Source organism: Opisthocomus hoazin, chromosome 12, assembly GCF_030867145.1.
Source record: "Opisthocomus hoazin isolate bOpiHoa1 chromosome 12, bOpiHoa1.hap1, whole genome shotgun sequence".
Taxonomy (NCBI): domain Eukaryota; kingdom Metazoa; phylum Chordata; class Aves; order Opisthocomiformes; family Opisthocomidae; genus Opisthocomus; species Opisthocomus hoazin.
Genome location: NC_134425.1, coordinates 24,214,777 through 24,352,702, shown reverse-complemented (window position 1 = coordinate 24,352,702; position 137,926 = coordinate 24,214,777). Strand labels below are relative to the sequence as shown.

Sequence of the window (137,926 nt, the reverse complement as noted above, 5' to 3'; positions counted from 1 at the left end):
TGCATTTTTCTAGATTTCCATCAGCCACATTGTTTTTCTTAAAGCCTGCAGCTCAGACCTGATGCATCAACAGCCCTGAACCCAGGAATAATGAAGGCCCAAGTTTCACATGCAATTCCTGTACTAACACATTTAGTATTTGCTTTCTTTGTAACATCACTTTGTTAATATTATTCTGCGTATGACCTGGTTACAGACCTCAGTGCTAGGGTCTGACAAGTGAGAATGAAGCTTCATCAGTTACTATGTATTTTGTATTGAGGCACTGGACTTACTCTTTTTAAATACGCCTTATCCTTACTAAAAATATGAAGTTTAATGTTGTTCCCAGAGTGCTCACAACCCCTCCCAGCCTGGCATCAGTGTATTCCTGTTTGTAATCTAAGATCCTAGCTCCATGAAAAACAGTATATTAACACTCCTACCGACAGAAATAATGTCACCCCCTTTCTGTTCCCAGTTTGTGCTTGCACTCACACCTGCGTCCTCCGTGTCTCACCCGAAACGGAGCAATTGCGTTCCTCCGTAGAGCCTTTGAGGTGTTCAAACCAGGGCTGCCGGCTGCTTAGCCACTGTTGGGCCATCAAATAGGACCAAAGGAATAGAAAGTCGGTATTTTGTGGTGTCCCTCACTCTCTTCAGCCCCAGCCTCCCAATCCTTGGCAGCAGAATGACTGAAGGTCCTTGTCCCAGCAGGGCCCGGGGCTGGGACTGCAGGAGAAAGGGGTTTAAGCCACCTACTAGCCTGTAGCTTCTCTGGGGAAATGTTCCTCTTGATAGGCAAGGACACCATTTAACCGCTTGATCTTTAGCTTGAGGTGTTAATTAGTGCTGTGAGGGCACCTCGCTATCATCTACCAGGCAATATGTCCGAGCAGCAGCTCTGCATCGGGCACTGATGTCCTCAGAGACGTGGGCTCCTGCTCCTTCCCCGCCGAAAGCCCAGCCCTGCTGCCAGAGCCGGTGGTGAGCATCCAGAGCGTCTCCCTCGAGATGCAGAATCTGGCTCTCCATCTGCCTCACCAAAGGCTTTTTACAGGGATGATCTAAAGTTTAAATGTGAAATCAGTAGGGGATTGATTGAAGGGCCATCATCATTCTACGCCCGGGATGCCTCTGTGTTCTCCTGCTGTTGGTGGACTTTGCAAGAGAACTCCTTGCCTTCCCTGAGCCGCTTCCTCCCCTCCCTCCGTCACCACTCTGCCGCTGCTTCATTTCCTTGTGAATAACTAAAACAATGCGGGATGCACTGGGCAGAAGTAGGGTTATGTGATGGGAGATTCATCGCGCTGAATCCGATTTCATCAATCAGGCCCTTTCAGCTGAAGGCAGCTGTTGTGTTTTTGCTGCTGGGAGCCGTGCTGCTGACTGCTGCCTGTGTCTGGAGACTGCAGTCTTCTCTGGGATCGGGAAGTCTGTGTTTGTGCATTTCTGTGCCCCTGCTGCCTCCCTGCCGGGGCCGTTGCTGGAGGTGGGCAGTACTCGCTGTCGATGGGCACGGATGAGCTCTCTGCTGTGCCCACAGCTGGTGTTCCTCCCCGTCTGTGTGCGGATACCAGTCAGTAGGCAGCCCACGGGAGATGCGTCCTTCCCACAGCGCTGGCCAGCCGAGCCAGATGTCCGCTCCAGCGCAGGCTGTGGGCTGGTGTCCTGTCTCTGGAGAACGTCCCCACCTGGTTGTGTGGCTGGGGCGTCAGGGAAAGCAAGTGTTAAAGCTCCAGCGCTGCAAGCCTTTGCGGGCAGTACTCAAAGCCAGCGTGCAGCACGGGTGTGATGGCCCTGTTTGTGTTGGGTGAGGCGAGGCACGGCTCCTGCGAAGTTCTCAGCAAGCATCAGGCTTGCCTGCGGTGAAGCGGGCTGCAAATTGTCACGTGCTCAGTCTGGTGGCACCGAAACAGGAGATGCCGTAAGGATGCTGCCTAGAGGAACTGCATCGCAGTGCTCTGCATCGTGCTGGAATTCCTAGTTTCATCCAGCCTTGCTGCTACTGTAGCTGCTCCTTGCTGACAATACGCTGCTTTCATATACTGAAAACAGTGAGAGTGTTCACGGGGTGAACGGGGAATTTTATGGGTTGAACTTTCAGAACAAATGGTCTCTCGGGGTGCGTGCTCGTAAGTCAGAAAGAATTGGTGCTGATTTTGGGGCAGGGGAGAGGGCTCCTCAGGCAGAGAGAGAGAAACTTGTGGTGTTCAGCATGGCTGAGAGTGGGCGTTGCCAAGGAAGCAATCTCTGTGATCAGCAGAAAAGGGAACTGAATTGGCGATGAATTCCTTGCTTAGCTTCTCAATTAGCGGTAATTCAGATTGAAAAGAGCTAAACTCCAAGCACGGTTTATCAGAACAGGATATTCACACTGGGAATCACGGGATGATCGGTGCGTAAATCCACATTTGTGTCACTGTCCTAGGCTTTCCTCGCACCTTGTTCTGTCGCCTCACAAACACCTCCCTGGTGCCCATGACTGTCAACCTGCGCATTCCCGGGGACGGCCAGGGCGAGCCCAGCGTTACCAGTTTCGATCAGGTGTCGGACAACACTCGCCCGTCCTGGAGAAAGGGACTTCAAGGTCACGTCATGCCAACCGAGTTCACCGTCACGCCCTGCAAAGGGACCATCCGTTCCCAGGGAAGCCTGGATATTGAGGTAGGGGAAGAGTCCGGCCCTAGGGACTGCAGCAGGTGGAGCTGAAGCTTCACCGAGGTACGGGAGGGCTTTAGCATCGCTAGCTTTGGGCGTAACACCAGTAAGATACGTGCACTGGTGTTAGGCTCTTGTCGGCTGGGTTACTCTGGGGCTTTTCTGAACGAGCGCTGTTTTGTTTCCAAAATCATGAGCTGAAGGTCTTGTCCAGAAGCCATTCATGTGTTTTTGAGAGCTGCTTAGAGTGGTTTCTTTGATTTGAAGTGGGCAGAGGAAGGATAAGGACAGAAGGTGGCTGTTAAAAAGAGAGATGTCATTGTATAAAGCAGTTTGCTTTTCTTCCCGGCCTTATTTCTCCTCTCCTGTTGAGCAGGAGGAGCTGTGTTCACTGCAGGGATCTCCAGTGGGGCTGAAGAAGCTCTGGCAGCCAGGAACTGCGCAGCAGCTGCTCAGCCACGTTTTGCCTCAGCTTCCCATTGTAAAGCTGAACTTACTCCGTAGAAGTCGACGGATTCCCTCTGGGTTTATGCTATTGTAGTCAAGAATAAAAATTACCCCCTTGATTTTAATAGAGTAGTGAGTACAGCGTTAGTCTGAGCCTTCATTTAGCTTACGTAGGCCCCGCTAACCGCCAGGCGTATTTAACGAAGCAGATATTGTCAGAAGACTTTTGTTACTCCCAGAGACTGCGCTCTTTACACGGCCCAGCAGAAGAACTGGAGCAAAATGCTCTCTTTCCTTGCTGTGGAAGGAGAACCGGAGGACAGCACACGTGGACGATGGGTTTTGGGAGCGTTGAGGTGTTTGATGCTCTTCTCTTCCCCCAGGTCACCCTGTGTTCCAACACGGTGAAGAGTTACGAGCTGGCGCTGGTGGTGGACATGGAGGGTGTTGGCAAGGAGGTGTTGGCCCTGCTCCTCACAGCCAGGTATCAGCGCTTTCCATGCAGCTCGCCCTCTCTCCTTGTGCATCCAGCACCAGCACGCTGCCTTGCAACACGCTTGGCTGGCTCTGGCTCCAAATGAGAAACGTTAATGATCTGGTTCTGCCCAGCCAGAGATGAGAAGAGCAGTGCTTTGAGAGCAGCCCATGTTGAGAAGCACCTGTGCTCAAGGGACAGGCATGGCCCTGAGCCTTTTTCTAAAGGGAACAGTAATTATATGCATTATTGGCCTGTTTTTTGGTGCTTGAGGTGTAAGAGATTTCCAAAGGGCCATCTCTCCTTCCTTTCCTGCAAGTGGTGGACTTGGTCTAGGGGAAGATGTCCCTGCTCATGGCAGGGGGGCTGGAAACAGGTGACCTTTAAGGTCACTTCCAACCCAGACCATTCTGTCATTCTGTGATTCGTGCTGTGTTGCAGCCAAAATGGAAAATTGGTTTGGGACACAGCAAGCAGCCTGCCGAGAGCTGGTGTCTGGTTCAGTGAACAAAGGAATAAAAAGAAGCTAAAGGCAATTTACTGCTGTGGGGGTGTTAAATGTCTGTTGGACAGTGACCAATGTGTGGTATCTCTAATTCCCTGTCGGTCATCTCTCCGCCTAGATGCGTAGTTCCTCCGCTGCGAGTCCTCAACCCCGTTGTGACGTTTGGGCGGTGCTTTCTGAAGTTCTCGTGTCGGCAGATGCTGACCCTTGTGAACGACAGCGATCTTCCAGTCTGCTACGGGCTTCTTCCGCAGGTTTGGCATCACATCCTCTCCTGCCGTCAGATGTTATCGAGGGATTTGGCTAAGGCCGTGCTGGTTTGTATTCAGGCAGGTTCCTCTTCTCACCTGGAGGTTTGCTGAGAAGAGGAACCTGCCTGAAGTTTAGGGAGCAGTTTATCCTGTGGTCTTTGGGGTGCTTTCACGCAGCAGAATTCATGGGGTTGTGGAAAGCTGCTGGAAGGAGACTGTCAGCACAGGAGTGGGTGTCTGTGGATGCAGCAGCTTTTGAACCCTGTGAGGATGCTAAGCCCATACAAGTCTTGCACCTTGTTTTGTGCCTTTCTGCTTTCTCCTAGGGATTTTTAAAAATGTATAAATTGCTGTTGTGGTAGATGTCAAGGAGTTTAAAGTTTCCTCAGAGGTGACTCTGAAGCTGGGTTTGATTCTGTCCCTCACAGGAGCAGACGGAGGGTGCTGCCGTGCGGTACTCCAGCCCCGAGCTGTATGGGATCATCGAGCCTCACAGCTCGGTGCAGGTCCCGGTGACACTGGAAGCCCAGTTGATGGGAGAGCAGGACACCGTGGCTCGTGTCGCGGTGCTGGGGAGCGAAGGGTCCCCACTGGTGAGTCCTCAGGGGAGTGGGCCTTTGTGCGACTCTGCTTGGTGGGCTGCGGGCAGACAGGGTTGCGAACTCCAGGGATCCTTCCTGGGAAAAGGAGCTTGTAATAGCTGAGCCATGTGGACAAGGAGGGGAGGGATTGATGGCATGAGCAACAGCTGACATCTGGAAGAGGAAGGGTGGTGTCTGCTTAGGCAGGTGATAATGGAAGAGTCTGACACAGTGCTTAATTAGGGATGTGTGAGACGGGATAACGAGCCCAGTCTGCAGCCCAGCACCCTCCCTGGGTCTGGTACTCTGCTGTGTTATTTGCTGAGCAGCAGCTGCTGCTTGGTTGGGACTTTTGTTCTGGAGCACACAGGGACATCCCTCAATGCTGCTAAAGCAAGCGCTGTGTGAGAAACCGTGCTGAAAGCCAGAACCATGGCGTCTGTGAAATGCCCATCGCATCTCTTTGCCAAAAGCCCCAGCCAGAGAGACGCGAGTCTCCGCGCTGCTTGCATCTGGAGCACAGGGACTTTATTTCTGCCAAGCTTGGAAATGGATGAGGCAAAGCTTTCCTGGGCTAAAACCTCCTAAAAGGGGTTGTTTGCGTTCAGGCAGGCACAACAGCAGCAATGACAGCAGAATGTGGGCAGGAGCACATTGTATGTAGTATCCTGGCTTCATCTAGCTGAAATCTAGAACAAATTTAGTTAGGTAAACTTGAATTTGAAATGATAATGACTTTTGAAGCAGCTGTTGTGAAGTGTGTGATCCTCTCTCTTGAGCATGGCAGAGGATGTCCGAGGGTTGCTGGGAACCTGAAGCTTTCTGTTACGGAAAGGAAGGCCGGCATTTTGAAAGTGGTCGAAAGGGGTTTAAACTTTCAATACAAGGAATGGAAACGGTGCTTCAGCTCCTTATTTCTGAGCTAGCAGCCTTGGCACCTGGTTTTTGGCTCACTCTTGCACGGCATCCTGTCAAGAGACGAGCATTTGTGGCTGCCGCTCCTTGTGCCTGGGTTGGACCGGTGATTGTGACAGCTGTCAATGCCGCTTCCTTCAGCCGGGCATCAGGAAAGGTTTGACATCGTGGGGGCTGCTTTCTTTGGTGGTTCAGTCATACTCCTTGCCCCGCAGTGAATCGTCCAGCAGCCTGTCAGCGTTGGGAGTTGTGTGCATTCAGACCCTGCTGAAGGGTTGGGGTGTTTAGAAGTGGTGAAATCCAGCCAGGCTGGATAAATTCTCGTTGTTTGCAGTGATGCGAGAAGGTGGTTGAGCAAAGGGATCCATGTTCCCCCTCCAATAGTCTGCGCAGTTCTGCAAGAACGGGACTTTTGAGTCTCAGACTGTCAAAAGAAAAAAATACTGCTGGGATGGTGTAACTGATAATTAACGCCTGTTATTCGTAAAGTACCAGGGATAGACATAAGCCCAAATCAGAGGCAACTAACGTACGTGATGTTGGCTCTGAAGAGCCGGCTTTGCCGCCGACTGGTGCTGCGTTTCTCAGGCGCAGCTCCGGGGATGCGCAGGGAGTTCCTCTGCAGGCGTGGCTGTGCAGCAGCAGACGTCGGGGCGGGTGGTCTGGGGCAAGACAGAGCAGGAACAGGAGCGGGAGCAGGCGCGGGGGGAGGAAGGAGAGCTCACGGTGGGGAGGAGGGGTGAAAAGGCAAGGGTGGAAGGCTGGGTTTCTGTATCTCCTGAAAATGGGAGCTTGTGGCTGGCAGATGGGATCGCTCGAGATCCCACGCTTGCTCCAGGCCTTCCGTTTTGGTCTTACAACACTGAAAACTTGGAACAGCTCTGAGTATCCCCCAGTCTAGGATTACCCTTAGAGCTGTCTAATCTTTTTAAACTTTCCTTGTTTTTTCTTTTTGATCTTTCCTGCCTGCTTCCTGGAGCAGAAAATTCACTTAGTGAGCATTCAAGAAGGACCAGTTGTCTACGTCCATCCGAGTAAGATAAATTTCGGCAGCATCCAAGTTCTACAAGATGCTTCCCGAACTCTCCACCTCTCCAATCAGAGTGTCATCCCTGCATCCTTCCGGGCAGAGATGGTAAGTGTCTGTGGGGCTGTTTTCCAACAGAAATGACTGGTCCGTAGCGGCCTGTGGCTTGATTTGTATGTGCAGCATTTCCATTTTTCTGTCTGAGAGAGAAAGCAGAATATTCCATCACAGCGTAGCAAAAGGAGCCTGGCCCTGGGGGCAGTTTTAGGTGGGGGACCCCTCAGTAAAACAGGCAGTGTGCATAGATGTTTGAGCAGAAGTGAGTCTGGATCAGTTTGACAAGTTCTCCCTTCATTTTGTGGAAGGTATTTAGCTCCGAGTTTCACACCTCCTGGGGGCCAAACTGCCTGGCTTCCTCTGGCCTTGAGCCTTCATGCAAACCCGGCTGCCGTTGTCGGTAAGCCTGGGGAGATAGAGTAGCTTCCCTTGGCGCGCTCCAAAGGAGAGACTGGAGGGGGAATGGCCTTCTGCTGAGGAAGAGCAGCCCTTGGGTTGGGCAAAGCTGGGTTAATGAAGTGAGTTTGTTCAAGGAGGGTAAAATACGGGTTGTATGAGCTCCGGCATAGTTGCTGCTTCCAGATGCCCTAGCTTAGATTTTGGGGAACTAAGCCTTTATGCTTTATACTGTCACGTCTTTCGTCCTGCCTTTTCCTGCACCCCACAGGAGACCAGGTCCCCTGGCTCCCATCCGAAGTTCGTGTTTGGCTTCTCTTACAGGCTGGCAAATGCTCGCGCTGGACGATTGAACCCAGCAGAGGCGTGATCCCCCCCGAGAGCGAAGTGTCTGTGACTGTCATAGCCAACTTGGATGACACCAAGAAATTCAAGGACAAGGTGACCGTGTTCATCGAGAACAGCCATTCCTACATGGTCCCCATCCGGGCTGTTGGCATCGGCACCACGATTGTTACCGACAGACCCTTTGCTCCGGAGCTCAACCTGGGAACCCGCTTCAGGTAGGGTATTTCTCAGCTGCCCCTTCTCCTCGCTGAACCCGCGGGAGGAGTTTTGCCGCAGTCCTTCAGGCGAGTTCTGCTTCAGTGCTCAGGGTCCTGGCTCTCTTTCACTGAAGCCACAGGGATTGCTTTAGAAACATTTTTATGGCCGTCTGAAAGTCGTTAGATACCCTCAAAAGTCACCAAAAGGGAAATCAGTTTCTACATTGTCACTGAAATGTCTTTTGCTATAATGCCTTGTTTTCCTTCCTTTATAAAATCAAGATTTGGAGGAAAACAGCAGGTCCCAGAAGCCCCTGGCTGGACAATGCAACATTACAAGTATAAACCGATTTCCCTTTGCAATAATGCTGCTTCCTTTTCCATTCACTATGGAGCATCATCTCCCAGCAGTGGAAGACCTCGGCGGTAACTTGTTAGCAGCAACTCGACTAAAGGAATGGTGCTGTTTGATTTCCCCTCTGCCTGGGAGGAGCAGCAGAATTGGTCTTTGCCCTGTGTCATCCATCCCTCAGTTGGCTCGTCTTCCCCACCTGCCCTGCCGAGCTGCTCTTGATGAGATGTGGTAGCTCTTTCCTCATTTCTCCTGCCTGCTTTTGTCGCCGTCTCCTCTCTCAAGGCCGCTGCAGCTTCTCGAGTCACGGGCAAGTGAGGGTGGCTGCAGGACCAGCTCTGAAAGGGAGAGGAGGAGAAGCCCGCTGAGGTTGGGCGGGAGAAACGGAGGGTGTTAATGGGAAAAGCTTAGCTCGAAGGAGGGGATTCACTGATCCTAAGGTGTGTGTCTGAACCCAGCCACGTCCTTACAACCGGGAGAACAAGAAGCCTTTAAAGGGCTGTTTGCCTTGTGTTGGAGACCTCTTGGGACAAGAATAGTCTGCTCGAGGTACCTGTTCCTTTTGCTGGCTGCAAAGAGGGTCCACAGCGCTCCGATACCTAAATTTTGGGGTAGAAAGAGCAGATGAATCCTACCTTACGCCTTTAGGATAGGTTTGGGGGGTTTAAATCTGCCCCCCCAAGCCATCCACCTAGGCAGGGACGCTGGAGCGAGGTGGATGCTTGTCCAGCATGTCCTGTGCTCTGTGCAGCCACAAACTGGCTGCCCAGCGCAGGGGCCAACGTCAGCATGGTTGGTGTCATGGTCCTCGGCCCGCCTTGGCGTGCGGGCCGGCGGGGGCCCGGGTAACGTCTCAGAGGAGTTGGGCTTTCTCAGGGACACAAATTCTGCCTCTGCCCAAAGCTTCTCCACGCTTTTCTCTGTTGCTGTCCACAGCATCAACCGTTTCAGACTGAACTCTGTGCACATCATTTTTTAGCAGTCGGTTTCAAAGACTGGTTTGTTCTACGCTGTCACTTCTGTGTTTGTGTTTAGCTGCTTATGGCAGACGTGTGTTTTGTGAGCCACATCTTCTGTACTCTTCAGAAAGACAAGAATGTTCCAGGAACAATTCATTTCCTGGCCATGCTCAGATTTATAGAGGGTAAAATAATTGCTCCAGAGTAGCCTGCAGTGAGTGTTTCTTTACATGAAGGAATCAATTTCCCTTGAATATTCATTTGGTTTTCTGTCTGGCTGTGGTTATTCATCTCCGTCGCTGCCTTCCATCAGTGGCTAGACCTGGTCTTGCTGCCGTGTTCGTATCGGGGAAGCTTCTGTTGAGCCCATGTTCTGGCAGTGCGTCTGCCTCGCTGGCACAGAACCCAGCGACCCTGTTCAGGCAAAGGGCGATGCGTTGGGGCGATGAGAGTTGGCAGCTCCCCGAGGGCTGTGTGCCAAGGGCAGTAATGTGGGTGCCAGGGCAGGCGCCGAACCAGCGAGGCAGGTGGTGCCCAGATGGCCAGCTGAGTCTGTGTACCCCGCAGCTCCCGAATGGCATCTTCACAGGGAGCCAGCTGAGGCAGCAGCTCCCAAGAAGGGGTGAAACAGCAGGGAACCTGTTCCTCCGTCCCCTGGCAGCCAGGACAGGCCATCTGGACATCCGATGCAGCGAGGCCTGCAGGAAGCGCCTCGGGAAAACTCTCCGAGCTTTGAGCAGCAAAGGCTGGCGATGCTCCGTCCACGGCGACAGAGATGATGTTCCTCATGAAGCTTCTCTTTGCTGTGTGTAAAACAGACCAGCTGCTGGATGGTGATAACCTTAGTGGCAACCAAGGTCTGGCTTCTGCTGAAGCTTTGAGCTACGTCAGCCTTTTCAGAGGTGGCTTTGTTGCTGAGCGTGCAGTCGGACGCCTCCTTCGGGGTGTTGAAGCTGGGTGACCACTGGGAAGTAACAGCTCCCGTGACACTTTCCATCTCTGCTTCTCTTCTAGCCTGCATCCCTGCTGTTACCGCTTCAGGATAACGAACAAAGGACGACGCACGCATCTGCTCTATTGGACAACGGAATGTTTTGCCCTGTTTTGCCAGCGTGATCATCTCTGTGCCATCAGTAACAGCAAGGGCAAAGATTCCTCCCAGAGCCCCAAACCCGCCTGCCCCGTGTTTCAGCTTCGGCCGCCGAGGATGGAGCTGATGCCGGGCAAGACGATGGAGATGGTGCTGGAAGGCTCCTCCAGCACTCCCCAGGTGAGGTCCCCCACGAGGGCTGGGCCTTTCCCATCTGATCACCTCCAGCGGGACTTCTTCCACAGCCCCTTGACATTTGCCTGACAAAATGAGCCGGTGCTTTCAAGACACTGTTTGAACGCCACAAGTTACCATGGCAGCACCAGTTGCTGTCCTTGCTGGCCACCATCAGTTGCTGAGGCTTTTTCATGTTGCCATAGCTACCATAAACCCAACTTGCTGCTACCAAAATAGGGGTGAAGGAAATATTGCTACTTCAGGGGCAAAGAGCAGTTTACGAGGTGTCATGTGCTGAGGCAGAAAGGAAGGGCGGAGAACATAAGTTCCCCTCTACTCTGCCCCAGTGAGGCCCCATCTGGAGTGCTGCGTCTAGTTCTGGGCTCCCCAATACAAGAAAGGTGAGGAGCTACTGGAGAGAGTCCAGCGGAGGGCTACGAGATGAGGAGGGGACTGGAGCATCTCTCCTACGAGGAAAGGCTGAGGGAGCTGGGTTTGTTCAGCCTGGAGAAGAGAAGGCTGAGAGGGGACCTTATCAATGCCCATAAATTTATGCAGGGTGGGTGTCAGGTGTTTCTTTGAAAACGGGCTCTCGGAGGGCACAGTACCTCCTAGGATGAGTGACCCCCTCTTCACCTGAGGGCAGGCTTTTGCCCAGGGATCCTTTCCACTAAGCTTCCAAGGACGGTTTGGCTGGCATTGATCACCCTTTTCCCCTGGTATAGTTGGGGTTTTTAATCAGTTCCTACAGCTTTCTGTAAACATTATGCTTAGCAATGGGGCACATCGAAACATGAATCGTTTGGGGCAGTAATTCTTATAACTGTAGACAGCAGATGACTCACGAGTGCCTTTTTGTAGGTGACGGGGTGTAGCGGTGCGGACATTTGAGTGCACGATAAGCAGGGTGCAGCGCGATCAGGAAAGGGGGCTGTTGGGGAGACCAGTGACCACAGCTTGATGGCAGTAATAGCTGCTGGTGGTTGATGGCCAAGATCCCACGGCACAGCTTTGGCCCAGGTTATCAAAATCCTTTGCGTCCGCGGTCGGGCGGCTGGCAAAGACAGCATGTTTTCTGGACACCCTGCTAGCACGTGCTGGGTGCCGAGAGATTCTTGCACGCAGGTGGTGACGGAGCGGCTGCTGTGCCACGCCATGGTGGGGAGCGAGGCGAGGAAGACACAGATAATGCAAGTGGATGTCACCTGTGAGTTCGTCGATCCCCTGCTGCAAATGTCCTCCAGAGAAATCACCTTCCGGGTGGAGAAGGTAAGTCTCTGGAGTGCATCCTGGCGTGGAAATGGCCTCAAGCTGCATCAGGGGAGGTTTAGATTGGAGATGAGGAAAAATTTCTTTACTGAAAGAGTTGTGAAGCCTTGGAACAGGCTGCCCGGGGCAGTGGAGGAGTCCCCATCCCTGGAGGGGGTTCAAAAAACGTGTGGCTGTGGCACTTTGGGACATGGTTTAGCAGGCGTGGTGGGGTAGGGCTTGATGATCTTAGAGGTCTTTTCCAGTCTTAATGATTCTGTGATTTAATAGTGTGGCTGAAGATTGGAAGCCCATGGAGTGTGCTGTAGTTTGTAAACATGAAAAGCATCTGATGTATTTAGAGAAAAAGCTTCTAGAAGGGTAGAAACTGATAAAAATGGTAAATAGAGATGTATGCGCTTTTGGGGTTGAATAACTGAAAATGCATCAGAAGGGGAAGGAGGTCCATGGCTACTTCAGGTGGCTTTTTTCCCTTGTCTCCTGTTTCTGTAGCAACCCAGTGATGTCCTGACTCTTCAATACAAGCCTCTCTTTTTAAAAAATGTCTCCTCGCTGCCAGTCAGCGTTGTCCTGGCTTGGAGCAACCCTTTGTAATCTGTGATGCAGCCCGGCAGCCCCTCTCTGCAGATGTTCAGGTGAGCAGCTGGGGACCTTCCTCCTGGTGGGGTTTGAAGGAGGAGGAGTGTGGTGGTACACTTGTGTTGGGAGATCCTCCAGCAGAGAAGTTTATTCTTTCGAGTTAGCAGTAGACTGGCCTGAACTAAATCAGATTCGGAATGAGCTGCTGAAGGAAAGGCAATATCATCTGAATTGGGGAAGTGCATCCTGGCTGGAGGGCGTGAGGAGAGGGCAGCAGGCAGCTAGGTCTGGGCAAGCCAGGTAGCAAAGGTGTCTGTTGGAAGCCATCGCAGCTCTCCAGCAGCCGTCCCCGGACAACCTCAAGAGCAGCTTGTCCTCTTCAAGCCCCGCTCTCAGGAAGGCGGAGGACGCTCCTCCAGCCTCTGCCTGGCACCTGCCCCGTTCTTGGTGGAAGGTGTTGGACATGGACACTGCTAAACTGGTGGTGTTGTAGGCACGGCTGCCAGCTGCGTCCCAGTGACGACCTCCTGGAAGGTGAGGCTGCAATGCTGTGTCGCTTGTGCTGTGAGGGTCAAGCAGTTCCTCTAGAGTCAGGGCAAAATGTCCCAGCATGCCAGAGTGCTGTTTTGGTGGAGTATTTAGCAAAAAGCTTTTGTGGGTCCAGAACTCAGTAGAACAATGTTTATTTCCCTCTGTATTGATGCGGAGCACAGAGACACGAGCCTGAGATAGTCTCAGACAAGAGTGTTATGGTGCTCGCATGCTGTAAAGAAAATGAAGGATGAACCAAGAGGCCTACGCTGGGGTCGCACTTTGAACATTTACACGTTTCATACTGTCGGACCTTGGGACTTCATCACACTGGTGATTAATACGCTTCATCTGCTTGCAGCCCGTGAAGCTGGAGGTGGGGGCGGAACTTCATCTCTCCATCAGATTTAACCCTGCTTATGAAGAGGATTTGAGTGGCCGGGTAGCAGAGAAGACTCTGAAGATACGGTTTCTCGAGCATCCCCATGAGGAGCAGGTCACCATTCGGGGAGAAGTCTACTTCCCGAATCTCCGTTTCGAGACCATGGCCCTGGACTTTGGCTGCATCTTGAATGACACTGAAGATGTGCGCTACATCAAGATGACCAACTGCAGCCCGCTTCCAGTCCGGTACCAGTGGTCGTTCCTGACAGGCAGCCAGATTCGGTATGTGCACCGTTGTCCTCTCCTTGGAGCTCTTCTCCTTCCTCGTGTCCTGTTTGTGCTTTAGAAAGACCAAGGCTGTTTGCCTGGGGTCTGACAAATTGCTTTCAGCTTTCGCTTGCGGAAATAACGCCTGCCAGCCGTGGTCGGGCTGGATGCTCAGGGAATAGGTGATCTGCAGCGGTTTGATGCTGGGGAGGAAACAGAGTTCTCCAGCCAAGCTGGGGCTATAAGATGCTACGAACGCATTTTGCATAGCCCATAAACCTGGAGTCCTGGTTTATTTCTGGAGCTACAAACCCGTGCGTAGGTACTGGGAGAAGCAGATAGATAAGATGACCTCTTTTCCTTCCCTGCCAACCCTGTTTGTTGTCATTTTGTCCTGAGAACCCACACAGGCACTGCCACCAGAGCAAAGAGCTGCTGTCCCAGTCTCTTGCTGCTGCTTTGCTGTGGCCCCTGTCCTGGTTCCCCTGGCAAGGGAAGCTGGTGTGGCTGGCTGCTTCCCCAGACCTTCGTGGCCTGAGGCAAGCACCATCTTGGTGAAGTGAGGCTTCATCACAGGACATCGCGTTCGCGAACCAGCTGTTTGGTGTTTTGACAGCGAAACGGCAGGTTCTGCTGCGGCTTTCGGTACGGCTGTAGGTGTTGGTGGGAGCACTGGTCTGAGCATCCCCGGGTGGCAGGGCCGTCCTGCGCTGGCCTGTGGTGTCCGAGCCCAAGAGCAGTATCGCAGTCATGCTGGAGCACGTCTGTGAACACATTGCTAGCAGTTCCTCCCGCTGTGGCCTCTCTGCATAGCACAGAAGTGCAGTCTGGGCAGTTTTCATTACAGTAGCAAATGGTTTTTACATAATGCCCTAGGAAACCAAGCAAAGTTAACCATTGTGCATCGAAGTGCGGCTATTACCAATAATAGAGATAATGACTAAAGAGTTTTGTTTAGGGAGTTGGGATTTGGCTCAGAGGAGACGACCTGTTGGGAACTGGAAGTTAGCTATGGCTATGGGGAGAGCTTGGAGGAGAAGCCCTCTCGCAGCTGGGTCTTAGCAGGTAACAAGAAGTCTTTAGCGTGGCCCTTCTTGCTGCACGGCACCTTCGGGAACAGACCCTAAAGTGCAGAGGAAAGTCTGCAAAAGCAGGTGGAGGGAGGTGGGCAGGGAAAGGGGAGCAGGGCTGTAAGCTCTGCTTGGAGGCCCCTGTCCACTCCTGGTAAATTAGATGAGGGTTTAATGACAAGCTAAAGGGAAAATCTGAATTTGATGATAGAACAATGCATCTATTTTATACTAACAGAGAAACAAGCGCATGGCAGCGAAGCCTGTGTGGAATTGATTTCCTCTGGGGCCACTTGTTGGCTGGTTGCCTGTTTCTCTTTACTCTTCTTTTTTGAGAACCAATTTAGGGTTTTGGAAATGTTGACCACTGAATCAGTTTTCAGCTTTTAATTACCCCGTCTGCACCTGACCTGGCTTTGCTTGGACCTGAGCCTGCAGGTGCTGGTTCCTCTGGTGGGTGCCGAGCCACCCAGCTCTGCTGAGCCCGTTGCAGTGGAGGGTGCCGAGCACCTGGCTCGATAGCAGCCTCTGCTCCCAAGGGTTTGGCGTAGCCCCTTTGCTGGCTCCTTAGCGCTTGTGGACATTAGGACAGCTCCCTTTTCTGCTCTGCATGTTAATTAAGCAGTAATGTACTCTCTCTGGGTCCCTCGGCAGAGGTCATGTGATCCTTGGTGGCAGAGCTGGAAATGAAGACAGTCTCCAAGCTATTAACACCTCAAATTGCTCATGTAGAGCCCCACAGAAGGGCAGCCTGTCAGATATTATTTCTGGTCCACATTAAGCACTGTTGGTATTCTAAATGATCAGATCAAACTAACTCATTCTGACATGGAGGGACCCGAACATCAGGTCTGATGAAGGTGAGCTCGATAGAGTGTCACCATCCGTACATCTAACCTTGCTGGAGCCCATCAGCAGAGACTCCCAGCACCAGTCAGGCACACACATTTCTTTTGGCCAGGGGAGAAAAATGTTGTTTCTGCTGCTGGAGCCGTTGCTTTGTGACCGGGGAATACCTGCGGCGCAGCGGGGAGCTGAATCTTCTCCTCGACATTTGCAGTATATTGATGAAAAATGAGGGAAACTTCCTTCCCAGGAGCGCTAATCGCTGCTGCCTTGGCGCTCATCAGGGATCAATGGGCCGTTTAATTGCAAGCCTCCGCCTGGAACTGTTGGATGCGTCTTTCCGTATTGCCTGGCGTGTGCGGGGATGCCCCGAGACGGGCTCCGTGGGTGCCCCTGTGTGGTGCTGGGCTCTGCCGGGGTCAGGGCACGGCAGGCTGCGGGCTCCATCCCTGCTGTGCCTCGTGGCGCTGAGAGAAAGCGTCGCCGCTTGCTCGTACCGACCTGCAGCTGCAGGGAATCGTTAGGGGAAATATTCAGGATAAACATCTGGTAGAGCTGCAGGATTTCTCACTTTGTCCCTCTGGATGGGGACAGCATGGTGGGTGCTGTCAGGAAGGCACTGGTGGGTCTGGACTGGGTCACTGGGTCTGTCCCTTTGCACCTCGGTCTCCCCATTTTGCCCAGTTTGTCTGTCTCTTCCTTTCCCGCAGCACCTTGTGCCTTCGCGCAAGGCCCGCTTGCCTCTGTCCTCTCCCACGTCTCCTTGCAGCCAGCTGCCTGCACCGCCGCTGTCCCAGCGTCGTCCCGGGGCAGCCCCAGCGTTGGCTTGCTCCGTTCTGGTTTCAGAGCTGCTGGGTCAGACCATCGCTGAGCTCGTACCACCAGTGCCCTCCCAGGGGCCGCATCCTGCCCAGGAACTGCTCATGCAGGCTTCTCTGCCTCCCACTGCAGGTCCGTGATCAGAGTTCTGTTATTTTCCAGGTTCAGCCCTCCAGCACCGAAATTCTTCACCAAACCCCAAGCGCCGAAGGAGGAGGGAGCCCAGTCGGAGCGCTCGGCGTCTGCGGAGGGCAGCTCCAGCGACGGGGGTGCGGAGGAGCCAGCCAAAGCCCTGGGAGCAGCGGGGGATCCTGCCCGAGAGCCAGCAGATGACTCCTTGGAGGCACAGGTAGATTGTTCTTGTGGACCTGCTGCTTGCGTTGCCTCCCCCAGCTTGCCAGGGAAAAGCCGTGCTGGTGCCGAGCGCCCGTTTTTCTGCTGTGCTGTCACGTGCCCCGAGAGCGGGCTGGACACGGGGCTTCTGGGGAGGGAGAAGTGGGAGAGTTTTGCTCGGAGAAGCCCACTCAGGTCCTCCTGACCTATGTTGGGTGGGGGATTTTTTTCACTTGTTCTTTTACAATGTAAAATGAGGCTTTTATCTGCATGGTGATGCGAAGGCTTTCAGCTTCCTGTGTCAAGCCGTGCCAAGCACTGAGCTTCACGTCCCACCTTCTCAGCCCCAGCTAGAGCCACCCATTGCCACGTCTCTGCCTTCACCAAGACCCCGTACTGCAGTGACAGCCACAGAGCTGTCTTGTATAAAACAAGACTTTGCCAAGCTGCGGTCTCTTCCTCCTCGCTATTCTGTGGTGCCCAGCGGCGGGACAAGGGGCAACGGGCACAAACTGAAGCCTAGGAGGTTCCAGCTGAACACGAGGAAGAACTTCTTCACTCTGAGGGTGATGGAGCCCTGGCCCAGGCTGCCCAGGGAGGCTGTGGAGTCTCCTTCTCTGGAGATATTCAAGACCCGCCTGGACGTAGTCCTGTGCAGCCCCTGCTGTAGGTGATCCTGCTTCGGCAGGGGATTGGACTGGGTGACCCACAGCGGTCCCTGCCAACCTCTACCATTCTGTGAAGATTTTTCCCATGGTTCCTCCACTGGAAAGCATAACGTATGCAGGATGAGTTTAGAATGATTTTGCCTGTGTTTGAGGAAGAGGTCCCTCCAGCCACGTCTGCCCCTTGCTCCAAGCCATGGCTGCTCTTCTGCATCCATTTTGCTGCCTGACATCTTGATCTCTCCTCCCCTCCCTGCAGGTTTTCGACATCCTGCCACTGTTCAGTGTGCTGCAGCCGGGCGAGAGCCAGCGGGTCGCCTTCATCTTCTTCGGCCACGCCAACATCGTTGCCCACGTCACAGCGCTGTGCCAGGTAGAGGGAGGCCCGACCTACGAGTTTGCGCTGAGCGGGGAGGCTTCACTCATCCACTACCTCCTAGACATCATGGAGATCAACTGTGGGCTCCAGGTACCGCACGCTTCTCTTGGCAGAGGTCCTTGTCTTGAAACCAGCACCGACGGGTTGCTGCCCACCTAGGTCTGGGGCTCTCTCCCCTTCCCAGCTACTTTGTTAGCTCTGTGTCTTGGAAGTACAAACTTTGAGTCAAACGTCCTGCATCCAAGGTGGTTTTTAATGGCCATCTCCACCCCCTCCAGAGTGGGGAATTCCTCCTCTGCAAGGTACCTAAGGCTGCCTCCTGGGGCAGGCAGGGTCCCAGCAGTGATCTCCAGAGGGAAGTGCCCCGGGACATCCATCCGCTGATCTGCAGCTAACGCCTGAGGTCTGAGGAGATGCTCTCTTGTAATGCTCTTGATTAATCCACAAAATAAACCAGGGAGGAAGTCATCTTCGGCTTCCAGTCACTGTAGCTGGAAAGAATGTCCCAGCGTAATCCCCACTTTATTCATTTTTGGTTAAAAACCCCACAGATGCTTCCAGCTGTTGGCACAGATGTGTGGCACCGTCTCCCTTTTGCTGTCCCTGCAAGCTCTGCAAATCCTTGTGTGCAGGTGCCTTTTCTGCAATGTCTTGATGCCACCTCCTCTGTTTCAGCCAGCTGTGAAGTGACACCTTGAAGCACGAAGGGCTTGTATCCGCTTTGGTTTCTTTAGAGCTGGTCTTGATGTGGTTGGTATTGCCCCTCTGCATGCTGCCAGAAGTATCTGTCCCTGTGTGGGGCTGAGAGGTACCCTGTGGGTTCCCAAGCCAAGTGCCCGGAGCTCCTCTGCCCCTGCTTCTCTCCTGCCTTGTGTTCGTTTGCTCTCATCCCAACGAAAACGGGAGGATGTTCCTGGCCTCAGAGCTGTGTCTTCAACTCCCCACTCCTCTGTCCTCCCTTCAGCTGTTTAATGAAGTCACCGAAGCAGAGGTCACCCTGCAGAACAGCGGCAAGATGGGATTCACCTACATGGTGCTCGACGCCAGCGCGGCCGCTGCCGACGGCCCTCTGCCCGGCGTGCCCCTGGTCGTGCCCAGCACGGTGAGTACGGAGGTAGCACAAGGGATTAACCCGGGCCCTGTGTCCAGCTGCCCAGGAGAGTGTTATGGCAGAAAAGCAGAAGAAAACAGAAGAAAAAAACCCTAAAAGCAGCTGGGGGAGACAGGGCCGTAAGCAATTGCTGCTGGGGGGCAGAGAAGGCGAAGCAGGCGCGTGAAGCAGCTCCATGATCGGACGGGATTCGCAACTTGTCCCTGCCCGTAACAAACCCTGCCTGCCCCTTGCCAGCACTGCCCAGGGGAGACTTGAATCCTGTTTTGCTTGGGCACGAAGCTGCTTTGCCAGGAGTTGTAACAGCCCCTGCCCCGGTCCCTTGCCCCTCCAGCTTTGCAGCAGCTCTGTGGGGCAGCGAGGGGGCCGGGAAGGAGCAGGGCTGGCACAGCAAGGAGCGGGGTTGGCAGCATCCCACCATCCCAGCTTCCCAGCCCTGCGTGGACGCCTTCAAGCTGAAGCAGCCTTCCGATCTTTGTCCCTGTTCGCAGTGGGAAGGGGAAGCCAAATGGCTTTCAGGTTTCTTCATGCCCGTCTCCTCCAAGGGCTGAGGCGCTGATGCCCTCTCCCTGCGAGCTTCCGAAGACGCAGCTCAGCTTGGCCCCACGAAGAGGCTGCTGCGACGGCATCCTCAGCGCTGGCAGCTTGGCCGGCGTTTGCAGAGCTGTGTGTGTGCAGGTGGCCGTGAGCCTGGGTGGGCTCCTCCAGCCTGGGTGTGACTGCACGGGCCGGAGGTGTTTGGGTAGGGTCAGGCCCTTTGACAGCAGCCTGGGAGCCACTGCTGTGCTGGGGCAGCAGCTGCTGGCCCTGCGGAGAGCGCGGGCACTCCACGCAGCTTCTGCAGCGGCTGGTGACAGAGCTTTTCTTTATTCCGGCTGGCTCTTGCTAGCAGAGGGTGAGCACCGTTAGCAGAAGAGCTTGCTCGTGCTGAGCAAAGGAGGGTCTGTGCTGTGGGACCGCACGTGTGATGAGGACATACCGCATCCTGGCGTAGGAGACTCGAGGTTTTGGATGCGAGAAAGCTAGAAAGTGATGATGTCTGACGTTTTCTGATAGAGGAGAACCTGTCTGTTCTTCTCAGCACGTCTATCGTGTGAGTCGTCCTTCCAGCCAACCCTCTCTGATGTGTTCCCTCCCTGTTCTGCCGTGCTCTGCAGGGTTACATTGGACCTGGCAAGAAGCAAGTGCTGAAAGTCTGTTACCTGCCAGGAGTGCCTGGAGTCTTCTGCAGGACTTTCCGGCTCCAAGTGGGTCATCTAGAGCCAGCAGAAATCACCCTGAAGAGAGAGGGCAGCTTTCCCAGGATCTGCTTGGACCTGCCTAGGAACATCAAAGGTGAGCAGTGCCAGTCTGCTCCCCAGGAACGTCTTCTGGTTTCTCCCCCATGCCGTATGCCCACGGGGCAGCTCACAGCCACCTCCACCAAGCCTAGAGGTTTCAGGGCTGTTGGACCAACACTCAGCCCTCTGGTCGCTTCCTGAGTCTCTAGCAGACGAGCCCATGTGGGCTTTGTCCCAGGAACCATCCTGCAGAGCTTGCCAGCGTATCTGTGCGAGCCCTGGAAAGATGACGGCTAGACAGAAACGCTCGGGAAAGCCGTAATACAGGCTGGCAGGGATTTTGGCAGCGTTGGATTTGCATCACGTTGCACGTTGGGTGAGAGATGCTGCTGTGTGTGGAGGAAGGTGGTGGGTGGGAGTGAACGTCAGGATTCAGAGAGGAAGAGCAGCATCCGCTTGCCATACATGGCTGGAGGAGTGTGTTTCTGGGAGAGGGCATCACTGGGGGCATCGGGGCTTCCCAGCTTAAATGGGAATGGCACTGTGCCCACGCTTCTGTTTGTGGATGTTTTCTTCATCCAGGAAACAAAAAATATGAGAAGGCCCTCAAGGAGGTGAAAGAAAAGCTGGAAGACAATGGCCATAGAGCTGAAGCAGTTGTTCTGGGGGAGGCTGTGGCCGCAGAGCCACCCACGGACAACTCGGGCACCGTGGTGAGGACAGCCGCTGCCCCGTTCGGCACGTGCCACCCTCCCCCTGCGTCCTTTGGTCCCCTTGCGCCCTGCAGCAGGCTTCCCGGTGCGCTGCTGGCACTTGGGTCCTCCCTGTCCACGCCTGGCCACGGCCATGCATCAGCTCAGCGCTGCCCACTTCTGGCAGTTGTCCCTCTCGGAGATGCGTGAGCTTCCTGACTGCCCCGGGGAGAGATCCTGGAGACTGTGCTCAAGGGCTTGAATTTCTTGTGCTGGCACTGGGGCTGCAGGTCATCGCTGGGGGGTTTGTTGCTCACAGCCCAGCCCTGCCAGGTTTGCAGAGCTGGCTGCGCCCTGGGACTGTGCTGTCAGCGCTTGTCTCCAGGAGGCACCAGCTGTGTGGTGGTTCCCTTTCCAAGAGAGCTTTGTCCAAGCTGCTTTGGCACTGGCTAGAGGCAGGCCAGTACTTGGAGCTGTGGGAGGTTCCTGGCTTGTCTGTCTGTCTGTCTGACCAGCTGAGCTTTTGTGATAGTGACACGGCCTGGAGCAGCAGAAAGCTCTGGCCTCCGGTCACCCAGAGGACACTGCCTTTGACCAGCGTGCTCGTCGGAGGCTTCTCAAGTTAGTGGGGACTCCCATAGCCTATCTCCAGGTGCCCCGAGGGTAACCACCCAGCAGTGCTCCTGCAAGCTCCTTCTGTCTGCAGAGCTGGGAGTAGCTGGGGGATGCAGAAAGGGCCTGAGCCTGCTCCCTGTCAGCAGCGGTGTGTCCTCACTTCCACAGAGCCACCCTCAGCTTTGGAGGTGCTCAGCTCCCCACAGGTGCTGGGTTCTGTTCTGAGCGGGGTCCAGCACAGGCCATCAAGCCCTGCCAGAGAGCACAGGCACCATCCCTGCTGACCAGCTCTGAAAGAGGCAACTCAGAGCTAGCGTCTTTGTTCTAACGAACAGAGCACACTAAGCAACAAGAGCAGGTTGGCAAACCCTTGACAAACCCCAAGCCAGGTGGCCTGGGTGCTGGTGGAACTGAAGGGCTTAGCTAGGTGACTTGGTCCTTCCTGTTGCTCCTTCATGATGGGGCGCGGGTGTGGTAGGCTCCAGTTCAGGAAGAAGATGCTCTACAAAACAGATGATTTATGTGCTTTCCTGAGTGGGATTGCTCTGGAAAAGGACCTTCCCGTGAACCTTGTAGGTGCCGATTACTGCGTTTACTGGTGCTGCTTTTAGGGACAGATCTGGTTGCAGAGCGGTGAAGAGTTCCTGCGCAGGCGTATCTTATGACAAGGTCCCGAAGCAATTTCAGGCTTGGGCTGTACGCCAGGCTTAGCAGTTTCATTGAGACCAGTGGAGGTCCAGTGGCCTTAGCTGCCATGGCTTTTTGTAGCAGAGGAGCTGTGACCAGTATCCATTTTAAAGTAATTTTATTTGAAGGTGCCATTGTTAGCTGACAAAACCTAGGACCTACGCTCCCAGTGACTTAGCAAAGTCTTACTACCAGGTGGTCAGGCCTTGGGTTTCATGGGCTTGGGTTGAGTTTCTACAGCAGTGAATAGAGAAATACCCACTTGATTTGCCTCTTCCATCCACTTGGAAATGTGCCCAGGCTGTGGTTAAAGGACTGTCCCTCCTCCTTTCAGAGCCGAGCTGCCCAAGTACATCCTGGACTTTGGCTACGTCATTCTTGGGAGCATCCAGACGCAGATCGTGAAGGTCACCAACGCTGGGCAGTTCCCTGTGTCCTTCCACGCCAATACACAGGTCCTGCGTGGCACAGGTAACGGGTGCTGGAGAGACTTCCCGTGGGCTTGAAGGAGCCGTCTCTGACAGCTTAGCCTAAGCCACGGGACAAGGGGTGTTTTTTGAGTGCTTGTTCATCTAGCTTTGTGCTCCTTGGGCCCCTCTGCCTCGCACTTTAGACCCGGAGTTCTCCTGGTCAGCAGTACCCAGAGACCTGTCCTGCCTGTGACTGGCCTACCACCTCATTGCAGGGGCTAGAGGGGCTGATCACCTTGGTCACTTCCCAGCATCTTCTGCTCTTGGCTACCGTGAGCATCAGCTGAGTTTCGTTGTGCTCCCCTTGGGCTTGTGTAGCAAAGGGACGGACCCGTTGTGGTTTGCAAGGGCTTTTTTCAAAGCTCATAATGTGATAGCACGTCTGTTCAGCCTTTGTTGAGAAAGCAGCCTGTGAGGCCCTCTGTTATATCAAAATAGGCTTCTGAAACAGGCCCTGAGGTGAGGGTGCAGTACCATCAAATGGTGACTTGCTGTGTCTGAAAGGTGGTCAGGTGTCTCCTTGAAGTTGTTTTCCAGGGAGCACCACAGCATGGGGGAACCTTAGTTGGAAATTCTCCTTTGGAGAGATCTGTGAATCCTTCCCTGGGATGCCTGATGAAGGAATTGCTGGAGCTCCTCGACAGATCAATTTCCTTTTTACCACGTGGGTGTTGGATTCTGGCCGTCGAAACCCTTTCTCCTTGCACGCTGATAAGGGAGAAGGAGCGGCAGGCTTCTCTGTAGATGCAAAGGGGTCCTCCACAGAGCTGCCAGCTGGGAGACACGTATGGCCTTAACGCTGATTCACGTGGATTGTGTGTCTATCTCAGCTGCTTTATGTTCGTCTCCTCAAGGTTTCCGCGTGGAGCTGGACCGCGTGAAGCACCTGCCCTGCTGTGAGACCAAGACCTTTGAAGTGCACTTTGACCAACCTGTGCTGGGACCTTTGACCAACCTGTGCTGGGACTTTTGACCAACCTGTGCTGAGTGCCAACCTGCCGCTGGGAGAGGTGGATGTGCTCCTGCCCATCAAGGTAGCGCACGCTTCCTCACCTCCCTGTGCCCGCACCACCTTCCGGGGCAGGCAGCAGGTTGGAGACAGCAGCAGATGTCACTCAGGCTCTCAGCTGGATGCTCTGTCCTTCCCTAGGTAGCCAGAGGCCCCACGTTTTGCGTCCGTGTCCATGCCAACGTGGCCGTGCCGTTCCTGTGCCTCTCCAGGGACAGTCTGGAGTTCTCTGCTGTCCAGTGTGGGCAGTGCCAGGAAGAAACCATCCAGCTCCACAATCGGCTCCAGATCCCTTGTAAATGGTTCATCACCATGAATGAGCCCATCAAGAAGGTAAAGCACAAGCAGTAGGTGACGTGTAACTTCTTGGTTGGGTTTTCTTTGCCTCTCTTGCCTTTTCTGCCCCTGTGGCTGCCTGAGCACTTGGGCTGCAGCTCGTTTGAGGAAGCTTTAGAGGGCACAGAGCAAGGCTGCTTCACCTGACCTGTTCACTAGCTGATGCTTCACTTCTCTGTCCCCTTCACCCATTCCTCCTCTTCTGAGGACAGTGCCTCCCCGTCTGCCTGCCCTGCCTACGTGTGTTCTCTCAGTTCTAGGCCAGTGGTGGCCGCAGCTGGCCTGGGCGTGGGTGCTCTCAGTGCTGTGGCCGTAGCTCAGAGCACCGCAGGAATGGAGGGTCTGTCCTGGCAGACCAAGGAGACCTCACACAGCTGGGTTTTGTGCTCAGGTGGACAAGCATTTGCCAGCGAGCGTGCGTCGGGAGCTGCTCCGGGAGTTGAAGACCAAGCCCTGTGTCTTTGAGGCGCTGCCCTCGGCTGGAGCTCTCGGTCCAGGACAGCGATGCAACGTGCGAGTCAGGTTTTCACCCACGGAAGAGGTGAGATCGGCAGGTGTCACCCTCCGGAGGTCTGGTGGGACAGTGTGGTAATGAGAGCCCAGCGCAGGGAGGAGGAGATGAGGTCTGCCTCCACACAGAGCTTTCTGCAGACCCCGTACTCCCAGTGCCTCAGTTTCCCCTGCAGCACACCCTTCTGAGAGGGGCTTTGAAATCCCGTGGGGGACAAACCGGCCACCAGACACCCTCCTGGGCAGAGCAGGATTGTCACCTGCAGCGGTGTGCTGCCAGCGGTCCCTGTGACTCTGGCCCAGCCTGCCTGCACGTTCCCATGCAGTCTGGGAGTCGGCTTAAATGATGGCGCATTCCCAAAGGCAGTTTGCAGGTGGCCGCTGGAAGCTGGCGGTGTGTAACAGTGTGGACACAAGTGCTTCCGTGCCTGGGAACAGTCCCAGGGATCTTCTAGTTGCTAGTGGAGATGTAACCGTCTTGTCTCTGGCTTCGAGCAGTGCCCAGCACTGAGCAGAGACGATGATCGTTGTTTCTAGCTAGCGAGAGGTCGTCTGCCTCTTTCACACAGCTGATGTTTGCCTGGTGCAGCAATGCCGGGACTCTGCCTGGGCAACATCGCCCATAGGACCTTTCTGATGAGCATTGCGCTCCCTCATGACTAGGTGAAAACGTTGCATAGACCATTCTAGATCCATCTGATGCCCAAATATCCAGTTACGCTTCACGCCAGGATTCATCCCAGTTGCTCAGAGCCAGCATGCAGATGCTGTCGCCCCAGCTATAAGTGAATAGTGGGTTTGCGTTCACCTTCGAGGTACTGAGAACACCTTTGACCTCGGGACAAGGCTTGAATTTGAGGCCCTGTCACCTGGGGCTTCATGGAGGAGCTTTCTGTGCTTCTCTCTTTTCAGAGGTCCTACAGAAGCAAGCTGAGGATTAACATTCGCCAGAGCAGCCAGCACCTCCAGCTGCAGGTCTCGGGGCGTGGGCTGGAGCCACAGCTGGAGTTCACCCTTCCCGAGCTTGAGCTGGGACCAGTGCTGCCGCACAGCCGTGGGGCGGAGGGGACAGTGGTGGTGAAGAACCCACAGAATCACAGAATCACAGAATGGTAGGGGTTGGAAGGGACCTCTGTGGGTCATCTAGTCCAACCCTCCTGCCGAAGCAGGATCACCTACAGCAGGCTGCACAGGACCTTGTCCAGGCGGGTCTTGAATATCTCCAGAGAAGGAGAATCCACAGCCTCCCTGGGCAGCCTGGGCCAGGGCTCTGTCACCCTCAGAGGGAAGAAGTTCTTCCTCATGTTCAGCTGGAACTTCCTGTGCCTCAGTTTGTGCCCACTGCCCCTTGTCCTGTCACTGGGCACCACTGAAAAGAGCTTGGCCCCATCCTCCTGACACCCACCTTTCAGATATTTATAAGCATTTATTAGGTCCCTTCGCAGCCTTCTCTTCTTCAGGCTGAACAAGCCCAGCTCCCTCAGCCTCTCCTCGTAGCAGAGATGCTCCAGTCCCGTCATCATCCTTGTAGCCCTCCGCTGGACTCTCTCCAGTAGCTCTTCATCTTTCTTGAACTGGGGAGCCCAGAACTGGACAGAGTACTCCAGATGAGGCCTCACCAGGGCAGTGTAGAGGGGAAGGAGAACCTCCCTTGACCTGCTGGCCACACTCTTCTTGATGCACCCCCAGGATCCCATTGGCCTTCTTGGCAGCCAGGGCACACTGCTGGCTCCTGGTTAACCTGTCGTTCACCAGGACACCCAGGTCCCTCTCCACAGAGCTGCTCTCCAGCAGGTCCACCCTGGACCTGGGTTTGTTAACCCATGCGAGTTCCCCATCGAGTTCTACTCGCTGGAGTTTGACCAGCAGTACCTTGCTGAGGAGGAGGTGAGAGGGAAAGTCTGGTCCCCATGCTCGTGCTCCCGTAGCTTTGCCGCACTGCAGCGTTGGCAGGCTCGGGCCAGGGACATGGAGGCAGTCCCAAGGGTGAAGCTGGTGGTGTTCCAGGGTCAGCCAGCTCTGCTGGCAGGCCAAGGAGGGGCTTGGACAGTCCATGTTGTTGGGAGGAAGGAAGGAGGGAGAAGATGAGTTGGCTGGGGAGTCTGTTCATGTGGTGAAGGTCAAGAAACGCATCTCGTATATGGTTTTTCTTCCCTGTGTGCACAGATGCTGCGGATGCTGAAGAACTACGATTGCCACAACACCTTGCTGCTGCCTCCACGCGCCCCCGGTGAGAAGCTACCCCCAGAGGTGCTGGAGTACTGTGAGGACCAGAAAAGGCTGCAGGATGAGCAGGCAAAGTCCAAGACTGGGGAACCAGCAGGCCAGGACAACGGTGAGGGTTTGGCATTGACTGTCCCAAGTGTGGACACAGCAGGGAGTCGAGCCCACAGACTCTGAGCTCTCCATGACGTTGTTCCCCGTTGTCGTGTTAATTTGGCAGAAAATAAACCTGCTTGCGTTCTAACTCTCCTCACCGGAGTGGGAGGCTGGGTGCGGCTGGGTTTAAATTCTGAGTGATATCCAATTTGCCACTACTAGTCCAGTCGCATTTAATATGGATATTAAATTACCACCATTCTGGATACACTAAGCTGAGATGGCTTTTGGTGACCTCCTAAGGGCAGAGCTGTGAGCTGTTTGCAAATGCTGTTACGGTGAATTGGGAGCCCAGGCAGATCTCCTGGTGTAATACTCCCAAAGTGTCCAGCTGTTGGATAACCACTTGGTGCCCAAATGGAGCCTCTCCCTTGAGACTGGGTAAAATGCCCGGTTCTGCCCAGCAGGACCCAGGAGCAAACTCATGAGGACCACGGTGACAGTTCATGGAATGAGATTTGGCCCAGTCGTTCTAGGTATTGCTGGATGTTCATTCTTTCCTCTTTCTGCCACCCCATTTACTATAGTCAGAGCAGGCGCCTTCACCAGCATCTAGGGCAGACCCTGATCTGCACAAGCCTGAAGGAAGGGCAAGGAGAGACCTCGGGTGTGACGTCGTTTTGGCAGTCTCCTCTCCCAGGATCTGAGTGGAATAGGGAGGAGGATCGGGATCACAGGTAGGCAGGAGGCTGACTTTTTCTACCTGGTTCTGCACAGCAGAGCATCGGCAAAGCACCGCCGGCAGCAAGGAGGCCGCGGGGGAGCTGGACGACAGCCCTGTCTATAGAGCCATTGCCCGCCACCTCGGCATCAGTATCTCTGCAGAAGCACGCGCAGCCCGAAACTGTAGAGGGATCAGCGTCATCGTCCATGGGGCACCTCTGACAGGTACGTGAGCCACAGCCCTTGGCGGCAAGGAGGGGAGGAAGCAGGAGAGACATATCCTGGTGGACCATGGTGCTTGGCTGACCAGTTGAAGTGAAGCCACAGCTTTGCTGGTACATGAAACGGGCCCAGGCCTTCACCTAGCTGGTACAAGTGGTGTGGCTCATCTTGTGTCCGTACGGCTAAGTTCTCATTCCCCCTAAAGAGGGTGGCCATGTCCCTGTTGCTTCGTGGGACCACATTGCCTAGTGTCCATGCTGCCTCGTGGCAGCAGTCCCTAGTAGTGACCCCCACACCGTGCCCAGATGTTGCCAAAGACAGTGCCAACCAGCACAGGCTCGCAGACAGTCCCAGTGGTGGTGGGACAGGGCTCGAAACCCTGGCCCAGGGTTGAGGTCACCACAAGGGACAAAGTCCTCGAGCTGAACATGAGGTGGAGATGATCCACCTGGCTCTACAGGACAACGCTTCCAACCAGGTGCATGCTGCCTCCCTTCTGGTCTTCCCTAACGGGGCCCTTGACTTTCCAACTGTCCTTGAAACTTTGAAATCCCGTTTGGGGGCTTTTCAGACCCTGTCCCTAAAAATGCCTGATGAGCAAGTGTCACCGAGCGGTTTTCCTCTCTCTCAAGGAAAGACATCAACAGCCATCGCCCTGTCCAAATACTACGGCGCTGTCTGCTTGTCCATCGATGCCGTGGTGACAGAAGCCATCTCGGAGAGGAGCAGCTTGGCAGGGCTCCGCGCCCGGGAGCTGTGCATCAGGGCTGCCATTGAGGAGAGCCACAAGGAGATGGAGGATGCCGGTAAGGAGAAACGCTGGAGCCTGAGCGGTTCTTTGGAAAGCCACCGTGACCATCCGCTTCTGCTTGCTGCAGAGAAGCCCTTGGGTCTTTTGGGCAACATGGGTGCAGCATGTAGAGATGCAAAGCCGTTTCATACAGCATCTCTGGTTATTCAAAAAAAAAAAGCAGCTCTATTTTAAGGGCTCAGCCAGGGGTACTCTGCCCCTGGGCTTCTGGGCACATGTTCCTTTTCCTAGGAGCGGTGAAACACACCTGTATTTTTCTGAGGGTTTTTTTATATTTCCTCAAAGCTGAATGCAGCTTTGCTCCTCGTGGCCATCAGGCAGAACTGCTGCCCGTTTTAACAAGCAGAAAGCCCTCTGAGGTGACTCATGAAGCACAAGGCGACCGACTTTGAGTTTGGCTTCACAAAGATGAGAGCAAGGGAAGAATAACCTCCTGGGGGAGTTTTGGATAAGAGAGACGCTGCAGATGAGCTCGTTTCTCCAGAGATTTTCCTAGACACGCTGTCAGGTCACGCAGCTGGTGCATGTTGAGCTGTTCTCCACGTGAGACCGGAGACTTTTAGGAAACTTTATCGGGCAGTCGGTGCCCCGAGCTGTGCGGGGCAAGGCCAGACCCTGGCGCTGGTGGGGGAAGCTTTGCATCACCCAGCTTGGAAGCTGATTGGGTTGGGAGCTGGTGGAAGGGAGAAGGGTGTGGGTGGTGGGTGAGGTTGTCCCACACGGAGTGTTTAGCTCCAGTGGAGATGGGTGATGGAGCCCGGGCACGGTTGCGTGGTACAGTCCCCATGTGAGACTGCAGGATGGGTGGAAGTTACGGAAACAATGGTGGCGGAGGACAAACGCTGGTCTTGAGCCGCTGTGCAGGCAGTGTCAGCTGGGTGCACATTTGCTGGGAGGGACACAGGGCTCTGCATGAAAAACTCTCTGGCTTTAAAACCCAGTATCTGACAGTATGCTTTATCGTGCTACTAAGAGCAGTGAGGAAGAAGCTGCTTCTGGAAGGCAGCGCTTCTAGTGCCCGGCAGGCTGGGGGACACGTGCTGCGTCCCTGCCCGGGCACAGGGCTGTGCCCGGCAGGACAGAAGGTGCCTGCTTGCTCCTCAAAGCACAGGGCTGTCCCCAGCCCCGCTGAGCCATCTCTCTCCTCCGCAGGGCAAAACGCAGATGTCTCCCTCGGCCTGCAGCTCAGCGCCGAGGACAAGCAGAGCCCAGCCGTGAGCCGGTCCAGCTCTGGGGACAAAGTCAGCCTGCAGTCCGGCAGTTCCCGAGGCTGGGCGAGCGCCGCGGCAGGCAAGAGGAAGGCGGATGGCCACGCATCCCAATCCCAGAAACAGCATCTAATGGATCCGCCAGGCTCCCAGGTGAAGCCTGATCTGCAGTGCTTAACGCATGGGACCTTTCCGTTGCCTTTAAGAATCACAGAATGATAGAATGGTTTGGGTGGGAAGGGACCTTTAGAGGCCACCCAGTCCAACCCCCCTGCAGTGAGCAGGGACATCTTCAACCAGACCAGGTTGCTCAGAGCTCCATCCTACCTGGAGTTGAATGTTTCCAGGGATGGGGCATCGACCGCCTCTCTGGGCAACCTGTGCCAGAGTTTCACCACCCTCACTGCAAAAAATTCCTTCCTTACGTCTTGTCTGAATCTCTCTTTTTTAGTTTAAAACCATTACCTCTCATCACTACAGGCCTTATTAAAAGCGAAGAGGCTGCTTCAGCCAGAGGCTGGTGCAGGGCTATACAGTGCGGAAAGCCAGGTGGGCAGCAGGGGGTGGGAAGAAAACCCTGTGCCCCAGCGAAAACAAACTCTACTGGGTCTTACAGGTTGTTAGGAAAGTGCAGTCCTGGCTAACGTGGCTGCAGGCTGCTGCGCCGGGAGCTTACAAGCTCAGGTGTGCTGGCCAAGGGATGTGCCCTCCGGGGTTGTTCCCTGGAGCTGCTGAGCTGTAGTTTTTTTCTAGCCTCCCACTAGTGAGAGCCCCCAGCTCCAAGCCTAGAGTTGTTGCGAGGTTTCTAAAGTGGTTTCTTTTTCTTATCATGTTCAACATTGCAGGGCTCATCCCGTACTCATCTCCTCTCTCCCGTTCCCTGCATTCCTGCGCAGCGAAAGCTGAGCATCGGTGGCAGCACAGCAGGAGAGCTGAGCTTCGTGAGCTGTGTGCTGCCTGAGGACTTGCTGGTGGCCATCCTCACTGAAAGGCTGCAGGTACCTGGGGTTGGGGGCAAGCGACATGGCCCTGTTACAGAGACAGGCAGCTAGGTACAACTCATAGGATCGTAGACTCGTAGAATGGGTTGGAAGGGACCTTAAAGGCCATCCAATCCAAACCCCTGCAGAGAGCAGGGACATCTTCAACCAGACCAGGTTGCTCAGAGCCCCATCCAAGCTGGAGTTGAATGTTTCCTGGGATGGGGCATCTCCCACCTCTCTGGGCAACCTGTGCCAGGATTTCACCACCCTTACTGTAAAAAATTTCTTCCTTATATCTAGTCTGAATCTGCCCTCTTTCAATGTAAAGCCATTCCCGCTTCTCCTATCACAACAGGCCTTGCTAAAAAGCTTGTCCCCATTTTATAAGCCCCCTTTAAGTACTGAAAGGCTGCTCTAAGGTCTCTCCGCAGCCTTCTCTTTCCCAGGCTGAGCAGCCCCAGCTCTCCCAGCCTTTCCTCCCAGCAGAGGGGTTCCAGCCCTCGGATCATTGCTGGGGTCTCCTCTGGCCCCGCTCCAACAGTTCCAGCTCTGTCCTGTGCTGAGGGCTCCAGAGCTGGATGCAGGACTCCCGGGGGGGTCTCAGCAGAGCAGAGGGGCAGAATCCCCTCCCTCGCTGCTGGGGATGCAGCCCAGGGCTTTCTGGCCTGCGAGTGAGCATTGCTGGGTGATGTCAAGTTTTTCATTCCTTAGCACCCCGGTCCTCCTCGGCAGGGCTGCTCTCCATCCCTTCATCTGCCAGCTGGTACTGATAGTGGGGGTTGCCCCGACCCAGGTGCAGGACCTTGCACTTGACCTTGTTGAACCTCATGAGGTTCATGCAGGCCCACTTCTTGAGCTTGTCCAGGTCCCTCTGGATGACATGCTGTCCCTCAGGCGTGTTGACCGCCCCATTCAACTTGGTGGTCTGCAAACTTGCTGAGGATGCACTCGATCTCGCTGTCTGTGTCATTGATGAAGATTAAACAGTACTGGTCCCAACATGTGCCTCTGAGTGACATCACTTGTCACCGATCTCCATCTGGAAGTCGAGCCGGTGATGACTGCCTTCTGGCTGTGAGCTTCCAACCAATTCCTTATCCACTAAACTGTGCACCCATCAAATCTGTATCTCCCTAATTTAGACAGAAGGGTGTTGTGGGGGACCATGTCAAATGCCTTACAGAAGTCCAGAAAGGTCACATCCGATGCTTTTCCTTTGTCCACTGATGTGGTCACTCCATCATAGAAGGCCACTAAGTTGGTCAGGCAGGACTTGCCCTTGGGGAAGCCATGCTGGCTGTCTCGAATCACCTCCCTGTCCTCCATGTGCCTTAGCAACTTGGCAACTGGTTTAGTGATGAGCTGAGAGCCCAGTGCCTGTGGTAGCTGACTTCCTTTTCAACTTTCTTCACAGCTGAGCGACTGCTACCAGAGAGTGGTGTTTGATGGCCTGGAGACCCTCTTTGCACGCAACACGGCGTCTGCTCTCCTCTGCCTGCTGAAAGCTGTCAGAAATCGGCCACATATCTATTTTGTGAACCTGTTCCAGGGTTATGCTGCTTTGAAAGCCAGAGAGACAGCCGCAAAAGAGCAGGAAGGTGAGACGCTTCATCTCCGTGCCCCTCGAATCTTCTCTCTGAAGCCCCCAAGCTTATCCGTGTGTATCTGGGTTACCAGCAGAGCTTGTAAGAAATGTTTTGATTAAGCCTTCCATCCTCTGCCTCAGTGTAGCCAGCACTCACAGAATCACAGCTCACAGGTGCTTAAAATACGGCAGAGCTGAGGCTGTAAGGCTTAGTCTCTAACGTTAAAGCTTGGGCACAAGTGGAAGTTGTCGTGGCTCAATAACTAACCACCGGCCAGCTGTCCACACAGCTGGTGTCATGAGCTAGGCAGGGCACAGGAACTCGCTGACTGCTGAGAGTTTGGGGGATTACCTGAATTTTGGAGCAGGAATATGGGCTCCCCAGTATCTCCTGGCAGGATGGCAGACTGGGTTGGGGCAGAGTTGTGAGTCCTCGCAGCTCGCTCAGAACAGCAACCTCTGCTTGCAGTCGCTAATGGTTTCTCCTCTGGTCTGTGCTGAAGGACAGGAGCAGGAAGAAGCTGCCAGAAGGGAGAAAGCACGTCTCTGGGAGATGGATGAGGACGAGTACGATGCCCTCACGGAGAAGCAGAAAGCTGAGTTTAATAACAAGATACGAGAAGTCCAGCGTGAGAGGAGGAAGAGGTCTGTAAGCCTTCCGTGGGTAAATCCCCAGGACAGTGTCCCTGAAGGGTTTCCCTGCTCTGGAGAGCTTGGGTGAGCTCAGAGGGGTTACAGAGCAAAGGCCATAAGTGTCCGGTACAAGCAGCACAAGGATAGGCAGTTCCACCTCCCAGATTCCCAGCAGAGGAAGGACTTTCCTCCAGTGAGAAGAGAACACCTTCTCTCCGTTTCAGCTTAGACGCTGGCTGGGGGGAGCTGGGCTCTGTGATTGGCCATGCCACTGCGCTTAGAAGTGTCTCTAAGTTAATGACGTTGCTTCTCATCTTCTTCATCCCCCTTCTTTACCAAACCAGAGGGGCTGTGGCATGGGTTGGTGTGCAGCGTAGCTGTGCTGGCTTGGTTGAAGTCCTGCCATAGGTGAAGTCCTTGCGTCTCCCAGGGTTTTCCGTGCTGAGTGACAGCAGCCGTAAAAGCTGTTCTCTCTTAGGCTGGCCTTCAGCTGCAGCAGCAGTTGAACTTGGGAGAAGCTCTGATCCAGCAAAGCAGCCCTGTTCAGGAGGATATGTACGATGAGTGTAAGCCTGTGTTAATCCCTGCCTGAAAGCGGGCGGGACCTGCTTAAAGCGAGCGTGTGCTTCGGCACTGCTTTCAGCCCCAGCTGGAGTTTGTTTCCCTGTGAGGAGCTCACTAGGACTGCTTCACATGGTGATTTCCAGGACAGACAGCACAAGATTTCCATGGTCGCAGCTGGGTTCCAGCAGGAAACCTTGTGGTTCAGAGCTTGTTTTGCAGTAGGGAAGTTACTGGGGCCTTTGCTTTCTTATTGATGTGGTGCTTCTCACTAAGGAGCAGGTTTAGCCCGGGGAGAAGAAGGGCTGGATAAGCCAAGCAGGTATTAGTGCAGGGATGAGTAGCTGTTAGTGATTTGTGAGCTGGTTTAAACTGGGAAGTCAAGAGAGGACTTGAGGCATCAGTGTGGAGAGATGGTGGATCAGTCTTCGGCAGTGTGCTGGAGGTGTCCAGGTGGACCTTACTGGAGAAGCTGCACAAATGATCCTTATGACAACAAGGCTTAGATTGGGCTGGTTCTGGATGTCCCCTGCCACCTTTCCTCTCTTTGGATGTTCCCAACCTCCCCAGGCTGAGGGAAGTCCATGGAGATGGTCTAATGGTTCTGACTGGCCTCGAGGTCAATGAATAAAGTGCAGGACCAGCTGGGATTGCAGCAAGCCCAGATTTCTGGCTGTGACTCTCACGGATGTTTTCTCTTTGGCTTGCTGAAGGGAGATGGAGCAGCTGGCTCGAGAGCTTGAGGAAAAGCATTGGCAGGAGCTAGAGCGCTTGAAGGAGGAAGAAAAGCTGAAGAAGAAGTGTAAACGGGGCAAGAGAGAGCTTGGAAAAGACAAAAAGAATGCTTTGGGGAAGAAAAGCCAGCCTGGAGGCAGGCAGGTGGGTGGCTGTGTTTACAGAGATGAGTAAAAGCCCTGAGGACCTTCCCACTGAGCTGTAGCAGTCCCTGAGAAGCCAGCAGCCACACGAAGTGCTGGGGATGAGTACCCGGCCGTGAGGAACACGTGGGGCTGTGCTGGGAAGTAACAGCTGCTGTTGGATCACGCTGCTGCTTCACCAGGGCTGTTTCTGCCCTGGGTTTGCAGGAGAGCTGCTCTTGTAGAATCATGTTGCCTTTGAGTCATGGCTTCACGTAACTCAGTACATTCACTGTGAAGCCCTAGATGGTTGTAGAGTAGCGTTTCTCCCTACTCTGCATGGGACTTACACCTCTGAGCCATGATCCATCTGGGATGTAGTGGCTTTTCCTGCATGTCTGGCAGCAGATACCACCGGGCCTTAGGTATTCATGAGCAACTGGACTTCCCAAAGAGTCGAGCAGCCACAGGGATGCTCAGCACGCCAGAAATGAGCCCGGAGGACTGCACAGGAGTAAGGAGGTGTCTGTCCTAAGTTCCCTGTTTGGGTTGGGAAGCTGTTGTGTTTCTCAGGTGGTTTGCAGGACTCCTCATCAGCCTGGCCCTGGAGATTTTGCTTTCAGTTGAGCTAAACTGGGTACCAGCTCTGTGTACTGGGATTTGTAGAGCACCTAGCACAGCTCTTGGAGAGGCTTGGGGTGCTCTCGCCTCCAGTGCTGTAGGACAGTGAAAGGTGTTTTGAAATGCTCACTGCTTTCCCCCCTACTCTTCCTGCCCAGAGTACGAACACATCCACCAGCAACACCGTGTCCACCAGCAAGCGGTTGGATGTCACCGAAGGGGCAGACAAGAGAACTGAGGCCCTGAGTGACAGCAAGAAGAACTTAGCCCTGAGGTTTAAGATCTACGAGGCATCGCAGAAGGATGTCACGCATGTTTTGTCATGCTGTGACAGGGTTCAGGGTGTCCTGCTGTCCCCTCTGAACCAAGAGGAGGCGCAGCACCAAGCAGAAGACCAGCGCCAGCGTTTATCCAGCCCCAGGAGCTGGAAGGGCAGAGAGAAGGAGCATCAGGAGAGGCTGGAGAAAGAGCGACTGGAGAAACTGAAGGCTCTTGAGGACTCCAGGTTATCTCAGCCAGAAGGGGAAGGTGCAGAAGGGTCAGCCGGAGGCCAGGATGTCAGGGTGCCCTGCTTGGACATCCAGGTGCTGAGCTCAGAAGATGTGACTGGGAAGATCCTGGAGAGCAGCAAGCTGCCAGCAGCAGAGCAGGTAAAGCCCTGTGAGGCCCAGATGCTGAGCCTGCCGTGGTCTGGGCCCTGCTGCGTTGTGTCCCACCAGGTGACAATGGCACAGAGCCTTGTCCAGGATGATGTTCCACAAGGGCTCTGCAGCAACCACGTGGCTGGGGAGGTTCTCAGCATCCCTTGAATGGGTGGGGAGAGGGAATGCTCTCTGTACAAGCACCCTGTTTGTTCAGAGAATTTCCTGGTCTGGAAATCATTAAAAATGGTTCCAGGCCAGGGCAGCTGATGGTCATTGTTCCCTTCAGCTGAGTCACTCAAGGGAGAGATTTCTTTCTAGGTCCCACTTGTAGGTCCTGGCACTGCTGTGGAGCCTGCCCACCCCGCTGGGCATAAAAACCCACCACACTCCATGTAAAGAAAAGAACCGTTGGCAGCAGCTCAATGCCCTTGAGGAAGCGTGAGGGTGAAGGGTGACGGGAGTATAAAGAGAGTTTTCTCTTATGGTTGTGGATCCTGGACGACCTGGGAGTGGGTCCCTCGGGGCCTCCCATTCCGCCTCCGGCTTTTTACTCTGTGATCCGCTACCCGGAGAAGCGGGTTGACCCTGCAGCAGGAGAAGCCCTCAAGCACTTCATCTTGGTTGTGCCAGAAGGTGCCACTGCAGAAGATGAAAAGAAGGATACCAAAAGCCTTGTGGATGCAGCCGCTGCGCCCGCGGTGAAGGTGCCAGGGCAGGGGCCAGGCTGGGTGGGGGGCAGGTGGAATGGGGGAGGATCACTGTGGGAGGGCAGTGAAGACGGGACAGGGCCCCGTGTCTGCAGGCACCCCTTCTGCCTGTCCGGAAGAGACGGCGCTGCTTGAGCTATGGGGCTGTTGTGTAAGACGAGGGAAAAAAACAAATCACTGAAAAACCTTAACTTCCCTTGAGGAGAGGGCCCTGGGCAGGGAGAGGTGTTGTAGCCAACACAAAGTCCGATACGGAAGTCCACGTCCATGGGCAAGACGTGGTTTGGTTGTTTATTCCCTCTCCTGTTTGTTAGCGAACTTGCAGCTTGCTTTCCAGGACAGGGGTGTCTCAGGGCAGGTCTCACCTCTCTGCCTTTTCTCTCTCCCTTCGACTTGAAGCTGTCGGAGGAGCAGGTCACCCCAACCAGAGCCCGGTCGAGGAAGGAGAAAGCTGTGGGCAGCCGGGAGGCTGGAAGGGAGAAGCGGAGAGGGGGGCTGCAAGGGAGGGGTCACCAGGGGCCAAGCACAGGAGCACCCACACATGCCCCGGAGGTGCTCCGAAGAAGCACGGACACGACCCCGTCCCCAGGGAGATCCATCAGGTGAGCTGCGAGGGAGGAGGTGATCCCTCTGCTTCATGGCCAATGTGCCAAGCAAGGTCCATCGTCCCCAGCTCTGCAGGGACCATTTGCTTGTGCCTCCCTAGGATGGCAAGTCCACGACCCTGCTCCTTGTCTCCTTTGCTTGTTAGCAGTGTCTGAAGCCTCCTCTTTAATTGCCAGGCTGAGCAGCTGCCGGTGGGTAGTACCTGCCCATGGTGAGGTGGAACTGAAGGTCCACTTCAGCTCCACGGTGCCGGGACAGTTTGATCAGACGCTGCATTTTGAGATCCTGGGGACAAAGCGACTGTACCAGCTGCACTGCAGGGGCACCTGCGTGTATCCCACCATCAGCCAGGACCCACGGTAAGGCTGGCCCGTGGGAGCCCTCCCGCGCTGCTCCCCTCGGAACTCAGAGCCCAGGCTCCCCTTGTGCCCTGTGACCTTCTGGCTTGGGCAGAGCACGCTGCCTGAGCATCTCTTGGAGCTGGGAACCGGTACTGGTACCTCAGCCACCAATAAGGGTTAGGGCTTTCTGACCAGGTTTTCTGCTTTGAGCATCTCACAGCTCCTCGCTCCTCATTTTCTCTCCCCAGGTTGGTGTTTCCTCACCGGAGGAAGAGCAAGGCAGATGATGACATCACCTGCAAGCAGTATGTCATGGACACGGGCGTATTCCACTTTGGACCACTGCTGTGCGGGAAGTCAAGAGACTGGTATGTGCTCCCCGCCCAGAGTGAGCAGCCTGATGCGCTGCCTGCTCGGAGTGAGATGCTGGGATGGGATCTCCAGGGCCCTGTGTTTTCATGGACATGCTTGGAGACATCCTGTCCCAGTGGCCCGATTCAGGGCAGGCCCAGGCAGAGACCTGGGAGATACATGGGGCTGAAGGGCCACGGATGTGTGAACTTGGGCAGATAACAGGCACCAGAGTCTTGGAGGAGCTGGGGAGAACCCTGTGGGTGCCTTGGTGGCCAGAGCCATGTGCTGAAGGTGACTTGGGCCAACTTGTGTCCCCCCTCCACATCTCAGCTTCACCACCCGTGAAGAGAACTTTATGGTGCTTTTTTTCAAGTGCTTTGAGCTCTGCAGGTAGACTGAATGAACAATTCTTCTGCTGGTGGTTTTCTAAGCCATTGATTAATCTGTAATATTAGTAAGCCTGTATGATCTGACCTACCAGTGGGGCGGGGGGGAAACTGCGGAGGAATAAAAATGGGAATTACATTTCCCTGATCCTGACTGCTGGATAAAGCCTGCCTAAAAAAGTTGTCATTGTAGCTGCTGGCATATTTCTATTTTTAACATTGCTCTTTTTTTTTTTTCACATTAAAAATGAAGTTCTTGTCTTCATGGGAGCTCTGGAGAGCTAGTGGTATTTTGACAACCCGAGGAAATGAAATCAAAACAATTTAAAAACTGGAAGAGGTTCCTTAGCTGGGCTGATGAATGGTCTCAGGTTTCTGTTTGCTTTTTTAACCCTTTAACACCAAATTCTGTTCCATACCTGAAAGAAGGGACATTTGCTAAATTTGGCGTTCCTTTGGGGAACTCCTCCTTTCTGTTTCCTTCCTGAGACGTTGAGCTAACCTGTGAAATACAAGGCAGTCTCATGGCTTTTTTGGAAAAGAGAAATTAAACTATTTTTAAAACGTCTCTTCAAAAGCATTTCTTTATACCCTGCAGGGAAGAAAACCCAACAAAGAAGGGGGAAGAAGCCACGTGCCTGGCGTACTTTCATTTTGCCAGGCACCTTTGACTTTCTCTTTTGTAAAACACTCTTTATAAAGCGGCCTGTGCCTCGTCGCGCCTCTGGGATGGAGGCACCAGGTGCAGGGGCAGACATCAAAGTAACGCAAGGACAAACACACCTACCACGCAAGGTGCCCCTCAGTGATCCTTTTTCTTAGCCTGCTTGTTCGACCGTGGTCTTTCGGTGCAGCCTCCCGTGCCTGGGACACGGTGCTTTCCGCCATGTGTGATGAAGACAGCGGTCCTGGGCTCTCCTCTGCAGCCTTTTCCCCTTTTGTGGACAGGTACAAGGCGCTGGACCATCCCAGCAACTGCGAGAAGATAACCATTCTCAACGTCACCCCCCTGGAAGCAGAGGTGCAGTTCTCCTTTGAGCACGATCTCAAAGCAGAGACGTTCGTTTTAGACCCTCCCAGCATGAGGCTGAAGCCCAAGGAGAAGCAGGTAGGAGACGGGCAGGTAGGGCAGGCAGCAGCAGAAGCTGGCTGCCAGGAGCCGTTTCTCCTGCTCACTCAAGGCTCTTCTGCATTTCTCTTTGCGGGGACCGGACTAGGAGCTGAGCATCTGGGCGTACCCCACTTCAGCTGGCCTCGTGGAAGACAACCTCGTCTGCTGCGTTAAGGAGAACCCGGAGCCGGTGGTCTTCCGCCTGTGCTGCGAGGGGGTGCAGGTGGAGCTGGGGGTCAGCCCCAAGCAGCTGCATTTCGACAAGCTGCTTCTGCACAGGTCAGTCACCCCAGGGCCGCTTGGCCGGGGACGAGAGCTGTCGGCGAGCTCCCCTCCAGCTTCTCTGGCTGTGCGGCTGCTCGCACTGGAGGCTGGGCTACCATCCCTCTTTCTCCCAGTAGTTGCCAGTCTCTTGCCCACCGTTCCTTGCTGGCTTGGATGTCCCGTGACAGCCACGAGCTCTGTAGCCCCCCAGCAATGCATCCTGATGCATTTGTAGCCTATCTGCTGGTTCAGAGAGCAGCCCAGTTGCTGCTCCTCATCACCCTTCTGTTGGATATGCTTTTAGCACCCAGCTGTCCCCCAGGACCTCACCTCTGAGACTTGTGACGCAGAGAAAGCATTGAAGGGTGGTTGCAGACGCATGGATAGGGCTGCTCCAAGCTGCATTTGGTTGCAAGGCTAGCGTGAGCGTCGAGCAGCCAGCGCTGAGTGTCTGCCTGTCTCTGCAGGAAGGACAGCAAGACCCTGGTCCTGCGAAACCGTACCCCGCTGCCCGTGGCCTGGCGGCTCCGTGGGCTGGAAAAGCTCGGTGAGGACTTCTCCGTGTCGCTGCGGGAGGGCATCGTTGGTCCCCGCGCGGAGTTTGGCGTGCATCTGTATTTCAAGGCCACGAAGCCTCTCAGCATTAAGAAGACGATCCAACTGGAGGTGAGAGGCACTGTGCCCTCCCTGGCAGAGCCGGGCAGAGGGATCAGCCCTGCGCTCTTAGGGATGGAGACTGTGCTTGGAGGGCACCCTGCCAAGGGGGCGAAAGGGTGAGCCTTCACGAGACTCCTTTCTTCCTGCGTTGCTGGGGGGCCAGGCCCTGAGCAGCGAGGGACTCTCGCTGAAGGGTGGTGTGTTGGAAACCAGGTGACTCCTAGGGTGCTCTTGTGGGGTGGGTATGCCATGGAGTCAGGAAGAGATGTAACCGAAGGACACAAGGGTGCCGCGACCCCGACTTCTGCTGCCTCAGACTGGGTTCCCCAGAACACGTGGTGCATCCCTGAGCGTCCATGTCCCCCCAGGTAACCAGGCGCTACCTCTGCAGCCTAGGTTACGAGGCAGCGTCCACCTCATTGCTCTGCGTGGTAGAACACTCGTTGGGTTGTCCAGACATCGGCGTGCTCCCTGCACCCATCCTGGAGTCCATCTGGGGCTCTTAACATAGAGCAATAAACTCTCACCCTGTCATTTTTGTTCTGCATGATTGAGAGGCTGCATTCCGGCGAGGATGCTGGGTGAGTGAAGAGGAGAGGGTTGGTTGTTGGTGGCACCTGCTCTGGGCCACCTCACGCTTCTTGGGGCTGTTTTTAGGTGGCTGTGCCTCCCAGGGTGCTTTAGCAGCAGCGTTCCCTGCCGTAGGAGTGCAGAGTTGAGCTGGCAGGGTTTCTTGCTGCAGCAGAACCGCACTGGGTCAGCCCGCGAGGTGAACAGGTTCAGAAGGCCTGGGCGTCCGCAGATGCTTGTCAAGCAGGGGAGGCCACAGTGGAAGCAGCCAGCGGAGACAATGACTCGTATGTTGTCTACCAAAGGAAGTTAGGAGAACGATCTAAGCAGTGTTTGTTTCTTGCTGCCTCAGGTTTCAGATGTGGAAAATGTCCTGGGGATTGTTCAGATCGAAAATATCCGAGTCCTTGCGGAGGCCTATGACGTTGCTCTCGACATCAGCATTTCAAAAGGTCAGTGGATGTCCCCAGAACAGAGTTGCCCAGGTGCATTGCTTTGCCTTCGCAGATGGGCAACCGAAGCACTTGGGATGGGGTGAGATAGCATGGAAGCGTGACACGGGCACGGAAAGCACGTGTCTTACAAGCTGCGTGGGGTAAAGCGCTGTCAGGACCCAACTAGCCTTGAGTCTCTCACCTCTGAACTTCGAAGTGTGCGACTTCATGTCCCGATCGATTTGGGGGCTTTGAAAGCACAGTGACGTGAACAAGGAGTTGGCAACTCCTGAAGGTTCGGCACGGCACAAAAAGGTGTTGGATCTGTGCTTGGAAGCAAGGAGATGGAAACTGAGCTCCTTAGCTGCTGAACACTGTAGATATACTCCAAGTAAGAAGAGAAGGGGCAGCAAAGTAGCTAGAGAAAACTTGCAAGGATGGAAGCTTGCTGAGGAGGGCTTTGTGCCACCTGAGAACTCCAAATATGTACCTTGTCACTTGATGTAGACTGCAGCAGCTCACAGATATTCACCATTTCTTACCTCGCTCTGCGGGTTTTCTGCAGGTGCAGATGGCAGAGTGGATTTCGGAATCCTTAAGGTCCTCTGGATGATGCGAAGCAAGTGCTGACTCTGAAGAACAAGGGGAAGTACGAGATTGCCTACAGGTGGGTCCGGCTGCCTGGTCTGTGAATGCACGGTGCCACCATCTGCCCAGGCCTGCATTCTTCTGGTGTCCATGGCTAGAACCTGGCTACCTCATGGTCCAGGTAACTAGAAACCCCGGGCTCTCTAGTCTCAAGTATTTTAGTAGAGAATCCAGCCACACACCAGCGGTTCTTCACAGCTCAGCAGGAACCAGGAGAGACCCTGAAATCTGAGCCACTGGCTGCTGAGATTCCTTGTCTTCCTTTGAGGGTCAGCTCATTTCCTTTTATGAGACTCCTTTAAAGGAGGGAATGAAAAGATTCGGTGTCAAGGTTAGCTTGCGACACTTGTGTTGGTCTGCACTCTGTGTCAGCAACTGGGATTCCCCAAGCAGAGCTGGACTCTTATTTTTTTTATGGTCCCATGCAAAGTCCTGGCTGTGCTGGTGACATCTGTACTTCTAACGACAGAGGTCTTTGTCCCTTTCTCCCCAGTTTCAAGCTGGAAACCGCAGATACCAACATCCGCGACTTGGCATCCCACTTCACTCTGCAGCCGCAGAAGGGCGTGCTGCCTGTCTCCGAGTGCGATGTGCAGGTCCAGCTGCTCTTCCACCCCAAAATGGAAATGGATATTGAGGACAAACCCATCCTGCAGTGCCAGGTGAGCTGCCTGGACCAGGCGGTGTTAGCACACCGTGTCTTGGTGTGAGCAGGACTTGTGTCTTCTGGAAGGAGGTCTTTAGTTGGGGAATCCACTCTCACACGTATACGACCAAGTCTTTGAGAAACCATTTGTGGTGCTCCCTAAGTGGAGCTGTGAATCTGGCGCTGGAGGAGGCGTTTGAACAGGGAGGGTGAGCTGACAGCGATGGGGGCCAGGGGACAGAGGTAGAGGCTGGCCTCTCTGCTGCATTTACCGGCTGCTCCTCCGGTTGCAGGTGATTGAGCCCAGCATTTGTAAAGGAGGCGAGACCATCGCCGTCATCCCGGTGAGGGTGTCAGCAAAATCTGTGTTCAGCAAGTACAGCATTTACCCTGCCTCGCTCGTCAACTTTGGTGCCATGGTGAACGGCACCAGGAACACTTGCACATTCACGCTGGAGAACAAAGGAGTCCTCGACTTTAAAATCCGCATCTACCGAGCAGACCAGCATGCACCCGTATTGCCAAGGAAAAGGTGAGAGGAGACCTCCACCCCCGTTCCTGCCTGAGTAGGCACCGGCATGGCTGGTGTGTGATGGGCAGCCAGGACGCCTGGGTTCTTGTCTGTCTGCGTCACTGGCTTGTGAGTGGGGAACAGAAGAATGCCTCGGTGTCCCCGTGTGTGGGACAAAGCTGGTGATGTAGCTGATCTGTCCATAAGCGACAGCAATAGGTGCTGCAGGTAGCCGTCCAGGAGCCATCTGGAGCAGGAAGGCTTGCTTCCACGGGGAGGAAGGCCAGCCCTGGCCGCGGAGAAAGGCAGGGAGAGCTCAGCGTGATGGATGTCTTCTGCTTTCTCCTCTCAGTGCACATCAGACGAAATCCACTCACTCTCACGAGAGTGAAAGCTTCAGCAGAAGGACAACCTCAGTCAAGCAAAGCAAGCCCTCGCTGCAAAAGGACGTGAAGCCCTTCATGCAGGTGGGTGGCTCCTGCTCCCCGACACGTGCTGCTGCGGGTGGTGTGGGAGGACGCTGCCGTGCCCAGGCTGAGGGCTTATTGCCCTGGGATGGGACATGGTCTGTGTGATGGAGGTCCATTGTCTGCCAGCCAGGAGCAGAGGCAGGAGTTGCTCAGTCCCATGCTCTTGCTTTATGCTTTAGCATAAGAAGCAATTGCCTCAAGTTGCATCAGGGGAGGTTTAGATTAGATATTAGGAAAAATTTCTTTACTGCAAGAGTCGTCAGGCGTGGGCACAGGCTGCCCAGGGAGGTGGCTGAGTCCTCATCCCTGGAGGGGTTTAAAAAACAAGTAGATGTGGCACTTGAGGATGTGATTTAGTAGGAATGGTGGTATTGGGTGGATGGTTGGACTCGGTGATCTTAGAGGTCTTTTCCAACCTATGATTCTATGATTGTGGCTGGGGTCAAGAGAGGGGAGCAGGTCCTATGTTTGGTAGCTGCTAGCCCAAACAGATCTGCGAATAGCACAGATGCAGAACGTCCCTGTTAGAACTCCCAGTCCATAGATACCAAATGACCTTGCTTTTTTCTTCTCCTCAGTCCCCTCTCTTCTCTCCCATCATTTCTCGCAGTTTTCTCTGCTCTCCTATTTTAGCCCTGGAGGCTGAAGGATCCCAGCTACCACCTTCACCTTTTGCACCCAAACTCCGTTCTCTATGCCCCTCAGGGCAGGCCTGCAGCTCCTCCTGGCTTGTTCATCTCATCCTGGGGCTGCCTTTGGGCCATGGAGTCATCCGTCACTGGGGATGCTCAAGATAAGGCTGTTAGACATCAGCCTCTCTTGGGACTCTTTCTGCAGGCTCGCTTCACTTCAGGCATGTTCACGGTGTACCCTGGCTTTGGTTCCATCCCTCCCCGGGGCCAGCAGATGATCAGGGTGGATTGCTGCGCAGAGCCGTTGGGGACGTGCGAGGAGCACCTGTCCATCGATATCAGCAAGAGACATCCCAGCGACAGTCCCCTTGGCATCCCCTACACCCTGTTTGCCGAGTCCTGCCTCCCAGGTACGCCGCGTCCACAGGTTCCCTTGGGCAGACCTGCTGCTGTTCAGCACCCAGACTTACTGCTGGGAGAGACAGACAGCCGGACCCTAATGTCCCATCTTAAAATCCTCAGAAGTTCCAGTCCTTTTCAAGGCTACCAGTGGGGAGAGGCTGTGAGGGAGGCATGGAGGAGTGAAAGGAATGCAATACCCTTTAAGGCTGAGGGCGACTGAGCTCCATCCTCACAGCCAGCTCCCCCACCTGGGTTGGGTTTAGCAGTGACCTGGGCAGAAGGGGCTTATCGAGCCTTCTGAGAGGCCAACGGAGTCCAGATGAACTCAGTAGGAAGGCTTCTCCATCCTCAGCCCTTCCTCTTGTCTGTTGGCAGCGTTTGTGGTGGACGACATCGAGTCAATCTTTGAGGAACACCGAATCTGCAGCAACATCAACCTCTGCCACATCCTACAGACTGTGCAAGACAAGGGCGTGTACATCTCAGATGAGAAGAAGTTTATCTTCACCAATGTTCTGGTTGGGCACCGGGCCACGGCTCGCTTCAAGATCCGCAATGTGAACAAAGTCCCCTGTGATGTGGTCCTCTCCATCAAACCCATCCCTGGTAAGGTAAGAGAACAAGAGACCATGGCGAGCGTTGCTTTTCAAGGGCTTTGCGGTAGCTCGTCTTGTTCTCCAGACTCGTTGCTTCCTCTTGCCCAGACTAGTCCAGGTCAGTGCAGGTCAAACTTCAGGGGAGAGCAGCAATGGTGGGGTGCCAGTTGGGTTGAATTCAGGGTGTTTCAAGCAAGGTTTTGGCTCAGCCCTCTGGGTCTTTGGTGGGAGACCTAAACCCTTCTGAACATCTCTTGGAAGCGCACGCGGAGGGGCTTTTCTACGGGATTGACATGCCAGGGCTCAAAGCAGACCTTTTCTTCAGGCTCCCTGGTCTTTTCCCTCTCTTTGAAGGCTAATTCTAGATTATTCGCAAGGTTTTCCATGTGGTCCCCACCTCCACGTATGTTGGGTGGCTGCCCGGTGCTCAAAGCAAGCTTTATGGCAGCTCCTTGTGCAACGTCAGTGCTAGTTTGGAGCCACCCTCTGAGATGGAAGGAGCCTGTCGAGGGAAGCAGGAAGGCAGGCGCTGTCTGGGGCTGTTCCCCACAACGCACATAGGAGTAAGACTGCATCACGTTGAAGGATGTTTTCTCCTAATACCGCTCTGTGGGTTCTTCCAAGTTTAACAGCCATCTTAGCGACGTTTTTGAGGTGGATCCTGTTCAGATGCATGTGCCCAGCCGCTCCCACGCCTTTGCTACAGTGACCTTCACTCCGCAGAAGGTGCAGAACTACCGGTGCACTTTTAAGGCTTCCCTTGATGTCCAAGCAAGGTAACTCACCCTGGGAAATCGTAGGGGGGAACTTTCTGATAGATGCTTCTCCTCTGAGAGGACACAGACCCTTTGTTCACCCTAACTCTTTTAGTAGCCTTAAGCAGAGTACGTAGCATTAGATAAGTAAGGAAGAAGTAACTACTAGACATAGCAGAGCAGCAAAATTGATAGTGGTAGTTTAGCCTGTAGGAGTAATGGTGAGGACGGTGTAATATCGGGTAGCCAACTGGAATTTACTGAAGCAGAAAAAAATGGAGATGTGCAACAGCTCACCTGGGGCTTTCCAAGGACAGAGGATTAGATGAGGCAGTTTCTGCACCAGCAAGTCAGCATGCGTCATTTCCTCCTTGTTCATGTTAAAATTGGATGATCCTATGTGATTACCTGGGGTATGTTAAGGTATTTTATGTCAAGGTATTTTATATTGAGGAACAGCTGGACCCCTTACAGAAGAGGAGCCCAGTTCCTCTGTCCTGGAACCTGTGTTTGCAGCGAGGCTCTGACCTGCTCTTCCCCACCCCTTGAGCTGCTTAACTGGGACAAGACTAAGTCAGCTTTCTGCCCTAATAAGCAATTCCTGGTTTAGTGTCCTTGGAAATAATCTGCACTGATGGTGTGATTTATTTACTTTTCCCTTCTTGTTATTATACCTTTTTCACGTTTGTGCTTTTTGCATATGTCTCGTATCTCCGCAGCTGGTGAATTTGCCATGTCTCGTTATTGACCTGCTGTACTAGATGCTTTATTGAAGTGAAATGATTTTTAACTGTTATTCTGGAAGGCTCTGGCTTTTGGGAGCAGATTCCTCTTGTGAATGGCCCTGGTCTATCTGGGAGGAGAGGGGTGGGGAGCTGGGTGGTGGGGTTACAGGAGCACCAGCCAGGGAAGATGCAGCGGGCAGCCCTCGCTTCATTGCTTGCCAAGCGGGAAATGGGTTCGTGCCAGGCGTAACGATTTCTCCTCTGCCTCTCCTGCAGCCCTGCGGCGGTGAAAGCGCAAAGCCTGACCTTCGAGATCAGCGGAGATGGGAATCTGCCTCAGGTGACGGTCCTGCGCCCGGTCCTTCGCAATAAGAGAGGGAACCCTCTGCTGGTCTTCAAGAGGCTGTTGCTGGGCAATTCGGAAAAGCTGCCTCTGGTCCTTCGTAACAGTGGCACCGTACCTGCCCAGGTGAGGACCTGCATGGGGAATGTTCTGGTCTGGGAACAAGTGCTCATGCCATGGAGGAAAGGTCCCAGAAAACCTGGTAGACCTTGAAACAGGTCTCAGAAATTCTTTTTAAGCAAATGACTGACTTTTGCTTTCCCGGAAGGGTGTTTCTCTTGGAAATGGGATTTTCTGACCAGTCTGTCCTTTGCAGTTAAACACAACACAACAAAGTTGGTGGGCTGTTCTTCCCCCTGCCCTTCTTCTCATGTTTTAGCTCTCAGGGGCGTGTGTGATGTCCTAGTTACATTACATTGTGTTTGATCCCGTTTTACTACCTAATAATTGAACTCAGTTGTAGTTGAATTACCTGCTGCTCGTTACTTTTAATACTTTCTGTCCTGTTTGGTTATGTTTAAATTATATCCCAATACCTCTGAACACTTTTTTCTTTTTCTCTGCCTGATTTTACTTAAACTTTGTGCCAAGAGCCGTGTTTGAAATGGGGCAGCGTTCCGGGTTCCCCGCGCTGGCCCAGCAGCAGGACGGTGTCCATCTGCGTGCCATCCTGTACCCACACCGGCATGGTCGTGCTCTGTATCCCTTTTCTCAGTTGGCGACAGACGTGTTGGATGAAGGGGGAGTTTTCTGCTTGAAAGCCCGGTGCACCACACGCTGCACCTACCAAGCTGCAGGAACGCGGGCGGACTCTCCTGGAAAAGGTAAATTCGTTAGCCATGAAGTGTGGTCATGCACACAGGGGCAATGTGTGCCTTGCTCTTGGCTTGGCCAAGCAGCAGCCAGGTGTTAGACACAATTTCTTCCCTGAGGCTCTCGGTACCCCTAGTTTTTCATGTGGACTCTGCCGCATTTCTTTCTAGCAAGTCATAGGAAGTTTTCCTGTTCTTCTGGGCATGGTGGGTTGGGTTGGAGGGACCTATCACCACTTCAGTGGACCGTCTGAGGTCTTGGCTGCATGTGGGAAGTTAGCAGGCTGAACAGAGGCAGCCCTTGAGCCCACAGCCAGCCAACAAAAGCCAAAACCGCTCTTTGACTCAGCTTTACGTACAGCAGGAGCTGGGTGGATGCAGTTCGAGTGAGAACTAGGTGTTAACTTGAGGTTAAGACACTTAAGCAGCGATATGCAGGGTGATGTTGTAGTCTTGTGAACGTAGCAGGAGAGTCTGAAACCAGTGGTGGGACAACCTGTACTTAGAGGCAGCTGGGATTCAACCTCTTATTCCTCTTACACCCTGTGGAAATATCTGTCGTTGTCTCTGATTTCCATTGCTGTGCAGAGAAGAAGCCGCACACCGCTTCCCTGGTCCTGCACCACGGGGAATTAGCAGAGTTTGACGTGCTTTTCAAACCCACCCTGGCCCGCCGTGTGGAAGGGAAGATCCGCCTGTCAGTGGTGGACAACCCGTATGAAGAGAGCACCATTCAGCTGGTGGGCGAAGGCTACGAGGATGACTTCACGCTAGATAACATCTATGGACTAGCAGCAGACAGCAAGGAAGAAAACACTGAGGGAAATGTGAAGGAAGACGTGACTGAGGGTAAGACAGGCTGTCAAGATGGAGCAAGGAATAGGAAAATACGCATTTCTACTCACCTTGTGCTGGTGCAGGTGTGGTCCAGCCTTAGCGGACAGATCCTGCTGCCTTTTGGAGCTTACAGAGCAGCCACACTTGAGAGCACAAGGGAAGATTCTCTGTCAAGGGAGAAGCTTGCAGGCTAGCAGAGAAGGGTCAGAGATACCAGCGTTCGGCTGAGTATCTCTAGCAGGAGGTCTACCGGCCACTGGTACACGATGGGAGATGAAGACCATGTGTGATAATTCGTCCTCTGTATGACCAGGCCTGTGCCGTCACCCACCGGAGCCAGTGGTCTGTGAGCATGCCTGCCGTGTGCGCGGAGGCAGCGCGTGCTGCACTGCTTGTCTCTGCACAGACACAGCCACGTGTTTAGGGAGACGTCAGGGCATTTCCCTGAAAGCGGTGGGATTGGGAGCTGCATCTCCCAGAGGGAAGGAAGGCTTGGAGCAAGGGAGAGTTGAGTTGGGCGTACGCTTGTCTGCGTGTGAGGGGGGCAGATGGACCTCACCGCTCGCTGAGATCTCTTGCACTCATTCTTAACAGCTGCCAGAGTGGACCACATCCAGTTTGGGGACTGTCACGTCGGGAAGCCCTACGCTGTGACCTTCACCATCACCAACCGCAGCAGGGCGGAGGCGATGCGCTTTGAGTGGCTGGCAGCCCCCCCGTTTCACTTCTCCCCCCAGGTGAGCTGGGACGGCTCTGCCTTTCCCCGCTGCTTGAGCCCTGCCCGGCATGTTCCCAGGAGCTGGCAGGGAGTGACCACGTACCGGTGAGAGCCCGTTTGGGTGCCACGTAGGAGATGCAATCCCTGGCTTTGCTGGGGCAGGGCTGTCAGCCCCACAGAAAAGGCTCCATGGTGTGAGAGCTTGCTTTGTTTGTCCTTTCCTCTATTCAGACTCAGATGAATATGCAGCAAGATGCAGATTCCTGGCACAGCTGCTCACCACATCAGTCCCTGTGTTGTCAGTCCTGCCTTTGTCAGTGATTCCAGTTTGGTCTTGGCTCTCTGGTTCTCTCTAGGTGGGACATCTCCATGCTGGCTGTGCTAAGGACATCACAGTGACCTTGAAATCGGATGTCCCGGTCACCTTCAAAATGCACCCTGTGAAGTGCAGGGTGGCTGGGATCACCTTCCAGCTGCCGCCGGACGAGGTTGCCGACTGGCACGACTGCCTGCGCACCGTCCACTGGGTGGAGGATACCACGAGGGGCCCGGTAGCCCCAGGCAGATGGTTTCTGAGGAAGAAGGTAAGAAGCGAGATAGCAAAAGCTAACCGAGCTTCCACAAAAAGAGTTGCCGATGGCAGCAGACCTGCTGGCTCAGCAGCTCCTGCTTCCTCCTGCCGTTTAATCCATCCGTGACGTTAACCAGCAGTGCGTTTTAGGGGAGAGGTAGGTGCACGGTGACCTGGTACGCTCACACGAGATGGGGAAATCGTTTTGACAGGAGAAGTTTAGCCAGATGCAAACGACCGATCTCTGCCAAAAGCTGCCCTGTTGCAGCCCGGGTTGAACAGGAGGTCGTATTTTACGATAGCACATTTGGTGGTGTTAAAATCTCTTCGTCTGATTCAGTGCCTTTTCACGAACAAGGAGTTAAATCCACTGCGCTCTGTCTCAGGGGGCCAGGAAAAGGGTCAGACGCCCTACAGGGTTGAAACATGGGGACTGGTGCTTGGTGATAGTCCCCACGGGTGTATTCACAGTGGTGGTGGTGATTGCTTTGATCAGTAGGTAGAAACAAATGCTATAGTGGAAGGGCCAAGTTTAGGCATCTTTCCAGGGAATTAAATGGGAATGGTCCTTCCTAGCCCCTGTACGTGGCTGATTTTGGAGGTCGAAAGGCTCCCTGCTCAGTTTGACTTTCTGGGCTCTGCTGAGTGATTCTTCCCTCTCCTGTTTGGAGGTGATGGGGCCCGAGCCAGAACCAGCTCACACTGTCCTGGAGAAGAGCAGCCGCGAGGTAGAGCTTTGCCTGAGCGCTGTCGTTGAATATGCCGACTTCAAGCTGGATACGGACATGATTCAGTTCAAGGAGACCTCGCTCTTCCAGACGAGGAAGTGAGTGCTGGAGGCCAGGCTGGGACCTGCGAGTGGGAGCTGCCTTGCCCACCTTAAAGCCCCGCAGGGTCTGGCAGCAGGGTCTCGTGGGGTCTGGGTGCGTGGCTGTACCTGCTGGGCCCGTCTGGGCAGTCCCCATGGCCGTTCACCGTGGGTGTGGTGTGGGTGGGACGGGTGCAGCGCCGGGCGAGGGAAGGGGCCCCCGGCCAGCGCGATGGCAGGGGCCCGTCGGTTCCTTCCCGAGGAGCCCGCCTGGCTTGTGTGACACCCCCTCCCCCCCGCCCCGCGGTCCCTTCTCTCCCCTGCGCAGAGCGACTGTGCCGACTTCCAGACGGAGAAGAGCGTCGCCGCGGCCCCCGCCAGTCCGGGGGGCTCGGAGGTGAGCCTGGACGTGACCTACGAGCCCTGCCAGCGGGGCGAAGCCAGGGCCGTGCTGCGGCTCTGCTCCCCGCTCAGGGGGGAGCACAGCATCCCCCTCTTCGGCCTCTCCCTCGCCTCCATCCCCTTCAGAAACGCCTTCCTCCAGCCCACGGCCTTCCAGGGCACGACGGAGCACCCGGCCTTCGCCGTCAGGGCCCCGAGACATTGCGTGCCCACAAGACGGCCTCCATCGCCGTCTGCTCTGCGGGCGGCCCGGCCCCCGGCACCAGCAAGATGGTGGTCTCCTGCCCCGGGGGGGCGGGCGTCTCCTGCGTCTGCTGCCTCCGCGGGCTCCTCCCTCAGCAGTGACCCGCTCCCCTCCCCGCGGGAGTTTGTTAATTAACGGAGCGTTCATTAAAGGTAAAGGAAGAGCTGCTGTCTGGTGGGGAAGGGTGTTCTTGGCGGCGGGGTGTGGCGTTGCGCGTAAGCGGCCTCCGCGCCGCTGGGAGGAGCTGCGGGGCGGGACAGGCGGGGCCGGCAGTCTCCGCGCCGCGGGGGTGCGCGGCGTCACGTGGGCGGGCGCCACGTGGGCGGTGGGGGGCGCGGGCGCGGCGGGGGCAACGAGCGCGGAGCGGGAGCTGGCGCCGGCGCCGCTGGTGCCGGGCGTGGTGCGGGCGCCGAACGACAAACTGTACGAGAAGAGGAAGGTGGCGGCCCTGGAGATCGAGAAGTGAGCGGCGGGGGCTGGCGGGAGCCGGGGGGGCTGCGCCGGGGCCGGGGGCGGGCAGGCCGGCCCGGCCCTGAGGGGAGGTGGGGGGGGGTCCTGGGGCTGCCCGGGATGCTGGGGGGGGGGGGGCGCGAGGTGTCACCCCGCGCCGGTGGCGCAGTAACCCTGCCCGGGGACAGCCTCCGGGGGGTGGGCGGGGAGGCTCCGCACCCTGCCTGCCGTCCCGGTGCCGCCGGTCGCGGGAGTTGGGCTGCGAGCTCGGGAGCCGGGTCCACGGTGAGCCCCCTGCAGAGACCTAGGTCCCCCGTGAACCCTGTGGAGGTGACCGGGTCCCCCGTGAACCCTGTGGAGGTGACCGGGTCCCCCGTGAACCCTGTGGAGATGACCGGGTACCCATGAACCCCATGCAGAGATCTGGGTCCCACGTGAGCCCCATGCAGGTGGCTGTGTCCCCAGTGAACCCCATAAAGTTGGCCGGGTCCCCATGAGCCCCGTGGAGATGACCGACTCCCAGGTGAGCCCCCTGCAGAGACCCGGGTCTCCGGTGAACCCCGTGGAGATGGGCGGGTCCCTGGTGAACCCTGTGCAGGTGGCCGGGTCCCCATGAGCCCCGTGGAGATGACTGGCTCCCAGGTGAGCCCCATGCAGGTGACCGGGTCCTGGTGAACCCCCTGCAGAGACCTGGGTCCCCGGTGAGCCCTGCGCCAGCAGCGGAGCCTCAGAAGCTGACCGGGAACGCGGCACCCGCTCCTCGGCGCTGCTGGTGGAGGTGCCGGCACTTTGCCCGTGGGACGTGAGGGGTCCCCAGGGCAGCAGGCCGGCGCTGGGGCGGCCGTGCCCCTCATCCATGCCTATCATTCTCACCCATCTCCGGTCAGCCGTGGTTTGTCACCTCGCGGTGCCGTCCCAGGTCTCTCCCGCGCTCCGTCCCGGCTGCCGAGGTGCGAAGCGCCCGCTGTCGCCCTCGGGTGTTGCCCGGGCTCCATCCGGCATCGCTGCTGCTCTGGCACTCCCGGCGCCCACCGCCATGGCCGTGCCCTCTCTGGCGCTGCCCGCACACGTTCCCCGCGTCTCCTCTCGCTGCGCTGGGCTAGGTGCTCTCTGCTCCTCCGGTCCGTGGCTTTGCCGGGGAAGGGCTGTGTCCTCCCCGGGCGCTACCGGAGGGCTCAGCTCCCGCAGCAGACCCGAAGCATCCCCTCGGGACAGCCCAGCGCGGGGCTGGGAGCATCGGTCCGAGCCGGAGGGCGAGTTCCGGGTGGGAGACGCGGCTGTGGTGAGCCTGCGAGGGGAGCAGCCGGTGGCGCGGGGACGGAGCTGCTCTGGCCAGGCTTTGGCAAGGGGCGCGGGGTGGGAACCATGCGCCTGGGACGTGGAGGGTGCACCTGGGCGGCAGAGAAAAACTGCTCGTGGGGTGGGGTGGGTGTTTGCTGGGGTACAAAGGCGATGCATCCAGGCCCTTCTTCGGTTCCAAGGCGTTGATCTTTTGCTCGTTTTTACTCTTCTTCACGGGAGTGGTTTCCTAAGGGTGGATTGGGGTGGGCGCGCTGCGCTGTCCTCGCAGCTCCGGCCACGGGGACGCTTCGGTAGCTGCCCCTTCGCTGCTGCGCAGGGGGATGCTCTGCTCCTGCTGATTCTGACCCAGGATGACGGTTTCATGCTTGGCTTGTGCCAACTGAAGTCTGGTTTGGCATTAGCCAGTTCAGCTGACGGAGCTGGAAGCCCAGTTTGGGGGAGGGTTTGAGGGGGAAGGCAAGGGCCAGCCCTCTCTGCAGATGCACGGATTTAGAGCGGCTCAAAGCCATCGCAGGATGGCACCATCAACCTCTCAGCTCCGGTACCTCCTCGTCCTCTGGCCTCTAACGCGGGAGCAGCTCCCGCTGCCTGCAGACTCTGACGCTGTGCGCCGCTTCTTGCCTCATTAGTTAAATCTGGAGCCCTTTCAACTCTTGAAGCAAGTCTGTGAAGTTATTCCTGTTTAGACAAAGCTCTGCTCATTAAACCTAGGCGGTGAAAGGATCACCCCGGCAGTCGCTGCTGCTCGAGCTTGGTGCGTTCCTCCTGCCGGAGCCTGCTGCTGGGGTGGGACTGGGGGCCGGAGCCGCCCCCCCTAAAGCAGCAGTTTGTGAGAGCAGGTCGGGCTGTAGCTGCTGGAGAGCTTGGCTTCGGGGGGGTGAGCTGTGTGATATCCCCGGGGAGAAAGGGGGCAGCTGCTCTGCTCAGAGCAGGGTGAGAACAGAGCTGCCGTTAATCGTTTCGAGGGGAGAAAGTTCATAAACATCTTCCATAATGATTTTCCTGGGTTGTAGAGTGGGTGATTGCCCAGTGGTGCCCGTCTCGGAGAGGGCAGCGTGAGATTCGATATAGGGCCAAAAAATCCCCTAAGTGGAGTTAGGCAGTGGAGGCTTCTACGCCTTCATCGAAGATTAAGGTAAAGATCCTTATATAGGCCAAAATTTTGACATGCGTGGTCCCAGGTGACGGATAAAAGTGGAAGAAAAAGGGAAAACCAGCGCTGCATTGGCCGGGAATCGAACCCGGGCCTCCCGCGTGGCAGGCGAGAATTCTACCACTGAACCACCAATGCCAGATGTGTGCTGCTGGCTGCACAGCTGGCCCTGCCACAGGAGAGCCGGGCCTGGAGGGCTGGTCAGGCGACCCGGGGCCTTGGAGCGATCTGTGGGCTGGAGCGGGGTTATGGCCTCTTCGTTACAGCGCGGCCGGGTAACGAGGGGTTGCGGGGGAGGAGCAGGTCTGGCGTGCGGAAGCTTTGCTGGCTTTTTGGTTAAGCCTTGCACTGGTGAGTAGTGTATTTAGATAAATCACAGAGTCATTAAGGTTGGAAAAGACCTGTAAGATCATCAAGTCCGACCGTCACCCCAACCTCACCACAGCCCAAAGTGCCACATCCAGACGTTTTCTGAACCCCTCCAGGGATGGGGACTCCCCCACTGCCCTGGGCAGCCGGTGCCAACGCCTGACCACTCTTTCAGTAAAAATATTTTTCCTCATCTCCAATCTAAACCTCCCCTGACGCAGCTTGAGCTTCCTCTCGTCCTGTCATGATGAAGCGGCGTGCCAGCTGAACTGGGTGGCTGCAAGGGTCAAATCTTCATGCTGGGCCTGTGTCTGGTGGGCAGCAGTTCCCCGCCGAGGCACCAGCCGAGCGGTCTCTGTGCCGCGCCAGGGGCGAGCGACCCTCGTAACCTGGCCATTGGAGAGGGTGCTCGAAGGCGCGGTGATGTCTGTGCAAGGACGCAGCCGCGGCGAGGTGGCCCTTCGGAGCCCATCCGGGGCCGGGAGTTCGTGACCGGCGTAGGAGGCTGCAGGCTGACACGTGAGCGGGGAGGAGGGGAGAGCTCTGGTTTCACTTCAGCGTTCCCCGTTTTGGTACCACTTTCTCTGGCGTTTGTCGTGGCTGAAAATCCCTGTTTCGGACAGCTGTAGGGAGCCGAGCTCCGGAGCGTTCGTGTCGGGCAGACCCTGAAGCCCCCTGGGTGCTTTCCTCTTCTCTCTCCAGGCTGGTGCGAGAGTTTGTGGCTCAGAACAACACGTCTCAAATCAAGCACGTGATCCAGATCCTGTCGCAGGAGTTCGCGCTCTCCCAGCACCCCCACAGCCAGAAAGGCGGGCTCATTGGCCTGGCCGCCTGCTCCATCGCCCTGGGCAAGGTACGTAGGTGCCGGGGGGGGTTTCGGCTCGTGCAGGTTGCGATGGGGGGAACGGCGGCTCCTCCTGGGTCAGCGTGATGGGAAGAGTCAGGCTGGCGGCCCCACAGCTCCCCGGCTCCCTCCCTGCGTTGCAGCGTACGGCTGGGTTGCGTTTGAGTTTCCCCAACGTGCGCAGCCACATCCCTTGGGCTCAGGAGCGTGTTCTGGCCTGGGTCTCATCTTGGCAGCTCCCTAGGCGTGGTTTAAGTCCATCTGTCCGCCCTCCGTCTCCAGCGGCTGGACTGGACTCAGCAGGTTGAGCACTGGTTTGTGTTAACGGAGCTGCGAAGAGTCTCTGCCCTTCCATCTCCCACCCCCAGCTCAGCCGGCTCCGGCAGGGCCTGCGGGAAGTAGTGTTAAGCTGTGGGCCAAACGGTGGTGGAGTCGTTGTCAGAACAAGCGAGCGGCGCGAGGTGTCAAGCTGCGCTAGCCTGGGCTCGCAGCTTTCTCTTGGGCGCGGCAGAAGTTTCGCTTGCTGAGTGCATGGGTTGCTTGGTCTGGTTCTGGAGGCATCATATTGATGCCCTTGTGCGAGAAGTTGGCTGATTTCTGTCCCAGTTAAGGTTTTTCTCTGTAACTTCCCTCTCGTTAGGGAGAGCCAGCTCAGTGAGTTGCCTCCAGGGCTATGCTAGAGCACCTGGATCCCCGCGGAGAGGAGCCCAGACCCTGCAGGCCCGCGGCTCCGTCGGGCGTTTGACTCAAACCACGCAGCTGGTTTTTGAAAGCGCTTAGAAAGGAAGGAGTCGGTTTGGTCTGTAGTAAGGTGTGTGTCAAAGAAAGCAGAGGGCTCGGGGAGAGCGGGTGGTGCCTGTTAGAAGAGCTATGAAGTAAATTAGAACTCGTTTATTCCCCTTCTAGAGTCGTGATCGGTCTGAGCAGATGCTTTGAAGCCTGGTGGCTTTTACGCTGACAGCCTGTATGCTGCTGGTTGGGGGCTTCTGAGCAGTGCTCCTGCTTCGTCCTCTTGTTAAAAGGCCGAGTTTCTTTTCAAGCCCTCCTGTCCGGGTTGAGCAATGCGCTGCTCTGCCCTCAGCGCGGGCACCTAACCCGCCTTCGCCTCCGGCACAGCTCGGGGACAGGAGCTCTGTGCTGCCGGTGCAGCTGGCGCTGGGGAGTGGAGGAGCTGCTTTTGGTGGCCTTGAGGGGCACTGAGATAACTTGGAGTTGGACTTCTAATCTGCTGGCTTGCGCCTTGTTGATTTTCTTACTGTCCCCTGTGCTAGGCACTGGGGAAATGCTGGCGTGTTTCCCCAAAGCAGGGTTTTTTAGCTTCAGAACAAGCCAGCCTCCTGCCTCCACCTCTGGGTCTGTCTGAAACTCCTGCTGCGCTGCTGAATCCTTAAGCAAAAGTCTTTTGGGCTGGGGGTTGGCGTCACTAATGACCGTTATTTGCTCACGTGCAGAGTCAGGGTCGGCCTAGCGTGACCCTTCTGTGGTGCAGGAGGACAAACTTCCGCGTGTAACATCAATCTTGCCTGCGAATAGAGCCCTGCAACCACTTTATCTAACAGATGTGTCCAGCTTAGCTGTGCCAGCTGTGGTATCCCCTCGTCTGTAAGCACCTGCACGGGCTGAAGCTGCTCCTCTTCTGGTAGCTGGGACTGTGGCTGAGTGAGTGTTTCTGGAGACCGCAGGGCAGGAAATTGCTCTGGGGACTGCTGAAGGTCTGTCCTTTTGTGAAGCCTGTATCAGCCGCTCCTTCGTGGTCCCCAGCTCCTGACGTTACAAAGAGGAGCCCAACAGACCAAGGGCTGCTTTGCTTCACTGAAGGTGCAGGTAGGATCGGTCCGACCCTGTCTGGGATGTTCTCCCTGGTCCTGGAAACCTCGGTGGGTTCATGCAGAGACCAACTGGTGGAGCAGGATAAATCCTGGCGGAGAGCTGGTGGCCGCTGGCTTTGCTGGGGATCTGCCTCGTCTCCTGCCTGCGGGGCAGAGGGAGGCAGGGATGCATTTCTCTGTGAGTCTGTCTCTAGCAGAGACGAGCGGTGTGCGGTGGGAAGCAGCCCCTCTTGCTTTGCAAGGCTCTCGAGCAATGGAATAACTGCCCAGACTTCACAGAATCACAGAGTGCTTTGGGTTGGGAGGGACCTTTAGAGGCCATCTAGCCCACCCTCCCCTGCAGTGAGCAGGGACATCTTCAACCAGACCAGGTTGCTCAGAGCCCCATCCAACCTGGACTTGAATGTTTCCAGGAATGGGGTCTCTACTGCTTCTCTGGGCAATCTGTGCCAGCGTTTTACCACCCTCATCATAGAAATTTTCTTCCTTATATCCAGTCTAAATGTACTCTCTCTTAGTTTAAAGCCATTGCTCCTTGTCTTATTGCAACAAATCCTGCTGAAAATATCTTCCCCATCTTTCCTGTAGGCCTCTTCAGGCACTGGCATCTGCTCTAAGGTTTCCCTGGAACCTTCTCTTCTCCAGGCTGAACAGCCCCAGCTCTCCCAGCGTCTCCTCATAGGAGAGGTGCTCCAGCCGCCAGATCATCTTTGTGGCCCTAACTTCTTCACGTCTCTGGGAATCAAAAGCAGCCAAGTACAGCTGCAATAATCTCTTCAGTTGCTGGTGTAGCCTCCCTCGAAACGATTTTTCAGCTTGCTCAGTTGGCTGTCATTGTACCTGAATAAGAAGATTCAGTATTTTCAGTAATAAAATGCAAAATTCAATAATGAATACTGGCCAGGGTAGATGCACTAAGCCATCCCGGGTCTGAGCTTTTGTGGCATGCCCACGTGCTCCCTTCCAGGGCTGCGCCGTCTCTTCCCTGTCCCCGTAGCATGGCCCTCAGCTAACTGGTCCTCTCCTGTCCACCAGGACTCTGGGCTCTACCTGAAGGAGCTGATCGAGCCGGTGCTGACGTGTTTCAATGACGCCGACAGTCGGCTGCGGTACTACGCTTGCGAGGCCCTCTACAACATTGTCAAGGTGGCCAGGGGCTCCGTCCTCCCACACTTCAACGTGCTCTTCGATGGCCTCAGCAAGGTGAGAAGCTTCCTCTCAACTCTCATGTGCTTTTATTTCCCATGCTGGAGGAGTAAGGCTTGTCCTCTAGTCCTTATCTTCTCTGGGTCAAACAAACCGAGTTGTCCAAGGTCTTCTTTTGAAGGAAGCTGGTTTGCTTTGACCCAGGCAGGTCCGAAGGACCGAATGAGCAGTTTCTGCAGCGGCACAGTGGCCACTGACGTTGCGGGTGCTGGAGCTCGTTGTAAGATACCTTGTTTTCTGTTCTCAACTTCAAGATGTATTTTTCTGCTCCTTATTGAGTGGTGTTAGGAAATGAGGCTGACAGGACTGCTGCAGGTGAGGTGGCTCAGCAGTACTACGGCTTTGTGGGGCCTACAGGGTCAAAACCATGTCTGCGTATGCCTGCCGTTGCAGTTTGTGCCTGGAGACTTGTGTTTCTCTGCTGCTTGAGTGTGGCTGCTGGCCCATGAAAGCCTGCACAGCTGAGGGAGGTGATGGGTGCTTGATAACCCCCCTTAGGAATTCTCTTGGGAGAATTTATTGCAGCCTGATGAGGAGTTGGAGATAAAGGGACTTCTGTGTCCGTCCCTGTAACGCCAAAGGAGGGCAACAGCCCTGGGAGCTCTGTGGCAGAGCGGGGAGCAGACCTGGGGCCTGCTGCTGCAATGGCCCTTGTTTCTGTCATTCACAGCTGGCTGCCGATCCTGACCCGAACGTCAAAAGCGGCTCTGAGCTCCTCGATCGGCTTCTCAAGGTAGGTTTTCCCCTCTCCGGCAGAGAATCCTTGGTGCAGGCTGCAGACATGTCCTGGCTGGGGATGTGTTGGTCCCCGAGGCTGCAGCTGCTAAAACCATCCCAGCTCAGTCCTGTGGCTACTGTCGAAGCATTTCCTCCTCTCACTGACCGTAGCCTGGTGGACTGAGGGTCTGGTGGCGATCTTGGGCAGCTGGGTTGAGGGGCTTGTAGGTTATCGCGGTGCCACGTGTGCGTTCAGCTCTTGGGAGCCGGCTGTGTGGGGAAGCAAGGCTTGAGCCTGAGTTGAGTGGCAGCCCTGTCGCAGGCAGCAGAAGGGCTGTTGCCCTGCTCCTTCTCTCTTGCCTAAGCGAGTAGCGAGGAGAGGTGAGCGGAGCTGCTCTGGGAGGAGCAGAGCTGCTGCTTGGGGCTGGGGGGCTCGGTTCCTGTTCTGCCTGCCGATGGGCTTTTGCTTGCACGGACCTCTCCGTTCCTTTTCTGCTGCTCGGAGGTGAGTGGCTCCCTGCCAGGTCCTGGCGCCCCTGCTCCTCCGCGTTGGCACAGCGGTTAACGCAGGCTCTGCATCATCTGCTGCAAAGCTTCCTGCTGGGAAATCCGCTCCACCGCCCTGGTGCGAGAGACCCAGCTGTGCAGCCAAATCCCCTGAGCGTGTAGGAAGAGCTGCTAAAGGAAAGGCAGGGGACTCTCCCACCGCTGAGACACGTGGCTACGTCAAAGCTGCTCACTGGTGTGCGTGCATTGGAGAAGCTCCCACCCTCCTCCTGTTGAGCCAGGCTGGCACGCAGCGAGCAGGAGCCTCCCGCTCTGGGTCCTGCTCAGCATCAGTCCCTGCCCGAAGGGGATTACTAGCTCATCGCCTGAATAAACCAGGCGGCTCCTCCTCCCCAGGTCTCCTGACCCGCACACCCATGTGTCAAACTCTTTGTCATCTGTGTCTTGTCACGTGCCTTCAGAGAGGCCGGGTGGGGGTTGGCAGCACCGTCACCCGGTGGGGATGGAGGGGTGTTGCTCTCCGGGAGGCGAGGGATCTCTGCTTGCCTTCTCCTTTCTGTGCGAGGCCGGAGCTCTCGGTGCCTGGCCGGGGTCTGGGGAGAGCTGTGTGCCCCTGCGCGCTCTCTCGCAGCTGCACTGTTTGCCATCCCAGGTCTGCCGGCGTGTGTCTGGGCCGTCAGTCCTGATCCCTGCGCTGCCTTAGGGAGCTGATGGGAAGCGTAGCAATGCTGCAGGCTGATCGCTTGCTGCCTGTGCTGGCCCAGCTTCTTCCTGAGCTGGGCAACTCCACACCGTCCTCTTGTCCTTCCCCCCGCAACCCGCACAGCTCAGCTCTGGATTCCTCAGTATCGCACCGGATTTGTGCTGGTGATGTCAGTTAGCTTCTCCGAAACCCACCTCTTCTTTCTTATTCCTCTTGTGAGCTAGATCCTGGTCTTGGAGTCTGTGCCTGACATCAGCCTCTTGGATTACCTGCCCGAAATCCTGGATGGGCTTTTCCAGATCCTGGGAGACAACAGCAAGGAGATACGGAAAATGTGAGTGTGCAGGCTGGCGGGGCAGGAGGCCTGTGTCTCGCTCGCTGTCTCTCCGTCCCCCTCTTGGTTTGTTTGCAGCCCCTCTGTATAACTGCGTCAGAACCCCGTGTGCGTGGTGGGAGATGGAGCAATCTGGCTGGCTTGATGGGTGGATCAGTGTCCTTGGCAAGAGCCTCCCTTCCCTGGCTTGTTGTGGCTGGAGTGGCTGTGGAGGACACTGCGGTCTGTGCTGGGGGACAAAATATTTTGGCTCGGTTGAGCTGTTGCCTTCCCAGCCCTTGCACCCAGTGTCGGAGCCGCAGAGGCTCGTGTGTGCTCCCAGGGTGGGGTACGAGCTCTGTGAACAAGCTTGCAGTGTGCGAGCCTTGCTCAGCAAGGTAGAGCACCAAGCCAGCGTCTCCTGGGTGGAGGAGAGGAGCAAGCATTGCGAGCTTGCTCCTCAGATCCGTTGCTGGTCTCAAGACAGAGGCTTTCTGAAGCCCAGGGGGGGCTGGGTGTTCTCGGGAAGGTAAGAGGGTCTTGGCTTCTGGCTCTGGGGGAGAGTAACTGGACCCATTTTGTAGGGCACAAGTAGGCGGTGAGACTGGCCTGGGTCTGTCCCGCTGCCAGGCCCTGCTGGATCCTCGCTGCCGCTTTGTTTCCCAGCATCCACACGTCAAGGAACAAGTGCTGAAAGCTTTGGGTATCAGCTGCCCTCCACCTTCGTCCTCCCTGCTCCCCATCCCACCTCAGTCTCAGCAGAGCCTCGGTGGCTGTGAGGGCAGTTGGGGGAAGGTGCGGGGGGCTCTGGGTGGTCGTCGCCTCCGTCCTTGCGGCTCGGCGCAGTCTCTGCCTCGGAGCAGGGTGAGCTCGTCAGCTTCGTCCTTCCCGGCCCTGCCCGTGCGTGGAGGCATGCCTGCCGTGCCACCAGCATCCTTTCCGTGCGTGCGTGTAGGAGCCTGGTCTCCATAACTTCTCCGTCCGAGGCGACTGAGCGCTGACCGGCTGCTCTGCCTCTCCGCAGGTGCGAGGTGGCTCTCAGGGAGTTCCTCAGGGAGATCAAGAAGAACCCCTCCAGCGTCAAGTTTGCAGAAATGGCCAATATCCTGGTGATCCACTGCCAGGCGGCGGGTGAGTGCGCGGGAGCAAGCAGTAGCGGCCGCCGCCAGGTTTGCCGTGCCGACCGTGGGTTCAGGCCAGGAGCTTTCCGGTGGGCAGTTCGCCAGCTCACCCCCGTGCCTTCTCCTTGTCGTCATGCGTGCAGATCCCGGTGGAAGGGGGGAACAGGCAGCGCTCCCACGGCTGGCACTGCTGCTCTTGTACGGCTGATCTGCCAGCCTTGAATACAGGTCTAGAGTCCTCCTGACGTGGAGGTGCCTGAAAGTGAAATACAGAATCACAGAATCCCAGTGTGGCAGGGGTTGGAAGGGCCCTCTGTGGGTCACCCTGTTATAAAGGCTAAGAGCCAGTTATATTTATTAAAGCCAAATTTATTTAAGCAAGCAAAGCAGGCAAGAACAGCGCTGGGCGACCGGGGAGCCTCTTGCTCTACCAACGGCACGCACCGCCCAGTCCCCTTCCCCAGTTTATATATAGTCTGCTAATACATATTCATACAGAAAGTTCACAGAATCACAGAATAGTAGGGGTTGGAAGGGACCTCTGTGGGTCATCTAGTCCAACCCCCTGCCGAAGCAGGGTCACCTACAGCAAGCTGCACAGGACCTTGTCCAGGCGGGTCTTGAATATCTCCAGAGAAGCAGACTCCACAACCTCCCTGGGCAGCCTGTTCCAGTGCTCCGTCACCCTCAGAGGGAAGAAGTTCTTCCTCATGTTCAGACGGAACTTCCTCTGCTTCAGTTTGTGCCCATTGCCCCTTGTCCTGTCACTGGGTACCACTGAAAAGAGCTTGGCTCCATCCTCCTGACACCCACCCTTCAGATATTTATAAGCATTTATAAGGTCCCCTCGCAGCCTTCTCTTCTTCAGGCTGAACAAGCCTAGCTCCCTCAGCCTCTCCTCATAGGAGAGATGTTCCAGTCCCCTCATCATCCTTGTAGCCCTCTGCTGGACTCTCTCCAGTAGCTCCTCATCTTTCTTGAACTGGGGAGCCCAGAAGGACACAGTACTCCAGATGAGGCCTCACCAGGGCAGTGTAGAGGGGAAGGAGAACCTCCCTCGACCTGCTGGCCACACTCTTCTTGATGCACCCCAGGATCCCATTGGCCTTCTTGGCAGCCAGGGCACACTGCTGGCTCATGGTTAACCTGTCGTTCACCAGGACACCCAGGTCCCTCTCCGCAGAGCTGCTCTCCAGCAGGTCCACCCCAAGCCTGTACTGACGCATGGTGTTGTTCCTCCCCAGGTGCAGGACCCTGCATTTGCCTTTGTTGAACCTCATCAGGTTCCTCTCTGCCCAGCTTTCCAGCCTATCCAGGTCACGCTGAATGGCAGCACAGCCTTTCGGTTTGTCTACCACACCTCCCAGTTTGGTGTCATCAGCAAACTTGCTGAGGGTACATTCTAACTCTTCATCCAGGTCGTTGATGAAGAAGTTAAACAAGACCGGGCCCAGTACTGACCCCTGAGGGACACCACTAGTTACCAGCCTCCAACTAGACTCAGCGCCGCTGATGACAACCCTCTGAGTTCTGCCATTCAGCCAGTTCTCAATCCACTTCACCAACCACTCATCCAGCCCACACTTCCTGAGCTTCCCTAGGAGGATATCATGGGACACTGTGTCGAAAGCCTTGCTGAAGTCGAGGTAGACAACATCCACGGCTCTCCCTTCATCTACCCAGCCAGTCATGTCATCGTAGAAAGCTATTAGATTGGTCAGGCATGATTTCCCCTTGGTGAATCTATGCTGACTACTCCTGATAACCTTCTCTTCTTCCACTTGCTTGATGATGGCCTCCAGGATAAGCTGCTCCATCACCTTTCCCAGGATGGAGGTGAGACTGACCGGCCTGTAGTTCCCTGGGTCCTCCTTCTTGCCCTTTTTGAAGATTGGAGTGACATTGGCCTTTCTCCAGTCCTCGGGCACCTCTCCTGTCCTCCAGGACCTCTCAAAGATGATGTTCTGGACTTTGCCATAGGTTCTCCTTGTTCCCAATACCTATTCGTAGGGAAGGTTCCAGACGGTCTACGTAGCCCATCCTGGTACCTTTCCGTGGCCGCGCATACTTGTTGCTAGGGGTCGTCACTAGGACAAAGGTCGCAGTCCCCCTGTGCGCCTCGGACCAGCCTCCCCTCCCCCCACCTGGCCATTCCAGCCCAGCACAAAGCAGGGAGGCCGTGGCACCCTGCCGAGCAAACTAGTCCTAAACTTTCCCGCCCCAAGGTTCTGTGATTTAACAAGGTTGCATAACAGCGATAAAGCTAACCCAAAAGGAAAGGGAGGGGGCTCTTTTTCCATCTGCCGGTTTGAGAACAAACTTTATATGTATACATTTATTACAATTCCCCCTTTCTAATTTTTACCATTTTGTTCCTCAAACCGAGCAACAGTCTCTCGGGCTTAAAGAGAGAATTAGAGTTTCTCCTTTTGTATTGCCTTTTTAACTAGCAGAGCTACTGTTTGCCCTGACAGCGATCAGCGTGCTTAATTTAGCTCCTCCGAAGCCAGCCAAGGGTAATAACCCCTCAGTGAGACAGGCGTAATGCACCACCACCATCCACTGGATGTGTTACAGCAGCTTCATCATTCTGGTGACATGAAATGAAATGGAAATAAAATACAAGGGAAGAACCTTCACTTGCAAGTATAGTTAAACATCCAGATACCCAAGGCTACTTTGCTGTACTGACTGTAACATTCAATTCTATCGATTTTATTTCTTCGAAGAGAGGTAGTTGCTTTCTTTGAATAAATAACATTCTCAGGAAAACCTGAGATTCATCTCAGATTCAACTTTAAGATCTATGTCTACTGAAGAGTTGTTTTGTTACTTATAAAGACACAGCACTATTGTACTGTTCTCAAGAAATTCTTTGTAATGTTGAAAGAATTCTTGCACCAAATACACATAATTTGGGGTTGGTTCTATTCAGGATGTATATGTATTCCCTGGTTCTGTACCCATATGGGCCCCACTGGACCTTTAGGTATTTATCTATACCGTCCCCCGGTATCCAACTAGGGGCTATAGTCTCACAACCCCAATAACTACAGTAATATTGATTAGGGGAGTTGCAGTACCCCTTTCCAGGATTTGAACTAGGGCACATATAAAATCCCATATATTGCTAGGATCGGGGCCTCGGGACCAGCTGACATAGAAAGCTTGGTGTCCCCCCCCGATGCTATCTGGGTTGCGATAATATCGTTAAGGGGCAGCATATCCAAAGTATTAATACCCATTTCAGGAGAATTGGTGGGTTGATGATAACCATTTCAGAGTGGTGGTACCTGTTCTCGGGTATTTTAGTTTGGGAGGTTTGGGTTCGAGTGTATTGTGCCATCCCGGACCTAGATTTAGGGGGCTTTCTCGCAATTGTATTGAAGGTCTTAGTTCCCCACGATTTCCTTATGTCTCTGCCTCCTTTGCCTACTCTGTTGCTTGGAGCAGCAAGGTGTTCTATCTTCTCGGCAGCAATCGTAGTCTTCAGGGGTTCTCTGTTCTCTCCTTTTGCGAGTTTTATATGCCTCCCAATTTTTATTTTCTATTTCCGGGGCTAAACACGCCAGGTGTTTTAATTGTTTTTGGCACGCCACTCTAATTATTTCTGGATTGGCTTCCCTATGCTCATTAACGTGAACACCACCAGGCTCTGGATTTACGCCTTTTGTGTATACTTCCCACCACTCTTTAGACTTTCAGACAGTTTGTCCGGTTTTTATAATTTCTTTCAGCCAATTAACACTCCTCACAAGTATCTGGGGTAAAATCTCCCTCTCTACAATGAACCCACCAATTGTCCTTACACATTATTATTATTATTATTATTACCGTTACTATATTATTATTATTACTATCACAGAATCACAAAACCACTATAACAGAGACATGAACTGATTGAAATGAAACAAGCTGCAGAAGTTTGGAAGAGGCCCTTTTGGAGACAGCCTTCTACCATGGAAGCTCATGACTTTACATTTAAAACAAAAAAAAGGGTAACATATACAACCAGAAATTGGGCAGAATGCAGTCCCATTCATTAAGTCCTTTGCGTGATAACTTCACTCATCAGTCCTCCTCCGGAAGGTGACCTTCAGGTTGTCAGGGTTCCCTATTGCCTCCCAACGAGATTCTTGAACAGGTCCTTTTATTCTGGTAGCGTGAGTCCAACCTCGTTTGGCCGTTCGAACCGCAGTATCTGTGGTAAGTAACACAAGAAAGGGTCCCTCCCAATGAGGGATCAGGGAGGATTCTTTCCAGGTTTTAATCAACACTTTGTCTCCTGGCTTGACCCTGTGTATTGCTGTATCTAGAGGTGGTCTTTGTACCACCAATCCTTTCTTTACTAGTTCTCGCCTCCGCTTCATCAGTTCAATAATATACTCTTGTAACACCCTTTCTTCAATTTTGGGGTGTTCGGCTGGTATTTCTAGGTCATAGGGCATCCCATGCAACGTTTCAAAAGGGGAGATTCCTGTATCTGTCCGGGGTTGTGTAAGGCATCTTACCCAGTTCATCTTAGTTTCAATCATCAGTTTAGTCAATTGTTTCTTAATTTCCCCGTTCATTCTTTCTACTTTTCCCGAACTTTGTGGGTGCCACGGGGTATTATATTCCCATCGCGTTCCCAGAGGATCCAAAGCTTCCCTAATAATCTTAGAGGTGAAGTGTGGTCCTCTGTCTGGATCTGTTACAGCTATATTCCCATACCTTGGTACAATGTTTTCTAATAATGTTTTTACCAACCTGCCTAGGTCCCCTCAAGGCCTTCAAAGTTTGCCTTATTGAGGTTTCATGTACCAGATTTTTTCCTTGTGTATTTATTAGTCCCCGTTCTTCCCAGATCTTCCCAAAAGTATGGACCACTCCATACACGTATCTGGAACAAGTGAATATAGACCCCACCTTTCCCTTTAGCAGCTGTAACGCCCTTAGGACCGCAAATAACTCGCATGCCTGGGCTGACCAGGTTGTATCCAAAGGGCCAGATTCTTTCACCTCTGAAGTGTTCCCATCTGTTATGGCATATCCTGATTTTGGTTTCCCATTTACTACTCTCGATGATCCGTCTACAAATAATTTCTCTCCGCTGGGCAATTCCTCTTCCTCTAAATCTTCCCTTATTTTGGTCTGGGATTCTATAAATCGGACACAGTCGTGCGTCAGTTCTTCACTTGGTTCCCCATATAAAAATTGGGCTGGATTTTGTAGACTAGTTGCTTCAGTTTCTAGTTTGGGAGAGTGTATTAATATACCCTCATACTTTAATAGTCTAGCATCAGTAATCCACTTTTCTGCTTTTTGCTGTAATACCCCCCTTATATTATGAGGTGTATATACCTTTAATTCCCCCCCTAGGGTAACTTTCCCAGCTTCCTCAACTAGAAGGGCTGTAGCCACTATAGTCTGTAAGCAGGTGGGCCAGCCTCTACTAACAGGGTCCAACAACTTTGAAAAATAACCTATAGGTTTTTTCCTATCTGCCCATTTTTGAGTTAGAACCCCATATGCCGTTCCCTCTTCTGCATTTACAAATAGATAAAAAGGTTTCTTGGTATCAGGTAAACTTAGCACCGGGGCGTTCACTAAATCTGCTTTTAAATCTTCAAAACACTTCTCATCTGTTTGGCTCCCTTTTATTACTCCTTCTCTAACTAATTTTTGATATAGGAATTTTACCTTTTTGCTATAGTTTTCAATCCATTGTCTACAATAACCGAGCAATCCCAACAATTGCCTTACTCGTCTTTTACTCTTAGGTGCCTGAAGTGACAAGATGCCTTTTACTCGCTCGGGATCTAGTTTCTTAGTCCCCTTACTTAGCCAGTGTCCCAGGTATTTCACCTCCTCTTCAGTGAACTGTAATTTGGACTTAGATACTTTTAGTCCCTTTAGACTTAAAAAAATTCAGTAGTTTTATACTTTCCTGCCTTACAGCTTTTTGGCTTTCCCCCGCTAATAATAGGTCGTCTCCAGGGCCTGCCCAAACAAGTTTGGCGACTCTGTAAATCCTTGCGGGAGCACAGTCCACCTTAACTGCTGCTTCCCATGAGTCTTGGAATCCTCCCATTCAAAAGCAAAGTAGTTTCTGCACGCCTCCTTCAGAGGACAAGCCCAAAAAGCGTCTTTTAAATCTGTAACACTGTACCACTTCAGTTCTGGAGAGAGCTGGCTCAACAAAGTATACGGATTGGCTACCACTGGGAATCTAGTGAGTGTTCTCTTATTTACCTCCCTTAAATCCTGCACTAGACGATAGGAGCCATCCGGCTTCTTAACGGGTAGTAGAGGGGTGTTGTGGGGTGACATGCAAGGTTCCAGTAGTCCTTGCTTTAACCCCTTTTTACCCTCCTGGGACATTGGATACTGATTTACCCTTATGGGGATCTTGGGGTTCATGATAGTAATTTCAAAAGAAGTAATTTCTAGTTCCCCGACTGACTCAGGGGTGTACCACACTTCAGGATTGATTCTTGCCTCGTCCTCGTCTCTTACTTCTAAGTTAATTCCTAGCTCAATCATTAGGTCTCTTCCTAACAGATTATAATCTGACTTGCAGTTTCTCCGGGGAAGGAGAACATCGCCGGGGCACTATTTGGACTGTGGATCTTTCAGCCCCGGAGTCCACAAGGAACTCCACTTCTTGGCGCTGGGGACCCAATTTCAACTTTATCAAGGGCTCTGTTTTCCTACGAGTCCCCAGCAAATAGAGCCCCTGACCCCACTAATCTTCCTTAAACATTTGCTCATCTCTTGTGCGTTTTCTGCAACTCCTTTTCATGTGCCCTTTTCTCTGACAATAAAAACACTCAACCTGCCTCATGTCCCTCAAATCACCTTGGTCCCTCGGGGGTTTTTCCCTAGGCCTTGAAACACCCGCTCCCCCTGTACGGGTTGGAGCCACCTTTTGTCCTTCTCGGACTGCCGCCACCAAAATCCTTGCCTGTTTCTTTTGAGTCTCCTCCTCCCTTCGCACATACACCTTCTGAGCTTCCCTCAATAATAACAATATGCCCAAAATTGCCTGCAGTTCTTCCCAGGTGTACACATTAGGACCCAGGAACTGATCCAGCCTCTCAGACACTCCCAGGGGGTAACTCAGGGGAACTGATACAAACCCCATCCCTGGCTGCGGACATCCCATCGCCATCTCACTTAAGGGATATAATCCTTCCTGAATGATTGGGGAAGGAGGAGGAGAGGCATGATCCGGCACCGGAGCAGAAGGAGGGGACGAAGCGGGAGGAGTGGGATCCGGGGACGGTGCGGGAAGAATATAAGGAGGAGGAGAAAGGGGGAGCTCTTCGGGACTTTTAGTCTTTTTCTTAGAATTCTTTTCTCTCAAAGTAAAAACATGAATCATAGTGTCTGATCTGATCCACAAACTAGCATATTCGCTCTCCTCTAAGCTAAAAGGTTCTTTGGAATTCACATATATGTTCAGAGCTTGACAAATCCAATCTTCAAAGGAACCAAAAACGGGCCAATATAGGTGGTCCCTTCTTATTTGTTTCCCACCACCTACCTGCATACAATAATATACCATCTTTTCTTTACTCTTTCCTCGCCTAGATAGCCAAACTCCCCAGTGGGCAATCATTAACCCTAAGGGACTGTCTGGCGGTATACCGGGTAGCCCTATCCTTCCTCCTCGGCAAGCTAGCCCAATACTTCATCATCTTTTCTGTAGACTTATTTTTCTTCCTCAGCGAGCTATCCCAATCATCAGCTCTAGAGGGCATCCTGGGGGGTATTCCTCCCCCTCCCCATGGGTCCAGAGGGCTTGCTTTTCCCCTGTCCCATCTTCCGAGGTGCCTCTGTACCAATCGCACCTCGGGAAATCCACCCCGACCGAACAGAAACCTTTAATAATACTCACGCGTCCTGCAGTCTTTGTTCGGCTCGTTGTGCACAAAAATTACGGGGTACTGCAGTTTCTTCTTGCCTGCTTCCTTAATTTAGGGTTCGGAGGTACAGGTGTTGGAAGAGGGAATTGTCCACCCAGGGGCCATCCGAAGATGGGATGGGGCTCCTCCCCAGAGTTTGGATTCCCGAACCAAGTTAACCTGTATCCGAGTCACGGCACCAAATTGTTATAAAGGCTAAGAGCCAGTTGTATTTATTAAAGCCAAATTTATTTAAGCAAGCAAAGCAGGCAAGAACAGCGCTGGGCGACCGGGGAGCCTCTTGCTCTACCAACGGCACGCACCGCCCAGTCCCCTTCCCCAGTTTATATATAGTCTGCTAATACATATTCATACAGAAAGTTCTGGACTTTGCCATAGGTTCTCCTTGTTCCCAATACATATTCGTAGGGAAGATTCCAGACGGTCTACGTAGCCCATCCCGGTACCTTTCTGTGGCTGCGCATACTTGTTGCTAGGGGTCGTCACTAGGACAAGGGTCGCAGTCCCCCTGTGCGCCGCGGACCAGCCTCCCCCCCCACCTGGCCATTCCAGCCCAGCACAAAGCAGGGAGGCCGCGGCACCCCGCCGAGCAAACTAGTCCTAAACTTTCCCGCCCCAAGGTTCTGTGATTTAACAACGTTGCATAACAGCGATAAAGCTAACCCAAAAGGAAAGGGAGGGGGCTCTTTTTCCATCTGCCGGTTTGAGAACAAACTTTATGTGTATACATTTATTACAACCCAGCCCAACCTCCTGCCAAAGCAGGGTCACCCAGCGCAGGCTGCACAGGACCGTGTCCAGGCGGGTGTTGAATATCTCCAGAGAAGGAGATACCTGGCTCTGGATGGCTCCTGTGGATATCCAGCACATGTGGAAGGATCTCACAGGGGCTTATTTTAACCTCTGGTGGGACGGGGTGTGTGGGCAGGACAGTTAAACACAATGTGCCGGGCGCTTGGTGTGAACGCTGCGCTGCAGCTCCGGCGGGTCCGCTGCGTAGGCGGTGGCAGGGGGTTACGGCTGCAGCGGGGTGTGTTTCCCGAGAAGGATCCTGTCCCTGAGCTGTGCTCGTTGAGCTTGAACTGCTCTTGAAACCTTGCTGAATGGGAGTGGGTTTCTTGCAAGGCAGAAAAATAGGAATAGTCCGAGACTGCTTGCTCTTGATTAAACTGATGCCCAATGAATATAAGGTGTTTAAGTGTGAAATGTGGCCTGGCATTGTCTGACTGCCCCAGCAGTGCTCCTTTTTTCAGAGCTTGAGGGGTTAATAAAACCCCAGCTCTAGGTGTGGTGCCACATCCAGACAGGCAGCTGCTACAGGTGTGACAGAGGAAAGATCCTGAGGCATTGGGAAGCCTGACAGAATTACTTGTAAATGAGGAAGCCTGGGCTATGGATTGAACTGGGTTAACTCTGAAGCCTAATGATTGTGTTTAATCTCAACCTCGCTGCAGATTCAGGTCTTACCTGTCACCTCAGGGACTAAACTCTGTTAGACTAGAGTCTCTCTGGACCACGTCTCACCTTGCAGGTGGTCCTTGGCCTGTGGGCTTTGCTCAGCTGCCCGTGCTGTCTTTTCCCTCACCTTTGCTTGTCCCGTGTCTTCCAGATGACCTGATCCAGCTGAGCGCCATATGCTGGATGAGGGAGTTCATCCAGCTGGCTGGCCGGGTGATGCTGCCTTACTCCTCAGGGATCTTGACCGCTGTCCTGCCGTGTCTCTCCTACGGTGATCGCAAGAAGAGTATCCTTCTAACTCCGAGCTGCTCCCATTCCTGCTCCAGCAACAAGCAGGGAAGCGCCTGTCTCCTGCTCCCAGGGCGCAGGGCCGGCTGTGCGGCTGGGGAGGGCCAGGAGAAGTCCTCCCACCAAGCGCTAGAACCTGCACCGGCCCTTTGGACACGAGGGGGGTTGCAGTAGCTGGGTTGGGGCAGCCCTGCTGGGGCCGCAGCGGTGGCTTCTCCGTGGCTGGCCAGATGTGGCAGTTGGCCGCGTGTGGGACTGCGTGTTTCTTACACTGCCTCCACTCAGACATCAAGGAGGTGGTGAACGTGTGCAACCAGAGCCTGATGAAGCTGGTCATCCCAGAGGACGATGAAATGGATGAGGCCTAGCAGTCGATGACCCTACTGGCAGAGCCCACCTCGGAGGAGGCCCTCTCCAAGCCGGAGGCAGCATCCAGCGGTGAGTCCCTCTTGGTCTGAGCGTTAGGGGTGTGGGGAAGGTCCTCAAGAGGAGTTCTTGAGCTGGTTTGGTGTCATGGGGCAGCTCGGGGCACACAGGACCTCTGTGCTTTCTTTGAGCCATGTAGTCCTGTTTCACAGATGATCCATCCTCTGCTGAGACGGACGTGTTTGGTGCTGTCTGCGTCGCAGGGTCACTGCTCTGGCCTGGAGCCCAAGCAGTGCTGCGGCGCTGCGTTCCCTGGTGAGTGTCTCCTCACCATCCTTCACTTCAACGTAGTCATTCAGTTGACCCGAAAAAGATCATTTCTACTTCAACATTTAGTGTCTGCTGCGTAACGCAGGAGAATAGCCCACCTGTCCTGCAGTGGCTGGTTTGGGAGGAGCTACTGTCACCCAAAGGAGAGCTCAGAGAGCAGTGTTGGTCCTGGAGAGCATCAGCATGTGCGTGGAGGATGTCTGTGTTGGGCAAGGGTAGAGAACAGAAAGGAGAAGAATTTTGGGTCCTTTCCAGATTGACGGTGCTCTGGAGAGGGTTGTGCGGGTGTTATCCCAGTCCTAAAATTTCCAGAACAGAAAAGGCAACAGGCTGCAAGCATGGTGGGAGGCCTTGGAAGAGTGTTCAAGTGAGAAGAAACTAAATGGAGAGGGTCCCGGTGGATGGATGCCTGAAGACAGCAGCGGCTTTAGCCTTCGGGCATCCCTTGGGTGCTGTTGCCCTGGGATGACTGGGTGCTGCTTCTGGCACGTCTTTGTTGTCCGGGCGTGTGAAATAGGTGTGAAAAATGCCACAGATGGCCTAGCTTGAAGTGGCTGCAAAGCGAAGTTGCCCTCACTCTCCTTTCCTTGCATATGAAATCCGGAGGTTGTTTTCTGAGAAGCGATTCCTGTGGACGTCTAGGGAAAATGGAAAGGCTGGACTGCCGCAGGAGGGTGCAGGTTGCTCGTAACGCGCTGTCCAGCCTTGGCCCTTGACTGAGGGGTGGGAAGTAGCTCGATGAAGCCCAAGCCTGCTCCGTAAGGCCTCAGGGTCACAGCCAGTGCTGCAGGATTACAGTGGTAATCCAGTAAATGAGGAATATTTACTACTCTGGCAGGCGGTAATGTGTGGATGGTTGGGTGCGAGGCTGGAGCCAGCCCAGGTGAGGTGGAGGGGTGGTGGGATTCCTGCCGCTGCGTTGGGTTGGTTCTCTGTCTGCAGTTTGGCACCTTGGATTTCGATTAATGCTTATGTCCTTCCAGAGGTTGAAACTCCTTTGTGAGAACTGGGCATGAGCACGCGTAAGTGTTTCACTGAGAAGGCTTGGAGATGATCTTGTTACTTAAGCCTGAACAGGGCAAGATGATTTATCTGGAAAAAATGGTTCAATAGCATCCTGATTCTCACTTAACAGATCTCCTGTCGTCACTCTTCCAGCAAAGTGTACTAGAAAGGCAAATTAACCACTTACTCCAGAGAGAGATGGTTTATCTTTGTGGAAGGAAGAAGAAAGAGGACTTGTAAATAGCAAAGCAAGATGTAGCCACCAGTCTGTGCTCCTACAAGAAAAGCTGGGTGTAGTGTGTTGCAGTGCAGAGCGTGCTGAGGTATCTCCAGCCTTGAAGTCTGGAGGGAAATCGGTTGGTATCAGACCGGCTCGGGGGTTGGTGCTGCTGCCTCAGCACAAGTGACGTGGGGTTCCTCGCAATAAGAGCGTTGGCACAAGGCGTGGTGACAGCCACGGGATCTGTACAGACAGGAAGCTGTGCCTTCGCATGAAACATGTTTTTTTTCATCACGTGCATTAAGAAATGTGCTGTTTATTCTTAATTTCCTGTCCCTTTCCGCACAGTGTCATCAGGGAGCTGTTCAGTTTTATTTTACAGAGGGAAGCTGTTGGACGTATGCACAAAGGGATTTGGGTGCTTTAGGGCCGTATCAAAGTGCTCACATCAACTTTCTCCTCAGCGTGGGTTTTGCCAGGCTCGCGGGCACCGAAGGGCCCCTCTGTGCCTGATTCTGTGCTGTCAGCCTGTGGGATTTTCCAGGTCCTGGCATGAGTGAACTCGCATCGAGCCCTGCCTCGTGCCTACAGATACTTTGGCCGTATGACCCTAGCCCCTATCCCGAGCCAGGTAGCGTTCAGAGGTGAATATTGCTGCCCTAAAGAGGTGAAGGTGCTTCTCTTCACTGCCAATGCAGCTCATGGCCAAAAGCACTCACGGGGGAGCAGGGCGATCCTGTGCAGATGCTGCTTTTCTGCCGAGCCTGAAGCAAAGAGTCTGTAGTAGCTGTGAGCCCACACAGTGAAACAAATCTTCTTCCTTCACTTTGAAGATGCTCCTGGTCTCTGTTTCTTCCTCCAGAGGCTGCTTATGTGTCGCATGTTAAATAGTCATTAGCTAAAAGGCTTTGTAATCCAGGGAGCAGAGCTCCCCAGCCAAGGCTTTTCTTCCACTCTCAAGCATCTTAGCTGCAGCCTGCACATCAGGCTTTTCTTCACTTGATTTCTCCACGCAGCTCTGCGAGGAGATGTGGCAGTGAGCTTGTCTGGGCTGGTGAGCAGGGCTAAGGAACGGCTTTGGCCCCCTCCGTCCCCCTGGGAGGATGGGAAGGCTTAGGCTGGAAGAAGAGCTGGCGAGCTCCAGAGCAGGAATGGAGCTAAGCGTGTTGAGGCTGAGAGCAGGTCGAGGTGCCGGCGTCAGGTTTGGCATTGGGGTGCGGAGGTGCTTTCAAGCCACGTTCTGGGCTCCCCAGTTCAAGAAAGATGAGGAGCTACTGGAGAGAGTCCAGCGGAGGGCTATGAGGATGAGGAGGGGCCTGGAGCATCTCTCCTACGAGGAAAGGCTGAGGGAGCTGGGCTTGTTCAGCCTGGAGAAGAGAAGGCTGCGAGGGGACCTTAGAAATGCCTCCAAATATCTGCAGGGTGGGTGTCAGGAGGACGGGGCCAGACTCTTTCCAGTGGTGCCCAGCGACAGGACAAGGGGCAATGGGCACAAACTGAAGCCTAGGAGGTTCCAGCTGAACATGAGGAAGAACTTCTTCACTCTGAGGGTAACAGAGCCCTGGGACAGGCTGCCCAGGGAGGTTGTGGAGTCTCCTTCTCTGGAGATATTCAAGACCCGCCTGGACGTGGTCCTGTGCAGCCTGCTCTGGGTGACCCTGCTTCTGCAGGGGGTTGGGCTGGGTGACCCACAGAGGTCCCTTCCAACCCCTGCCACGCTGGGATTCTGTGATTCTGTTGGCCTAGATGACCCACAGAGGTCCCTTCCAACCCCGAACATTCCGTCATTCTGTGACTGTGACAGTTACTGCTGCGCACCGCCGGCTCCCTGGCTGGCTCCTGTCCCTCCAGGCATTCCACAGCCACCAGGTAGCCCGTGGTGGTTCAGGAGGCAAGACCGGGCACTACAAAAAGGGAATCTTCCCAGAGAAGTGGGAGTTACCTGTCCTCAGGTAGTGCCTGGCCAGCTGGTGGGGTGGAGGCCGTTTTGTTGGCCAGAGGGCCAACGGCAGGGATGCAGCAGCTCTGTGATACCCTGCAGCTCCTTTCCCCCTCGGCGGGAGGTGGATGCCTGTGGGCTCGGGGGCTGGAGGGTCGGGGAGCTGTGAGGCTGGGATGGGGGATGTCGAGGTGGGAAGCTCTCTGAAAACAGGCATTGCGGGCATGATGGACAGGGTTAATTTCAAGTGAAGTGAAATTACAGTTAGAAAATTGGAACGAATAATCCAATTATTTTCCAAACCCGCTAATAAAACGCTGAAATCCAGATTAATGTTCTATCATCCCCATCAGATTTCTCTCTTGAAAAACAGTTATTTCCAGCGTTAAATCCTAGCTGTTGCTGCAGCCTGTCCGTTGCACAGTGCTGTGCTCCCGTGTTTCTGGCAAGAGCAAAGGGGAAATGGCAGCCTTGTCGTTTCTGAGCACTGCAAAGGGCCCAGCACAACAAACCTGCCCAATGCTGTCGCTGTTTGGGGAGTAAAGGAGTGGTGTTATCGCCTGGAAGTGACTGGGTAAAGCTGGAGGGGAAGGGCATGGTCATCTTTCTGTAGATGATGTCTTGCTGTATGCAACGAGCCTGCATAAAAATGGTGAAGTGGAACAGAAGGAAGCAGGAGGGAACAGGATCTGTGATTTTCCTTCATGTCGGGACGTAAAAAGGCTGAGGGCAGAGCTTGATTCGAGAGCACTGGTCTGTCAGGTCCCAGAAAACAAGCTGTTCCCTGGTCCACTTAGCCAGAAAGGGAGGGGAGAGTTATTTCTAGTCCGAAGTAGTCCTTAGCGGTGCGTGTTTACCTTGGATTTTTGTTGGTGGTCGAGACCCGCTCTGTGGAGTTGTCTTCTCTCCTTGCCCTCACTCGCACACCCGCTTTGTGCAGTGCAGATGGAGGGGTGGTCGGCGGGCTGGGGACTGGAAGAAGAACGGCCCAGAGACCCGTTAACCTGTGCTGCCTGCGGGATAAGGATGCGGGAAAAGAACTGTCGTTAGGATAAAGTCTTCAGTTGCCCTGCTTTCACATCTATTGCCTCTATATTTGAGCTAATTGCTCATGTTCCTTTAATGGTTTCATGCCATTATTTCTGCGGTTACAGCCTCTGCCTGTAGGGAGCCTGGAGTTTGGGTGTTAATAAGTAAAAATTAGGGTCCTCGTTCTCCGTGGAGGAACGCTCTTGGGCGCTGTGGTGATTTCATGCCTGGAAGGAGTCATATTTGCTGGATGTTTTTTTGTAACTTAAACCAACCAAATTAGCCTTGAGAAGCTATAGTTCTTAATCCGGGTATTGAACTCTGTGCTCAATTAGTTAGAAACCTCAGCAGGCTCCCGGCACCCACGGTGGACGTTTGGTTTGCAGAGGAGGACAGCGGTCTGGCTTTGTCACTGCTCGGGGCAGCAGCGATCCCTGGGTTTCAGGCTGTTCCTAACCCTCCGAGCGCTTCGTGGGGTCGGGCGCACCATCGTGTCAGCTCAGCTGCTCTTGCCAAATGAAGCGGCTGAGTGATGTTTGGCTTCCTTCTGTTCCCACCAAAAGACTGCTAGAGAGTAATAAAGGACAGTTTGGGTATTAATAGAGATTTGTTTAATAATTCCAGTAAATGGGGTTCCAAAAGTGCTGGAAGGGGGCAAGGTGAGAAATGCCAGCAGGCCCCCGGTGTGTGTCTGTGGCTTGTGGGACTGCACCCCCAGCAAAACGCTGTTTTGGCTCAGGGATTGTTTGTTCTGGGGTCTGACTTCTATGAATCTCCACTCTGCCACTGAAATACGGTCTTCATCATGGAACGGGGTGGGGAGGCCTCAAGTTCTCCACTTCTGAAGGATGCCAGAGCCTGGAGACACAGCTGTGTCCTTGGAGACTGCCGTGAATGGGATTCTAGAATGTCAGAGTCACAGAGTCACAGAATGTTCAGGGTTGGAAGGGACCTCTGTGGGTCATCCAGTCCAACCCTCCAGTGCCATTGTCGCTTCTTCTAGGTGAGCTGAGGCATGGCCGCTGGCAAGCTCCGTCGCCCCAAAATGTCCAATGGATTGCAGAGCAACGTGGTAGCACCTCGTAATGCAAAGCTAGCGAGAGAGGCAGAGGAGCCTGTAACTGTAAGTACCTGCTGTGGCCAGGTAGGAGCTGTGGTAAGGCTGGAAACTGCCCCCGTGTCCCTGCTGTGCCCGTCCCTCCGGTTGTCTAGCAGCATGGTGAAGCTGGGCACCACCTCCCCATCTCTTCAGTGCCATGCTGCTGTTGGAGGTGGCCATCATGCTGCGGTGGGGGATGGACTGTGTGCTGCTTCGGGGAAAGTCCACAGTCTCCCCTGGATGGGCCAGTGGAGCCAAGTGAAATGAATGTAGTGGGCATTGCCGTGGAATAGATGGAGCATGAGCATATGTGCTGCTTTCCATCCTTGTTGCTGTGTGGGCAGTAACATCTTCTGTAATGTAGGCCTCGTTGCCAGTGCGGCTCCGACCATGCCTCTGGGCAGCTGGGCATGTGGTGGGTTGCTCAAAGTCTGCTTGAAGACTGGAGAGACGTGGCTGGTCCCACATAGACTAGGTTCCAAGCAGCTCTTTTATTGCATCTCGTATCGTGCGTGGAGAGCAGATCCAGCCCCGCAAACAGCTATGGAGTCAGGGCAATTCCTCCTTCCCATCCACACACATCCCCTTTGCTGGCCGGAGGTGACCCAGCGCTGAGGCTGTGTCAAGGAAATATCTCTGTGTACTTCTGTGGAGGGGTCTGTTAGGCCAGAAGAGAGAGAGAAGAAGTGCTAGTTAAAAAGAGAGAACTCCAACTTGGACGCATTCCTCTCCACCTCGGTCTGGGCACAAGGCTGCTTTTCTGTTTCGCTTCGACTCAGCCAGCAGTGACGTCTCCACCTGCGTGTTGGCTGTGAGCATCGTGCAAGGGTGGAGCTGGGGGAGTTCTGGTAACTCCTCCCCGCTACCTGGAAAGGTCGCTGGCTCAATCCAGCAAAACTAAAGAGAAAACAAATGCCCGAAGAGCAGAAATCCCCAAATGTGTCACATCAGATCATGAAAGAGAAGCTGATGGGACAGAGCCACTTGGTTAGAACATGTGTATTCTGCTCTGCATTATTAAGTTACTGGTGTTAAATATTTCAGCAGGTAGCTTACGGGACTTCCAGGACTGTCCTAGTTGGGGGGATCACAAATTGTTCATCAGTGGCACTGGAACAAGGAAAGCCTTTCTGAGCACAGGCAGTTCTGTAGCTCTTGCTGGTGTTTTGTGTTTCAGCTGACTCCCTCCGCCTTCCTGAAGGAGAGGTCTCTGACCACCAAGCAGAGGCTGGCCAGCACTCGGGAGATGAGGGGGCCCCGGATTATCCAGCCTCTAGACATGAGTGAAACCTCCCATCAAAAGGTAGCCTTTCCCTGCCCTTGTCCTTGCTGTTTGTGACGTTTGGAGAGAGTGCGTGCTTGTGGCAGGCTTGCGTCCAGCGTGTTGCAATACCTCACTGACGGGGTCCTGTTGTCCTTGCAAACTGCTGCTGGTGGCAGAGTTCCTTCTGCTGGGGGAAAAGCGATGCTGGAGGCCTGATCTGTGTTAAGCCAAGAGAAATAACCTCTGCTGAAGTTGGTGGGCTTTGCTGGAGCTGAGCTGCCATCTCTAAAGCACGGTGCTGGGGGCAGGCTGTGGTAGGACACAAGGGCATGAGCTTGCTGTTTTCTGCCGTCCTGCTGGCAATAGCCACTGCTTTGGCACTGTCGCGTGCTTGGGGTCGTAGGACTCCCTCCGTGGCAGCAGCACTGGGCTTTGCAGGCTGGGGGCCTGTGCTAATGACTCAGGATTTCACAAAACCAGCTGCATTAATGCTGTTGAGTGGAACAAGATGTGGGACCCTCACAGGGTGTGAGGTTTGGAGGCTGCAGGATCCTGCCAGGCAGGCAGGGAAATCGCCCTGTGCAGTGCAGTGGGTGTGCTTTATCTGGATCAGTGTGTACTTAAATGTGTGGTTAAAGCTGCTTTTCGTACAGAACTGCTCTGTGTAACACACAGCCCAAGCAGGCAGAGTACTGACTTAGGCTGCTGAGTGGAAAATTGCCGGGAAAAGCCCTGTAACAGGTTGGTTAAGGGTTGCCCCAGACAGCACGGGAGGTTGGGAACGCAGCAGAGGAGCGCACAAATCGCTGGCCGTGCGCTGCGGCTGCTGGCTTCGGCGTGGACGGGAGCTCTGTGGAGGAGTAGGAGACCTGCCGGCGTCTTCCGAGCAGGCACGCCGATGCTGGAAGACAGGAGGCAGAGCGGGGAGGAGTTTTCCCAAGTAATGCCTCTGTAAATATTTGCAGTTTGTAATACCTTTTCAGACGTGCTTCTGCAGTAGCATTGAATAAAACAGCAATGACAGAATAGGGTAAAGCATCTACTTAAAGCTGATGGAAGAAGGAGACGCCAAGTCCAGTCTTACCCAAGTTGCCCAGTAATGCTGAGAAAAGCGCTGAACCTTACCACCATCCAGCGTTTACCTCATTTGTCTTTTTCTTAACTTCTGTGTTGCTTTCTTTTTGGCCTTACCTCCTCTGCCACCATTCTCTTCTTACTGGTTTCTAGGCTCTATATCAAAAAAAGATATTTGGGGCTGTATGGGACTTGGTCTCTCTGTCTCAGAGTAAAGATCATCCCAAAATTGTCTCTCGTGGAGTCTCATGTAAACACTTGGGTTGTTCTTGCTCCATGAGTGCTCATGGCTGTCTCGGCAAGTGCTCTGGAGCTGTGTGAGCACGCTAGCACGGGGCTCTGCTGGAGGTAAGTGCTGCCTTGCGTTTCGGAGAAGGAAATCTGGAGAAACACCTACCAGAAGAGCTGCTTAGCTTGAGCCTGCTTGAAGTGGTCCAGAACCTTCTGATGGGCCCCGAATGTGGGTGAGTGAGCTGCTCTTCCCCTAGAGTGAGCTAGGCAGATGTACTCACCGCGAGACTTTACTTCAGTGGGCATCAGCGTAGGATCCTCGTTCAGGAATCTCTCCCCAGCAGCTGAGTTTCTCACTCGTGTCTCTCTTGTATCTCCAGTTCTCAGCGGTTGACCTGGAACAGAGCTCGTTTCAGCCTATCCCATCAGAGGTGGTGATTCAGAACTACGTCCCCTACGAGGTCTACGAGGTGCCACTGATTCTGAGGAACAAGGACAAGGTAAGCGCTGCGACGCGGAGGTTTACCGCTGTCCTGGAAGAGGAGAACAGTGTAATTCACGTGGTGTACAGCACAGCACGTTACCTGCTGCAGCACAGCACACCCGGAATAGAATGTCCCATCACCTTTATTTTGCAAGATCATAGAATCATAGAATGATAGAATGGTTTGGGTTGGACGGGACCTTAAAGCTCATCTGGTTGCAACCCCACCGCCTTGAGCAGGGACCCCTTCCGCCAGCCCAGGGTGCTCAGAGCTCCATCCAACCTGGCCTTGAACACTGCCAGGGAGGGGGCAGCCACAGCTTCTCTGGGCAGCCTGGGCCAGTGTTTCACCACCCTCATGGTGAAGAATTTCTTCCTAATATCTCATCTAAATCTGCCCTCTTTAGCTTAGAGCCGTTCCCCCTTGTCCTATCACTACACCCCCTTGTGAAAAGCCCCTCTCCATCCTTCCTGATCCTTCCTGTAGACCCCTTCAGGCACTGGCAGCTGCTCTAAGGTCACCCCGGAGCCTTCTCTTCTCCAGGCTGAACAGCCCCAGCTCCCTCAGCCTGTCCTCATAGGAGAGGTGCTCCAGCCCTCAGATCATCTCCGTGGCCTCCTCTGGCCCCGCTCCAACACATCCATGTCCTGCTTATACTGGGGGCTCCAGAGCTGGACACAGAACTCCAGGGGGGTCTCACGAGAGCGGAGTAAAGGGGCAGAATCCCCTGCCTCGCCCTGCTGGCCACACTTCTCCTGATGCAGCCCAGGGTACGGTTGGCTTTCTGGGCTGCCAGCGCACATTGCCGGCTCGTGTTGAGCTTCTCATCCACCAGTACCCCCAAGTCGTTCTCCTCAGGGCTGCAATGGTGGGGAATCTTCCCATGCTGGGGCTTCTCCCCCCGACTTTGTCCGTGCGTTGGCAGTGTCTAACCCAAAGAATCTTTTGCAGTGAGCATCCTTCCCCTTGAAAGCCCTGGATTGATGGGAATGTTGAGGGCTGTGCTGTTAGCTGCTCTCGTGCTTCACCTCGAGAGCTGCAGCCCGTCCCGGTGGCTGCTTGCTGCTGCTTGGTTTCTGGCAGGGCACCTCTGCCTCTCGTCGCCTGCTTTGTTTGCCTGTGTGCAGCTCACGGTCAAAGCACAGGGCTTGGGTCTTCTCCACTTCGTGCTGGAATGAAGTTATAATTAGCAGCGTAAGCACTCCAGGAAAGGTCTTTTGAAGCAGCAGTGGAAACAGACTGATTTAGCAGAAGCAAAGGGAGGCTTTTAGGTGCTGGTTTAGGCTCAGATGAATTCAGTTCTGCTCAGGTTTCTCTCAAACATGGTGGCTCTCTGCTTTCCCTTTGGAGAGCCCCAGCACATCCAGAGTAATGTGTGCTTGAAGGTCTCCACCTTTACTTCAAAAATGTTGTGATTCTTTTGAGATTTCCCAAGAAAGCTGAGACGGGAAAAGTAGAAAAATGTCATCAATCTTGTTCCACTGTAAGGAGGAAAAGGGGGACCTTTTGACTTTCAGCAGGGGAAATGTTTGCTCAAATGAGGCGTGTGCCAAGAGCAAGGTGGTGGGAAAAGGTGGGAGGGAGGCAAGGAGCCGGGTTCGGTGTTCTTTCCCAGAGCACTTTCCTGCATGCAAGGCTTTCCCTTGCTGCGTAACAGAAAGTGTACTGGAAGTAGAGAAAGGTCAGAAAAAGCAAGGTGTAATTAAAGATACTCTTCTGTAATGAAGAGTAAGACATATGCATGAGAGGAGGGCAGGGTGGGAAGGTGGAGGTGTGCAGGAGAGCAGGTGAATTAACCCCCTCTCCATATCTGCCTGTTGGGGGATCAAACAGGTGGGCAAAACGAAAAAGCTCATTGCGGATGGAGGAACAGAAAGAGAAGTCAAAGTAAATCCCGAGAGAACAGGTTTTGACAGGGACACGGCTGGAAATGGAAGAACTTTGGTGCAGGCGTGGTCCCTCGGTGACTCCGGGAGGGTACCGCGCCATTCCTGGTCTGGCGTTTGGCTTGGGAATATTGGAAAGATGCTGCGTGGACGCCATGCCATTCATGTGGTCCACGCTGATTCTGAGCATTCTTTTCTCTAGGTATCCTCTTTCCTGATTAAAATCTGCCTCAGTTTCTCTTCTCCTATGGCTCTTCTGTCACCAGGCACTGGCTGCAGTCACCGGGCAGCAAGAGCCTCCAGAGAGCCGAGCTTGGTTTTTAATAACGAAACCACGCTGTGAGTCAGCGCTGGTCATGTATCTCAAAGCAGAAAATGCCTGTGAAGCCCATAATTGATAGGCAGAGCCTGGGGGGTCATCTGGCTTTCCGTCGTTTTGGCAAGTTGACTGCTCTCATCTTCTGCATCAGCCTTTCCTTGTGGAGTGTCGGGCTTCTCACTTGCTTCTTTACAGCCCCCTTTAAATTCTCTTGGCCGTCTCCTTGTTTCTGGGGTTGTCTCTTTGTCTTCCTATGTTCTTCCTTTTGCTCTTCAGGTTTGCTTTTATTGCCAGTAAGGCCACAAAGTCTGCGGTCTCCTTCTCGTAGCGGGCTGCCCGCATGACTCTGTAGCACCACAGCTTGACTGCCCCACTCCAACCCAGTATGTCAGAAGGGAATTTCTTCCTTGCCCCGGTATAACAAATACCGTTTTGCCTGCAGGCAATAAATTCTTCTCCTAGAGGTACAACTGCCTGGAGGTGTGCAGGCAGGTTCTTTGGGCTTGTGGAATATGGGGATGACTTGATTCAGGTATTGTATCTGCGTCCTGCTGGTGTCTTACATGCTTGGCGATTCCTCCACAGCATGCTTCTTGTCTTGAGCTCTTTTGCCTGGGCAGAAGAGATTCAAGTCTATCCTTGTGTATGACGTGCATGTACCTCAAGAGCTAGAAGTGCTTTGGAAAGATGTTTAAAGAAGGATGTGACCAGGGCATGGCTGGGTCTTGTCTTTTCATGTTTCCGTATGACTGGGAAAATCATAGTTTCATGTCTTGCCCGCAGGTTCCTCGGCTGGTGAAAGTCGTCTTGGAGAGCTCACCTTATTTCAAGTTGATCAGCCACAATGGTGTGTGCCGTAAGGTAGCACCTGGCATGTCTTCAACTTTCCGCATTCGTTTCACCCCGGAGGAGAACAAGGTGAGACCAGAGGTCCCAAGAGGTTGGTGCCTTCAGGGGAAGTTGAACCTGCAGGGCTGGATTCAGAACAAGGCAGCTGGTGTGGGTTGTGCGCAACAGTCCTGGTTTCAGTGAGGTTGCACTGGGTCTAGAACTGGGGAAAACTTTCCCCACAGTCGAGACGATGCTCTCCCAGGCTAGAAGCCGTTACATGTTTCAGACTGTTTTTATCCTTCGGTGCAGGAAGGTTTAATGGCTTCAAGGATGACAGTCTGCTGTGGGGTGGCCTCTCAAGGGGTTGGTTTCTGGTATCTGTCCGTTGCTGCATAATTATGGGTTTGCTCTGCTAATTATAAACTGAAAGGTCTGTTCACAAGAGCCCTGTTATTTGGAGGACCCGAAGCGAGCCTTATCAGAGTGAGGACCACCACCTTTGAAAGCTGGAGTCACCTTGACGTATATCATGTTGGACGCAGCATTGAGACAGCTGAACATCGTGTCTAAAGTCGCCGTTTTTCTTTGCACGCTGGCCCTGCTGTGAGCTCTGTTCCAGGCTGTGGTCAGGCAGCCTGCAGCTGGTCACGCCTTGGCGTTGCGTGGTGCAGCAGGGACTGACGGGCTGTGCTTGCTTTCCCTGAGGAACTTGAGCATTCGAGAGGGAAGATGCGTGTGGAACAGTAGGAAGAAGGCAGGGAGATGTATGAAGATGTTTAGGCATCTCTCTCCTCAGTGGCGGGGGTTTAATTATCATGGGAAATAGTAGAGGAATGAGTAGATCGGAGAGCTTTTCTCTTTCCCATCTGGCAGCCGCTTCCCTGCCTTCCCCTGGCTGGGAGCAAAGATGGTGCTGTCATCCGCTGTGTTTTCAAGCCTTGCAGCTGTGCTGTCCCTGAGGGCGCCTGCCTGCCTGTGATCCAGCTGCGAGCTGCAGGGAGCCAGCCTGGCACAGACGCGCTGAGCTCCCATGTCCTTAGCTCAGCAAGAGGTTGGTGTGCTGCAGGTGACTTTGGGCCACCGGCCTGGAAGAGCATGTGTAGGGTGAAAGGACAGGTAGAGTCTGCAGGCAGGCGCCTTGGCCCAGAGCCTGGGGCTGGTTGGACTGGGGTGGCTGTGTTTTCCTGCGTGTTACTGTGGCTGCTCTGTCAGCCGGCACCTATTCCATGCCGGCCATGCGATGCTCTTGCTTAGAAGTTTGAACATCAGTGCCGTGGCAAGTCTGATTCTCAGTGGCGTGATCTGGAGGCTTGTCAATGCAGAAGGGTTTGGTAGGTGGCGTGGAAGGGAGGAAGCGTTGCAGGGAAGCAGAGACAGGCAGGCTGACTGCTTCCATCAGCATCCTGCTGCCTGGTGGCACCGTTCTTGGCATGGCTTTGCTGGAGAGGCAAGGTTCGGGGGTAGCTCTGAGCCAGCTGACGTTTCTGCACTGGGCTGGAGGTGCAAGGTCTCTTTGGGCACAGCTGTTTTCTCGTCTTCCATTTGCTGCGTAGGTTTAGTTGAACACTTTGTGCTATCCTTAAACAGCATGGATATGGAAATCTAAAGACTGCCTGTTGATCACGCACGTGGCAAAGCCCTTTTGAACATGTCCTTGTGCACCCCCTGCCAAGCTTCAAGGATGTGGCTGCCTTGCTGGGACGGGAGTTAGTCCTGTGCCACAGCTGGGGTCTTAACAGTGCCTTTAGTAGGCATGGAGGTGTTGGGTGGATGGTTGGGCTTGATGATCTTAGAGGGCTTTTCCAACCTATGAGTCTGTGATTTAATAGTATGCAGGGGTGATGGAAGCAGATTCTTGTTACTGCTGTAATCGCTTCTGTGAAATTATTCTGTTTTGGTGCCTCAGAATCAAGGTATGGCGTAATTTTGCCTGGTTCTGCTGCGAAAAGCAGAGGGATCAACGGGGTTGTTTCTTCTTTGCAAGCTAACAGCCCTGTCCAGCTGACGCTAGTGGAATGCAAGGTCATTAACATAAAAAGCACTGTTATGTTACTGAATGCTGCTGTCAGTCAGAGAAGAGAGCCGTTTTTCTTCTGCCGTGGGGATGGTGCTAAGAGCACTGTTCTGATCCTGTTCCTTTCCCTGCAGGATTATTTCCACCAGCTCACCTGCATCACAGAAAGGGAAAAGTTTCTGGTGCCGATCCGAGCTATAGGTGCCCGAGCTATCCTGGACTTCCCCGACCAGCTGAACTTCTCCGTCTGCCCGGTCAAGGCCAGCACCCAGAAAACTCTGCTGGTCCGCAACATCGGTAATCGGGAGGCCCGCTTCTGCATCAGCACTCAGAGGTAAAGCAGCCCAACATCTCGCTTGTGCGGAACGCTGCGGTGTGATCATGTGGCTGGTGAACAGTACCAAAACGGAGCCGGAGCATCTGAGCTGCTGTGTTGCCGCCAGAGCTGGAGGCGGGCAGGACATGGGGGATTTGCAGTTGCTTACAGCGTTCTAAGCGTGATGCAGCCTTTGATAAAACTCTGCAAGCTGCGGCAGAGCTTTATGCTGCATTGATGCGTCTCCAGCACAGCATCTAGCAAGACTGATTCTGTCAGACTGAAAGCACAAAAATCTCGGAAGGCAACTCGACTGCCCTTGGGCTGCGTAGGGTACTGCCCGGCGGATGGCAGCTCCAGCAGCTCAGTTCGTGTAAAGCGAATACGGTGTTGGGAAATGGGCAGCAATGACCTGGTGAGAAAGACGTTTAAGGATTTATCAGCAGCTGTGGCTCTATTACAGCTGCAGTCGGAGATTGTGGATCAAAGCAATTGGTATTGAGGCCCTGACAGTAACGCTGCATGGTCCAGGAACTTTGTTTTCCAGGAGGCTGGGTCTGGTCCCTAGAACCATTCTTTAGCAGAATGAGCTCTGAAGTGGAGATGAGCAGGCACTGGCTTCAAGGCTGTACTGTGGCCCCAAACCGGAATGCTAGTGAGGGCACGGGCAAAAGGTGCAGCAAATACGTGGTGCATGGGTCAGGGGCCTTTTTTCTTCTGGAGCTTCATCTCTTCCGAATTTCCCGGAGAGTGCTAGAATGTGTTAGTAGTTAGCTTGCAACCTCCCGATCGTAAGTGCTGTCTGAAACGGTTACGGACCACTGCTGGCTGAATACCCCCCTTCTCTGGGGGGCCACGAGCGCGTGGGGTTCTGGTGCTCCCCGAAGCAATTGCCTGATGTGACTTATGTTGTGGACAGCCTGTGCTGCTCCTTTTGGTCTCAGAAGACGGTCCCTCATTTTCCAGCTTGCTGAACTGGAGAGGGTAACGCCTTTTTGACACCGCATCGGCCAGGAAACCGGTTCAGTTGGCGAGTGGTTGGTTGCGAGTTGCTTGGTCTTGGAGTAGGAGCTGAGGTCAGGAGTGCAGCAGAGACCTGCTGTCCGACTCGGTGCGCCTGGGTTGCCTCGATTTCTTCCCCGGGGAAACAGGGCTCAGAAGACGACTTTTTACTTTTCTCCTGTGAAACGTGAGGGTCCAAGAGGAGCTCCCACCAAAGCCTGGCAAGGCTATTTAAGCAGGCTGCTGCTTTTCACGTTGGAAAATACGTAGGCAGGAACTTGTAAATGGCTGCACAGATTTCCTCTGGGGTTTCCAGATCTAGCTGTCACCGCTGAAATAAATACCTAGGAAATGCCTAGCATCTTTTTGCAACATGCTTAGCAGCTACGCTGAATCTCGCTTGATAGAGATCTGAAGTTTCTGAACTTCATCAATCAAATATTTGTCCTGATTTTCAAGAAAGAAATAGGAAGCATTACAACAGCTTTATTTCAAACTCTGAATAAATGTATTGCGTGTGTACGGAGATCAAAAGCTGAGATGATTCCCTTTGTCAGCGGAGGGCATCTGTCATCTCTTCCATTTCATGATGAACTTTTGAAAGCCAGTTTGGAATTTCAAATAGATTATTTGAATCTTTGACTATAAGCAGCATTTTATTCTAATGAAGTCACCCCCACTTTCAGTCAGGTTTCTTTTTAAATAGTCTGAAGCTTCTGTGTTTCTGCTCTCTCTTTTTTGCTTTATGCGTTCAGCGAAATGTCCTAATGAATTCTTCACTGGAAACTTTGCTGAAGGTTGAGTTCCACTAATGCCTGTCTAGCTACCACCTGCCTGTACATCTATGCAAGGATGTACAGGAACAATGAGAAATGTGGGGAATGTGAAATGGAATTGGGCTGCAGAAAACACGGCCACATTTTGACTGCTTCTTTCAAAAAGAAAAAAAACCCCAGAGCCCTCCCCATTGTGCAGCCTGGCACTGTACCTGTCTTCCCTCTGCGTGTCCATACCCAGCTCTTAACTGTGTAGCTTGGTAATAAAAAATAAGAATAGTATAAATATAGAAAGTCCCTTCCTGTTGTTCTCATTGTTAAGGTGGGATAATGAGTTTCTTCTCGGTGACATTCCGGGAGATAAATGTCATTCCAGTCCATTTGAGTTGCAAATGGTGTCTGGAAGCGGATATCCGTGGGACACTGCCTTTCTCTGACATTAGACATGGTGCTAGGCCGTGCTGCGGGGCTAGGGAGGAGCAGTTGGAGATCAGATCTGTTTGGGAATGTCCGCAAGAAGCTCTGAAAGCTCCGCAGATTTTGCTACAAGGCAGAGTGCTTGGAGCCCCCTTGCCTCCCTCCCTGTAGTGCCCGTAGACTACGTGGAGGCCTGGGACTGAAGAGCTACAGTAGGACACAGAAAGAGCAGCCGGGGATGTGAAAACAGAGCCCAGGTACCGGGAAAGGCAGAGCTGGGGGATGGGACTGTACGCAGGAGCTTTCAGCACGGGCATGGAGTCTGGGATGCTTTGGCCTAACAGACTGGGTTTACTGGAATAGTTGTACTGCTTGACTTTGGCTGCTATACCACTACTAAAAGTAATCTATAGTGAGATGAAACGATCTTTGGGTTTTTCCTGCAGTAGGTCGTAGTGGACAGATGAGGCAATTTGGTCGCCCGTGGATTTTACTGCCTGCCTTGGGGTCAGAGGTAGCTTTTAGTGAAGCGGATTTTCCCAAACGCCAGTGATTTTTGTCATGCGAATTAAGGGACCAGTAGAAAGAGAATTTGGGTGTAGAAGGTCAGCGTGCCATGGGACTCGAGGAAGGATATTGCAGCCTCCTTGCACACTGCCATTACTGAAGATCTGGTTGCAGGAGAGAAGGGGACGTGGTGGTTCGAGAGCCTGAGTCACAGAATCGCCAGCTTTGTTCGCTTGTCAGTTGTGTTTCTGTATTAGGGCAGGAGTGTTTGGCCCGTGGTATCCTCAGGGATGTGACCTTTGCCCAGCTTTATAAAGAAGGGGAGCTGATCCCTGGTGCCAGTAAGCAAAAGGTAAATGACAAAATACATCATTATGAAGTTGCTTACGCAACAACGCTGCAAATGAAATGGTCACAATTCTCTGGTCTTCAAGACAGACTTTTATTCTCCCTGTCTGATTTCTAGGCTGTAATCTCCCTGCAACAGGTATTGCCTTGACATTTGCGTCTCTGGAGGTGAGGTTTATAGGTGGCAGAAAAAAGTCAGTGTCGAGCTGTGCATGCCAATGGTCTCCGCAGCAGTGAGAGTCAGTAGCTGTGCTTCTGGTCCTGTGTTGTGTTTTCCTTCTGCTGGCTGTGGTTTGTTTGCTCCTTGCGTGCACAAGTGAGCTGCAGTGAAGTGGACTGCGGAAGGGGTATAATCCCCACATCTCCCTCAGGAATCCTGATGTGCCTCTTCCTCTGTGTTGCAGCCCTTTTGCTGTCGATCGCTCCGTCGGGACGCTTGGGGTTGGTGACGCCATGCAAGTCACGGTGGAGTTTCACCCGCTGAAGACTGGGGATCATTCCAGATCCCTGATCGTTCACTATGACACAGGTAAGTGCTGGGCATTGCGTGGTGCACGCTCTCTGTGTCCTTCAAAACAGAGAATTCCTTATGGCAGATCGATGCGGAGGTACAATAACACCCTTTTGAGTGAGGAGCTCTGCTTTCACGGCGTGCTTCTGTTTTCAGTGAGAAAGCAGCAGGACCTGTCTCTCTTCAGCTGCGTTCGTAGCAGGGATAAGAGCAAGGCACTGGCTTCTGGCAAACTGGGCAAAGGAAATGAAATTTGCTTTCCGTGCGACCTGAATAGTCCAAATTTGACTGTTGTGTGTTCCTAACGAGATTTAAAATCCAAATTCAGCCAAGAAGGAGTAGCGGGATAAAGGCAGAATATGTCTCAGTGAAGACGAAGCGCAGCAGGGTGCTGTTTTGTTTCTATTAGGCCTAATCAGTCTGGCTACCAGCTTCCTGATATTTAGAGCAGCAATCAATGAAGGAAAGTATTAGCTGGTGAATACTAGGAAAACATTCTTCATACAACCCGAAATTTGTTTTGAAATCTTGTTCAAGTGTTTGCTCATCCATTCATTGAGCTAGACTTTCCGGCTACACAAAATTTGTCTTTCTGTTTAAGAGCAATTTGTACTGCCTGAAAACTATTCCCTCTTGCACCAGGCTGATCATATAGCATTAGAAGAATTCGGAAAGATGCTTTAGCTCTTCTTGAAATTCCCTCTTTTTCTTTTTCCTGCACAACAGGCACCACGGAGGATGACCCAATGTTAGATTTGGTACTTCAAGGCAGTGAAAAGTTAGGATCTGCCAGCATGCCCGTGTCTGTAGTCACAGAATCACTGAATGGTAGGGGTTGGAAGGGCCCTCTGTGGGTCACCCAGTCCAACCCCCTGCCGAAGCAGGGTCACCCAGAGCAGGCTGCACAGGACCACGTCCAGGTGGATCTTGAATATCTCCAGAGAAGGAGACTCCACAGCCTCCCTGGGCAGCCTGGGCCAGTGCTCAGTCACCCTCAGAGGGAAGAAGTTCTTCCTCATGTTCAGCTGGAACTTCCTCTGCTTCAGTTTGTGGCCGTTGCCCCTTGTCCTGTCGGTGGGCAGCACTGGAAAGAGTCTGGCCCCGTCCTCCTGACACCCACCCTGCAGATATTTGGAGGCGTTTCTAAGGTCCCCTCTCAGCCTTCTCTTCTCCAGGCTGAACAAGCCCAGCTCCCTCAGCCTTTCCTCGTAGGAGAGATGCTCCAGGCCCCTCCTCATCCTCGTAGCCTTCCGCTGGACTCTCTCCAGTAGCTCCTCATCTTTCTTGAACTGGACAGAGTACTCCAGATGGGGCCTGACCAGGACAGAGTAGAGGGGGAGGAGAACCTCCCTCGACCTGCTGGCCACACTCCTCTTGATGCATCCCAGGATCCCATTGGCCTTCTTGGCAGCCAGGGCACACTGCTGGCTTATGGTCAACCTGTCGTCCACTAGGACACCCAGGTCCCTCTCCGCAGAGCTGCTCTCCAGCAGGTCTGCCCCAGCCTGTACTGGTGCATGGGGTTGTTCCTCCCCAGGTGTTACATGGTCATGCAGATGGATGCAGGAATAAAGCAGTGGTGTTTCTGCTGTGTGGAAGAGCATCGTTCAGGAGTGCCAAACCCAAAGCATCTGCTCTACGGCTCCATAAGAAGTCTAGCTTTTAATTTCAGGTTCAGGCATTGCTTCTCTTGGGTTGCAGAGCGCTGTGTCCTGCCGTCGGTAGGAAATGTATCAAAGCATGTAAGGAAGAGAGAATTGACAGCCCGTAATAGGATCGTGTTGTGTACATAATGATAGGGCAGATGCATCTAGATTCAGTAAATGTGCTTTCATGGCAGGAAAGCATCCCCAACTACACACCATGGACATTACCCTGTCAAGTGAAATACCTAGTGCTACATCACTGTTACAGTACAGAGATTTTTTTTTTTTAAACTTATGTATTAAACAACCAAGAGTCTGAAATGAAATGTCACATCTAATTTGGCATCCGAGGCACGAAGCCTGCAGCCGCCCTTGGCCAGCCCTGGCAGCTCCACTCTCCGTGTGGGTTCATCTGCCTGGCAGACAGCTCTGCGGCTTCCTCCTGGCTCGCTGGCATCTGTGCGCGCTCTACCCCGGACCGGGGGTTTATACCTTCAGAACGATGCCAAACACTTCTCTTGGTGGTAGAAGGTGCTCTGGCAAACCCTCCAGCCTGCGAAAGAGTCCTTGGTGCTTGCAGCCGGGAGCGTAAGGGTGGCTGTGTCCCCAGCTCCTCTCCGGGAGAGCAGCGAGAGGCGCTGCTTAGCAAAGCGTGCAGAAACAGGCAGGGCGTATGCTTTTTGTGCCCCATGGGCTCTGGAGTTAGCCTTTTCCTGTGCTGGTGGCTTTATTCTCATCTTTGTTTAATAGCTTCTGATGGTTTTATCTTCCAAGAATTTGTCCGTTTGCTCTCTGGATTTCCAGCTGTTAGCCTCTGCAGCCTCCTAGGGCAGTATGTTCCGAAGGAAGGAATATTCCCTGGAAAAAGACAACTACTTGTGTGTAACTTCTGACTAATAGCATGGTTTCAAGCCTTCGGGTTCCTGTTTTATGACAAATCGTGACAAATTTTTCTTCCTTTACCTTTCCCAGGCCATTCATGCTTTCACAAACCTCTCCCTCGTGATTTCTAGGTTGAGGAATCCTGTTCAGTCTTCACGTAGAAGCTGCTCCGTACTTGTAATTGCTCTTTCTGCCCTCCTCTGTTTAATTTCAAATATTTCAGCTTTTTTTCTGAGATCAGAACCATGCCAAGTTTTTCAAGACCCACGTGGCCGTGGGTTTAGACAGTGAGATGATGATCGTTTTGGTGGCGTTTGTTCCGTAGTAGTTTGTCGTCTTGCTGGTTGTGGAGCGTTAGCTCGCGTTTCCATGAACCCGAGTTGTACTTGCTCGAAGCACTGTGCACGTCTCCCGTTTCTTGGGTCCTGGTTCCTCTTCTTGCCGGTGTACACTGAGGATTCAGCGGAGGGGAAAGGCAATGCTGATGAAGCATACCTGCCTCTGTAACTCTTCTGAACTTCAGCTATTTGTATATGCGGAGCTGTCTGTTACGGAAAGCAGATTGCCCAGTCACTGGAAACATTGATGGTTTTCTCGCAATGTAACTCATCTCTGGCCACAAATCCCTGCCTCTCCAGACTCCCTTGAGAGCAGAGAAATCGAGGTTATACAGGCATGAAGGCTGAATTCTCTGTGTGTGGAGATGAATGAATGACTGTAGAAAGGCACTATTTGAAGGGTGAGTCTTGCTTCATTCCCCAACCCCCCTCCAAAAGAGGGGGCTCTCTCCCCTCCCCAGAATGAACGTGATTCTGCTGGGTTGTGTTTAGCTTAGGATTGAAGGAGTCCATCCAGCAAACTTGGTTGGGAAGAATGGCGGTTTGAAAGCTCTGGAAGTGAGGAAGCCTTTGGTGGGAGTCTGCTCTGGAGGGCGAGATGCTGGCAGGTACTCCAGCGTGACTCTGATCATTCATCAGTGGAAGTGCTCGGCCAGGGGCTCTCTCCTCTTCAGCGCGGTCTGAGGCGGAAAGCGAAGATGCCCTTGCTTTGGTCATTGAATAGCTTGGGAATACTCGGTGTAGACTTGCTGACTCGGGCATGGGCAGCAGGATCCAGGCTGAAGAAACGGGCTTGCAGGACTGTAATGGGCAGGTTGGTGTGGGACACGCCTCCCCGGTCTTGTTTCGACGTATCTTCCCAAACCTACAGCAAGCGAGGGCACTGCTGCTGCAGCACAGTGAAGTTCTCTTGTCTGTCCCTTCCTGCTATGGGCTGTCACTTCACTGATTCCTCTGAACCCCCCTTTTCTGCCAGTTTGCCCCCAGGCATCTTTAGTTGTCAGCAGCAAGGGATTGGGAGGGACCCAACACTGGTGATGTGCCTGCAGGAGCCCCTGGACAACCCCCGACCGAGGTGGGACTCCCCAGGGTGACCCGAATGATGCGGAATTCCGTGTGACCGGAGTGGGATGGCAACCCAAAGGCCCCCTGGGCACGTCTGAAATATCTCACTGTAAAGACTGTCACCTTGGGGATCAATCACTACAAACACACCCAGAAAGAAGGTGCTGAAGGTGGTGTCCAGGACATCCTCATGCTGTATGCGTGCAGCTGTCGGGATGTGATGAATGTGCTGGTCCTCAGAACTGCTAAAACAGCTAAAAGCTGTGACTTGTTACAGCTGGCTCTGTTCCTTGTACTGCCATTAGCAACTGAGATGAGCAAAGGACTCCCCTTGGCTCTCTTCCAGGTGAAGATATTCACACAAGCCTGTATGGAGCAGCAGTAGATGTCAACATCAGGCTAGAGAGGAAGTCCTTGACAGTTGAGAAGACTTACCTCACGCTGTCAAACCACAAATCCATCGTCATCCACAACCGGAGTGAAATCGTCGCCCACTTCCAGTGGAAGGCTTTTGTTACTCAGGAAGAGGAGGATCTGCAGAAGCTGAGGTTGGTTTGAAAGATTCGTTTCAGTAAGATACGCTGCCCAAGGGTCAAACTAACGCGTGGCCTCAGAGGGCTGTGGGTGCTTTGGAGTGGTTTAGGACAAGTGAACCAGCCACAAGGTCCGGGTGTCTGTCCCTAGGCTTCAGGGTGATGTAGCTCAGCGTTTCCCATTCCAGTTCCACCCAGACTCCAGCTGAGGTTGATGTTCTGGGAAGGAAGGCTTAATTGCCATGACTGGATAGCAAAGTGGTGTTTTGTGGGAGCACAAACCACTGAGGTCCAGAGATCTCCCAGCTACAGAAGGGCTCATGAGGCTGAGGAAAGTGTCAGGACGCATTACATGGGACTTCACTTCTCTAATTGTATTTGGATTTAGCTGGGTGATGATGGCTCGGCTGTTTATACTTGGTTTGCCTCTCCCCGTGGCTGCAGGCGGTGTCACAGGCTGCAGAGGCAGGAAGAGGACGAGACGGCTTATTTTCTCAAGGAGCGCACGGTGGACCCCACTGTCCAAGAACGCTTTTGCCTTCTGTCCCGCGCCTTCCAGAACCAGAGAGCCAAGGTGCAAGGAGACTCCATGCTTTTCTCCGACGATGTCTTCACCATTGAGCCAGTGGTAAGCCATAGCTGACAACCCCTCCTCCTCCTCCTGCTCGAACGAGGTGGCTTGGCAGATGCCCACATCAGCTGGCTTGATGCATAAAGAGAGAAAACAGGTTTCTGGTGAGGCTGGCAGAGCTTGTTGCAAAAAGCATTTCTGAACTGCGGGCTCCTGACAGGCAGCGAGAGCCTGCCTGAAGCTGAGCTCTGCTGCACGGGCTATGGATTAAGGGCTGGAAATTAAGGGCACTGCAGTGTACTGACGGTGTTCAGAGGTATCGATTATTAAGTGTGAGGGCACACCTTACGTAGCCTGTTTGGGGATTAACAAAGGGTGGGAGAGCTCTGTCAGTTCACATATTGACCTGACGAATGCAATGGTCCTCTGTGGAAAGGAGGCCAAGTTCAGCCCAAGTTTAATCACGGAAACACCAATTCCTTCAGATAACCTGGACTTATGAATCTCCTTTCCAGTGTCATCCGTGAGCCCGGACACCACGTTGGCAGGTTTAAATGGGCTTTTTGAATTCTGTTGCCCATAGGTACTGAAAACGTTTTGCTTTTTTTCTTTACACAAGCAAAACCCCACGTCCTTCAATCAGCCAAAGCCCTGATTGTGAGTGCTTGTATGGTCTGAGATGAAGCATGCCTGCTGTCTGAGCAGTGCAAAATCCCTGCTCATCTTTGCAGCAAACCCTAGAATAAAGCCAGCCTCTTTTTTTCTTGTTAAAATAGGTGAACCTAATTTTTTTCAAGGAGCGGGATCGTATTCTCTTGATTACCTCTATTGCCCATGTAAGGCTGAGCGCCACCAGCGTCAGCATAACCGCAGTTTCACACCAGCGTAGCTACCAGCAGCATGATGTGACCAAGAGATTGTGTCAGAGCAGTGAGAACATTGTAGAGAGTGGGAGCTGAGCATCTTGCAGAGCGTCGGAGCTGGTTTTGGAGTGTTGCCCAGGGCTGCTGCTGCATTAGGGTTGGACTAGGTCTCCATAACTAGCTTAAGCCACTCTCGAGCTCCCGAAGTGCATTGGGGTGAGGTCCAGAAGTCTGGCTGCCCACGGTACGGAGTCCTGCCACTTCTCATCATGATGTACGGACATAAGGTGTCGCCTGGCCTCAAGGCTTGAGTGGCAACCTCTCCCAAATGGCTGTGTTCATGCTGCAGAGTTTGCTCCGGGACGGAATATAAGCGGGCTGCTGCACGCGTGTCTCCCTTGCTGTCCTGTCCAGCATTACCCACCAATCACCAGTTCCATTACTGATGGAGTAATCAGTGTCATGTTCAGTTTTGCTCATGTCTGTCTTCTGCCCTTGACATATGGGTGGCTTTACATCAAAGGATAGTAAGGATTTACTACTCTCTATCAAATGTAGAATCTAAAAATCCACTGCCACTGACTTCCTGCTGGAAGGGCCCCCCCAGAGCTGGGACCATGCTGCCTCACCGACCTCCTGGGCAGATGTGGCTGCTCCCTCGCCGTCACCCGTGACGTCTGGGAGCGCCGCTTAGAACCCTTGTAAGGAGTGACTAGAGGAGGTCATTGCTGCTGGAGGTTAGGAAGCTGGCCTTGGGACCACTTGCTGGGCAGGGCGGCTTTGCAGGCTTTGTGCAGAAGCGTTGCTATGGCAGCGGACCGTTGGCTGCTGGTATTTCCAGGTGATGCTGTGTGTAGAAGCTGCAGCAGGTCGCTTCCGTCTGCGCAGGGTTAGCTGGTTGATGAAAATCACAACAAAAATGAGGAGGCAGTGATTTTGGAATTACGACGTGACCATGAACCTTTGAGCAGCCGTCCAAGCCTGTGGGAAACAAGCTGTTCTGCAGCTCTGACTTTCCGAGCGCATCTCAAATGTGGTTTAATTCAGTTTTGCAAATCCACACGATACGTCAGCAGAAGCAGCTGTGATAGCAGCCTGGGTGGCTACCGAAGGACAAAGTCCTTGCTTTTTGCTGCATCCTCCCCACCACAGCTTAGCTGAAAGTCCCCATTGCAGACACGTGGGAGCTGATGCCTTGGAAATGGAAAGCAGAGGAAAGGGAGGATGGAGATTTGCTCCCGTTGCACTGACCTTGACAAGTCATCCCTGTCCTGTCGTTGCCTGGTAGCGACGCCTCAGTGTCGGGTGTTAACTCTGAGCCGGTGGACGTGGTCCTCAAGGTGTTGAGGTTATGAAACTGCTGCCCTTGTTGATCCCGAGGCTGGGCCAGGAGGGAACAGCATTGTTTGTTGCTGCAGACCTTCACCTCAGCTGGGGAACCGAGCTGGTCCCCATCCAAATGACAGGTTACCGCAGAGCACTTCAGTTTTTGGCAGAAGGCACCATCTCCAGTGGGAGCTGTGGTCGGTCCCACAGCTCGCTGGGGGTTCAGGTGTTTATGGAAAGAGGCAGATGTGAGCTTTGGCACTGCCTTTCTCCTGAGCGCCCTGAACTAGCAGGGTGCACTTAGCTGTCGCCTGGGTACTTCTGTTGCCAGCTCTACATTTGTTGTTCTGTTTGCTTTGAGCAGTGATTTCCTTTCTGCGGATCACCTCTGCAAAACAAAGCAGGCGGTTTGGCCAACAGCTGGTAGTGCCCAGCTTTTCAAGACCGGCTTTTCCTTATTCAGGCTGGTGGAGATCAAGCAGATTCTCATAATCTAGGGGCTGAGGGAGGAGCAATAGGATCTGCATGTGTTTAGGGTTGGGCTCTTGCATAGAGGTCACTTCTGTAGCTGTGTGTCGGGGTGCCATCCCCTCTGGTCTGACGCTGGCTCGATGCTGTAGCAAAGCCAGCGTACAGCCGCTGGAGTTTGTGCTGTGTCGTTATGCATCCACCATCTGTGTTTTATGCAACCTGTCTGAGGCTGACATTAGGCCAGAAGCGTTGCAAGATCACGTTCGCAGCACTGCAGAAGTTTATTTCTGTCCTGGTGAGCATCCACGGTAGTTTTCCATGCTCTGACTGAACTCCCACCCTGTAGAGAATGTGCTAGCCCAGGCAGACCGCTGGCCCCTGTGATGTCCCAAGGCTCGTACGCGCGTAGCAATGGCCTTATGGGGTGTAATTTCATATCAGGAGCTCAAGAGACTCGAGTCCATTAACTGCCGGCGCGGGTTTTTGTGGGAGCGAGGATGGGAATGCAAGGCTCCGATAAGGATGCTGCGTGAGGATTGTTTGAGAGCTGTGCTGATGCGTAGGAAAGGAGGATTTTTATTGCTGGTCCATAGGCTGGTTTCCTCCGGTGCCTTGGAGGAGCCTCATCTGCCTGTGCCTTGGGAGCCAGCAGCACCTCGGGTGTGTGGAGATCTGTCCCATGTCAGGCTCTTGCATCACTGACCGGCTTCCCGGGGCACGGCAAGGCGTCCTCATGGCCAGGGGGTTGGTGTGCTGCACGCTCATCTCTTTAGGTGATAAAAGCAGCAATGGCATCGGCCCAGAGCTCAAGGCTCCCTCCCGCCCTGGTGAATGTGCGGTGTACAGAGAGATCCCAGCAGCACTGCGGCAGTCGCTGTGGTCTCGGCAGAGTTGAGCCAGTCATCCCCCCAGAACTCAGCCGCTCTGAGTGACGCCTGCAGGGACTCGTTTCCTCTCCCTCGCTGCTGGGAGATGTACGCTTGTGGAGTTCTCGCAGGTTCTTGCTGAAGCTGTATTTTTTTCTTGGTGCGGTGGAAGTTCACCATTTTGATGCTCAGTTTGGGTTACCTTGGGCCAGGATGGAGTTCTAGAATCAGATAAATGCCCTGCTGGTACCGACCCAGCTCCGGTTCCCCTTCTGACAGCAATGCTGATGCAGGAATGGGAGGAGGCCAGGACAACTGGGGCTTTCTGCGTCACGAGGAATGTCTCCTATCCCACGTGGAGACCAGCAGGCAGCCTGAGCAGCCTGCAAAGCCCAGAGATTGCTCTTTTGCCTTCTATGCCTGCTTGTCCCGAAGGAGAGGGAGCCTTGGACAGTGAGTCACAGCTGGGGCAGCCAGCGCTCTGACAGGGCCTTGCCTTCATGTGCGAGCTGGTTTCCAGATGTATTCTGCAAAGATGAAGGCAGGCACGGTTTTGTCCCCAGGAGCTGATGTGAGATGTCCTGCTGGGCGCAAGCCCTGGCTCCCGGTGGGAGGCAGGGGATCGCTGCTGGCTCTGCCAGCATCCCGCTGCCTGGTGCCTTTCAGATGTGCAGGGACTGCTGGGGACAGGGGTTTCGTGGAGATAGAGAAGACCCTGCAGAAGCAGCAGACGGTTGCAAACACACCAGTAGCGTGGCCCAGACTGAAATCCCTGAGCAAGAGCGTGACGAGGAAAAGAGCTTGTTGGCTGAGAGGGGTGTGGAGCTGTAAGCAAATCCCATCTTTCCTTGTCTGAGCCTGTGTTCAGGGAAACAGATGCATCCGACTCTCCGTGCCGTTTGGGGATCATCCGTCAGCGGAATAGCCTGCGTGCTGGCTGGCTGCTGATGGCGCGGGGCAGGAGCAGCTGTCGGCGGGAAGGAGCCTGTTGTGCACTGATCCCTGGGGTGGAGGGCTCATTCTGCCGGGCGCTGGGTGACCCAGCTCACCGAGCACGTTATATCCCTACGTACATTGATAGGTGAAGGGTAGGAGAGGCAGCACCGTCGTAACTAAGGATGGAAAAATCCCTTTGATTTCCTGAATCTCTTTTGATCCCGAGTAAAACCATTCCCGTAGCCATAGCGATAGGGGGATGTGAGGGAGGGTCTGCAGGAGAGAGCTACCTCCCCTTAGGCTGGTTGGTACCTCTGAAGAAATGCCCCTTGGTTCGCAGGAGTGCGAGCCAGTTGGGTTGCTTCATTATAGCCCTCATTTAACAAAATGCCTCTGCCAGGTGCCGGTGAAGGTAAGGGACTTGGAAAGCTTCTTTGCAGCTGCTTCCAAACTCTTCTAAATGTTGTTGCTAAGTGTTGCTTGCTCCTTGCTTTTCACTGATGCTCTAAGAAAGGCTACAGGGCTGTGTTGAAAAGAAGAAATCTTTGTGTTTGAAGATAAATGGTTTGCTGTCTCTGTCTGTTTTAGGAGGGAGATGTCTGGCCCAATTCTTCGGTTGAAATTAATGTGATCTTCAAACCCCGAGAGGCCAGAGTCTATGAACAAACGGTCTACTGCGACATCTCAGGTACAGGTCCTTTCTCCTGCTCCCCGCAGCGCAGGCGAGGCGCAAAGCGACCCAGCCCGCTGGGTTCTTGGGTTATTCTTCAGGAGGGTCGATGGTCAGCAGGGCAGTGCTGGCACATGCCCACTGTCCCTGCGGTGTCCAGGGGGTCTCCAGGCCAGGGCTCGGCGTGTGGGGCTCTGGATTGCTGATCCCAGAACAATCAAAGCAGTGAAAGGATCATTTTTCGAGCCGTGGGTTTGCCAGCGCTCGCTCTGCTGTGAGGTGTCTTTAAAGGCTAAAGAGCTACACAGCAGAAGAGCTTTAGTGAACGAGCGCTGAGCCCCTGTAGACCATTGACCTCCAAGATGAGTCTTTATTACGTGGGTGCATCATCAGAGTCCTGAGGCAGCAGGAGCTCAGCTCCAGATGTGCTCGCGGACCCTGGACCACCTCTTGCTGCCCAGACGCTGCCAGAGCTTGGGTGGCTGGGCTCTGTGCAAGGACCATCTTGGCCAGCACCCGCAGCTCTCCCTGCACGGTGGGAGTTGTCACCTTGTGGCTCCGAGTCCGTGGTGCCTCTGGGTAGCATTGTACAGGGCTTGCTGCACTCAGCAGGGCGAACACCCACCCTGGGAACCGGAGGCCAAGCAGGCTGCTAGACAGGCTTTCTGCTCGTCCTGTCCTACGGAAGCGCTGTCAGGTCTCTTTCTGGGAGCAGCTCTCCTTGACCCACCCGAGTTACACCATCTTTGCCCTTACCGAGGCGATGGCTTTGCTGTGCTGGCATGGGGCAGGGGATGCTTGCAGCAAGCTGCGTGGTTTGGGTTACCTTGTCCTTGCTCTGCGTCTCTGCCTGGTGCTGCTGGAGGTGTTTTTCGAGAGCGGGAGATGGCTGTCAGGCTTCCATCCAGGGACCAGGATGGTTTTGCTCCATCTAAGAGGAAAAGGTGTGAGGCTTGAGGTCCTCCAGCAGCCGGGCTCCCATTCTGGAGGGTGCTGCAATCACCAGCCCAGCTGCTCTCTTGCTTTCCTTACTGCTCCAAGCTGACGGATGCAGATGGCGTGAACCAGCTTTGTATTTATACAGTAATTGCACAGGGTTTACTCTGCAAATGCCACCTACAGTAATTACCCAGGGCTTGTGTTAACAAACTGTCTTCCTGTCTGTATGGACGGCGTATGTTCATCTCCAGTTCTGTTTTGTGAGCTTTGCGCCTTCACTGAACGGGTTTCAAAGCTCATCGAAGCGCATGGGAAGAAATTCAGAGATGGCGTTGTAAACTCGGCATCACTTTTTCAGGGTGCAAACTGATTGCTAAAATAGAAAGCAGCCCGGAGGGGTGGTTAAAAATTAGAAGCTGGCCAAAGGATGTATCTCCTGAGGGAAGAGAAGGGTCCTGTATCTTCTCCTGGAGCATCTTGAGCTGGTCCCTGCCAGCCTGGAGTTGGGGATTAGCACTGAGGCGGCCTGGAAAATCCAGGATAACAGTGGGAATGACCGTACTGCAATGGAAATCTCCCCCCAGGCCGTGAGACCAGGCTGCCCCTGCGCATCAAAGCAGAAGGCATCGGGCCTCGGCTCCGCTTCGGCTTTGAGCAGCTGGACATCGGGATGGTGTTAGTGGGATTGGCCCACAGCTACGAGGTGAGCAGGAGGGGCTGGGGGGGCGGATCCCGATGGCTCCGGGGGCAGCAGGCAGGCCCGGGGACCTGCGGGACGTCTGGCAACGCGGGCAGCTGGGAGCAAGGGAATATTTGAGGTAATAGTGAAATCTGGGGGAGGGTGTGTGACAGAATCTGGATACTTTTGGGGTCTGAAAGCTGCGGATGTGGCTCCTGAAGCCCTGAACACCCTGCCTTTTGGCAACCTCCTTTTGAGAGCAGCTGGGAGGTTACATAAAAAATAATTACAAAAAATAGTAACAAAAAACCCTGCTTGACAGAATCACAGAATCCCAGCATGGTAGGGGTTGGCCATCCAGCCCCCCGGCCTGGAGCAGTCCCTAGCAAAGAAGCTGGGAGCGCTTCCGCTTGCCGACCAGTCTCTCGCCACACTTGAGAGCTGGTGCATCCCCGGCTCTATAAGAGCAAAGCATTTCTGGAAATGAAGCGAAGGAATTCTCTGCGTATTTGCCTCTCCACAATGGTGTCGAGTTTTCTGCAAAAAAAATGAGGTAGAGCAGCTGGAAGAGGTAGACAATGAGGCGATACGTCGTGCCAGACACTTTCAAAAGCTCGGCTGTGGCAGGGAAGGACACGTGAAGGTGTTTTCTTACTGAAATATTGTGCTCTCTTTGCATTTTGAATGCTGATACTTTATTGATTCCATCTGTATCAATTGATGATTTTGATTACTTCAGAAAATGCAGATAAGCAGATGGTGCTGGTAGTGCTGTCCTAAGCAGCTAGACGGGAGGTAAACCTCAGCGCAGCGTAGGATCCCGAAGTGCAGTTTGTAACCAAAGTGCAGAACAGAGGAGAGGGGAGAGGAGTTTTCAAGTTACTGTTGTGCAGTTTGAATACGTGAGTATTCTCAGCAGCGGCTACAAAATTAAAGAAGAAGGGACGCCTCTCTGCTGCCGTCTCAGGTTTCCTGACAGGTTTTGCAGGGCCAAAAATGAAGGCAAAGCAATCCAAAGCAGATAGGTAATTCCGTGGAAATGGCAGGATTTCACCCTGCAGCAACGAGAAACTTCAGAGCTTTGCCTGGAGTAGGTCTGCGGGCGGCTGACAGCGTGCTGGGGCTCACGGGCAGGCGCGGGCATTGCTCGGCCGACGTAAGAGCTGAGTGTCCACAGATGCTGCGGGACTGCGTCGCCTGTTCAAGGCAGTCGATCGCTCGAGTGTTCGGCAAAGTACAGCTTGGTTCGAAGTTTACATTTTAGAGTAATAACGGTAAAATCTTAGGTGGTGGCTGTGAATATTTATGAAAGATAAACTCTTTAGAATAGGTAGAGCCCCTGTGCACCATACTCACCCTTTCCTGACATTTCTGGTTGAGCAAAGACGAAGAAACTATCAGATTGAAGAGAAAAATAGAATCAACCTGCAGTATATACCATAGCAGGGTTGGGGAGTGCTTCTGAAGCTGGTTGTAGTGCTGGCCTGAGGTGTCTTCTGCTGCGCGCAATGAACTTGTTGGCTGCAGTGGAAGCTGACGGTGTTCTGCCCTCGACAGGATCGGGCTCCCGCGGAGCAGAAGCGGTAGTTGAGGATTCACTGGTAATGCTGCAGCCTCCCAGCTTTGCTCTTGGGGATGGGTGTGAATCCACCCAGTGATGCTGAGCAGGTCCTCTGCACTGCAAGTCCAAGGGGACTGCTCTGTGTCAGTGGAATAAACCCAGAGTGACTCTGTTTACGCGAAGTTATCGCTGCTTTGCGTGACAAAACCCAAAGGCAGAACTTGCCCTGTTGTATTTTCTTTGGCTTCTGCCAAGCAGCAGCACACAGCATGTTCTGCCTTTTGTAGATGTTCATAGTTTAGTTAGAAAACAAATGAGTCTTCTGTAAGCGAGGGAGATTCCTGACGCGTTTCCATTTTGCTTTCTTGCTGCTGCAGGCGATCCTGTTTAACAAAGGAGCCATCGATGCTCGCTTCAGCTTGGTCCCTCCAGCGACAGCTCTGGGCTCCTGCTTCACGTTCCTCCCCCAGGAGGGCAGCATTGTGCCAGACGGGCTCCACGTCATCCGGATCTCCTTCAGTTCCACCACCCTGGGGCCGTTCACGGAAGAATTCCGGTTCAGTGTGGATGGATCCCCTGAGCCGGCGACCTTGACCATCAGGTGAGGAGGGTTATAGGAGCTGGGTGGACACATCTGTGATCACCTCCCACCAGCCTCGTCTGGTGGTGGAGTGGAGAAAAAAGGTGTTGTCTGAGGTCTTAGCGTGAGGATGCTACGATCAGAGTGGAGACTGAGAGCCAGGGCTTTTGAACCTTGACTCCAGTTTGAACCCTGTGATTGCAGCAGCAAATGAAGAAGTTTGAAGAATTGTGTGCAAGGGGGGATGACCAGTTTGAGGCTCCCCTGGGTTAATGCAACAAAATCCTGCACGCATAACGATCGCGTGGATCAAGATCCTCTGAGAGACATGTTCATGTACTCCAGGGAAACAGCAGTTCCGGCTCAGAAATACCAAAGCAGGGAACCTGCAGCTGGGAAAGGGAGTACAATGGGTCTGCTTTTGTGTGGAGACCTCCACATCATGACGTTACAGAAGGGGAAACTGAGGCACGGAGCCAGCACTTGTTCAGGGTCCTTCATCGGGTCAGCAGCAACGTGGGGGGCAGACCCTTGGCCCAGTGCCCGCCATGGTGCCCTCAGACACATCAGCACCTACCAGGCGCAGACCACTTTGCTTGGGCTGTCTGCATGGACACCGTGCTGAGCACGAGGGTGATGGGTTGGTTTGAAACCCGTCATGGTTCTGAGTCCAGCTTTTGTCCACTGGAGCGGTGAGGAAAAGCTGAACGCTTTGCGCTTCTCTTTACCCGAGCCAATGCCTCCTCTGCCTGTCTCTGTCCTCACAGGGGCTGCGTCATCGGACACACCTGCCACTTTAATGTGCCTGCCCTCCACTTCGGCGACGTCTCCTTCGGTGAGTGTGCCCCGGGGTTGGACCGCGAGGCGAGAGGTCTGTGTCTCGCCCGAAACGGAGCAATTGCGTTCCTCCGTAGAGCCTTTGAGGTGTTCAAACCAGGGCTGCCGGCTGCTTAGCCACTGTTGGGCCATCACGAGATCAAATAGGACCAAAGGAATAGAAAGTCGGTGTTTTCTGGTGTCCGTCGTTCTCTTCAGCCCCAGCCTCCCAGTCCTTGGCAGCAGAATGACTGGACGTCCTTGTCCCAGCAGGGCCCGGGGGTGGGACTGCAGGAGAAAGGGGTTTAAGCCACCTACTAGCCTGTAGCTTCTCTGGGGAAATGTTCCTCTTGATAGGCAAGGACACCATTTAACCGCTTGACCTTTAGCGTGAGGTGTTAATTAGCGCTGTGAGGGCACCTCGCTATCATGTACCAGGCAATATGACAGAGCAGTAGCTCTGCATCGGGCACTGATGTCCTCGGAGACGTGGGCTCCTGCTCCTTCCCCGCCGAAAGCCCAGCCCTGCTGCCAGAGCCGGTGGTGAGCATCCAGAGCGTCTCCCTGGAGATGCAGAATCTGGCTCTCCATCTGTCTCACCAAAGGCTTTTTACAGGGATGATCTAAAGTTTAAATGTGAAATCAGTAGTGGATTGATTGAAGGGCCATCATCATTCTACGCCCAGGATGCCTCTGTGTTCTCCTGCTGTTGGTGGACTTTGCAAGAGAACTCCTTGCCTTCCCTGAGCCGCTTCCTCCCCTCCCTCCGTCACCGCTCTGCCGCTGCTTCATTTCCTTGTGAATAAATAAAACAACGCGGGACGCGCTGGGCAGAAGTAGGGTGATGTGATGGGAGATTCATCGCGCTGAATCCGATTTCATCAATCAGGCCCTCTCAGCTGAAGGCAGCTGTTGTGTTTTTGCTGCTGGGAGCCGTGCTGCTGACTGCTGCCTGTGTCTGGAGACTGCAGTCTCCTCTGGGATTGGGAAGTCGGTGTTTGTGCGTTTCTGTGCCCCTGCTGCCTCCCTGCCGGGGCCGTTGCTGGAGGTGGGCAGTGCTCGCTGTCGATGGGCACGGATGAGCTCTCTGCTGTGCCCACAGCTGGTGTTCCTCCCCGTCTGTGTGCGGATACCAGTCAGTAGGCAGCCCATGGGAGATGTGTCCTTCCCGCAGAGCTGGCCAGCCGAGCCAGATGTCCGCTCCAGCACAGGCTGTGGGCTGGTGTCCTGTTCCTAGAGGAACTGCATTGCAGTGCTCTGCATCGTGCTGGAATTCCTAGTTTCATCCAGCCTTGCTGCTACTGTAGCTGCTCCTTGCTGACAATACGCTGCTTTCATATATTGAAAACAGTGAGAGTGTTCACGGGGTGAATGGGGAATTTTATGGGTTGAATTTTCAGAACAAATGGTCTGTCGGGGTGCGCACTCGTAAGTCAGAAAGAATTGGTGCTGGTTTTGGGGCAGGGGAGAGGGCTCCTCAGGCAGAGAGAGAGAAACTTGTGGTGTTCAGCATGGCTGAGAGTGGGCGTTGCCAAGGAAGCAGTCTCTGTGATCAGCAGAAAAGGGAACTGAATTGCTGATGAATTCCTTGCTTAGCTTCTCAATTAGCGGTAATTCAGATTGAAAAGAGCTAAACTCCAAGCACAGTTTATCAGAACGGGATATCACACCGGGAATCACGGGATGATCGGTGCGTAAATCCACATTTGTGTCGTTGTCCTAGGCTTTCCTCGCACCTTGTCCTGTCGCCTCACGAACACCTCCCTGGTGCCCATGACTGTCAACCTGCGCATTCCCGGGGACGGCCAGGGCGAGCCCAGCGTTACCAGTTTCGATCAGGTGTCGGACAACACTTGCCCGTCCTGGAGAAAGGGACTTCAAGGTGACGTCAAGCCAACCGAGTTCACCGTCACGCCCTGCAAAGGGACCATCCGTTCCCAGGGAAGCCTGGATATCGAGGTAGGGGAAGAGTCCGGCCCTAGGGACTGCAGCAGGTGGAGCTGAAGCTTGGCCGAGGTACGGGAGGGCTTTAGCATCGCTAGCTTTGGGCGTAACGCCAGTAAGATACGTGCACTGGTGTTAGGCTCTTGTCGGCTGGGTTACTCTGGGGCTTTTCTGAAGGAGCGCTGTTTTGTTTCCAAAATCATGAGCTGAAGGTCTTGTCCAGAAGCCATTCGTGTGTTTTTGAGAGCTGCTTAGAGTGGTTTCTTTGATTTGAAGTGGGCAGAGGAAGGATAAGGACAGAAGGTGGCTGTTAAAAAGAGAGATGTCATTGTATAACGCAGTTTGCTTTTCTTCCCGGCCTTATTTCTCCTCTCCTGTTGAGCAGGAGGAGCTGTGTTCACTGCGGGGATCTCCAGTGGGGCTGAAGAAGCTCTGGCAGCCATGAACTGTGCAGCAGCTGCTCAGCCACGTTTTGCCTCAGCTTCCCATTGTAAAGCTGAGCTTGCTCTGTAGAAGTCGACGGATTCCCTCTGGGTTTATGCTATTGTAGTCAAGAATAAAAATTACCCTCTTGATTTTAATAGAGTAGTGAGTACAGCGTTAGTTTGAGCCTTCATTTAGCTTACGTAGGCCCCGCTAACCGCCAGGCGTATTTAACGAAGCAGATATTGTCAGAAGACTTTTGTTACTCCCAGAGACTGCGCTCTTTACACGGCCCAGCGGAAGAACTGGAGCAAAATGCTCTCTTTCCTTGCTGTGGAAGGAGAACCGGAGGACAGCACGCGTGGACGATGGGTTTTGGGAGCACTGAGGTGTTTGTTGCTCTTCTCTTCCCACCAGGTCACCCTGTGTTCCAACACGGTGAAGAGTTACGAGCTGGCGCTGGTGGTGGACGTGGAGGGTGTTGGCAAGGAGGTGTTGGCCCTGCTCCTCACAGCCAGGTATCAGCGCTTTCCATGCAGCTCGCCCTCTCTCCTCGTGCATCCAGCACCAGCGCGCTGCCTTGCAACACGCTTGGCTGGCTCTGGCTCCAAATGAGAAGCGTTAATGAGCTGGTTCTGCCCAGCCAGAGATGAGAAGAGCAGTGCTTTGAGAGCAGCCCATGTTGAGAAGCACCTGTGCTCAAGGGACAGGCATGGCCCTGAGCCTTCTTCTAAAGGGAACAGTAATTATATGCATTATTGGCCTGTTTTTTGGTGCTTGAGGTGTAAGAGATTTCCAAAGGGCCATCTCTCCTTCCTTTCCTGCAAGTGGTGGACTTGGTCTAGGGGAAGATGTCCCTGCTCATGGCAGGGGGGCTGGAAACAGGTGACCTTTAAGGTCACTTCCAACCCAGACCATTCTGTGATTCTGTGATTTGTGCTGTGTTGCAGCCAAAATGGAAAATTGGTTTGGGACACAGCAAGCAGCCTGCTGAGAGCTGGTGTCTGGTTCAGTGAACAAAGGAATAAAAAGAAGCTAAAGGCAATTTACTGCTGTGGGGGTGTTAAATGTCTGTTGGACAGTGACTAATGTGTGGTATCTCTAATTCCCTTTCGGTCATCTCTCCGCCTAGATGCGTAGTTCCTCCGCTGCGAGTCCCCAACCCCGTTGTGACGTTTGGGCGGTGCTTTCTGAAGTTCCCGTGTCGGCGGATGCTGACCCTTGTGAACGACAGCGATCTTCCAGGCTGCTACGGGCTTCTTCCGCAGGTTTGGCATCGCATCCTCTCCTGCCGTCAGATGTTATCGAGGGTTTTGGCTAAGGCCGTGCTGGTTTGTATTCAGGCAGGTTCGTCTTCTCACCTGGAGGTTTGCTGAGAAGAGGAACCTGCCTGAATATGAAGTTTAGGGAGCAGTTTATCCTGTGGTCTTTGGGGTGCTTTCACGCAGCAGAATTCATGGGGTCGTGGAAAGCTGCTGGAAGGAGGCTGCCAGCACAGGAGTGGGTGTCTGTGCATGCAGCGGCTTTTGGACCCTGTGAGGATGCTAAGCCCATACAAGTCTTGCACCTTGTTTTGTGCCTTTCTGCTTTCTCCTAGGGATTTTTGAAAATGTATAAATTGCTGTTGTGGTAGATGTCAAGGAGTTTAGAGTTTCCTCAGAGGTGACTCTGAAGCTGGGTTTGATTCTGTCCCTCGCAGGAGCAGACGGAGGGTGCTGCCGTGCGGTACTCCAGCCCCAAGCCGTGTGGGATCATCCAGCCTCACAGCTCAGTGCAGGTCCCGGTGACACTGGAAGCCCAGGTGACGGGAGAGCAGGACACCATCGCTCGTGTGGCGGTGCTGGGGAGCGAAGGGTCCCCACTGGTGAGTCCTCGGGGGTGTGGGCCTTTGTGCGACTCTGCTTGGTGGGCTGCGGGCAGACAGGGTTGCGAACTCCAGGGATCCTTCCTGGGAAAAGGAGCTTGTAATAGCTGAGCCATGTGGACAAGGAGGGGAGGGATTGATGGCATGAGCAACAGCTGACATCTGGAAGAGGAAGGGTGGTATCTGCTTAGGCAGGTGATAATGGAAGAGTCTGATACAGTGCTTAATTAGGGATGTGTGAGACAGGATAACGAGCCCAGTCTGCAGCCCAGCACCATCCCTGGTACTCTGCTGTGTTATTTGCTGAGCAGCAGCTGCTGCTTGGTTGGGACTTTTGTTCTGGAGCACACAGGGGCATCCCTCAATGCCGCTAAAGCAAGCGCTGTGTGAGAAACCGTGCTGAAAGCCAGACCCATGGCGTCTGCGAAATGCCCATCGCATCTCTTTGCCAAAAGCCCCAGCCAGAGAGACACGAGTCTCCGCGCTGCTTGCATCTGGAGCACAGGGACTTTATTTCTGCCAAGCTTGGAAATGGATGAGGCAAAGCTTTCCTGGGCTAAAACCTCCTAAAAGGGGTTGTTTGCGTTCAGGCATGCACAACAGCAGCACTGACAGCAGAATGTGGGCAGGAGCACATTGTACGTAGTGTCCTGGCTTCAGCTAGCTGAAATCTAGAACAAATTTAGTTAGGTAAACTTGAGTTTAAAACGATAATGACTTTTGAAGCAGCTGTTGTGAAGTGTCTGATCCTCTCTCTGAGCATGGCAGAGGATGCCCGAGGGTTGCTGGGAACCTGAAGCTTTCTGTTATGGAAAGGAAGGCCGGCATTTTGAAAGTGGTCAAAAGGGGTTTAAACTTTCAATAGAAGGAATGGAAACGGTGCTTCAGCTCCTTATTTCTGAGCTAGCAGCCTTGGTACGTGATTTTTGGCTCGCTCTTGCACGGCATCCCGTCAAGAGATGAGCATTTGTGGCTGCCGCTCCTTGTGCCTGGGTTGGACCGGTGGTTGTGACAGCTGTCAATGCCGCTTCCTTCAGCCGGGCATCAGGAAAGGTTTGACATCGTGGGGGCTGCTTTCTTTTGTGGTTCAGTCATACTCCTTGCCCCGCAGTGAATCGTCCAGCAGCCTGTCAGCGTTGGGAGTTGTGTGCGTTCAGATCCTGCTGAAGGGTTGGGGTGTTTAGGAGTGGTGAAATCCAGGCAGGCTGGATAAATTCTCGTTGTTTGCAGTGATGCGAGAAGGTGGTTGAGCAAAGGGATCCGCGTTCCCCCTCCAATAGTCTGCGCAGTTCTGCAAGGACGGGACTTTTGGGTCTCAGACTGTCAAAAGAAAAAAATACCGCTGGGGTGGTGTAACTGATAATTAACGCCTGTTATTCGTAAAGTACCAGGGATAGACATAAGCCCAAATCAGAGGCAACTAACGTACGTGATGTCGGCTCTGAAGAGCTGGCTTTGCCGCCGACTGGTGCTGCGTTTCTCAGGCGCAGCTCCGGGGATGCGCAGGGAGTTCCTCTGCAGGCGTGGCTGTGCAGCAGCAGAAGTCGGGGCGGGTGGTCTGGGGCAAGATGGAGCAGGAACAGGAGCGGGAGCAGGCGCGGGGGGAGGAAGGAGAGCTCACGGTGGGGAGGAGGGGTGAAAAGGCAAGGGTGGGAGGCTGGGTTTCTTTATCCCCTGAAAACGGGAGCTTGTGGCTGGCGGATGGGATCGCTCGAGATCCCCACGCTTGCTCCAGGCCTTCCGTTTTGGTCTTACAACACTGAAAACTTGGAACAGCTCTGAGTATCCCCCAGTCTAGGATTACCCTTAGAGCTGTCTAATCTTTTTAAACTTTCCTTGTTTTTTCTTTTTGATCTTTCCTGCCTGCTTCCTGGAGCAGAAAATGCACTTAGTGAGCATTGGAGAAGGACCAGTTGTCCACGTGCATCCGAGTAAGATAAATTTCGGCAGCATCCAAGTTCTACAAGATGCTTCCCGAACTCTCCACCTCTCCAATCAGAGTGTCATCCCTGCATCCTTCCGGGCAGAGATGGTAAGTGTCTGTGGGGCTGTTTTCCAACAGAAATGACTGGTCCGTAGCGGCCTGTGGCTTGATTTGTATATGCAGCATTTCCATTTTTCTGTCTGAGAGAGAAAGCAGAATATTCCATCACGGCGCAGCTTTCTACAATGACATGACTGGCTGTGTAGACGAAGGGAGAGCCGTGGATGTTGTCTACCTTGACTTCAGCAAGGCTTTCGACACTGTCTCCCATGATATCCTCCTAGGGAAGCTGAGGAAGTGTGGGCTGGATGAGTGGTCGGTGAAGTGGATAGAGAACTGGCTGAATGGCAGAACTCAGAGGGCTGTCATCAGCGGCGCTGAGTCTAGTTGGAGGCTGGTAACTAGTGGTGTCCCCCAGGGGTCAGTACTGGGCCCAGTCTTGTTTAACTTCATCAACGACCTGAATGAAGAGTTAGAATGTACCCTCAGCAAGTTTGCTGATGACACCAAACTGGGAGGTGTGGTAGATACACCAGAAGGCTGTGCTGCCATTCAGCGTGACCTGGATAGGCTGGAAAGCTGGGCAGAGAGGAACCTGATGAGGTTCAACAAAGCCAAATGCAGGGTCCTGCACCTGGGGAGGAACAACCTCATGCACCAGTACAGGCTTGGGGTGGACCTGCTGGAGAGCAGCTCTGCGGAGAGGGACCTGGGCGTCCTGGTGGACGACAGGTTGACCATGAGCCAGCAGTGTGCCCTGGCTGCCAAGAAAGCCAATGGGATCCTGGGGTGCATCAAGAAGAGTGTGGCCAGCAGGACGAGGGAGGTTCTCCTTCCCCTCTACACTGCCCTAGTGAGGCCTCATCTGGAGTACTCTGTCCAGTTGTGGGCTCCCCAGTTCAAGAAAGATGAAGAGCTACTGGAGAGAGTCCAGTGGAGGGCTACGAGGATGATGAGGGGACTGGAACATCTCCCCTACGAGGAGAGGTTGAGGGAACTGGGCTTGTTCAGCCTGAAGAAGAGAAGGCTGCAAGGGGACCTTATAAATGCTTACAAATATCTGAAGGGTGGGTGTCAGGAGGATGGGGCCAAGCTCTTTTCAGTGGTGCCCAGTGACAGGACAAGGGGCAATGGGCACAAACTGAGGCACAGGAAGTTCCGTCTGAACATGAGGAAGAACTTCTTCCCTCTGAGGGTGACGGAGCACTGGAACAGGCTGCCCAGGGAGGTTGTGGAGTCTCCTTCTCTGGAGATATTCAAGACCCGCCTGGACAAGGTCCTGTGCAGCTTGCTGTAGGTGACCCTGCTTCGGCAGGAGGGTTGGACTAGATGACCCACAGAGGTCCCTTCCAACCCCTACTATTCTGTGATTCTGTGAAAAGGAGCCTGGCCCTGGGGGCAGTTTTAGGTGGGGGACCCCTCAGTAAAACAGGGAATGTGCATAGATGTTTGAGCAGAAGTGAGTCTGGATCAGTTTGACAGGTTCTCCCTTCATTTTGTGGAAGGTATTTAGCTCCGAGTTTCACACCTCCTGGGGGCCAGACCGCCTGTCTTCCTCTGGCCTTGAGCCTTCATGCAAACCCGGCTGCCGTTGTCGGGAAGCCTGGGGAGATAGAGTAGCTTCCCTTGGCGCGCTCCAAAGGAGAGACTGGAGGGGGAATCATAGAATCATAGAAAGTTTTGGGTTGGAAGGGACCTTTAGAGGTCATCTAGTCCAACCCCCCCGCAGCGAACAGAGACACCACTAACTAGATCAGGTTGCTCAGAGCCCTGTCCAACCTGGTCTTGAATGTTTCCAGGCATGGGGCCTCCACTGCCTCTCTGGGCAACCTGTTCCAGTGTTTCACCACCCTCATTGTAAAGAATTTCTTCCTTATATCCAGCCTAAACCTACCATGTTTTAGTTTAAAACCATTACCCCTCGTCCTGTCACTGTTGTCTCTACTAAAAAGATTGTCCCCATCTTTCCTATAGGCTCTCTTTCAGTACTGAAAGGCTGCAATCAGGTCTCCCCGCAGCCTTCTCTTCTCCAGGCTGAACAAGCCCAACTCTCTCAGCCTGTCCTCATAGGAGAGGTGCTCCAGCCCTCAGATCATTTTTGTAGCCCTCCTTTGGACCTGCTCCAACAGTTGCATGTCCTTCTTGTGCTGAGGGCTCCAGAGCTGAACGCAGTACTCCAGGTGAGGTCTCACCAGAGCAGAGTAGAGGGGCAGAATCACCTCTTTCGACCTGCTGGCTACGCTAATGGCCTTCTGCTGAGGAAGAGCAGCCCTTGGGTTGGGCAAAGCTGGGTTAATGAAGTGAGTTTGTTCAAGGAGGGTAAAATACGGGTTGTATGAGCTCCGGCATAGTGGCTGCTTCCAGATGCCCTAGCTTAGATTTCGGGGAACTAAGCCTTTATGCTTTATACCGTCACGTCTTTCGTCCTGCCTTTTCCTGCACCCCACAGGAGACCAGGGCCCCTGGCTCCCATCCAAAGTTCGTGTTTGGCTTCTCTTACAGGCTGGCAAACGCTCGCGCTGGACAATTGAACCCAGCAGAGGCGTGATCCCCCCCGAGAGCGAAGTGTCTGTGACTGTCATAGCCAACTTGGATGACAACAAGAAATTCAAGGACGAGGTGACCGTGTTCATCGAGAACAGCCATTCCTACGTGGTCCCCGTCCGGGCTGTTGGCATCGGCACCACGACTGTTACCGACAGACCCTTTGCTCCGGAGCTCAACCTGGGAACCCGCTTCAGGTAGGGTATTTCTCAGCTGCCCCTTCTCCTCGCTGAACCCACGGGAGGAGTTTTGCCGCAGTCCTTCAGGCTAGTTCTGCTTCAGTGCTCAGGGTCCTGGCTCTGTTTCACTGAAGCCACAGGGATTGCTTTAGAAACATTTTTATGGCCGTCTGAAAGTCGTTAGATACCCTCAAAAGCCACCAAAATGGAAAGCAGTTGCTACATTGTCACTGAAATGTCTTTTGCTATAATGCCTTGATTTCCTCCCTCTCTGAAATCAAGAGTTGGAGGAAAACAGCAGGTCCCAGAAGCCCCCGGCTGGACAATGCGACATTACAAGTATAAACCGATTTCCCTTTGCAATAATGCTGCTTCCTTTTCCATTCACTATGGAGCATCATCTCCCAGCAGTGGAAAACCTCGGCGGTAACTTGTTAGCAGCAGCTCGACTAAAGGAATGGTGCTGTTTGATTTCCCCTCTGCCTGCGAGGAGCAGCAGAATTGGTCTTTGCCCTGTGTCATCCATCCCTCAGTTGGCTCGTCTTCCCCGGCTGCCCTGCCGAGCTGCTCTTGATGAGATGTGGTCGCTCTTTCCTCGTTTCTCCTGCCTGCTTTTGTCGCCATCTCCTCTCTCAAGGCCGCAGCAGCTTCCCGAGGCACGGGCGAGTGAGGGTGGCTGTGGGACCGGCTCTGAAAGGGAGAGGAGGAGAAGCCCGCTGAGGTTGGGCGGGAGAAACGGAGGGTGTTAATGGGAAGAGCTTAGCTCGAAGGAGGGGATTCACTGATCCTGAGGTGTGTGTCTGAAACCAGCCACGTCCTTACAACCAGGAGAACAAGAAGCCTTTAAAGGGCTGTTTGCCTTGTGTTGGAGACCTCTTGGGACAAGAATAGTCTGCTCGAGGTACCTGTTCCTTTTGCTGGCTGCAAAGAGGGTCCACAGCACTCCGATACCTAAATTTTGGGGTAGAAAGAGCAGATGAATCCTACCTTACGCCTTTAGGATAGGTTTGGGGGGGGTTTAAATCTGCCCCCCCAAGCCATCCACCTAGGCAGGGACGCTGGAGCGAGGTGGATGCTTGTCCAGCATGTCCTGTGCTCTGTGCAGCCACAAACTGGCTGCCCAGCGCAGGGGCCAACGTCAGCATGGTTGGTGTCACGGTCCTCGGCCCACCTTGGCGTGCGGGCCGGCGGGGGCCCGGGTGACGTCTCAGAGGAGTTGGGCTTTCTCAGGGACACAAATTCTGCCTCTGCCCAAAGCTTCTCCACGCTTTTCTCTGTTGCTGTCCACAACATCAACCGTTTCAGACTGAACTCTGTGCACATCATTTTTTAGCAGTCGGTTTCAAAGACTGGTTTGTTCTACGCTGTCACTTCTGTGTTTGTGTTTAGCTGCTTATGGCAGACGTGTGTTTTGTGAGCCACATCTTCTGTACTCTTCAGAAAGACAAGAATGTTCCAGGAACAATTCATTTCCTGGCCACGCTCAGATTTATAGAGGGTAAAATAATTGCTCCAGAGTAGCCTGCAGTGAGTGTTTCTTTACATGAAGGAATCAATTTCCCTTGAATAATCGTTTGGTTTTCTATCTGGCTGTGGTTATTCATCTCCGTCGCTGCCTTCCATCAGTGGCTAGACCTGGTCTTGCTGCCGTGTTTGTATCAGGGAAGCTTCTGTTGAGCCCACATTCTGGCAGTGCGTCTGTCTCGCTGGCACAGAACCCAGCGGCCCTGTTCAGGCAAAGGGCGATGCGTTGGGGCGATGAGAGTTGGCAGCTCCCCGAGGGCTGGGTGCCAAGGGCAGTAATGTGGATGCCAGGGCAGGGGCCGAACCGGCGAGGCAGGTGGTGCCCAGATGGCCAGCTGAGTCTCTGTACCCCGCAGCTCCCGAATGGCATCTTCAGAGGGAGCCAGCTGAGGCAGCAGCTCCCAAGGAGGGGTGAAACGGCAGGGAACCTGTTCCTCCGTCCCCTGGCAGCCAGGACAGGCCAGCTGGACATCCGATGCAGCGAGGCCTGCAGGAAACGCCTCGGGAAAACTCTCGGAGCATTGAGCAGCAAAGGCTGGCGATGCTCTGTCCACGACGGCGGAGATGATGTTCCTCATGAAGCTTCTCTTTGCTGTGTGTAAAACAGACCAGCTGCTGGATGGTGATAACCTTAGTGGCAACCAAGGTCTGGCTCTGCTGAAGCGTTGAGCTAGGTCAGCCTTTTCAGAGGTGGCTTTGTTGCTGAGCGTGCAGTCGGGCGCCTCCTTCGGGGTGTTGAAGCTGGATGACCACTGGGAAGTAACAGCTCCCGTGACACTTTCCATCTCTGCTTCTCTTCTAGCCTGCATCCCTGCCATTACTGCTTCAGGATAACGAACAAAGGACGACGCACGCATCTGCTCTATTGGACAACGGAAGGTTTTGCCCCGTTTCGCCAACGTGATCGTCTCCCTGCCATCAGTAACAGCAAGGGCAAAGATTCCTCCCAGAGCCCCAAACCCGCCTGCCCCGTGTTTCAGCTTCGGCCACCAAGGATGGAGCTGATGCCCGGCAAGACGATGGAGATGGTGCTGGAAGGCTTCTCGAGCACTCCCCAGGTGAGGTCCCCCACGAGGGCTGAGCCTTTCCCATCCGATCACCTCCGGCGGGACTTCTTCCGCAGCCCCTTGACATTTGCCTGACAAAATGAGCCGGTGCTTTCAAGACACTGTTTGAACGCCACAAGTTACCATGGCAGCACCAGTTGCTCTCCTTGCTGGCCACCATCAGTTGCTGAGGCTTTTTCATGTTGCCATAGCTACCATAAACCCAACTTGCTGCTACCAAAATAGGGGCTGAAGGAAATATTGCTACTTCAGGGGCAAAGACCAGTTTACGAGGTGTCATGTGCTGAGGCAGAAAGGAAGGGCGGAGAACATAAGTTCCCCTCTACTCTGCCCCAGTGAGGCCCCATCTGCAGTGCTGCGTGCAGTTCTGGGCTCGCCAGTACAAGAAAGGTGAGGAGCTACTGGAGAGAGTCCAGCGGAGGGCTACGAGGATGAGGAGGGGACTGGAGCATCTCTCCTGCGAGGAGAGGCTGAGGAAGCTGGGCTTGTTCAGCCTGGAGAAGAGAAGGCTGCGAGGGGACCTTAGAAATGCCCATAAATATCTGCAGGGTGGGGGTCAGGTGTTTCTTTGAAAACGGGCTCTCGGAGGGCACAGTACCTCCTAGGATGAGTGACCCCCTCTTTACCTGAGGGCAGGCTTTTGCCCAGGGATCCTTTCCACTAAGCTTCCAAGGACAGGTTTGCTGGCATTGATCACCCGTTTCCCCTGGTATAGTTGGGTTTTTTTAATCAGTTCCTACAGCTTTCTGTAAACTGTATGCTTAGCAGTGGGGCACATCGAAACATGAATCGTTTGGGGCAGTAATTCTTATAACCGTAGACAGCAGATGACTCACGAGTGCCTTTTTGTGGGTGATGGGGTGTAGCGGTGCGGACATTTGAGTGCACGATAAGCAGGGTGCAGCGCGATCAGGAAAGGGGGCTGTTGGGGAGACCAGTGACCACAACTTGATGGCAGTAATAGCTGCTGGTGGTTGATGGCCAAGATCCCACGGCACAGCTTTGGCCCAGGTTATCAAAATCCTTTGCATCCGCGGTCGGGCGGCTGGCAAACACAGCGTGTTTTCTGGACACCCTGCTAGCACGTGCTGGGTGCCGAGAGATTCTTGCACGCAGGTGGTGACGGAGCGGCTGCTGTGCCACGCCATGGTGGGGAGCGAGGCGAGGAAGATACAGATAATGCAAGTGGATGTCACCTGCGAGTTCGTCGATCCCCTGCTGCAAATGTCCTCCAGAGAAATCACCTTCCGGGTGGAGAAGGTAAGTCTCTGGAGTGCATCGTGGCATGGAAATGGCCTCAAGCTGCATCAGGGGAGGTTTAGATTGGAGATGAGGAAAAATTGCTTTACTGAAGGAGTTGTGAAGCCTTGGAACAGGCTGCCCGGGGCAGTGGAGGAGTCCCCATCCCTGGAGGGGTTCAGAAAACATGTGGCTGTGGCACTTTGGGACATGGTTTAGCAGGCGTGGGGGGGTTGGGCTTGATGATCTTAGAGGTCTTTTCCGATCTTAATGATTCTGTGATTTAATAGTGTGGCTGAGGATTGGAAGCCCATGGAGATTGTTGTAGTTTGTAAACATGAAAAGCATCTGATGTATTTAGAGAAAAACCTTCTAGAAGGGTAGAAACTGATAAAAATGGTAAATAGAGATGTATGCACTTTTGGGGTGAATAACTGCAAATGCATCAGAAGGGGAAGGAGGTCCATGGCTACTTCAGGTGGCTTTTTTTCCTTGTCTCCTGTTTCTGTAGCAACCCAGTGATGTCCTGACTTTTCAATACAAGCCTCTCTCTTTAAAAAACGTCTCCTTACTGCCAGTCAGCGTTGCCCTGGCTTTGGAGCAACCCTTCGTAATCTGTGATGCAGCCCGGCAGCCCCTCTCTGCAGATGTTCAGGTGAGCAGCCGGGGACCTTCCTTCTGGTGGGGTTTGAAGGAGGAGGAGTGTGGTGGTACACTTGTGTTGGGAGATCCTCCAGCAGAGAAGTTTATTCTTTCGAGTTAGCAGTAGACTGGCCTGAACTAAATCAGATTCAGAATGAGCTGCTGAAGGAAAGGCAATATCATCTGAATTGGGGAAGTGCATCCTGGCTGGAGGCCGTGAGGAGAGGGCGGCAGGCAGCTAGGTCTGGGCAAGCCAGGTAGCAAAGGTGTCTGTTGGAAGCCATCGCAGCTCTCCAGCAGCCGTCCTCGGACAACCTCTAGAGCAGCTTGTCCTCTTCAAGCCCCGCTCTCAGGAAGGCGGAGGACGCTCCTCCCGCCTGTGCCTGGCACCTGCCCCGTTCTTGGTGGAAGGTGTTGGACATGGACACTGCTAAACTGGTGGTGTTGTAGGTACGGCTGCCAGCTGCGTGCCGGTGACGACCTCCTGGAAGGTGAGGCTGCAGTGCTGTGTCGCTTGTGCTGTGAGGGTCAAGCAGTTCCTCTAGAGTCAGGGCAAAAGGTCCCAGCATGCCAGAGTGCTGTTTTGGTGGAGTATTTAGCAAAAGGCTTTTGTGAGTCCAGAACTCAGGAGAACAATGTTTATTTCCCTCTGTATTGATGCGGAGCACAGAGACACGAGCCTGAGATAGTCTCAGACAAGAGTGTTGTGGTGCTCACATGCTGTAAAGAAAATGAAGGATGAACCAAGAGGCCTATGCTGGGGTCACACTTTGAACATTTACACGTTTCATACTGTCGGACCTTGGGACTTCATCACACTGGTGATTAATACTCTTCATCTGCTTGCAGCCCGTGAAGCTGGAGGTGGGGGCGGAACTTCATCTCTCCATCAGATTTAACCCTGCTTATGAAGAGGATTTGAGTAGCCGGGTAGCAGAGAAGACTCTGAAGATACGGTTTCTCGAGCATCCCCGTGAGGAGCAGGTCACCATTCGGGGAGAAGTCTACTTCCCGAATCTCCGTTTCGAGACCATGGCCCTGGACTTTGGCTGCATCCTGAATGACACTGAAGATGTGTACCACATCAAGATGACCAACTGCAGCCCCCTTCCCGTCCGGTACCAGTGGTCGTTCCTGACAGGCAGCCAGATTCGGTATGTGCACCGTTGTCCTCTCCTTGGAGCTCTTCTCCTTCCTCGTGTCCTGTTTGTGCTTTAGAAAGACCAAGGCTGTTTGCCTGCGGTCTGACAAATTGCTTTCAGCTTTCGCTTGCGGAAATAACGCCTGCCAGCCGTGGTCGGGCTGGACGCTCAGGGAATAGGTGATCTGCAGCGGTTTGATGCTGGGGAGGAAACAGAGTTCTCCAGCCAAGCTGGGGCTATAAGATGCTACGAACGCATTTTGCATAGCCCATAACCTGGAGTCCTGCTTTATTTCTGGAGCTACAAACCCGTGCGGAGGTACTGGGAGAAGCAGATAGATAAGATGACCTCTTTTCCTTCCCTGCCAACCCTGTTTGTTGTCATTTTGTCCTGAGAACCCACACAGGCACTGCCACCAGAGCAAAGAGCTGCTGTCCCAGTCTCTTGCTGCTGCTTTGCTGTGGCCCCTGTCCTGGTTCCCCTGGCAAGGGAAGCTGGTGTGGCTGGCTGCTTCCCCAGACCTTCGTGGCCTGAGGCAAGCACCTTGGTGAAGTGAGGCTTCATCACAGCACGTCGCGTTCACGAACCAGCTGTTTGGTGTTTGACAGCGAAACGGCAGGTTCTGCTGCGGCTTTAGGTACGGCTGTAGGTGTTGGTGGGAGCACTGGTCTGAGCATCCCCGGGTGGCAGGGCCGTCCTGCGCTGCTCTGTGGTGTCTGAGCCCAAGAGCAGTCTCACAGTTGTGCTGGAGCACCTCTGTGAACACATTGCTAGCAGTTCCTCCCACTGTGGCCTCTGTGCATAGCACAGAAGTGCAGTCTGGGCAGTGTTAATTACAGTAGCAATGGTTTTTCCATAATGCCCTAGGAAACCGAGCAAAGTTAACCATTGTGCATCGAAGTGCGGCTATTACCAATAACAGAGATCATCACTAAAGAGTTTTGTTTAGGGAGCTGGGATCTGGCTCAGAGGAGACGACCTGTTGGGAACTGGAAGTTAGCTATGGCTATGGGGAGAGCTTGGAGGAGAAGCCCTCTCGCAGCTGGGTCTTAGCAGGTAACAAGAAGTCTTTAGCGTGGCCCTTCTCGCTGCACGGCACCTTCGGGAACAGACCCTAAAGTGCAGAGGAAAGTATGCAAAAGCAGGTGGAGGGAGGTGGGCAGGGAAAGGGCACAGGGCTGTAAGCTCTGCTTGGAGGCCCCTGTCCACTCCTGGTAAATTAGATGAGGGTTTAATGACAAGCTAAAGGGAAAATCTGATTTTGATGATAGAACAATGCATCTGTTTTATACTAACGGAGAAACAAGCGCATGGCAGCGAAGCCTGTGTGGAATTGATTTCCTCTGGGGCCACTTGTTGGCTGGTTGCCTGTTTCTCTTTACTCTTCTTTTTTGAGAACCGATTCAGGGTTTTGGAAATGTTGACCACTGAATCAGTTTTCAGCTTTTAATTACCCTGTCTCCACCTGACCTGGTTTTGCTTGGACCTGAGCCTGCAGGTGCTGGTTCCTCTGGTGGCTGCTGAGCCACCCAGCTCTGCTGAGCCCGTTGCAGTGGAGGGTGCCGAGCACCTGGCTCGATAGCAGCCTCTGCTCCCAAGGGTTTGGCGTAGCCCCTTTGCTGGCTCGTTAGCGCTTGTGGACATTAGGACAGCTGCCTTTTCTGCTCTGCATGTTAATTAAGCAGTAATGTACTCTCTCTGGGTCCCTCGGCAGAGGTCATGTGATCCTTGGTGGTAGAGCTGGAAATGAAGACAGTCTCCAAGCTATTAACACCTCAAATTGCTCATTAAGAGCCCAGCAGAAGGGCAGCCTGTCAGATATTATTTCTGGTCCACATTAAGCACTGTTGGTATTCTAAATGATCAGATCAAACTAACTCATTCTGACATGGAGGGAACCGAACATCAGGTCTGATGAAGGTGAGCTTGATAGAATGTCACCATCCGTACATCTAACCTTGCTGGAGCCCATCAGCAGAGACTCCCAGCACCAGTCAGGCACACACATTTCTTTTGGCCAGGGGAGAAAAATGTTGTTTCTGCTGCTGGAGCTGTTGCTTTGCGACTGTGGAATACCTGCGGCGCAGCAGGGAGCTGAATCTTCTCCTCGACATTTGCAGTATATTGATGAAAAATGAGGGAAACTTCCTTCCCAGGAGCTCGCACCACCAGTGCCCTCCCAGGGGCCGCATCCTGCCCAGGAGCTGCTCATGCAGGCTTCTCTACCTCCCACTGCGGGTCCGTGATCAGAGTTCTGTTATTTTCCAGGTTCAGCCCTCCAGCACCGAAATTCTTCACCAAACCCCAAGCGCCGAAGGAGGAGGGAGCCCAGTCGGAGCGCTCGGCGTCTGCAGAGGGCAGCTCCAGCGACGGGGGTGCGGAGGAGCCAGCCGAAGCCCTGGGAGCGGCGGGGGATCCTGCCCGAGAGCCAGCAGATGACTCCTTGGAGGCACAGGTAGATTTTTCTTGTGGACCTGCTGCTTGCGTTGCCTCCCCCAGCTTGCCAGGGAAAAGCCGTGCTGGTGCCGAGCGCCCGTTTTGCTGCTGTGCTGTCACGTGCCCCGAGAGCGGGCTGGACACGGGGCTTCTGGGGAGGGAGAAGTGGGAGAGTTTTGCTTGGAGAAGCCCACTCAGGTCCTCCTGACCTATGTTGAGTGGGGGACTTTTTTCCCTTGTTCCTTTACAATGTAAAATGAGGCTTTTATCTGCATGTGATGCGAAGGCTTTCAGTTTCCTGTGTCGAGCCGTGCCAAGCACTGAGCTTCACATCCCACCTTCTCAGCCCCAGCTAGAGCCACCCATTGCCACGTCTCTGCCTTCACCGAGACCCCGTACTGCAGTGACAGCCACAGAGCTGTCTTGTATAAAACAAGACTTTGCCAAGCTGCGGTCTCTTCCTCCTCGCTATTCTGTGGTGCCCAGCGGCAGGACAAGGGGCAACGGGCACAAACTGAAGCCTAGGAGGTTCCAGCTGAACATGAGGAAGAACTTCTTCACTCTGAGGGTGACGGAGCCCTGGCCCAGGCTGGCCAGGGAGGCTGTGGAGTCTCCTTCTCTGGAGATATTCAAGACCCGCCTGGACACAGTCCTGTGCAGCCCCTGCTGTAGGTGATCCTGCTTCGGCAGGGGGTTGGATTGGGTGACCCACAGAGGGCCCTTCCAACCCCGAACATTCTGTGATTCTGTGAAGATTGTTCCCATGGTTCCTCCACTGGAAAGCATAACGTATGCAGGATGAGATTAGAATGATTTTGCCTGTGTTTGAGGAAGAGGTCCCTCCAGCTACGTCTGCCCCTTGCTCCAAGCCATGGCTGCTCTTCTGCGTCCATTTTGCTGCCTGACATCTTGATGTCTCCTCCCCTCCCTGCAGATTTTCGACATCCTGCCGCTGTTCGGTGTGCTGCAGCCGGGCGAGAGCCAGCGGGTCGCCTTCACCTTCTTCGGCCACGCCAACATCGTCGCCCACGTCACGGCGCTGTGCCGGGTAGAGGGAGGCCCGACCTACGAGATCGCGCTGAGCGGGGAGGCTTCGCTCATCCACTACCTCCTAGACGTCACGGAGATCGACTGCGGGCTCCAGGTACCGCACGCTTCTCTTGGCAGAGGTCCTTGTCTTGAAACCAGCACCGACGGGTTGCTGCCCACCTAGGTCTGGGGCTCTCTCCCCTTCCCAGCTACTTTGTTAGCTCTGTGTCTTGGAAGTACAAACTTTGAGTCAAACGTCCTGCATCCAAGGTGGTTTTTAATGGCCATCTCCACCCCCTCCAGAGCGGGGAATTCCTCCTCTGCAAGGTACCTAAGGCTGCCTCCTGGGGCAGGCAGGGTCCCAGCGGTGATCTCCAGAGGGAAGTGCCCCGGGACAGCCATCCTCTGATCTGCAGCTAACGCCTGAGGTCTGAGGAGATGCTCTCTTGTAACGCTCTTGATTAATCCACAAAATAAACCAGGGAGGAAGTCACCTTGGGCTTCCAGTCGCTGTAGCTGGAAAGAATGTCCCAGCGTAATCCCCACTTTTTATTTTTGGTTAAAGACCCCACAGATGCTTCCAGCTGTTGGCACAGATGTGTGGCACCGTCTCCCTTTTGCTGTCCGTGCAAGCTCTGCAAATCCTTGTGTGCAGGTGCCTTTTCTGCAATGTCTTGATGCCACCTCCTCTGTTTCAGCCAGCTGTGAAGTGACACCTTGAAACACGGAGGGCTTGTATCCGCTTTGGTTTCTTTAGAGCTGGTCTTGATGTGGTTGGTATTTCCCCTCTGCATGCTGCCAGAAGTATCTGTCCCTGTGTGGGGCTGAGAGGTACCCTGGGGGTTCCCAAGCCAAGTGCCCGGAGCTCCTTTGCCCTGCTTCTCTCCTGCCTTGTGTTCATTTGCTCTCATCCCAACGAAAGCGGGAGGACGTTCCTGGCCTCAGAGCTGAGTCTTCAACTCCCCACTCCTCTGTCCTCCCTTCAGCTGTTTAACGAAGTCACCGAAGCAGAGGTCACCCTGCAGAACAGCGGCAAGATGGGATTCACCTACGTGGTGCTCGACGCCAGCGCGGCCGCTGCCGACGGCCCTCTGCCCGGCGTGCCCCTGGTCGTGCCCAGCACGGTGAGTACGGAGGTAGCACAAGGGATTAACCCTGGCCCGGTGTCCAGCTGCCTGAGAGAGTGTTATGGGGGAAAAGCAGAAGAAAACAGAAGAAAAAAACCCTAAAAGCAGCTGGGGGAGACAGGGCCGTAAGCAATTGCTGCTGGGGGGCAGAGAAGGCGAAGCAGGCGCGTGAAGCAGCTCCATGATCGAACGGGATTCGCAACTTGTCCCTGGCCGTCACAAACCCTGCCTGCCCCTTGCCAGCACTGCCCAGGGGAGACTTGAATCCTGTTTTGCTTGGGCACGAAGCTCCTTTGCCAGGAGTTGTAACAGCCCCCGCCCCGGTCCCTTGCCCCTCCAGCTTTGCAGCAGCGCTGTGGGGCAGCGAGGGGGCCGGGGAGGAGCAGGGCTGGCACAGCAAGGAGCGGGGTTGGCAGCATCCCACCATCCCAGCTTCCCAGCCCTGCGTGGACGCCTTCGAGCTGAAGCAGCCTTCCGATCTTTGTCCCTGTTCGCAGTGGGAAGGGGAAGCCAAATGGCTTTCAGGTTTCTTCATGCCCGTCTCCTCCAAGGGCTGAGGCGCTGATGCCCTCTCCCTGCGAGCTTCTGAAGACGCAGCTCGGCTTGGCCCCACGCAGAGGCTGCTGCGATGGCGTCTTCGGCGCTGGCAGCTTGGCCTGCGTTTGCAGAGCTGTGTGTGTGCAGGTGGCCGTGAGCCTGGGTGGGCTCCTCCAGCCTGGGTGTGACTGCACGGGCCGGAGGTGTTTGGGTAGGGTCAGGCCCTTTGACAGCAGCCTGGGAGCCACTGCTGTGCTGGGGCAGCAGCTGCTGGCCCTGCGGAGAGCGCGGGCACTCCACGCAGCTTCTGCAGCGGCTGGTGACAGAGCTTTTCTTTATTCCGGCTGGCTCTTGCTAGCAGAGGGTGAGCACCGTTAGCAGAAGAGCTTGCTCGTGCTGAGCAAAGGAGGGTCTGTGCTGTGGGACCGCACGTGTGATGAGGACATACCGCATCCCGGCGTAGCAGACTCGAGGTTTTGGATGCGAGAAAGCTAGAAAGTGATGTTGTCTGACGTTTTCTGATAGGGGAGAACCTGTCTGTTCTTCTCGGCACGTCTATCGTGTGAGCCGTCCTTCCAGCAAACCCTCTCTGATGCGTTCCCTCCCTGTTCTGCCGTGCTGTGCAGGGTTACATTGGACCTGGCAAGGAGCAAGTGCTGAAAGTCTGCTACCTGCCAGGAGTGCCTGGAGTCTTCTGCAGGACTTTCCGGCTCCAAGTGGGTCATCTAGAGCCAGCAGAAATCTCCCTGAAGGGAGAGGGCAGCTTTCCCAGGATCTGCTTGGACCTGCCTAGGAACATCAAAGGTGAGCAGTGCCAGTCTGCTCCCCAGGAACGTCTTCTGGTTTCTCCCCCATGCCGTATGCCCACGGGGCAGCTCACAGCCACCTCCACCAAGCCTAGAGGTTTCAGGGCTGTTGGACCAACACTCAGCCCTCTGGTTGCTTCCTGAGTCTCTAGCAGACGAGCCCATGTGGGCTTTGTCCCAGGAACCATCCTGCAGAGCTTGCCAGCGTATCTGTGCGAGCCCTGGAAAGATGATGGCTAGACAGAAACGCTCGGGAAAGCCGTAATACAGGCTGGCAGGGATTTTGGCAGCGTTGGATTTGCATCACGTTGCACGGGGTGAGAGATGCTGCTGTGGATGGAGGAAGGTGGTGGGTGGGAGTGAATGTCAGGATTCAGAGAGGAAGAGCAGCATCCACTTGCCATACATGGCTGGAGGAGTGTGTTTCTGGGAGAGGGCATCACTGGGGGCATCGGGGCTTCCCAGCTTAAATGGGAATGGCACTGTGCCCACGCTTCTGTTTCTGGATGTTTTCTTCATCCAGGAAACAAAAAATATGAGAAGGCCCTCAAGGAGGTGAAAGAAAAGCTGGAAGACGACGGCCACAGAGCTGAAGCAGTTGTTCTGGGGGAGGCTGTGGCTGCAGAGCCACCCACGGACGACTCGGGCACCGTGGTGAGGACAGACGCTGCCCCGTTCGGCACGTGCCACCCTCCCCCTGCGTCCTTTGGTCCCCTTGCGCCCTGCAGCAGGCTTCCCGGTGCCCTGCTGGCACTTGGGTCCTCCCTGTCCACGCCTGGCCACGGCCATGCATCAGCTGAGCGCTGCCCACCTCTGGCAGTTGTCCCTCTGGGAGATGCGTGAGCTTCCTGACTGCCCCGGGGAGAGATCCTGCAGACTGTGCTCAAGGGGTGGAATTTCTGGTGCTGGCGCTGGGGCTGCAGGTCATCGCTGGGGGGTTTGTTGCTCACAGCCCAGCCCTGCCAGGTTTGCAGAGCTGGCTGCGCCCTGGGACTGTGCTGTCAGCGCTTGTCTCCAGGAGGCACCAGCTGTGTGGTGGTTCCCTTTCCAAGAGAGCTTTGTCCAAGCTGCTTTGGCACTGGCTAGAGGCAGTCCAGTACTTGGAGCTCTGGGAGGTTCCTGGCTTCTCTGTCTGTCTGACCAGCTGAGCTTTTGTGATAGTGACTGGGCAGGTGAAGATGCAGGAGTTCATTTCCCTTGAGAGAAGGTCGTGCCTAAGAGAGCAGGAGGTGTCACAGGCGCTGAGCAGCGACCCAGGGGACCCCGTCACCCCTCTCAGCAAGAGCAGGATGGGATCCTCTTTCGAAGACAAGCCTGTGCCTCGGGAGGGACCTTTGCCAACCAGCCACTGTCTTTCCCTTCCTTCCCTCAGCTGGACACTCGGCTGCAGATGCAGATGGAGCAGATGCTGCTAGAGGAACACGCCCTGGAGCAGCAGAAAGCTCTGGCCTCCGGTCACCCAGAGGACACTTCCTTTGACCAGCGTGCTCGTCGGAGGCTTCTCAAGTTAGTGGGGACTCCCATAGCCTATCTCCAGGTGCCCCGAGGGTACCACCCAGCAGTGCTCCTGCGAGCTCCTTCTGTCTGCAGAGCTGGGAGTAGCTGGGGGCTGCAGAAAGGGCCTGAGCCTGCTCCCTGTCAGCAGCGCTGTGTCCTTACTTCCACAGAGCCACCCTCAGCTTTGGAGGTGCTCAGCTCCCCACAGGTGCTGGGTTCTGTTCTGAGCGGGGTCCAGCGCAGGCCATCAAGCCCTGCCAGAGAGCACAGGCGCCATCCCTGCTGACCAGCTCTGAACGAGGCAACTCAGAGCTAGCGTCTTTGTTCTAACGAACAGAGCACACTAAGCAATGAGAGCAGGTTGGCAAACCCTTGACAAACCCCAAACCAGGTGGCTTGGGTGCTGGTGGAACTGGAGGGCTTAGCTAGGTGACTTGGTAGTTCCTGTTGCTCCTTCCTGCTGGGGCGCGGGTGTGGTAGGCTCCAGTTCAAGAAGAAGATGCTCTACAAAACAGATGATTTATGTGCTTTCCTGAGTGGGATTGCTCTGGAAAAGGACCTTCCCGTGAAGCTTGTAGGTGCCGATTACTGCGTTTACTGGTGCTGCTTTGGGGACAGATCTGGTTGCAGAGCGGTGAAGAGTTCCTGCGCAGGCGTATCTTATGACAAGGTCCCGAAGCAATTTCAGGCTTGGGCTGTATGCCAGGCTTAGCAGTTTCATTGAGACCAGTGGAGGTCCAGTGGCCTTAGCTACCATGGCTTTTCGTAGCAGAGGAGCTGTGACCAGCATCCATTTTAAAGTAATTTTATTTGAAGGTGCCATTGTTAGCTGACAAAACCTAGGACCTACGCTCCCAGTGACTTAGCAAAGTCTTACTACCAGGTGGTCAGGCCTTGGGTTTCATGGGCTTGGGTTGAGTTTCTACAGCAGTGAATAGAGAAATACCCACTTGATTTGCCTCTTCCATCCACTTGGAAATGTGCCCAGGCTGTGGTTAAAGGACTGTCCCTCCTCCTTTCAGAGCCGAGCTGCCCAAGTACATCCTGGACTTTGGCTGCGTCATTCTTGGGAGCATCCAGACGCAGATCGTGAAGGTCACCAACACTGGGCAGTTCCCTGTGTCCTTCCACGCCAATACATGGGTCCTGCGTGACACAGGTAACGGGTGCTGGAGAGACTTCCCGTGGGCTTGAAGGAGCCGTCTCTGGCAGATTAGCTTAAGCCACAGGACAAGGGGTGTTTTTTGAGTGCTTGTTCATCTAGCTTTGTGCTCCTTGGGCCCCTCTGCCTCGCACTTTAGACCCGGAGTTCTCCTGGTCAGCAGTACCCAGAGACCTGTCCTGCCTGTGACTGGCCTACCACCTCATTGCAGGGGCTAGAGGGGCTGATCACCTTGGTCACCTCCCAGCATCTTCTGCTCTTGGCTACCGTGAGCATCAGCTGAGTTTCGTTGTGCTCTCCTTGGGCTTGTGTTGCAACGGGACGGACCCGTTGTGGTTTGCAAGGGCTTTTTTCAAAGCTCATAATGTGATAGCACTTCTGTTCAGCCTTTGTTGAGAAAGCAGCCTGTGAGGCCCTCTGTTATATCAAAACAGGCTTCTGAAACAGGCCCTGAGGTGAGGCTGCAGTACCATCAAATGGTGACTCGCCGTGTCTGAAAGGTGGTCAGGTGTCTCCTTGAAGTTGTTTTCCAGGGAGCACCACAGCACGGGGGAACCTTAGTTGGAAATTCTCCTGTGGAGAGATCTGTGAATCCTTCCCTGGGAGGCCTGATGAAGGAATTGCTGGAGCTCCTCGACAGATCAATTTCCTTTTTACCACGTGGGTGTTGGATTCTGGCCGTCAAAACCCTTTCTCCTTGCGCGGTGATAAGGGAGAAGGAGCGGCAGGCTTCTCCGTAGATGCAAAGGGGTCCTTCACAGAGCTGCCAGCCGGGAGACACGTGTGGCCTTAACGCTGATTCACGTGGATTGCGTGTCTATCTCAGCTGCTTTATGTTCGTCTCCTCAAGGTTTCCGCGTGGAGCTGGACCGCGTGAAGCACCTGCCCTGCTGTGAGACCAAGACCTTTGAAGTGCGCTTCGACCCACAGAGTGCCAACCTGCCGCTGGGAGAGGTGGATGTGCTCCTGCCCATCAAGGTACCGCATGCTTCCTCACCTCCCTGTGCCCACACCACCTTCCGGGGCAGGCAGCAGGTTGGGGACAGCAGCAGATGTCACTCAGGCTCTCAACTGGATGCTCTGTCCTTCCCTAGGTAGCCAGAGGCCCCACGTTTTGCGTCCGTCTCCGTGCCAAGGTGGCCGTGCCGTCCCTGTGCCTCTCCAGGGACAGTCTGGAGTTCTCCGCTGTCCAGTGTGGGCAGTGCCGGGAAGAAACCATCCAGCTCCACAATCGGCTCCAGATCCCTTGTAAATGGTTCATCACCGTGAATGAACCTGTCAAGAAGGTAAAGCACAAGCAATAGGTGACGTGTAACTTCTTGGTTGGGTTTTCTTTGCCTCTCTTGCCTTTTCTGCCCCTGTGGCTGCCTGAGCACTTGGGCTGCAGCTCGTTTGAGGAAGCTTTAGAGGGCACAGAGCAAGGCTGGTTCACCTGGACCTGTTCACTAGCTGATGCTTCACTTCTCTGTCCCCTTCACCCGTTCCTCCTCTTCTGAGGACAGTGCCTCCCCGTCTGCCTGCCCTGCCTACGTGTGTTCTCTCAGTTCTAGGCCAGCGGTGGCCGCAGCTGGCCTGGGCGTGGGTGCTCTCAGCGCTGTGGCCGTAGCTCGGAGCACCGCAGGAACGGAGGGTCTGTCCTGGCAGACCAAGGAGGCCTCACACAGCTGTGTTTTCTGCTCAGGTGGACAAGCATTTGCCAGCGAGCGTGCGTCGGGAGCTGCTCCGGGAGTTGAAGACCAAGCCCTGTGTCTTTGAGGCGCTGCCCTCGGCTGGAGCTCTCGGTCCAGGACAGCGATGCAACGTGCGAGTCAGGTTTTCACCCACGGAAGAGGTGAGATTGGCGGGTGTCACCCTCCGGAGGTCTGGTGGGACAGTGTGGTAATGAGAGCCCAGCGCAGGGAGGAGGAGACGAGGTCTTCCTCCACACAGAGCTTTCTGCAGACCCCGTACTCCCCGTGCCTCAGTTTCCCCTGCAGCACACCCTTCTGAGAGGGGCTTTGAAATCCCGTGGGGGACAAACCGGCCACCAGACACCCTCCTGGGCAGAGCAGGATTGTCACCTGCAGCGGTGTGCTGCCAGCGGTCCCTGTGACTCTGGCCCAGCCTGCCTGCACGTTCCCATGCAGTTTGGGAGTCGGCTTAAATGATGGCGCATTCCCAAAGGCAGTTTGCAGGTGGCCGCTGGAAGCTGGTGGTGTGTAACAGTGTGGACACAAGTGCTTCCGTGCCTGGGAACATCCCAGGGATCTTCTAGTTGCTAGTGGAGATGTAACCGTCTTGTCTCTGGCTTCGAGCAGTGCCCAGCACTGAGCAGAGACGATGATCGTTGTTTCTAGCTAGCGAGAGGTCGTCTGCCTCTTTCACACAGCTGATGTTTGCCTGGTGCAGCAATGCCAGGACTCTGCCTGGGCAACATCACCCATAGGACCTTTCTGATGAGCATTGCGCTCCCTCATGACTAGGTGAAAACGTTGCGTAGACCATTCTAGATCCATCTGATGCCCAAATACCCAGTTACGCTTCACGCCAGGATTCATCCCAGTTGCTCAGAGCCAGCATGCAGATGCTGTCGCCCCAGCTATAAGGGAATAGTGGGTTTGCGTTCACCTTAGAGGTACTGAGAACACCTTTGACCTCGGGGCAAGGCTTGAATTTGAGGCCCTGTCACCTGGGGCTTCATGGAGGAGCTTTCTGTGCTTCTCTCTTTTCAGAGGTCCTACAGAAGCAAGCTGAGGATTAAGATTCGCCAGAGCAGCCAGCACCTCCAGCTGCAGGTCTCGGGGCGTGGGCTGGAGCCACAGCTGGAGTTCACCCCCCCAGAGCTTGAGCTGGGACCAGTGCTGCCGCACAGCCGTGGGGCGGAGGGGACAGTGGTGGTGAAGAACCCATGCGAGTTCCCCATGGAGTCTGACCAACAGTACCTTGCTGAGGAGGAGGTGAGAGCAGAATATGATGAGCATTAATAAAACAACAACGGGATGCAACATTTTGTTAGAGTCCTGTAGTTGTTGGCAACTGTCCGAAAAGTGTCGCACCATTTGTGTTCTCCATCCCTTTTGGCTCTCTGCAGTACTTGATGTACTTCTTCCACATCATGATGGACAGTAATTAGAGTCTTTTGTCCATTTCCTTGGGCCTCCTTTAACAGTTGCTTCAAGTCATTATGTCGTAGCAGCTTTTTCACCAATGTGATGTTCATTCCAATGGGGACAGGCAGTAAATCGTGAATCAGAGCATAGTTGGTCTGTAACAGTTGGTGAGACGTAACAGGAGTCAAATAACTGAAATCGCATCTAACAATGTTAGTGAAATTACAAACACAAAAATTGAAATGATGTTTTGGTTTTGGCTGCCGCCGGCAACAAAAGCACCACGCGGCCGCCCCTCCCCCCGCCGAGGTGCGGAGGAGAATGGAAAGAAAACAGGCAGAAACCGGTGGGTCAGGATAAGGGCAGTTTAACAGAACAGCAAACAGAGGGAACAGCAACAACAACGATACAGATAAGGAGAAAACAAGACAAAAAGACTGCAGAACAGACCCTCTCCCCCGGACAGGACCGGCGCCGCACCCTCCCGAGCCGCGAGGGAGTTCCCGCTGCGCCGCACCCCCCACCGGAACCCAGCGTGACGGCACATGGTATGGAATACCTGATATGGAATACCGGGCTCTGTTTGGCCAGGTGGGGTCAGCCCCCACCCCTCAGCTGTGCCCCTTCCTGGAGTCCGGTGAAAATTGACCCTGTCCTGGCCGAACCCAGGACAGTTCTACAATGACCTGCTGATCTCTTTCCCGGGTAAATACAGCCTTTGCCATCGCACGTGATGCTGTGCAGGGACTCAGAGCTGGAACCACACGAGGCTGTAACCGAGGAATTGGGCCCTGTACTTGCAGAGGGTTGTGAGCACAAACCCCGGGAACTGCAGCACATCAACTGTTCAAACAGTAATCAGAGCAAAAACTGAGAATACACGCCTAACGCAAAAACCTGCACGGAGGGAGCTGAACTACTTTTACTTTCCTGAGAAAAGCTAGCAATGTGTGGAGCACGCATAGACTTACACGGAATCTTTGCTGGAGCTTTCTTGCCAGTAAACACCTCTCCAGGCCATTTTTGCATTATGTGGCACCGTCCTCGGATGCCAAAAACTCAGACGATACCTTTTTAAATGTAACTTTAAATTTTACCTATTAAATATGAAAATATTTTTAATTAAATATACATGACAAGTATGCACGGAAGGACAAATGCAGATTTCATGTTGCCTTCTGCATTTTCCAGTGACTGCTGCTTCAGCCTCTTCCAGATAGGGAATGATGTCTCGCCAAAAGGAAGCTCACTCTATCAGGAATTCGGGAGCAGGTTGAGCACTACTGCAGAGCTTTACACCTCATGAATCACTGTTCTGCACTACCCCCGTGAACAAAGTTGTCTTGCTTATTAATAACCAGTCTTGGCACTTGATCATGTTAATAGGAAAAACCTTGTCAAAACTAGAACAAACACAATTTTAACACACCAAGAGTGGGACTGAGCTTTTGCTAGACAGCAGCCAAAAGCATGTATCCTATCGGGAAGACACTGGCTTCACCATCCTTCACGAAGGAACTAACAGCAAGAGATTATTTCCCCAAGTCACCATGCTGACTGGCTTTCTGAGGCTGTGACAAGATTTGTCAGTCATTTGTATTTTTTTTTAAGTATAAAAGTGAAGGTCGCTGCTGCACAGAGGGTGAACACAGGACCTGGGTCCCACAAACCCTGCCAGGCCTTTTGCTGGCTCTCTGCACAAGCCTGAGCCATACCTGAACCATCGCGATGACACCATCAGGGCAGAATACACAGATGTTTCGGTTTCGGCTGCCGCCGGCAACAAAAGCGCCACGCGGCCGCCCCTCCCCCCGCCGGCGTGCGGAGGAGAATGGAAAGAAAGAGGCAGAAACTGGTGGGTCGGGATAAGGGCAGTTTAACAGAACAGCAAATAGAGGGAAAACAGGAACAAGAACGATACAAATAAGGAGAAAACACAACCACGAACCGTACAACAGCCGCTCTCCCGAAACCGGACCGGCGCTGCGCCCACCCAAGCCGCGAGTACGTTCCCGCCGCGCCGCCCCCCCCACCGGAACCCCGCGTGACGGCACATGGTATGGAATACCGGGCTCTGTTTGGCCAGGTGGGGTCAGCCCCCACCCCCCGGCTGTGCCCCTTCCTGGAGTCCGGTGAAAATTAACCCTGTTCTGGCCAAACCCAGGACATTATCCACCCCTTATTCCATACCATCTACGTCATGCCCAGCTCCCCCATTGTCCAGTTGATCACCACCACTTCTCCTGTCTCCAGATATCATTCCTTTAGTCTATGCATCATCACTCTAAAGTGTCCATTGAGTTCATTTAATCCATGACTTCAGGCTCCATCTGTCGTTATGGTCTTCCGTGGCAGGGGAGGTGATGTGTGGTGATGGGCGGTCACTTGTTGCATCCGGAGCTCACGGCTGATGTATCTGGTGCGGCCCGTGCCCACAGTCTGCAGGAGATGTTGATCTTGATGAAGTTGCTGGATGCCAGTTGTTGAAAACCAGGTCCAGTTCCATCATCGCTGTGCTCTGCTAGGTTTTCATTGAAAAAGTCCATCCTTCTTTAATCTGGACGATTCTTACTATGCTACTACTGGTACAAAATATAACAATTATAACAGTGATAACAGACAGTGACAGGGTTATTTAACAACTAACTTTATACAATTTATTTATGGACTATTCTCGCCCAAAATTAAATCCCCATGAGGTACACATCGGACTTCCCCATCCTTCCGCATTACCCACCAGGTACACCCAGGTCCTTGAGCAAAAGCAATCCCGCGGACGGGCTTGCCTTTGCCCGAGGCAGGACTGACCCAAACCGTCTTCCCTAACATGTTCCGCATGTGCACTACAGGGACTTTATCCCCTTCTACTGGGCGCTGAGGTTTTGACTGGGCAGGACCAGGCCGGTTGGTGGACCCTCTGGTGTTAACCAACCAGGTGGCCTTTGCTAAATGGGTATCCCAATTTTTGAAAGTCCCACCCCCCATTGCCCTCAAAGTGGATTTTAGCAGCCCATTGTAACGTTCGATCTTTCCAGAGGCTGGTGCATGGTAGGGGATGTGATACACCCACTCAATACCGTGTTCTTTGGCCCAGGTGTCTATGAGGCTGTTGCGAAAGTGAGTCCCGTTGTCCGACTCGATTCTTTCGGGGGTGCCATGTCGCCACAGGACTTGTTTTTCCAGGCCCAGGATGGTATTCCGGGCGGTGGCATGGGGCACAGGGTAGGTTTCCAGCCATCCGGTGGTGGCCTCCACCATTGTGAGTACATAGCGCTTGCCTTGGCGGGTTTGTGGCAGTGTGATGTAGTCAATCTGCCAAGCCTCCCCATATTTATATTTTAGCCATCGTCCTCCATACCACTGAGGCTTTACCCGCTTGGCTTGCTTGATTGCAGCGCATGTCTCACATTCATGGATAACCTGTGCAATAGTGTCCATGGTCAAGTCCACCCCTCGGTCACGAGCCCATCTGTATGTCGCGTCTCTTCCTTGGTGGCCCGAGGTGTCATGGGCCCACCGAGCTATAAAGAGTTCACCCTTATGTTGCCAGTCCAGATCCACCTGAGCCACTTCAATCTTAGCAGCCTGATCTACCTGGTGGTTGTTTTGATGTTCTTCAGTGGCCCGACTCTTAGGGACGTGGGCGTCCACGTGACGGACTTTTACAGCCAACTGCTCTAGCCGGGCAGCAATATCTTGCCACAATGGGGCAGCCCAGATAGGTTTTCCTCTGCGCTGCCAGTTGTTCTTCTTCCATTGCTGCAGCCACCCCCACAAGGCATTAGCCACCATCCAAGAGTCGGTGTAAAGATAGAGCACTGGCCACTTCTCTCGACTGGCAATGTCTAAAGCCAGCTGGATGGCTTTCACCTCTGCAAACTGGCTGGACTCACCTTCTCCCTCGGCAGTTTCTGCCACTTGTCGTGTAGGGCTCCATACAGCAGCCTTCCACCTCCGCTGCTTCCCCACAATGCGACAGGACCCATCCGTGAACAGGGCATACTGTTTCTTATCTTCTGGCAGCTGGTTATACAGTGGGGCCTCTTCAGCACGTGTCACCTCCTCCTCTGGCGATGCTCCAAAATCTTTGCCTTCTGGCCAGTCCATGATGACCTCCAGAATTCCTGGGCGACTGGGGTTTCCCATTCGGGCGCGCTGGGTGATCAGAGCGACCCACTTACTCCACGTAGCATCGGTGGCATGATGCGTAGAGGGGACCCTCTCTTTGAACATCCAGCCCAGGACCGGCAATCGTGGAGCTAGGAGGAGCTGTGCTTCAGTGCCGACCACTTCTGAAGCAGCTCGAACGCCTTCATATGCTGCCAGAATCTCTTTTTCAGTGGGAGTATAGCGGGCCTCGGATCCTTTGTATCCCCGGCTCCAGAACCCCAGGGGTCGACCTCGAGTCTCCCCTGGTGCTTTCTGCCAGAGACTCCAGGTTGGGCCATTCTCCCCGGCTGCGGTGTAGAGCACGTTTTTAACATCTTGCCCTGACCGGACTGGACCAAGGGCTACGGCATGAACTATCTCCCGTTTAATCTGTTCAAATGCCTGTCGTTGCTCAGGGCCCCATTCAAAATCATTCTTCTTCCGGGTCACGTGGTACAGAGGACTCACAATTTGGCTGTAATTTGGGATGTGCATCCTCCAAAAACCCACAACACCCAGGAAGGCCTATGCTTCCTTTTTGCTGGTTGGTGGAGACATAGCTGCTATTTTGTTGATGACATCCATTGGGATTTGACGGCGCCCATCCTGCCATTTTATTCCCAAAAACTGGATCTCTTGCGCAGGTCCCTTGACTTTACGTCGCTTAATGGCGAAACCGGCTTTCAGAAGGATCTGAACTATTTTCTCCCCTTTCTCGAAAACCTCCTCCGCTGTGTCGCCCCATATAATGATGTCGTCGATGTACTGCAGATGTTCTGGGGCTTCACCCTTTTCCAGTGCAGTCTGGATTAGTCCATGGCAAATGGTGGGACTGTGTTTCCACCCCTGGGGCAGTCGATTCCAGGTGTACTGGATGCCCCTCCAGGTGAAAGCAAACTGTGGCCTGCACTCTGCTGCCAAAGGGATGGAGAAGAATGCATTAGCGATGTCAATTGTAGCATACCACTTGGCTGCCTTTGACTCCAGCTGATATTGAAGTTCTAGCATGTCTGGCACGGCAGCACTCAGCGGTGGTGTGACTTCATTCAGGCCACGGTAGTCTATTGTCAGTCTCCACTCTCCAGTAGATTTTCTCACTGGCCATATGGGACTATTAAAGGGTGAGTGAGTTTTGCTGATCACTCCTTGACTCTCCAGTTGACGGATCAGCTGATGAATGGGGAGAAGGGAGTCTCGGTTGGTACGATACTGTCGCCGGTGCACCGTTGTGGTCGCGATGGGTACCTGTTGTTCTTCAACCCTCAGCAACCCCACAACGGAAGGATCCTCCGAGAGACCAGGCAAAATGCACAGCTGTTTAATTTCTTCCGTCTCCACAGCAGCTATGCCAAAAGCCCACCGATACCCCTTTGGGTCCTTGAAATAGCCTCTCCTAAGATAGTCTATCCCAAGGATGCACGGAGCCTCGGGGCCAGTTACAATGGGGTGCTTCTGCCAGTCCTGCCCAGTGAGGCTCACTTCAGCCTCCAGTAGACTCAGCTCTTGGGACCCCCCTGTCACTCCCGAAATGCAAATGGACTCTGACCCTTTGAACTCTGATGGCATTAAAGTACACTGTGCACCAGTGTCCACTAGAGCTTTATACTCTTGTGGATCTGACGTGCCAGGCCACCGAATCCACACCGTCCAATAGACACGGTTGTCCCTTTCCTCCACCTGGCTGGAGGCAGGGCCCCTCTAATCCTCGTCAGAGAAATTGCTGCTCACCTGCTGTAAAAATGACTTGGAGGTCCCCTCCAGAGGATCGGAATCAAGGTCAAACTGTCTACCTGGTCTGGAGAGCTGGCTTTTGGAAACTGGAGCGGCATTTTTCCTAACAGAGTCCCCTTTTGTGATTGTTTTACCTCGCAACTCACGTACTCGTGCCTCTAGACTTGAGGTGGGTTTTCCATCCCACTTCCTCATGTCCTCTCCGTGGTCACGCAGGTAAAACCACAGGGTGCCCCGTGGTGTGTAGCCTCTGTACTCTCTCTCCTGAGCAGAGAAACGCTTGCCCCTAATAGCTGAGATGCGGGCCCGCACAGGTGGGGAGTAGGACATATCCTCTTTGAATTGCTGGAACTGTCGGGACAGTTTATTCACAGCTGAGACAAGGGAGTAAGAGAGACTTTCTTCGTATTGGCGGAGTCTGACAGCCACCTCATCCACTGTTGGTGCGTCTTTACCTTTCCAGTTTACAACTGCCAGTGAGTTGGCATGCGAGGAGGGTGCACTCCGCACAAACTTCCTCCACATGGATTGTGAGCACTGGAGTTCATCTGGGTCTGTGGGTACCTGCTCAGCGTCTGTGTCACAGTAAACCAGCTCCCGCACAGCTAATTCCCTCAAGTACTGAATACCCCTTTCCATATTGGTCCACTTGCCAGGATAGCATACAAAATCGTCACTGAAGGGGTACCTCTCCCTCACACCTGACAGAAGTCTCCTCCAGAGGCTGAGGACTTGTTCCTTTTTCCCAATGGCCTTGTCAATGCCCCCATCCCTGGCCAGGGATCCCAGCTGCTTGGCTTCCTTGCCCTCTAATTCCAAGCTGCTGGCCCCGTTATCCCAGCACCGCAGCAGCCAGGTGGCAATGTGCTCGCCTGGGTGGCGGCTGAAATCTTTGCGCATGTCTCGCAGCTCGCTCAGGGACAGGGACCGGGTGATGATCTCTGTCTCTATCTCCCGTGATGACCCTGGCTCATCGTCATCCCTCCCGGAGCGATCTGCTCTCTTTGCGTCTTTCTTTAGTTTTACGGGGGCGACTGCTACGGGCACAGGTTGGTCACTGGGCTCAGCCACGCTGCCTGCAGCTGGAGCTGGGGCTGGAGCAGCTGCTGTGCCTGCCAGGGAAACCGAGGCAGACCCTGCAGCTGTGGCAGCGGCGGTGCCAGTCGGGGGGGCTGTGACTGCCTGCTGGGCTGGAGGGGCTGCAGGGCCGGCTGGGGGGGCAGCGCCAGCCGCAGTGCCTGCTGCTTCGTTTCCCCCTCTTTCCCCTTTAGGGCACTGAACAGTGTTAAACAGTGCAGCTCGGTAGGCGTGGGCCAGACCCCAGCACGTTGCTGTGATCTGTGTCTCTCTGGAGTTCCCAGGGTGGCAGCACACTTTTTGCAGATACTTTACTAGTTTGTCCGGATTCTGTACTTGCTCAGGGGTGAGTTTAAAAAACATCGGGGGTGTCCACTGCCCTAGGTACTTGCCCATGCTGTCCCACACACCCAGCCACTCACAGCTATCCAGCCCCGGGGCAGGTCTCTGCAGGATGTTCTTAACGACTTGCTTAACCCTAAACAAAACCTGCAACCCATTCAGGAGGCAGAACAATAGGAGAGTGCTGCCCTGAGCATCCCACGGGTACTCGAAATTCTCAAAAGCAGTTAGGACCAGCCTGAGGGAGAGAGGGGGGGGGGGCGAAAGAGTGGGGGAAGGTATCCCCTTCGGCTTTCCCCACAGACTGGGTTTGATTATTAACAAAATCTAAGACATAGGATCCGAGGTACGGAAATGACCGCAGTGCCGCATGCAAATACAAGACTAATTTCATGCACAGTGATGTTATCATATCATAAGTCGATATCGTAAGGTAGAGCAAAATTATCATCCTGATCTTTTTCCCCGTGACGATGAATAGCACCACAGGGAACAAGTACAGCAAGTACGGATTCAAAAACCACA

The 137,926-nt window shown here is 54.0% G+C and overlaps 3 protein-coding genes and 1 non-coding gene across 6 annotated transcripts; 3 read left to right on the top strand and 1 right to left on the bottom strand.

The window, feature by feature from the left end:
- The first annotated feature begins 50,087 nt into the window (after positions 1–50,087).
- On the top strand, positions 50,088–50,790 carry LOC142362890 (hydrocephalus-inducing protein-like). Its single transcript, XM_075433975.1, has 2 exons — positions 50,088–50,358; positions 50,669–50,790. The coding sequence occupies exons 1-2, from the start codon at positions 50,207–50,209 to the stop codon at positions 50,739–50,741; spliced, it is 225 nt and encodes a 74-aa protein (XP_075290090.1). The 5' UTR covers positions 50,088–50,206; the 3' UTR covers positions 50,742–50,790.
- A 222-nt stretch (positions 50,791–51,012) lies between these two features.
- On the top strand, positions 51,013–71,340 carry LOC142362811 (protein VAC14 homolog). Its single transcript, XM_075433432.1, has 8 exons — positions 51,013–51,083; positions 51,170–51,448; positions 54,963–55,113; positions 57,969–58,136; positions 58,810–58,872; positions 60,291–60,400; positions 61,404–61,510; positions 71,020–71,340. The coding sequence occupies exons 1-8, from the start codon at positions 51,013–51,015 to the stop codon at positions 71,328–71,330; spliced, it is 1,260 nt and encodes a 419-aa protein (XP_075289547.1). The 3' UTR covers positions 71,331–71,340.
- TRNAG-GCC (transfer RNA glycine (anticodon GCC)) lies at positions 53,959–54,029 on the bottom strand. Its single transcript has one exon. It is a non-coding gene; the product is annotated as a tRNA-Gly (tRNA).
- A 168-nt stretch (positions 71,341–71,508) lies between the features above and the next one.
- Positions 71,509–132,540, top strand: LOC142362885 (hydrocephalus-inducing protein homolog). Of its 3 annotated transcripts, XM_075433941.1 has the most exons (35): positions 71,509–71,594; positions 77,049–77,168; positions 78,322–78,447; positions 80,094–80,213; positions 83,187–83,321; positions 85,383–85,582; positions 89,019–89,143; positions 93,403–93,604; positions 94,034–94,217; positions 99,211–99,310; positions 100,816–100,934; positions 102,849–103,072; positions 103,819–103,886; positions 105,591–105,826; positions 106,652–106,752; positions 107,367–107,502; positions 107,934–108,098; positions 109,978–110,130; positions 112,585–112,823; positions 115,132–115,387; positions 116,513–116,656; positions 117,147–117,290; positions 118,127–118,431; positions 120,688–120,874; positions 121,790–121,999; positions 122,871–123,008; positions 124,175–124,352; positions 124,878–125,008; positions 125,727–125,860; positions 126,874–127,010; positions 127,864–127,991; positions 128,108–128,299; positions 128,695–128,844; positions 129,725–129,949; positions 130,382–132,540. In XM_075433941.1, exons 2-35 carry the CDS (start codon positions 77,061–77,063, stop codon positions 130,460–130,462), a joined length of 5,481 nt encoding a protein of 1,826 aa, XP_075290056.1. In that variant the 5' UTR covers positions 71,509–71,594; positions 77,049–77,060; the 3' UTR covers positions 130,463–132,540. The 3 variants fall into 3 exon arrangements, with proteins under 3 accessions (XP_075290056.1, XP_075290057.1, XP_075290058.1); XM_075433942.1 differs by lacking the exon at positions 130,382–132,540 and having other exon boundaries at positions 129,725–129,999; XM_075433943.1 differs by lacking the exons at positions 115,132–115,387; positions 116,513–116,656; positions 117,147–117,290; ... (11 more) ...; positions 129,725–129,949; positions 130,382–132,540 and having other exon boundaries at positions 112,585–112,827.
- The last annotated feature ends 5,386 nt before the right edge of the window (positions 132,541–137,926 follow it).

What these genes read in the sequence shown, in the direction of transcription:
- LOC142362890 (XM_075433975.1), top strand. Translation starts at nt 50,207, where the DNA reads ATGGGGCCCGAGCCAGAACCAGCTCACACTGTCCTGGAGAAGAGCAGC. An exon ending in TCGCTCTTCCAGACGAGGAA is followed by an intron (nt 50,359 to 50,668) that starts GTGAGTGCTGGA and finishes TCCCCTGCGCAG; the next exon opens with AGCGACTGTGCCGACTTCCA.
- LOC142362811 (XM_075433432.1), top strand. Translation starts at nt 51,013, where the DNA reads ATGGTGGTCTCCTGCCCCGGGGGGGCGGGCGTCTCCTGCGTCTGCTGC. An exon ending in GCGGCCCTGGAGATCGAGAA is followed by an intron (nt 51,449 to 54,962) that starts GTGAGCGGCGGG and finishes TTCTCTCTCCAG; the next exon opens with GCTGGTGCGAGAGTTTGTGG. An exon ending in TCCTCGATCGGCTTCTCAAG is followed by an intron (nt 58,873 to 60,290) that starts GTAGGTTTTCCC and finishes CTTGTGAGCTAG; the next exon opens with ATCCTGGTCTTGGAGTCTGT.
- LOC142362885 (XM_075433941.1), top strand. Translation starts at nt 77,061, where the DNA reads ATGGCCGCTGGCAAGCTCCGTCGCCCCAAAATGTCCAATGGATTGCAG. An exon ending in CTTCGGCGACGTCTCCTTCG is followed by an intron (nt 103,887 to 105,590) that starts GTGAGTGTGCCC and finishes TCGTTGTCCTAG; the next exon opens with GCTTTCCTCGCACCTTGTCC. An exon ending in CCTGCCTAGGAACATCAAAG is followed by an intron (nt 124,353 to 124,877) that starts GTGAGCAGTGCC and finishes TTCTTCATCCAG; the next exon opens with GAAACAAAAAATATGAGAAG.